The 144179-nt window shown below is 40.5% G+C and overlaps 4 protein-coding genes and 1 long non-coding RNA gene across 18 annotated transcripts; 3 read left to right on the top strand and 2 right to left on the bottom strand.

Annotated features, from left to right (window-relative positions):
- Positions 1 to 31672: 31672 nt before the first annotated feature.
- Positions 31673 to 41783, top strand: clptm1l (CLPTM1 like). Its single transcript, XM_034210478.1, has 18 exons — positions 31673 to 31940; positions 33111 to 33326; positions 33418 to 33512; positions 33882 to 34071; positions 34223 to 34401; positions 34797 to 34875; positions 35154 to 35271; positions 35706 to 35800; positions 35996 to 36080; positions 37588 to 37691; positions 37849 to 37914; positions 38694 to 38744; positions 38867 to 38949; positions 39064 to 39098; positions 39207 to 39262; positions 39535 to 39579; positions 39883 to 39998; positions 40097 to 41783. The coding sequence occupies exons 2-18, from the start codon at positions 33162 to 33164 to the stop codon at positions 40182 to 40184; spliced, it is 1650 nt and encodes a 549-aa protein (XP_034066369.1). The 5' UTR covers positions 31673 to 31940; positions 33111 to 33161; the 3' UTR covers positions 40185 to 41783.
- Positions 41784 to 42369: 586 nt separating this feature from the next.
- rplp1 (ribosomal protein, large, P1) lies at positions 42370 to 44774 on the top strand. The gene is made up of 4 exons (XM_034210240.1): positions 42370 to 42597; positions 43393 to 43467; positions 43986 to 44103; positions 44660 to 44774. Exons 1-4 carry the CDS (start codon positions 42526 to 42528, stop codon positions 44734 to 44736), a joined length of 342 nt encoding a protein of 113 aa, XP_034066131.1. The 5' UTR covers positions 42370 to 42525; the 3' UTR covers positions 44737 to 44774.
- Positions 44775 to 52705: 7931 nt separating this feature from the next.
- ptk2aa (protein tyrosine kinase 2aa) lies at positions 52706 to 114718 on the bottom strand. 14 transcript variants are annotated; one of them, XM_034210389.1, is made up of 36 exons: positions 114499 to 114718; positions 92726 to 92752; positions 87357 to 87604; positions 86504 to 86679; positions 83702 to 83789; positions 83405 to 83484; positions 82807 to 82869; positions 80618 to 80672; positions 76532 to 76672; positions 76261 to 76338; positions 75476 to 75583; positions 74161 to 74278; positions 73653 to 73683; positions 72948 to 73012; positions 70486 to 70503; positions 68874 to 68930; positions 67941 to 67961; positions 66375 to 66472; positions 65880 to 65964; positions 65695 to 65795; positions 65473 to 65588; positions 65005 to 65105; positions 64520 to 64609; positions 64205 to 64409; positions 63569 to 63680; positions 63381 to 63455; positions 61631 to 61729; positions 61179 to 61289; positions 58682 to 58744; positions 57944 to 57983; positions 57269 to 57372; positions 56783 to 56791; positions 55159 to 55314; positions 54875 to 54955; positions 54302 to 54387; positions 52706 to 54212 (listed from the first exon to the last, which is right to left on the bottom strand). In XM_034210389.1, the coding sequence occupies exons 3-36, from the start codon at positions 87555 to 87557 to the stop codon at positions 54095 to 54097; spliced, it is 3150 nt and encodes a 1049-aa protein (XP_034066280.1). In that variant the 5' UTR covers positions 87558 to 87604; positions 92726 to 92752; positions 114499 to 114718; the 3' UTR covers positions 52706 to 54094. The 14 variants fall into 14 exon arrangements, with proteins under 14 accessions (XP_034066280.1, XP_034066279.1, XP_034066271.1 ...); XM_034210388.1 differs by lacking the exon at positions 114499 to 114718 and adding an exon at positions 99584 to 99840; XM_034210380.1 differs by lacking the exons at positions 92726 to 92752; positions 114499 to 114718 and adding an exon at positions 89077 to 90027.
- Positions 114719 to 117211: 2493 nt separating this feature from the next.
- On the top strand, positions 117212 to 141092 carry dennd3a (DENN/MADD domain containing 3a). Its single transcript, XM_034210379.1, has 30 exons — positions 117212 to 117393; positions 120220 to 120308; positions 120746 to 120901; positions 121046 to 121181; positions 121517 to 121632; positions 121725 to 121855; positions 121951 to 122062; positions 122161 to 122280; positions 122722 to 122820; positions 122954 to 123073; positions 123917 to 124032; positions 124695 to 124850; positions 125014 to 125110; positions 125198 to 125301; positions 126818 to 127023; positions 127111 to 127270; positions 127807 to 127963; positions 128360 to 128582; positions 130801 to 130880; positions 131149 to 131328; positions 131481 to 131651; positions 133659 to 133788; positions 134120 to 134227; positions 136003 to 136100; positions 137157 to 137311; positions 137492 to 137558; positions 137841 to 137913; positions 138397 to 138515; positions 138796 to 138933; positions 139468 to 141092. Exons 2-30 carry the CDS (start codon positions 120228 to 120230, stop codon positions 139660 to 139662), a joined length of 3804 nt encoding a protein of 1267 aa, XP_034066270.1. The 5' UTR covers positions 117212 to 117393; positions 120220 to 120227; the 3' UTR covers positions 139663 to 141092.
- LOC117542613 lies at positions 130094 to 132037 on the bottom strand. Its single transcript, XR_004568461.1, has 2 exons — positions 131941 to 132037; positions 130094 to 131278 (listed from the first exon to the last, which is right to left on the bottom strand). It is a non-coding gene; the product is annotated as an uncharacterized LOC117542613 (long non-coding RNA).
- Positions 141093 to 144179: the final 3087 nt, after the last annotated feature.

The raw sequence follows: 144179 nt of genomic DNA, 5'->3' as shown, positions 1-144179 counted from the left end.
TACCGAGTGCTTCATGATCACTTCACAAATGCTGCAAACGACACGAGCAGGGATTCCAGAGACAGAGCAAAGTACAAGGGCCTGGATGATGTGCTCACATCTGCAATGTTTGTCAGCAATCTGGGACTGATGTACGATGCGCTCACAGAGCTCAGCGACCTCTCTCGGCAACTCCAAAAAAGAGAGATGACACTGCCTACAGCAGATAGGCTCTTAACTCGAGAAATACGAGTTTTTGAATCCATGGTCACCATGCCTGGCCCACACATGACTACAGTTCATACAGCTCTAGCTGAGAAGTCCTTCAAGGGTGTTGCCCTGCGTGAGAATGGCAGGCTTGTACAGATTCATGCAGGTCAGTTTTTCCGCAGTATGGTAGAGAATCTGAGACACAGAATGACTTCCACAACCTCCTCTCATGTCAGCACAAGAGAAATCCCATTACATGGCCGGGAGGCCCGGGACAATCAGCTAATCCAGGACATGAAAGTTATCCATCCTGGAAGTTGGCCTGAAGAGGAGTTAGACGTACAGTATGGGGGCGTAGAGGTGCTACGTTTGTGCGAAGTGCTGAAAGTGGACAGAAGAGAGACTGTTCAGGGCTTTCGCGAATACAAGGAAACCAGGGCATCCCGTACACCTGCTGCCATGGAGCCTCTACTGAAAGCAGTCCGAACCATCGCTGTCTCCACTAGTGAGTGTGAGCGGGCATTCAGCTGCATGAACGATATCCTTACTGCAAAAAGGAATGCTCTCTCTGTCAGCCGACTGTCCAGCCTGGTTTTCATTAAATGTAATGGACCATCACTAGGACAGTTCAATCCGGAACAGTATGTGAGGTCCTGGCTGGCAAAGGGAAGGAGAAGTGCTGATGAAAGAGCCTGTCCAGCTCCAGCCCCTGATACTGATGTCCCCAAGGCCTTCTGGAGCCTTTTCTAACAATGTGAAGTATATTGCAAAGCAGCTCACCCAGTGAGAAGACTTTTGGCATAATGTGCCGATTTGTACAGATCCTGGAGATAGAAGGACTTCAGACCAACCAGGGAGTTATCTGATCAGCTTGATGTTCAATGTAACTCTTTACCATGGCTCAGACTTTGTTACTTGCAGTTACAGTTTCTCATTTTAGATTGTGCACATTTTGCATTTGTTTTTACATGTTCTTTGTTCATGCTCTTTATCATTTTTCTAAGTTGGAAAGTTAGATTGCATCATACTTTATACATATTTGTATTCTTCAGTGGTGAAGTATATTGCAAAGCAGCTCAGCCATGTGAGAAGACTTTTGGCACTTTTTCGTTTTTCGTTTTCTGAGTTGGAAAGTTAGATTGCATTCAAAATGTACAGAAATACTTAATTTTGTTAAAGCTTTTTATAAAAAATGCTTCTGACCAGAGCTTTGTTTCCTTGTCATTAATGTTGAACACCACCAGAGGGGCTCTCACCTGAAAGGTCTCTGCTTCATGTGTCTTCAGCAGAAGATCTAGACTTTGATTGCTATATTTTCAGTTAATATTGACCTTACTGAGCTTTAGCCATATCCGCTGCCTATCATAAAAAATGTTAAGTACAGTGAACCTTTCTAAAATATACAGTAGTAAAGAGACAAACCCACCAGCATTGTAGTAGCCAAATTCTTGTTTGTGGGCTGTATATATAAAATTGACTTGAAAAAGTTGCTGATTTTAGAGTACTGGCACCTTTTTCATTCCAATTCAAGCACTGCCTATACATGAAACACACACACACAAACAAATCTACAGACTTACTCCAAACTGCCAAATATATTAATTAACGCACTCTCACTCACTCTTTGACTCTATTTTGGCCTGGTAGAACAATAAGCAACAGACTTTTACTTTTTATCATTTCTACTGGACCTTAGATCTGCGCATGCGCAATACGGGTCGGGGATTGACCAACCGGCTCCCACTGCTCTGCTGTCTGTTAACGTTGTTAAGAGTGGTGGGGGCGGGGAGGGAGCAGCTTGAGCAGCTTGAGCAGCTGTCAACTCAACTGTCAACTCAACATTGTAAATAACCAACCAAAAACGATCGCCGGTTCATCTTGTTTTTGGCGTGAGAATAGTTTGGGCAGCGTGAGAGCGTGAGATTGAGAGTGAAAGGGTGTGTCACACGCCAGATGCGTGAGAGTTGGCAACCCTGCTGTTGAAAAAGCTCCTTATATCTGTTAGCTTGACTAGCTAGCACCAGATGCTAACCACAACGATCTCCGGTAGATACCCACCTGTGCGCGCTCTCTCGCTCGCGCACGCACACAAAATGGCTCGTCCAACACACACACACACACACACACACAGAGCAGAGCATGAATGAAACACAGAGACCCAGAAGTAAGCTACTTGTACTGTAGCATATTACTTTCGAATCAATAATTTTTCAAATTATGAATTTCACACATAAAAAAAAGACACATTTATTGGGGGTGCTACGCTATGAGCAATCAATATACTTTTTTCCACATGTCTTGTTCAAACTTTAACGCATACTGTCCGACATATAAAAATGTTTTTTCTAAAATTTGAAAAAACTAGATAAAAAGAAACTAAAGTTAAAATCTTGTTTTTCATGTCCCAAGAGCAATAAAAACACTTGGTAAAAAAATCCTGACTGAGGTTTTCATAATTCATGCATGCAAGTGTTTTAAAATATGTAAATTAAAAAACAAACTGTTTTGAGCAAGATTCTTGTGGAGAGGGAGAGACCCAGGATTATTACAGTGCAACAAATAAAGCCAACCCAGTTTCTCACTAAGAAACGAAGCAAAAAAACAATCCATAAGATTCAGATGCTACCAGACTGGTACACAGGCTATCAATCACACATTGCATAGCCCTGCAGGTCCTATCACTTTTGCTGTTAAGTGTCTGGATCTCACCCAGTGACAAAGGCAAACGAGCTGCATTACACTTTACCCATTACAGGCAATACAATCACATCAATATTGCATTCTTAGCATCATTCATACAGACAGCCACGGGCTGGGAGCCATCTGAGAAATGTTAGGGTTTGTTTGTTTCACCTACCGGAATTTTAGGAAGACCTTTGGAACATTTCCTGGTGATAAAGTAGGATAATCACACATCATGTTATGGTCTTTCACCACTGAAGACTCCAGTGATACTTCGGTCAAGTGTGCAACTCCTCTTTAACTCCATGTTGTTTATTACAGCTTTTCTTTCTGGGTTTCGGTCCAGTTTCAGTTGAGCTAGGCCTCCAAAGTGTTTACCCTCAGACACCAAAGTCCCGGAGCATATCCGTCCTCCATGTTCTGCTAACATCCGGTGCATAGTCTTGCAGAAGCAGGGTAATGTTACCTATGTTAACAACACCACACTTTCAGGTTGTTTCTGTTGCTAACTTTCTTTTTTTCATTAGCTTCCATTCGTTTTTTCAAGAGCCCATTTGCATTTTAACAGCTATTTCTACTAGCTAGTTAAGTCGAGCTAATGACTTATCAAGAGATACCATGTTCACCTGGCGTTGTGTGGCAGGAGGAGGCCTGGACCCCTGCAGGGAGCATTAATTAGCTCTTAATGAGTTCGGCTGTGGGCAGCAGGTGTGCAGCCTGCCGGTGCCTGCTCCCTCACTGTATCCTGATGCACTTTAGCTGCACTTGTGGCTCTGGCTCTGCTAAGCTAAAACCAGTGGTTGTTTTAAATCATTTATTGTTTTATATATATAGCATTGTTATCGTTTTGGTAATGTAGGGGTGCAAGCACACTCAGGTATTGTATTTTTTGCTATAACTTTTATTGGAGGATGATATAGGTTGAAAACCTAAATAAATATAATTTATGTCAGCTGGAGCAGCAGTAAAGTATTCATTTAAGAGCACATTATCAATGGTAACCTCAAACAGTGCTCTATTTATTTTCCAGGCAGAGCACTGTATTTTAAAGTATCTTAAATATCTTAGCTTACTGTGTTAGGGTTGATTTTACATAGTTGGTTTTATTAAACCTGTGTTTTGGTTTGTGTTTTTCACAGGTGGAGTTCTAGCAGTGCTCCAACAGTGAGTTGTTGGCTTTCCAACCATGGTAGCCATGGTAGTCGTCAGTCCTATCCTTCTTTTTTTAGACTTTCAGTACATGTTTTTAATAAATAACCAGTAATGAAGCCCCTTCGTGGTTCATTGTTTAATTCCAGGTTCTTACTTGCCTTTAAAGTTATGCACATATAGCCAACTACTCCACACATTGCAGTCACTTTAAAACAGAGTGGAGGACAGCTTAAACTTGCCATAATTCCCAAACCCTACACTCCTGAGACATAATTTTTCATGAAAAACGTAGGAAAACCTCTCCTAGGTTGGAAAATAAAAAAGAATTAAGAAGAAAATATTAAACAAAATGCCTCTTGAGGGCATGAAGAGACACAAAATTCCACCTAGCTCCCAATAGACTCCATGTAAACAATTTCTGGATCTTTCTTCAGAACAGAGAGAAGTCAACTTTAAACAAACTGCTCCCATCTCCACATTTTACACACAAAACCCAAAAAAACAACATATATCAGTTCATTGGGGTTTCCTGATGCTCACGGTCTGTTCATTTTTTGATAGGAGCCATAGTTTTTGAACGGTGGCAAAATTGTCAGATATAATCCTCAATGCATTCTTAATGGGACTCTGTGCTGCAGCTGGTAACCATGGTGTTGCTGGGCAGATTGAAACCTTTGATCTCTGGGCTCACACAGGTGTTATGATTATTTGTTATGATTAGGTGCTCAGCACAGAAACAAACACACTGGACTTTAACAGAGCAGGGGTAGCCAACACGGTGCCCGCGGGCACGCAGTCGCCCGCAGGGGCAACGGGAGGCGCCCGCCGGGCACGTTCTAAAAATAGCTCGCCAAGCAAATCCAAAATGTAAAAAATACACAAAACTAAAAAGGAAATGTAATTAAAAGAATCGACCCTATGCATAAATGAAACCTAAATCATAGCGAACTCTATCTACTTACTACAACTCTATATCTATCTAACACCCCTCCTCCTCCCACCCCCACAATGAATATCGACCAATCACGTTCTTGCTTGATTTGCGGGACCAGCGTTGCAGTCGGGAAGAAAAGCAATGTGGCACCTCCCCGCTGATTTTCCTTCTGGCAGATTCTACACAACATATCAGCCCCATTGAACAGCCTATCATGCCAGCCTATAGTAATAATAATAATAATCCTTATATTTATTATAGCGCTTTATCAATGACTCTCAAAGCCCGCTTTACAAATACACATTACACATACAGATCGTGTGTGTGTGTGTGTGTGTGTGTGTGTGTGTGTGTGTGTGTGTGTGTGTGTGTGTGTGTGTGTGTGTGTGTGTGTGTGTGTGTGTGTACCCCTTTATTAATATAGATAAAGTAAGAAATCATTCCAGTGTGTGCTATAGGACAGTACAAAAAACAGTTTAAAAGGGGAGTGATTAGTAAAATATGCATAAAGAAAAAGAAAGAATGCTAACTAGGTAAGATAATATATGAATAAACCAGTTTAAATGATTTGTTATTGGTTGTGATCATATTCTAAAGATGTTTGGATTATTGAAAAGTATACAGCTCCCTTTCATCTGAGTGTTGAGAGCTGTATCCATAAATTCATTTTGTGCTCAAAGTGCAGCAGATTGATGCTTTTAACTTCAACATTTAAAAAAAAAAATCTTCCCGGGGGAACATGCCCCCGGACCCCCCTAGAGGAGGTGAGGTCCCCCCTAGAGGAGGTGAGGTCCCCCCTAGAGGAGGTGAGGACCCCCCTAGAGGAGGTGAGGACCCCCCTAGAGGAGGTGAGGACCCTCCCAAATAAAGAAGTTTAAATAATTAAATTGAATACATGTTCTTTTAGTAAACACTGAAAACGGGTCCCAAAGACCCAAACAGCACAAAGGTTAAAGGTCAGCATAATAATAATGTTAAAATGTGCTAAATATATACACTGCAAAAAACAAAAAAGAGGAGTAAAAGTAGCCCCCGACTTGTTTTAATTTTTGAAAGTAGCCCTCACCCTAAAAAAGGTTGGTGACCCCTGGACTAGAGGCTTCTTAATACTCAAATTTCCCCTCCTCGACTCCTCGGTCCTCCGGTAGTGACCCGGAAATGGATTTCAGCGCGCCGTGTTGAAGGACATCTCATTTCTCTAAATGCACACCGAGGACCGAGGATCGAGCGTTGAGGAGGCTCTCTGGAGGAGCTCTAACCGAGGATACACTGATGGTTCCTCCACGGCTCCTCCACAGATGTATTTCCGGGAACGGTGGAGGCGTGACGCACGGCCGGACTTATCTCAGCCAATGACAGCTCTGCATGCATCCCATCCATCCATCCATCTTCTCCCGCTTATCCGTGGTCGGGTCGCGGGGGTAGCAGTTCCAGCAGAGCGCCCCAAACTTTCTTTTCCCTGGCGACATCAACCAGCTCTGACTGGGGGATCCCAAGGCGCTCCCAGGCCAGCGAAGAGATATAATCCCTCCACCTGGTCCTAGGTCTACCCCTTGGTCTCTTCCCAGCTGGACGTGCCTGGAATACCTCCCTAGGGAGGCGCCGAGGTGGCATCCTAACTAGGTGCCCGAACCACCTCAACTGGCTCCTTTCGACGCGAAGGAGGAGCGGCTCAACTCCGAGTCCCTCCCGGATGACCGAACTTCTCACCTTATCCCTAAGGGAGACACCAGCCACCCTGCGGAGAAAACCCATCTCGGCCGCTTGTATCCGCGATCTCGTTCTTTCGGTCATGACCCATCCTTCATGACCATAGGTGAGGGTAGGAACGAAAATGGCCCGGTAGACAGAGAGCTTTGCCTTCTGGCTCAGCTCCCTTTTCGTCACAACGGTGCGGTAAAGCGACTGCAGTACCGCTCCCGCTGCTCCGATTCTCCGGCCCATCTCACGCTCCATTGTTCCCTCACTCGAGAACAAGACCCCGAGATACTTGAACTCCTTCACTTGGGGTAAGGACTCATTCCCTACTTGGAGTGGACAGTCCATCGGTTTTCTGCTGAGAACCATGGCCTCAGATTTGGAGGTGCTGATCCTCAGCCCAGCCGCTTCACACTCGGTTGCGAACCGATCCAGTGAGTGCTGAAGGTCGCAGACCGATGAAGCCATTAGAACCACATCATCTGCAAAAAGCAGTGGTGCAATCCTTAGTCCACCAAACTGCAGACCCCCTCCCCCATGACTACGCCTCGAAATCCGAACCATGTATATTACAAACAGGATTGGTGACAAAGCGCAGCCCTGGCGGAGGCCAACCCTCACCGGAAATGGGTCCGACTTACTGCCGAGGACCCGGACACAGCTCTCGCTTTGGGAGTACAGAGATTGGATGGCCTTGAGTAGAGACCCCCTCACCCCATACTCCCGCATCACCTCCCACAGTAACTCCCTGGGAACTCGGTCATACGCCTTCTCCAAGTCTACAAAACACATGTAGACCGGATAAGCGTACTCCCAGGCCCCCTCCAGGATCCTTGCGAGAGTAAAAAGCTGATCCGTCGTTCCACGACCAGGACGGAATCCGCATTGTTCCTCCTCAATCTGAGGTTCGACAATCGGGCTGACCCTCCTTTCGAGTACCTTAGAGTAAACTTTCGCGAGGAGGCTGAGTAGTGTGATGCCTCTGTAATTGGCACACACCCTCTGATCCCCCTTTTTAAAAAGGGGAACCACCACCCCCGGTCTGCCACTCCTTCGGTACTGTTTCCGACTTCCACGCAATGTTGATGAGACGTGTCAACCATGACAGTCCCTCAACACCCAGAGCCTTCAGCATTTCTGGGCGGATCTCATCCACCCCCGGGGCTTTGCCACTGCATGCATCCCCTGGATATTATTTTATTAACTGCTTTCATCTCGTCCCGCTGTTTCCAGAGAGAACAGCTGTGAGGTCCGTGCAGAAAGCACAGCAGTGTGTAAAATATATATCACTCAGTATAACAGGCCTACTCTCTTTATTTGCTTTAGTTTAGTAGGCTAGATAACTACAAACAAAAAGTCGATATTTTTCTAAAACCATTTAGTGCTTCACATAATAAAATACACAACGGCTGTAGCCTGATTATGCTTTAGGAGCTGTAGGTGTGTGTGGTACAGTGTGTAGATGCGGCGGACAGACGGGTCCCAGTTGGTTTGGTGTCCTCTGCTTACTTTTAATACTTGTAAATACAACTTTTGGCCCGTAATTTCAATTCCCCATTTCAGCGACCAGAGAGAGGGGGGGATATATCCAGTCTCTGATTGTGTTACGTTATTATGAGAGTGCTCTCATACTTTAAATTGTATATATTTATATAAATATATGTGTGTGTGTGTGTCCGCATCTGTAGCCTGTTATTGTCTCATTATACCACACTCTCAATGAATTCAAAGTAAATATGTGGGGGAACAATGTTCAGCTGATCTAACAGAGATTATAAAATACAGCACTATGACAAAACACTCGACAGCTGATGCAGCTGTTGCCACGTAATAATGAACTGACGTCGCTTTAATATGACCGCTCAGAGGAGAGGAGTTCTCATTTCTCGAGGAGGGGAAATTTAAGAATTGAGAAGCCTCTACAGTCTCAGCCTATTATTTTCTGTCTGATGGAGACTTCATACTGACTTCAACAGGTTCCACATATTTTATACATTATTGGTGACGTATGGTTTTAGTAGAAAAGTTTGCAGTCAAAATATTCTCCTGCTTTCCCTAGCCTTTTTACTTTCTTTTCTCTTCTTAACCTGTTAAACCCCAAGGTCCCCGTCGGCGGGGACCCTGGGTTTTTTTTCACGACACTGTGTCTCAGGGGATCTTAATATTTCAGAACCTATTAATGTGTTATACCAGATTAACGGAAATAATCTCAGCTAACTGACGATACAAACCATTTTTACCAAAACAAAACACAAGTCTCATAAGAAGCACCTAAATGACCCTTATTACTTATCGTAGCTGCACATACAAGATATCCGATTAAAGCTGAGGTTCCACAGATTATTTAGGTATATAGTATCATCACTGAGTGATCCGGACTCGCGACAGGGGAAGCAAACACAGACATCACAACACGTACCTTTACGGAGCTTCTAGGGAGATCGTCTCACCGTAGCTGAGAAATCGGAGAGCAAAAGCTAGCTGATAATGGTAGCCACCAGAGTGGCTGCTGCTGCTTCCGGTCTAGGCTATGCGGCAGTCTAACTCACACACATTACCAAATAAGGACTATGTGGGAATTTCCCTCGATTCCATTAGCTCTGACGCTCAGAAAGAGATGTCACATGTCAAAATCCAGCAAGGGGGGCCAGAGATATGAAAATCCACCCAAATGGCCCCAGAAGAGGTTTTTTTTTGCTAAATCTGTCTAAAAATGTCAAATATCACTTGTTTTGCATCAATCTTGATACAGGGTACTTATTATATGTTGTACTTTGGATTCCTAAAGCTTTTAGTCTACTAACCCATCATCCAAGGTTAGTTTTCACTATAAGTACAAAATATATTTTGGACGGACACTATAATTTACAGTTTTTTACCATGTTCAATCTGAATTTTCTTTAAAATAAAAAACATCTATATTAAATCTGACTTTTCTACATCCAACTCACATGTTTATCATTACTTTGAGAAAAAAGATTATTAATTTAACCCTTTTAGAAGGGAAGATAGGTCATTTGTTCTGGGAATGTCATTTTCGAGCCTGAAACCTGAAAAACAGGCTCGGGGTTTTTAATACACATTCATTCACTACTACTTACATCTGATATTTAACTCCTTCAGCCTACTTTCAGCTGCTGAAACCATTCAACTATTACATTATTCAGCTATTTCAGTATACATCTTGTTGTTTATACCTTTTTTAAACCTTTTCTTTGAAATATTAAGCTTCTTCACTATGTTTCCTACTCTTCCAGTTTAACATTTCACTTTCAAGTTTTCAACAAAGTCTTTGCAATGCATTTGAGCAGTAACAATTTGATTCAAATAATTTCACTTTTCTGCATTTCTCCGCTAAATTCAGCAACACACATATATTGGTTTTTGTAGCTAAAAGCAGCTACCCTTCAACTAATAACATATTCAGCTTTTTTCTGCATTTTCAGCTAAATTCAGCCACACATGTTCACAGTTTACAGCATTCACACGCATTTTCTGCAGGAAATGCATTTTCTAGTTATATTACACGTTCGAAATAATCAAATCAAATGTGTCTTTGAAGAGGTGCTTGATTACTCAAAAACAAAAACAACTGTAGTGTGTTTATGCACCTGGCTGCCAAAGATAAACATGCCTCTGCATGTTTATCTTTGGCAGCCAGGTGCATAAACACACTACAGTTGCATTTCAGTGCAGAATCAATTTGTATTTATTTAGAAGACGGGCACAATTTCCTTAACATGGACACGGAATGACCTCTGGAGTCCAGCATGTATTTGAGTTCCTCTGACCCTTCCTCTGAAAGTGGAGAGGACACTGAGGATTCTTCACTGGGGTGAGATGGGGTCTGTTGTTCCCTCATCCACCAGAAAACAGCTCCAGCTGCAGTACCCCGGAAGCCCTCTTCGGAGTAAAAACCCTCCAAGATTCCTCGCCGTCCACTTCCCCGGTAGCCTTTGCCAACGTCCTTATAAAGATGGTAGCATTGAAAGCACCCGGTTTCAAAAAGGTAACAGTTGGTTTTGCAGCGAGTCATAGGCTAACAGATGACTGTTTCCCTGTAAGACTCACATTTAACACGTGTTGCTTGTATTGCTGTCCAATTCAATACACCAGAATAGTTTTCAAAAAAAACTTTAAACAAACAACACGATTCACATTACTCACACTCTTACTGTAATTAGTGATTTAATCAACAATTAATGTAGGACACCTAGTTGGGCTTGAAACTGCAGTCTCCGACGCTGCAGATTCATACTCGCTTTCACAAGTACGGCAAGTACTTTGCCGTACTTAGTTCCCAGCACTTAGTTCCCCATGAAGCTAAAGAGCAGATCGCGTTCACACCGGAATAAGTCCCTGAGGCAGGGGTCGGCAACCCGCGGCTCTCGAGCCGCATGCTCGCAGGCTCCCTTGAGCTTAGACAAAAATAAGAAGGAAATAAAATAATAACTGTTTGTCAGAGCACTTCATCCTTCTGGGATTTCATGAAGAACAGCTCCAACGCCTGTGTGTATGGGAACGCCTCTGGTGCTGGTCCATTAACTGCCAGTGTTTCCCACAGATCTGAAATATACTTCGGGGGGTGGTGGTAGCGGGGGGTTGAGGTGACGTGACGTGCAACAACATTAACATTAACCTTTCTGTTGGTCGCTTGTTAGCAGACCCTTCACGCGATGGCAGAGCGAACAGGTACAGGCAGGGCCTATAATGATAGCCCTATAGTTTAAATCTACTACCCACACATGAACATATGGAAATGGGTTACTATTTAAAAAGATACATGTATTTATAAATGTATTCAGGAATCTATCCATGTGATTTTTAGTGGGGGTCGACCTCAAATCCTCTAGGGGGGTCCAGGGGCATGCCCCCCCCCCCCCCGGTAAGATTTAATTTTTTATTTTCGAGTTAAATGCATCAATCTGGTGCATTTTGAGGGGAAAATAAAGAGACTAAATCTATGGAAGCACCTATATTAAACAGAACTGTATACATTTCAATAATCATAAAATCATGGCCATAACCAATAACATACCATTTCCAATATGAAAAAAACACTGAAACTTGTTTATTAATTTATTTTTGGTTCATTTATAGTTGTGAGTGTGTCTGTGCTCCTGAATCAGCCTCTCCTGTCTCCCTCATCTCCCCCCTGCTCCTCTTTGAGGCAGCAGCAAAGACTAGTTTTCTCTCAACAAGTTTTAAAAGTGTATCTTGCCTTTTTTCACCTAGTTAATTTTTTATTTATTTATTCATGCATATTTTACTAATCACATTACATTTAATTTAGCTGACGCTTTTATCCAAAGCGACTTATAATGACCGATTACAGGGACATTCTCCCTGGAGTAACTAAGGGCTAAGTGCCTTACTCAAGGGCACACTAGTGGTGGTGTTCCTGGCGGGATTTGAACTCACAGCCTTCCGATCTTCAGCCCACCTCACTATCCATTAGACCAATCACTATACCCTCTCAAATGGAAAGATGTGTTTACATAAATGGTGACCACACCGTTTGAGACCCACTGAGAACTTAGACTAAGTTAACTATCTAAACACTCAGAGAGTCCTTTACCTCACCTGAGCTGAGGTTATCCCGAGCTTGAATGACACACAGAGACCAATCAAGGGCTTTGATTTGATCATGTCGGCAGGCCACATCATGTGGACAGCCAGTCACCCTGTGTGAGGCAGGCCACTTAACAGGCCAGAAGGAGGCGAGATCAGAGCAAGGGAGCGAGGGATCATTGTCCACAAGTTAATCGATCGCAGATGGCGTCGTGGTCACGGACGGAAAAAAAAAACGTATAAAAAAAAAAAAAACGTATAAAAAAATAAATAAAAAAAACTAAATGGGTCGCGAAATATACTTGGGTGGCCGTTAATATACCTGGGCGGCCCGCCCACGTATAGTCTATGTGTGGGAAACCCTGACAGTAAAAGAAGAGCTCTGTGGCTTCAGGCCTGATCGCCATTCAAATGACAGCGTTGTTTCCCCCAAAAGTGGGCGGGGCCGTAAAGTGACGTACTCTCATCTATGGACATTGATCGCCTACTGCTATATGTAACCATATATCGAGCCTGATCGTCGATTTCCAATGGCTTAATGTAATTGTTTGCCTGACTGGCCATTGTAATCGGGCTCTTTGAAGATCCAAAAATCCACGGTTTTCTGATCGGATTGGCAAAAACTTCAGAATTTGTATTGACCGCCATTCAAATGACAGCGTTGTTTTCCCCCAAAAGTGGGCGAAGTCCCTGGCCGGAAGTCCCCGGAGTTGGGGACTGGCTTCACTCCACCGCTCCCATGTGTTTTTTTGTGTTGCTATAAGTTAGTCTCTCTCCGTTGGTGCGCTGGGCTAATGCTAATGCTAATAATGCTAATGCCAGCAAATACAATGGCGGCTTCAGAAAACCTTTCCAAGTTTTACGGGGCGTGGTTTGCAATTCGCCCAGCCAATCAGAAATTGGAACTCTTTTCTCCCTAGGAAAGTACCTGCTCTCAAGCAGGGACTGAAAAGGGGGGAAAAGTTCTCATGAACTAAGTTCTCTTTTTGGTGTGAACGCAAAATCCCAGGAACTATCGGAACTTAAAGGGAAAAGTACAGGGAAAAGTACTCCAATGTGAAAGCGCCTCTTATGATGTGTTTTGTCGGCACCCTAAGAGCTGCTCCTAGAGCCTTCTATTACACAAACAGCTGCACTGGTTGTATTGTCTTTCCCTGCAGGCACTTCACAACAGGGGCTGAAAAAGGACATTTGTTTACCATTCTGTAAAGTGAGTTTTCATCTCTGTTTTGTCCATAAAATCTAAAAGTTTGAGGTAACACAAGGTCAAACTCAGATCTACTTTTACAAGAATAATCATAAGATGAGTATTTGAAACTTGACTTATCCAACTTGTTCAAGCAGAAGCATACAAAATCTTCCATCTAGACACATATAGGCTTACTAACCGCATGTACACCCTTGTGTGTGTGTGTGTGTGTGTGTGTGTGTGTGTGTGTGTGTGTGTGTGTGTGTGGTGTGTGTGTGTGTGTGTGTGTGTGTGTGTGTGTGTGTGTGTGTGTGGTGTGTGTGTGTGTGTGTGTGTGTGTGTGTGTGTGTGTGTGTGTGTGTGTGTGTGTGTGTGTGGGTGTGTGTGTGTCCTGTAAAATTGAACTGTCATGGCCAGGATGGGCACTTTGATCATTTTATGTTCACAGGAGAGGAAAAGAGGAAAATGTAGAAGAGGGAGGTGGAAGAAAAGAACAGAAGAAAGGAGGGAGAAAATGAAAAGAAAAAAGAAGAGAATACATGTTATAATACTGTATATTGATAAGAGGGATTAAATAAGAGGCAGATGATGGGATGAATCTAGAAACGAAACGAAAGGTGAGACGAGGAGAGAGGAAACTAAAGGATTTGGAAAGAGTTAAGGGGGGATGCAAAGGGGGAAAAGATGAAGGCGATGAAAAGTAGACAAGATGTAAGGAAAATAAAAAGACAGATGATGAAAGAAGAAAGGAGAATAGGAAAAAAGTGTTAAAAAAATGGGAACATTCAAATTGAGTATAATTTAAAAAAGGAACTGAGATTAATGAGGTACAAGGGAAAGCAAGGGGAAAAGAAAGAAGATATTGAAAGACAAGTAAAAGAAAGTTAAGTAAATTAAATAAAGGAGGAGTTTAAAGAATTTGAGTGAAAAGAAGAGGGGAGAGCTAAAGAAAAAGGAAGAGGAATTGGGTCTGAAATGAGGGTAAGAAGAAAGAAGGCAAAATAAAATACAACAATGGGAGAAAGAAGAAACTGAAGATGAGGTACAGAAGAAAGAAATGGGGGCAAGGACGAAGACAGTAGACAGAACGAGAGGATATTGATAGAAGGAACGGATAAGGGATGAAAGCCTTCTTTCACTGAGTGATGAGAATGTACTCACATCACACGCTACTTACCCAGGATTCATAGCGTGAGATGAGTTCCCAGCTTCCCTTTCATCTCCACAACATCCAGTAGTGGTCCATCAGAGAAGAGCCCGGGGAGACACTCAGTCTGAGACAGACTCACATGTGAACCCACCAAAAAAACCCGCACATAGACTATTACACAATCCAACAAAGACACACACAGACAGGTATCACATGCAAGAAAACACAATAATATGCACACACACTTTAACATTTTCCTCAGGGCCATGTTATACCAAATTAACTAAGTATGCTCAGACAAACGCACACACACGGACACACAACAGTACATGGAAACGGACACTACAAAGTGGTCAGCTGTCTCACCGTATCTGCGGTGATCACAGAAGCCACTTGTTGCCATGGTGTTTGATCTCTCGGTTGGCATGGTTGCCTGAACAGTCTGTCAAATAATTAGGAACACGGAAAAAGAAGAAGAAGCTGTATGTCTGTGTAAGTTTGAGATTTAGCTCATTTGTTTAGACTTTAAAGAAATATTTCTACATGTTGGGAAATATGCTGATTCTGTCTCTAATGGGGAGTGAGAAGAGAAGATCAATACTACTCTTGTGTCTGTATGCTAAAAGTAAAGCTTCAGTCAGAGGCCTTGCTTGGCAACAACAACATCCACATACCACCTTCTCTAAAACTCACTAATAACCCATTATATCTGCATTTGTTGGCAGAGTTTTTAGGAAGTTATTTTTCCCAGCCAAAATAAATAGTTCAGACAACATTAGCTACTGCCAAACAGCGAATTGCCATTATAACACTACAGTTTTTGTTTGATTTTAACATACAACCAGGCCTTGTTCAGACTGCGCAAATGATTTTTTTGGCATATTTTATATCAATCGATTTTTTTGTCTGGAAAGCAAAAACCTCATGAAATGCAAACCACATATGGTGATGTTTTGAAATGCGATTCCAATCACAGCCCAACTTTGGTTTCTCAAATCTGATTTAAAAGCGTATTTTGTGTACCTCTCAATGTAACACACACACACAGTTTGTGTAAGGATGGCCCTACACATTATACGATTGTTTGGAGGGCAAAAATGATGGACCTCCCATTGTCACGCTTCTGCGTCAAAAAGGCCCATCAGGCTAGCTGTGTCCAGTCTTTTTTCGTAGCTAAGCTAACCATCTTCTAGCTGTAGCTTCACATTTAAAAGACAAAAAGTAATTGATCTTTTAATCGCCACTGGAAAGCGTATTTCTCAAACTTACAAACTATTCTTTTAAGAATTAAAGTTTGTTTACTTGTTTACACTCATTCTCTGTCCAACCAACATCCCTCCATCTTCCGTTATGGCTAAATAAATTACACATATCATTTATATATCATTCATCAAGGGATATACTGTCGTATTTGCACAGAAAGCAAAAACCAATTTCCTGTTGTGTTAATTCTCTCTGTTTGAAAGGGCACAGATTTCCCCAGTGTTTATTTCCCAACTGTGTGTGTGAATGTGTGAGTGTGTTTACAGACTGTAACTACACTCATGGCTGCTCCAGCGAGGGAACATCAGATGTCTCTCCGTCTCTCCTCCACTATCTCTCGCTCGCTGCATCTGTCCCTTCGGCCCTCCACCACGCCTTCCCTCCATGATCCAACACTTGGCATCGCCACGGAGACGAGAGCCACTTCATCCAAATTGACACACATGATGAGATGAAAAGATTGAAAGAGGAGAGGATAAGAGGGGGAAAGAAGCAAAGGAAAAAAGACGAGTTAGGAGAAAGAGCAGGGTGAGATGTGGAAAAACAAGGTGAGGAAAAAGACACAAAAGGGAAGCCAGGCTAAGGATGAGAGGGGAGAAAGGGGGTAAGGGAGTGAAGAAGAGAAAAGAAGGAGAGATGAACAGAGAAACAATCAAAGCTTTAAACTCATAGACACAGTATGGAGGCCAGCGATCTGTGAAAGTGTTGGAGTCACATCTGAGTGAAAGCTCAGCAGGGCGAAAGAGCAGCACTGAACAATAAAGAGAAAGAAATATAGAAGGTTAGGGCAAAGGTAAAGAGGGAGAGCGTAAATGTTTGTTTACGATCCACATTTTGAATGTGTGAAAAGTTTGCAAAAAGTAAACTTTTCTGATTAGAAAAGATTATTTACTTCTTTCTCTCATGATCAATCTCTATCCTAACCGACTTCCTCCAACTTCTAAATAAATAGAATAACCAAATAATTTATATTTGATTCATCAAGGGACATACTTTAATATTTTACCAGAAAGCAAACACTAATTTCCTGTTGTGTTCATTCTCTCAGGTTGAGAAGGCACATTTATGGTGCGACCTGGTTTTATTTCTTCATTATTCTCTGATAGTGTGGAACATTGATGTTTTGCTCCCACCTACTGTTAAGTACTCTTCTATCTACTTTAAAGCTAAAAAAACAAAGCCATACATGTTTGAATTTGTATCAACTGTAGAGAGTCAATTGACCTACTTATATATCGACATTTTCTGATGGAGGAGAGGAGAACAAGCAATGTTGCAACGGAGACTCGGATGAAACCATCTTCAGATCTGCATTTCCTCTCATCTCTTACATTTGACTTATCTGAATGTCAAACAAAGTGCAAGCAAAGATACAATGTAAGGTGTGAAGGTATGATCGATTGTCCTAACAACCACAGCATCAATGCAGGCATCATCCTTGATGTTACAAGCATGGCTAAGAAGAAGCACAAAAAGTCCAAAATTATGGTTTTTGTCAGGATGTTTCACTACAGATTCCTGCTATTATCGCTATTTACTTAACTGTCCACAAGGATGTAATCTGGTTTCCTTTTATCAAGTGCAAAGCTACATTTGTGGCGAATTACAAAACCAATTGTTATTTAGAAATAAATGATGGATAAACAAATACTGAAAAAAAGACAACTGGAAATGTTGAGGATGTTTCTAAAAATAGTTTAGTTATTTTGGTTAAATATAAGTTAAGCTATATCACATGAACCATGAAATTAAAACCCAGATCAGACATCAGAATATTAAACATGAGCCTTAACCTGGGATTGCATGTGGACAAAATTGAGAGTGGATGGAGGGCATAAAAAGAGAAGTGACTGGTGCTTTGAAGAGTTCCTGCTGTCGTGCCTGGAGGTGACATTCCAAATGTGTGTGTGTATGAGTGTGTGTGGTCTGAGGTCTCAGATCACTGCTGGGATAGATAACTGACAAGTCAAATGGGGCTATCTATGTCCATCCTCTGCTCTCCTATCCTTTTCTACTCTCCTTCTTTCTATCCGTCCCTCTCTCTCAGCTCGCTCAGCTGTGTGACAGATAATTGACATATTATCGGCCAATGACCTTGCGTTGCATGTGAATCCCAGCCAATTAAAAATCGGGCCATTTCCTTGTCAACTCTGCATAATGGAAATTCATACGGTCCGCAATTTAAATGAGCAAGACACACACATACGCACACTTTAACACACACACATATTCATGCAAAGATACAAGCACACACACACAAGGTAATTTTGTCATAATAAATGTTCGCCATACATTAAGCCATGCATGTCAAATAAAAAAAGAATGTTAAAGGCCTGTAAGAGCCAGTGATGTGGAGCGGTCAGTGTGTGTGTGTGTGTGTGTGTGTGTGTGTGTGTGTGTGTGTGTGTGTGTGTGTGTGTGTGTAACCTTGGAGGACAGTAGAAGGGTATCCAACTAACTTCTCAACTCGCTCAATCACAAAGAGACATAGCGAGGGTGGCTGCAGACCGACGGAGAGAAAGAGACAGATGGAGCGAGACAGACTGACGGCGAGTGACAGAGAGAGAGGAATAGTGACAGAGACGGAGGCTGACATGGAGAGACAGATTGAAAAAGGTTAAAGATTCAGATAGACGGTGAGAAAGTGGGGCAAAGACAGAGGGATGGGAGAATTCAAAAGAAAGAATGTGGGAGACTGAGTGGCAGCATTCAGGAGAAATCCTTATGTGTTTTGGGGGAGATTTTGTAATCAAAAACGGCCTTCCACACCTGTGATAGCAAAGGAAGGGACAAGTTATAAACGTGGGAAGGAAGAAGAAGAAGAAGAAGAAGAAGGATTCAAACAGAAAGGTAGGAAAGAAAAATGTAGGGGGCAAGTAGGAATAAATGAAGGCAGTGACAAAATCACCTGTAATACATTTTGTTGGAGGAAGATGACGTAAAGATTGCAGGTAGGTGGGAAAAACGAAGGGAGGGAACAAACTCATGGAAGAATATAGGACACAGACAAATAAGGGAGGAGGGAATGAGGCAAGGAACAACTAAAGGATGAAAAGAAAGACAGAAAAATACCAAAAAAAAGGTAAGGAAGAGAGGAAAACCATGCAAGGTGCATAACAGTTACACTTATTGATACTTAAATAAACATCCTTAAATCATCACAAGGCAAACTTGATAAAAGGAATGGTAACTCCATAGTAACAGTATAGACAACAATCTTTAAAATATATCATGTAAAACACACTCTTAACATCAATGAAACTAGTTAGTAAAATATTGTTAATAACAATGAAATACTAAAAATGTAATTTACCTGAAAATCTCCATACAGAAGCATCACATTTTTATGTTCACACACTATTATGCTACATTATTATAATGTTTGCTTTTTTATTTTCAATTGTTTGAAATAAATGTGTTGTTTTGAACAGTGCATGTGTCAGTCTTTTCATCAATAGTATTTCCAATATGTGTACACCTGCAAGTGATGTCTGTATAATATGCACCTTCTTATAACTGCAAATAAACCTTTCCTATGGCATGATGCTTTAACATTTATGACCATAATGCAGCCTAGAAGCTGTGGGTTGGGAGGTGTTCAGTAATGGTGTTCAGTCATGGCAGCAGTGCGGACCACTGGTTCCTGTGTATTTATGCAGCACTGCTGGACCACAAGAGATGCATAGAGAAATAAAAGACTTTTATGCAATGTGGTTGGGAAACAGTCTTTGTGTCTGATCTATGGGCTCTCACACAATATATTCCATATTCTGCCAACCTGTTGCCATTGTACTGAATCTTCAGCTGAAGACAAATTAGCATTTAAATGAGGCAAGTTATTTTCCCCTTAACGCCCGCTCTAAATTACGCAATAGCTTTGATTGAGATGAGAGGAGGGAGACTGCTGGCTTTTTTAGTGTTATTGACCCAGAAAAGGTTGAGTGAACACGCTCGCTCTTCTTCAGCAACACCCTGCCCTGCATCTAACTCACAAAGTTAAACTGGCTCACAGCTGAGAGCTGCTGCTGCTCAGTAGCCTACAACCAGAATCTGGGATGTTTGGCACCGGACAGCTTGACTGATGCTGGCTGTCTCGCCTAAAGAGCCACTCCAATGATTTTCAGCCTTATCTCGACAGTGTACGACGTGTGGCAGAGAGATTCTTTAATGCACCTGTACACTTGGCAGGACTCTCTGCACCTTATAGGAAGGCTCTGTAACCCCCACCCAAAGGATGAGGAAGTCCTGGGTAATAACTAGCAAGAAGCATAATTTCCCATACTTCTTTTAAGTCATATTGTGGGCAAAGTAATATGATAAAAATGTTGCCCATCTTTGAGAACATTCAAAGGTGTTGGGTTTTAGTTGGGGGTTTTAATGACTAATTACTTAACTTGAAAAGACACATGAAGCCAGAGACACTTTAGTGCCACCATTGATCTTTTCTTCTATAAAACATCTCACAGGTTTTGTTTGACACTTTTTTTACATTGTTCATTGACGCACAGTGTTACTGCACCTATGATAGAGTTCAGCGGAGATAATGTAAGAAGTCACTCCTACATCCAGAGGGTCCGTGCTTGTCAAGTCCTTCAGGTGTTTGGCCTGTACCAGTGATTTAGCCTGACTTGATAGGCTAGAGGGCAACAGAAGACGCTTTGGACAACTCAAATTCGTTATTTTTGTCTTTATTTATTCAAGACAGCTCCAAGAATTGATCAGGTTGAAAACCTTCAAAACACAAAGGACAAACAAAAGTTAGCACACATGCTACACAAATTACAAACATTTTGCAGGTCTCACTGCATTCTCAATAATAATAATAATAATAACACCACAAACTATGTGTTAATTAAAAAGGATAAATTGTTACTTTAAAACCACATCATTAACTTCAATTAATAAATAAGAGTGTTTATCTCCACATGGAAACAAGCACCAGAGAAAACCTCATCTGAACACCTGTGCTGTCTAAATTGCACAGAAAACAAACGGGGCACAGGCAGACCGCGCTGCGTAAAAAAAAGTTGATTGCGCAACAGCACTCTCGCAAAGTGCGGCAACAGATCAAGTACATAAACCATAGACTGTATATATAAAGACATAAAGACAATAAACATACCAACGGCGTCTCCGGAGCCTCACACACACTGTCGCCTGGTTCTCTCTCCGTGCCTTTGAGAACAAGAGACCGGCCATCACAAACTACACCCCTTTTGTAGCCGTGTTGCCGGAAGCGGCATTCTTTTTCTACAGCTCGCTTATGAAAAGTAGCCTACGGTATCCAAAATAAAACAAATACCCTCTCCTGGTATTGAACCATGCCCGGCGCCGTGGGAGGGCCAGGCCCTCCCATTTGACATTCCTGCCCTCCCCCAATAAACACGTTTTTTATTATTTATAAAAAAATTTAAAAAAATATATATTTTTTTTAAAATTATAAATAAACTGTGAACTTTTATGCTACGATGTATGTGATGTCAGAACAAAACTAAAATCGCAGGCTACGTCAAATAAATGCATGTGTCTGTTGTGATTTGTGATTCGTCCACATTTAGACCAAGCTCGTCACACTCTGCCGCCTATTCTGGATTTGTTTATTGTGCATTCTGTAGACTCCAATTTCTGTTTGAATTACAAAATGGACATCAAAAATTGGCTTAAAAGGTCTAAGAATTTATTAAAACGAAATAGCGATGAAAGAACTGCAGCCGATGCTGGCGACCATGCACCTGCCGTTGCAGCAGCACGCCTTAATGTCACAAGCTTGACCTCGGCAAACCCCGGGGCTGAGTTAGCGATGATCTTGGGGTTAATAAACCCAAGCAGGTGAAGCTGGATCGTTATCCAGGGAGATTGTTTTCAGGAAAGAAGCGCACTTTTGCCGCTGCATGGTACACAACAGACCATGGCTTGAATATTCGTTAAAAGCAGACGCAGCCTTTTGTTTCCCCTGTAGACAGTTTAAAGTCAATACGTCTTCATCTGATGCGGCTTTTACTGTCAAAGGTTTTTGCCACTGGAAACACGCATTAAAGACTGATAAAGGACTGCTAATGCATGTAGCATCAAAATAACACATTTCATGTGAGAGCTCGTGGAGAGAGAGAGAGAGATACGCGAGGAAACAAATAAGGAAATTAGTACTTTGGTGCAGATCAGCTGGCACGGAGCCGTTATTACGTGTCAGCTGTCGTTTATATTATAGCTTTTTTAGCTGTCAACCAACTCCCTCTCAGAGGTGACTCGATTCACTCCACAGCATGTCCGAGTGCAGTGCATAGGAACATAAACCATGCCCAAGGCGGGCTAAACAGTTCATCGTCTCCGTCTCTACTATTTCTCTCCGAGTGCAGCGATGAGGAAGCTGCCATCCGTAACCAGTGTGCCTTGCTCGTGATTTACCAGTGTTTGTGCTGCCACGCACACAATGTTTCAAAGTGGTTTCTGTGTTACCCTTTATTTGTGTATGTACTTGCGATAAGTGTGCGTCTTTGCGCAATGCTGTTGGCCTTGCTGTTTGATATATATTGTGCCGCAGGCCCGCAGCACGTGACTGTTTTGTGTGCCCTCCCATGAAAATCATATGCCCTCCCTTTAGATTTGTTCTGGCGCCGGGTCTGTATTGAACAATACTATAATAATAATATTAATAATAATGCTCTAAATTAAAACACATAATTATTTATTAGTCCGTTTTTCACAGATATTATTACATATTGACTTTCGTCTCGACACCTGCCACTTGAGCTCCTGGTTTCTAACCCAAGGAGCTCACACCAGTTCTTCACCTTCAAATCACACCTGTTCTTCCACAGGAAGTAAGATGACAAGGCGCCTGACATCTCTATGAAGAATAGTGGCAGGGATCTTGCTTGGATGTCCCTTGTACCCTCCACAGACTTCATTCTTCATAACTGGGACTGGGTAGCTGGGAAAGGTTCTCACCTTTACATCCCTTACGATGCCTTTTCCATCAGTATTTACACTGACCACTCTCACCAGTTTGTAATGTCCTCTCAGGGCATTTTGGTCAGCCAGCCACACCACATCTCCCACTGCTAAATCTCGATTCCTTGTGTGCCATATTACTTCCAACTTTGATTCTGCCCTAGGCTGGTCCTTAATCTCCAGCCACTTTTTTGCAGCTCTCCGTACAGGCTATGACACCGACACGTTTTTGAAGGCTGCTGAATCTTTTCCCCTCCACAGAATCCTTCACTGTCTTTCCTGTGAGATTTCTGGTAGGAGTCTGATCGGCTCTTCTCCCATTGGCTCTTCCTTTTTCTGTTTCCCTGTGGGTCTTCTAGGCCATCTCTCTGATTTATTTCGGCTTGAGCTCTTGTTATGGCTGCTGAGAATGCCTTCCTCTGGAGCTTGTCCACACTCTCTCTGGCTTGCGCTGCCACCTCTCCAGCTGATCTTATTGGCCACTCCTCCACTCTGTACCCAATTCCCAGGGCTTTGTTGTCCTCCTCTCTCATCTGATTTGGGAGGATGAGAGTTTTACTTGCAGCTGTTGCTTTTTCTCCTCCCAGGAGCGCTGCTGCAGTTTCTTGCCTCCCACTTTGACCAGACCCATACCCATACATGGTTTGAGGCATAAGCCACCAGCTCTTTCGACCATTTTGTGCACTTGGGCTTTATCTACAGCTTGCCCCTCAGGCTCCCGCTTCAGCTGTTTTCCTGTCTTCAGGACTGTGGCCTCCACAGCACGTTTGTTGTTGGGGAGAGAAGTGGGGTCTTCAGTCCAGAGATATTTCGCTTCCCAGTGTGGTGATGCAATATGAGAATCCTGCCTGACGTAGGTTAGGCCTGCCTTTATTGTATCCAGCTCTCTCTCCTCCGCCAGGGTCATCTCTTTACCTCCTGGTTGGCAATTTCCACACCGACATCCTTCACAATTAGGCTCACAGGCTGCTCCAATGCTGTCCCACCTCCACCATTCCAGGAACTCACGATTAGTTGCAGCTGTGACCTTTACTTCAGCCATATCTTCCTTCTGAAACTGTGCTGGTTTGTCTTTTGGAAGCTTTCTCTCCTCATACCTGACTGTAGCTGTTCTCATGGAGCGAGCAAAGTGTGTGTTGGACCTGTGTGCCGCCACTTCAACCTCCTCAAACAGTTCTGGGTGTGCTCCGCCTACTGTTTTTCCCAGTGGACTTTCCCACAAAACAAGGTCTCCAACCACCTTCACTCTTTGTGGAGCAAGTCTTCCTTCCCTGTGGCTTATGAGGAGCTCAACTTCTTCTGGCCTCTTTAATTCTTCGGGCTTGACCTCTGGGAAGAACTTCTGCAATTTTTCAGGACTGATGACTCTATGCACTTTGGCGATCTCCCTTAGGCCATAGCAGACAAGTCCATGTGCCTTCTCTGTCCCTTTAGGAGTCTTGACTTCTTCTGGCCTCTTTAATTTGTCGGGCTTGACCTCTGGGAAGAACTTCTCCTCTGGGAAGAACTTCTGCAGTTTCTCCGCTGCAATCCTGCGTGCGGTAACAAATTCAACATGCCTCATCTCAAGTCTCTTCTTGGTTGCTTTGAGGTCCTTGACTCTGCCAGCTAGATCTGATTTCGCCATTATGGGTATCCAGCACTCCCAAGCTGCCATCACTCTGGTGGCCTCCTTCATCCGCCTCTCTAGAATGGTCAGGAGCACCCTGTAGCCTTCCAGGTTGGTTCCTTCCACAGGCACATTCCCAGCTTGTTCACTGGCTTCTTCTGCTTCCTCAATTGCAGTGATGAGCTCATATCGGCCATATCTGGACCACAGGTTATCTTGAATAAGGCCTCTCACCTCTTCCATTCTGGCTTCAGCCTCCTCTGCAGTCCTTTCACCATCGGCCTCTTCCCGCTTTGCAAGAGCTTCTTCTTCCTTTCCTTCGGCCTTTTGAGCTTCTGCTTGCAACCCAGCCATGCAGTCCTCATTTGCTTCAAGAACCTTTTTTAATCCCTCTTTCAGCTTGGTGAATTCCTCCCTTAGCTCTGCTTCGACCATTCTACCTGCTTCTCTGTTGAGGTAGTTGGCCTGCCTGGTGAAGTTGCTTTTTGCACTTGTTCTTGCTTTCTTGAGCTCTTTAACCGTCTTCCCCAGGATTTCTTACGCCATTTTGAGCTAATGGAAATCCACAGTTTCCCTTCTCTGCGTCAACAGCTTTCTCTGGACGTCTGAAGCCTTTTATCTTCTGGCCCAGGCTGCTCCGCTTGGTTTTCAACTGTCCAAGTCCTTCAGGTTTTTGGCCTGTACCAGTGATTTAGCCTGACTTGATAGGCTAGAGGGCAACAGAGGACGCTTTGGACAACTCAAATTCGTTCTTTTTGTCTTTATTTATTCAAAAATATTATTATTATTATTATTATTAAATATTATTAATATTATTATTAAAAAGGATAAATTGTTACTTTAAAACCACATCATTAACTTCAATGAATTAATAAGAGTGTTTATCTCCACATGGAAACAAGCACCAGAGAAAACCTCATCTGAACACCTGCGCTGTCTAAATTACACAGAAAACAAACGGAGCACAGGCAGATCGCGCTGCGTAAAAAAAACAGTTGATTGCGCAACAGCACTCTCGCAAAGTGCGGCAACAGATCAAGTACATTCTTTCACACACACATACGGGTATTGGGCCGAGGGCGACACCGTACTTCCGGTATCCGCCGTTTTACGCGAGGTGCAAGCAGGCCAAGGGTTTAGCCGTACACCGTCTAGGTGTTGCTAAGCTTCCTGTACTGAATATCATAGTCTATTGCCTTAATCAATATCTAGTCAACTCTAAAATACCACATATATGCAATGGCATGATAATATTATTGTGACAAGTGGGGTATTCACCTGGTGTTTCCAGAAATTAGACGTAGATGCAGCCAAAATCGACGCAGTCTGTAAGGGCAATCCGACAACCCACACAGCTCTAGTTTACGCTGGTAACGACCTAGAGCACACCCCTCAAGTCCAGAGATGTAATCCGAAGATATGCAGCGATTTCTTCGGTCGTTAATTCAGAAAAAAAACCTAGTGCGCTCTGCCTTGCTACGTTAGCTAGCTGTTTATATTTGCACTTCCAGGATATTTGCACCTCCATGAAAATGGCGTATTTAGATATATATATATATATGGCGCGTGTTGCATTGTGGGTAGCTTGTGACGTCACTGTGTGTGAAAGAATAAACACAATAAACATACCAACGACGTCTCCGGAGCCTCACACACACTGTTGCCTGGTTCTCTCTCCGTGCCTTTGAGAACAAGAGACCGGCCATCACAAACTACACGGCTTTTGTAGCCGTGTTGCCGGAAGCGGCATTCTTTTTCTACAGCTCGCTTATGAAAAGTAGCCTACGCTATCCAACATAAAACAAATACCCTCTCCTGGTATTGAACAATACTATAATAATAATAATAATAATAATAATAATAATAATAATAATAATAATAATAATGCTCTAAATTAAAACACATAATTATTTATTAGTCCGTTTTTCACAGATATTATTACATATTGACTTTCGTCTCGACAGTGCTCCCCTGCTGCTGTGACTAACCTTTGCTCCACCACCTTCGCTTTAATCAAAGTGCTGCAGCAGTAAGGCACATAGGGTCTTTCCAGTTGAGTGCCACATACCAAAATACAACCTCCCTAAACTGTGATTTTCCCTTTTACTTAACTTATGCACAAGCATCTTTTACTTAACTTATGCAAGAGCATCTTTAACTTTGGATGTGTGTTTATTAACTGTAAACTCTGGCATGAACCGCTCCCAGTGTTTACAATACCTCAAAATAACAGCTGCAAAGATATCTGGATCTGTATCTTTTTTCTGACAATGTCTGGCCTATACTCTTATCACCAACCATCTATTATGTATTGGCTGTTTTTAAAGTGTGATATAACACAAGCTAAATTAGCAAGTTCTTACAAATACAATTACATTATGTAAAAATAATTGTTTGACTGCGATTGGTTCCTCAGTTGAGCTCAACCCTGGCCACTCGACCAGAACAAATTTCATATACATAAATATACACAGTCATATAAAACATTTTTTTTAAATGTTACATGTAACATTTTCTTCAATTCTAAGTATAATAAAGCGTGTCTCGTTTCATTTTGGTGAACTTCTAGATTAAATAGCTAAGTATTATTCAGTATCTGACTGCAATGGTGTGACAAAGAAGAGAAAGGTTATCCAACATAATAACCTTTTTTTACCATGTAAAAAGGCAATTTATTCAAATAAAGGGAGCAGGTCTGTGGGGATCTTTCGACAGGAGAGCAAAAGGTGCCGGGTTAATACTCCGAGACTGGCAATTGAAAATGTGTGGACAGGGACACATTCTTTCTATCTGGGAGGTCATTTGGAAATAGAGTGCTGAGTAGCCTTCTCTCTGCCCCTGACTGGAAGGCTGTCTTTCTTGCTCGCTCTCGATTTCTCTCTTCTGTGCCCCTGACTGCGAAACTCCATAAAGAGTGATGGATGTTGATGGAGACACAGGGTGGTGATTATGGATCATCGCAGAGATTCGAGGAAGGACGCAGACAGACGGAAACTGAGAAAAGAGGGAGACTCCTGCAGCCTTACAATGGTTAAAGACTGGATTTAATCTGTTTCTTCTAGATGGAGCTGTTGCGCCACTGAGTGGTGAAATGTATAACTGCTACCACTAAGGTTATTACAAAAATATATACAATATTTCGAATTGAAACTTTCATATAACATTCAAATTGTCACAGGAAAAACATTGATACTCTGTATTAATTGAATGGATGTTTTAATTTTCCTCTTTAACAGGTGTCAGTTTGAGATCAAAACTGCTAAATTTGTCTTGGAAGAAAGTAAAGTGTCCTTTATACTTTGCCATATTCAAGTCACATTTTTGATTATTAACCACTGTCTATTTGGCTTGTCATGATATGAGTGATTTCAAACACAATACTCATTATGCAGCAGAATGGTCCCTGTCATAGTTATATAATTATATTTACATTAAAGGTCCCATGTCATGCTTTTCCGGTTATTACCATAGGTTATTACCTGTCCCCTTTGGCGCGTTCACACCGGAGTACTTTTCCCCATACTTTTCCCGTTTAGTTCCGTTAGTGCCTTGAATTTTGCGTTCACACAAAAAAGAGTAGGCTCCTAGTTGCGAGAACTTGTACCCCCATTTGTAGTGCCTGCTAGAGAGGTGGTACCATCCTGGCGAGAAAAAAGTACCAATTTCGATTGGCTGGGCGAATTGCAAACCACGCCCCGTAAAACTCTGAAAAGTTTTGTGAAGCCGCCATTGTATTTGCTGGCATTAGCATTATTAGCATTAGCATTAGTAGATGACCATTACATGTATGATCTGTATGTATAATGTGTATTTGTAAAGCGCTTTGAGAGTCATTGATAAAGCGCTATAATAAATATAAGGATTATTATTATTATTATTATTAGCCCCGCGCACCAACGGAGAGAGAATAACTTATGGCAACACAACAAAAAAACATGGGAGCGGTGGAGTGATGAGGAGGCGTCGGCGTTCTGGCGATTTACTCGGAAGGCTTCAGTAGTCTAGTTGCTGCTGGGAGTCGTTACGTTACGTCCGCGGAGCTGTTAGGTTAAGTCCGTGGATTGGTACAAATGGACCAATCCGCGGACTTCCTCACACACACACACACACACACACACACACACACACACACACACACACACACACACACACACTCAATCTTTTCTCAGCTGTAGCTCCGCCGATTTCTCCTCCGTGACGGCGGGACGCGGCGAGGCTGTGAGTCGGTGTGTAGCACACACACAAACTCCCAGTCAGGCTGCGGGTGTGTGTGTGTTCGGGCTGGGTTTAGCTGTGTCTCGCTGTCTCGCAGACGGCCACTCGGCTCATAGGGAGGGGGGGGTCAGGAGCTTTAACAAGCCGTTTAGGACAGAGAGTGAATACATACAGAGATGCTGTATGAGAAACCAATGTGATTTTGGAAAATTGCACAATATAAATCATTTGGAATTATGATCAGTAGAAATGGCCATGCCATGGGACCTTTAACAAACTAATATTTGTGTGGGTAATCACACACATCCAATCCTTTAGGGTGCCAAGCCAAACATGCCAAATCTACAGCTGTCAAGCAAATATAATAAAGTTCAATATTTCCCTCTGAAATGTAGTGGAGTACAACATGAATACAAAACTACTGGAACTACTTAATTTAAGAAAAAGCAAAAAAGCCAAAAGTGACATTAACAGAAGAATGTTAATGGATAAAAGTAAGAAGAAAAGTGATTTAAACAACACTGAATCTGCGGTGTGACATTCCCAGACTGAGTGTTCCAGAGGGAGGCCCTGAGAGCAGAACGTCTGTTCAACTTAAGTCTCAAACTGGGGCTGAGGGAGGTTAGAAGACCCTGCCCGAGGAGCTCCCCATGCTTGCTCGCTCACAAAATGTCGGCAATTTAGCTAATGCATGTGACTAAGGTTTCCTGAAGGGAACAAGTACATCACTGGTATGGGATAGGCTGAAGCCTTTTAATCACATCTGACAAGTGAATGGGTGTAGAATACATCAGGGGAAAGTCTCGCCCTTCTCTTGGTCATATATCTAAAGTGATGCAATTTTTTCTTTGCATTTCTCTTTTTCTGCACTGTTCTTGACGAATGGTTCCGCCCAAAGGCTCAGAAACACTGACTGAGTGTTTCATTACTCTGTGAGGCTTGATTGTAATGCAGATCCCACTTACTCTTTTTGGTTCGCGTTTCAATCATTAGAGTGATGGATTCAGTTCTTAAAATAAAACTATACTATAGCAACACACTAAATATGAAACTGCTTCACCTGTAATGAGGACTAAGGCAACAAAAAACATGTGAATACATACAAAACATCATTTGAAAGTGGATTGAAGGGTATTGAGATGGATGTCACAATTTTTTTTGTGTTTTTTATGCTATTTTTCTTTTAAATGGAATCGTCACCTTGAGGTGTATTTTCAGCTGCTGTCATGAGCGCTTTTCATCAGAGTTGACATCACCCAAGAGGGGTTTAAGAGCGTCTGACAGACAGGAAGTAAGAGATGAGGAGTCATCTGTGTACAGGGAGAGGAGTCGTGGATAGAGCCCACATCTCTCTCAGTGAAACGGCACAGACAGGTGGTCACGGTAGAAACAGGAAGCCTAATAATATCCAGCAGCAGATTTATGAAGAGATGTTACACTGGGAAATTTGCCCACAGACCACTTTCAGGATGATGTTGCTGAATTTACAGCTAATGCGTTTATTCTATATTTATAGTGTGATTGCAGAGTCACTGAGGTTACAGGAGTTCTTTGGACAAATGATGGGACCATGTAGACACAGCAGACACTTCACCCTGAAGGGCTGGCCGGCAGGTCGAGGAGTGAGGCTGTAAAACATGAGATATAAGAAAAGATACAAGGACTTCATTAAGATGGAGGTCAGTAACACTGGCCTGAACTCGTGGAGGCAGGGGAGTATAACCTTCCTCAGCACAGTGATTCAAGTAGGTTAGGATGTCTTCAGGGACAAACAGTGGTTAAATATCACTGATGAAATGTCACTGTGACTGTTGTGGATTTGGGCTGCTTCACATATGTGAAAATGTTATAGTGATAGAAATGGCAATAAGGAAATCCCCATGGGCATTTTCTTAACTGTTATGTTATGAGAGATAATTTGATTTAGGTAATGTTACCCTCAGGTAATAACGACCTTCCATTAGCAGCGACAAGATTATTATTTTGCTGTTTAAACTGTGTTGAAAGAATTACTCATCTGTTTACTTGACTACTACTGTGTAGAAGTAGGCTACTCTTGTACAAGAGTGCTGAATTCAAAATGTTCCCTTGGTAAAAGTGCAGAAGAATTAGCATCAAATTATACCTCATGTGCCAAAAAGTACTCAAAGTCTTCTAAATTGTATATTGCATTATCGGATGTTAATCATTGATGCAATGCATTCACGAGTTAATCACTTAATTGTTTCAGCTGGTAAAGGAGGAGCTTATTGCGCTGCAATATTATATTATATATTTTGAATATGAGATCCATTAAGTTAACATAATAGTATTAAAATATAAGATTTATTTATTTGATATCTGTATTATTGCCCTGAAACTTCAAAGTATAAGTTATAAAATGTATTTAGTGGAGTAAATAGTGCAATATTTGTCTCTGAATTGTAATGGAGCTAGTTAAGGTGATATGGGCTAACAGGAGGTATGGTGCACCCTCTGGAAAACAATATTGAAGGAATGAGAACAAACAATATGTATGAACTTCATACTGTGTCATCACAAACAGCTAACACAGGAGAATGATTGATCACCCTAAAAGCCATCTCTATGTCTTTGTTCTATTAATTCAATAAATTAACCAACCTTTCTTCCAATAACAAATTCTGTTTAGGCATTACTTATTTTTATTACTTGAATGATTAGGCACTAATAGTTCCATATTCTCATATACGGTTTATATTGGTAACACTACTGTTCTTTTGTTTTTTTCATATATTTGTCTACACATTTTGATAAATGTATTACTTGTATTGTTATTCTATTAGACATTATGAACGTTTAATACTCCTTTTTTATTATTGTAATATTTAATTCACGAGCAATCTCTCGGTAGGCTATTAATAATTGTAATAATTTAATTTAATTTTATGTTATCTTAAATAACGATTTACATGTCAGGCCCATTTTCATAATTTAAACCATGCAACTTATTTGCACTGACAAGTATAATTTAACTGTAGGTAAAACTAAATGATATGAACATTTATAAAAGCCGTAGTGTTGTCTTGGTGAAGTGAAGTCTCGCGTTACCATTCCCCAAATCCCGTCCAAGAAACCGACCAGGAAGCGAATGGCGGAAATTTAGATCCACCTCACGCTTTCAGCTAACAGTTTTTGGGGCAGAGCTGTTTCTCTCCTGAATGGAGACGCCAGCAGAGTAGAAGACACATGTGTTGTTGCTAAAAACGGTGGACGGGGTTAAAGAAACGATGTCTTCGCGTCTAACTACACGGCAGCATCGGTAACGTGAATGGACGGAGTGAGTCCTGTCACTGAGATCCTGACAGATTAAACACCGGTAGGTTTTTACTTGCATATCATTTTTACTTTTGCGTAAACACTACTACACATGAGAGAAACACAAGTATACAACATTGTAATTTGGTCGCTGAGATGAGTTGAGACATCAGAAAACACACCCTTTGATTGTGACGAGCAAAACAGTAGCAAAGCAACCATATGGACTGAACAGCTGTCTGAGTTTAGGTAAATAAAAGACTTTAATATTGCATCTAGCATGCCTTAAATCACTCAAATGGTGGTAAGTTACTACCACCAGCAAAGATGTGTGGTTGTTAACTGTAAACTCTGGCATGAACCGCTCCCAGTGTTTACAATACCTCAAAATAACAGCTGCAAAGATTCTCTGCTGGATCTGTATCTTTGTTCTGTCAATGTCAGGCCTATACTCTTATCACCAACCATCTATAATGTACATGTGTGGCTGTTTTTAAAGTGTGATATAACACAAGCTAAATGAGCAAGTTCTTATAAATAAAATTACATTAGAAGGTAAAAAGAGTTGTTTGAAGCATTATCAAACATTTGTACCAGGAACACTATACATATTTTCAGTTGGGGACGGCCATTTTCCTTGTTTAACATGTTTAACACAATGCCCCCATGAACAAAGCCAGATCCATAAAGAGAAAAGTGGAAGAACTTGTATGGCCCATCGGTGCTCAACATCTCAGGCTTTTGTGGCTGAATGGGAGCATCCCTTAAGCCAGGCTTTAAAATCATAAGAAAAGTGTGAAATAGTAACATGTTGATGCCCATGTTTTTGGAATGAGAACTTCATCTGTTACAAATGAGAGTGAAGAGAAAGGTAGAAGATACCCCCTTGGGGAAATTCAAGCCTCTAGTAGCACAATTTGTATAATCATATCTGTATAAATATAGATAATAATAAATGATATGAATATAGCCCTTTTTGCTTAGATTAGAGACACTACCCAATATAAGGAGGTAATAATAACAAAGCAGCATGCACAGGGTTAAAAAGGACACTTAAAAGTCCGATCATAACAACTTCAGGCCAATTAGTTTGATATATTTTCCCACATGACAAGCTGTTCATTAGCCAGAGTTAAGAGAGAGGTCTCTGCCAGCAAACCTCTATATAATAAAGTCAGAAAGGGTTTTTGGATAAACATCATTCTACACACTAACTATTTTTCATTTGCAGATTTATGGCCTTGCTCTTCAGCTAGACGAGGGAGACGACGAGAGTATCATCATGTTCCTGAAAGCATCTTTCACCTCCCTGATTGTGGGGGTGTTTGTGGTGTACGTGCTCCACACATGCTGGGTGATGTACGGCATAGTGTACACTAAACCCTGCGACAACCCCAAAGAGGACAACTGTATCACACCCTTCCTGGCAGGGAACCCCAAACTACAGGTCAGCTATGTGGGATGAACGATGGTTCGTTTCGATTCCGCTGTCCAGTAGAACACTGTGAAATTGTAAAAATGTATTTTTGTGTTTCCAGTTGAGTATCTACACAGCACTGCGACCCAATGCAGAGGGAGGACATACTTTGATCCACAAAGAGGAAATATTTGATGTCAACAGCAAGTTTGAGAGGTGGGATGCACTCGTTTTATATAACTTTTAAATGGAAAAGCAAAGAGTTGCTATAAGTCTCTAAAATGATTATTCTCCACCCTCAGATCTGATTGGTAAAGTCAGATTCATAGCTGTACACTAACTGATACACACTGAACCCAAATGCATTCATTCATAATTCAGATGAATGCATATAAACCTGATATAAACCTTGCTAAGAACTGAAACCCATGTTGAGATTATTACACTTGACAGACTGATATTTAGATTTTTTAAGAGAGGACACTTTTCCAAGGACTTGTGATTGATGCATAAGCAAACATACATCATATTCTTATATACAGTATCTAAATATCTTCCTTCCTTTCATCCTCTTCTTTCCTCCAGGATAGTAAATGTCACCCTCCCTAAGAAGACCCGCAACAATGGAACTTTATATGCATTAATATTTGTCCATCAAGCTGGCGTCACTCCGTGGCAGGATCCACGACAGGTCCACCTGGTGGCTCAGCTCACCACTTACATGGTGCCTAAACTGCCTGAAATCTCCCTGATATCTGGAGATGATCAAACACAGGTGCTGAATTATTCATTGTTTTCTGAATAAAGAGTGTTAAAGGGCATAGGGAAAAGCTTTAGGTGGCTATTTGAATGTTTTAGATTACCTCTAGGTGCTAATCTGGCATTTCATTTGAGAGTACGTGTTCTTTGTCTATGTGATCACACAGGGTCAGAAAGAAGAAGTCCAGCAGAAGAAAGGTGAAGGTGACCCTGCAGCAGCTCCCACTTCCACAGCTGATCACCCGGTTTCCCACTGGCGCACCCGCCTCACATTCAACATTGTTGGCGACCCCTTTGTTTTCGACAGAGAATCCCTGCCTAGTGATGTCCACAGATACCTCAGAGTGTAAGAAATACAGTAACGCATACACACACATGAAACCCGCTCAAAGACTCATCTTGCACTATTTCTATTTTATTTCTATTTACTTGCACATCTCAAAACATTCTCTTGCACTATTTTATCTGTTTTATTTGTTCTATGTCCGATATGTTGCACTGTTGGAGGAGCCTGTGACCAACGTTTTTCATTGTCATATCTACACTGTAGCTAATGTGCAAATGACAATAAAGCCTTGAAACTTGAAACTCACAGAAAAACTCTGGGTATGTTGCTAAACTATTGTGGACATTTAACATATTACATGCAGGAACATTAAGGTTTATGGCATATCATGAATTAAAAGGACTTGAATTAGGATCCAGATGCGTCTGATCATTTTTAGTTTTTCTGTATTTCAGATTCCAAAATGGTAAGAAGATGGTTTATTTACCTCTGCTGTTTGTTGATGAGCTCAGCAACCGAGTGAAGGACCTTGCGGTAAGCTACATTTAAATCAATATTATAGTTACGTTTTGTTAAATAACTTATTAAGAGGAAAACACTGTTTACTATTATCCAATGACTAAAGGTTGGAATGATCAACCAGATACTTGTTGATCTGTATACACTGAAACTAGCGAGGATTTATTTCCTGCCAAAATGTGTACTGTTTCAATGATCACAAGAGAATAAGATCCATACTTTTAGAAGGAGATATTGTAAGTAATGTTTTGCTTCTAAATAATCTGACATGCTGGTTTGTTGTGTATTTGCAGGAGATTAACAGCACCTCCACGGAGCTCCCTCTGACCATCTCCTACGACTCCATCTCTCTGGGGAGGCTGAGATTCTGGATCCACATGCAAGACGCTGTTTTCTCTCTGCAGCAGTTTGGTATGTTTATCATCACTCTGTTACACACACACACACACACACACACACACACACACACACACACACATACAGTACCATGTATACATCACTTCAGGGGACATTATATTGACTTACATGCATTTCCTGGAGACTTATCCTAACCTTAACCATAACCAACACATGCCTAACCCTAATCCTTAACCTTACCCTTACTCTAATCCTAAACCTAACCAAGTCTTCACCCTAAAATTAATGATTCCCCTCATGGGGACCTCCAATTTGTCCCCATAAGGGAAGCCAGTCCCCACACGTGACTATGTAAACAGATGTAGGTCCCCACAAGTATAGTAATGCTAGACCACACACACACACACACACACACACACACACACACACAGTATAAGCTTTGAACTCTAATACAATGTGTTGTTGTCTGTCTGTATCTCTATTTGCAGGTTTCACAGAAAAGGATGCGGATGAGATTAAAGGAATCTTTGTGGACACCAACCTGTACTTCCTGGGTCTGACTTTCTTTGTAGCCGCCTTCCATGTAAGTCTTCACCTCCGAGCACCACATTACAATAGAATAAAACTGTATTCTCCAAAACAAAAGTTGTATAACCACCAAATAGAGGATCATAAGAAGCAAATCTGTATCCGATCGTTGTTTTCATCCTTCAGAAAAGATAATGAATGACAAACAATAAAATGTCGCTTGATACATTTATGTCTTTTGCTTTTTTAGCTCCTCTTTGACTTCCTCGCGTTCAAGAATGACATCAGCTTCTGGAAGGAGAAGAAGAGCATGGTGGGAATGTCCAGCAAAGCAGGTAGATGACTTTGTTCTCGTTAACAACACAATATTGGACAGTTAATGATGTTTGGAGGTTCACTTGCTATACAGATGACTGATTGGAAACTAATTCAACACAGTATGACACGTCAGGCCTTTAAGGCCCTGTCACACTGTCCCGAAATTGACACCCGATGGACACACGATAAAGGAAATGTTCAAATTCGGCTGTGATCGTAGCAACATCGGGCCATTCGTGAGGGCATCTTAAGCCATCGTATGACCGCCGGTGGAGTTTCTCAGGCTCCGGCAGCAACTTCGTGAGCGGCAACTTCGTAAGGCATCGTGAGGGCATCTTGTCAAATCGTGTCATCTTCGTGTTATCATCGGTGCATTCGCCCTCACTCTGATCGGGGCGAATGCCCGATGGCACCGATGATAACAAGATGCCCTCACGATGGCCTTACGAAGGGCACAATTGACACACGAATTCAACACGAAAATGAACCTTCGCAAGGTCCTTCGGCAATTTTTTGGCATGCCAAAGATTTTGCCACCGCTCACGAAGTTGCTGCCGGAGCCTGAGAAACTCCACCGGCGGTCATACGAAGGCTTAAGATGCCCTCACGAATGGCCCGATGTTGCTACGATCACAGCCGAATTTGAACATTTCCTTTATCGTGTGTCCATCGGGTTGTTTATTGCACAACAAAATCATGTAAATATATTATGTAAATAACCCAATTTGTGTTCTGTGAAACTAAAAAGGATATAATATATTATTTTGAAGGACAGTTGACAGGAAGTTGTTGTTGTTATGGAAACAACATTACGGAGAAAACGTAATATTTTCTACATATAACGACGGATAAAGTAAAGAACAAAGTCTGAAGATATCAGTACAGTATCATAGTACTGGAACATAATTGTTTTTGATACTTTCGTTGCAGTTGTATGTCTTAAATGTAATGTAAATGTTGCCTTCGTGTGTGGTTCGGGGCCATCTTCGTGCGAAATTCACAATTCCATATTCGTGTGTCCATCGGGTGTCAATTTCGGGACAGTGTGACAGGGCCTTTAAAGAAAATGTGCAACACAAGGGAATCAATAAGAAACTAGGCATCAGCGGTGTGTTGAGTGTAATCTGATTTAGTGTGTCTGGAGTGCTTGGTGGTCTGATGTTGAATTATTTTCAAAACAGCCACAAAATAAGGGATCTCGTCTGGTAATATCAAGAATTAGCCATATGCAAAAGACTGCGAGACGTATTTCACCCACATCATTATAAGCAACTTAGCAAGAAGTACTGTATGTACTTCTAAATGTTTGCCAGTCTCTTGTCCTGTACTGGAACTATGCATGTCCACAGGTGTGGCTCTATGAGGCAATTTATTCTGTGGATTTTAAAGTAGAAAATGCTAAAACATTGGTGTTGGCAGACGATGATCAGTACTCTCTCCAAATGAATCACTGAAATGCATCTATTGCTGTGTAATCCAAATAATGTGTGGACCTAATGATTACATGTTGTGTTTTCTTTCCAGTGCTGTGGAGATGTTTCAGCACCATCGTGATTTTCCTCTATTTGTTTGACCAGCAGACCAGCCTGCTGGTCCTCATACCTGCGGGCATCGGCTCTATCATTGAAGTTGGTACACACAGAAACACACTGCAAACACACACTGCATGCACTGAGGACTACATAGAAACATATACTTTTTTGATGTCGTTTTTAAAAATAAATATTGTATTTATTCGATCTGTTCAAGATATTTTTGTGGAAATGTTTTATTTATTTGTTGCAGGTATGGAAAGTGAAGAAGGCCTTGAAGATTCAGGTGTTCTGGAAAGGAGGCAAACCTTCATTCCTGGTGTGTGTGTGTGTGTGTGTGTGTGTGTGTGTGTGTGTGTGTGTGTGTGTGTGTGTGTGTGTGTGTGTGTGTGTGTGTGTGTTGTGTGTGTGTGTGTGTGTGTGTGTGTGTGTGTGTGTGTGTGTAGTGTGTGGTGTGTGTGTGTGTGTGTGTGTGTGTGTGTGTGTGTGTGTGGTGTGTGTGGTGTGTGTGTGTGTGTGTGTGTGTGTGTGGTGTGTGTGTGTTGTGTGTGTGTGTGTGTGTGGTGTGTGTGTGTGTGTGTGTGTGTGTGGTGTGTGTGTGTGTGTGTGTGTGTGTGGTGTGTGTGTGTGTGTGTGTGTGTGTGTGTGTGTGTGTGTGTGTGTGTGTGTGTGTGTGTGTGTGTGTGTGTGTGTGTGTGTGTGTGGTTAGTCAGTGGTGAATGAATTGTGGACCCTACATACCATTTCCTCTGTTTGCTGAGCACAGCTTTCTTTGACTAGATTTTAGTTATTTACTCTGCAATACGGCTCTCTATTAAATTGATGTGGGCTGAAAATGAAAGCACAGTAGCTCCACATTTGCAGACATGATAAACGAATAAACAAAACCATTTGTTATAGGCCGTAGTTTAAGATTGCTACTATCACCAAAGCAAAGCAATGGGGTTCCTTGTTTTGAAGTTCAATCTCAGAGTTCAGAAATCACAGCATTTTCCCATGTTTCAGATCCATTCACCTCACAGCTGTGCAATTTCATCAAATGTGTGTGATTTTGAGTGCTAATCCTGAATCTCTGTGTTTTTCTTTTCTGTGGAATAGTTTGGGAAAATGGATGAATCGGAGAGGAGAACAGAACATTACGATACTCTGGTAAGACCATACAGGCTCACACTCAATATATAACGATATACCTTGCCACACACTGCACGTTGTTACTGAGCAGTATGAGTGGTGCTGTAACTGGATGTATGCTACCTTGTCTTTCTCTGTAGGCCATGAAGTATCTCTCTTACCTCCTTTACCCGTTGTGCATTGGAGGGGCTGTGTATGCTCTAGTATTCCAGCGATATAAGAGGTAGATTTGTGTTTGTGAACATAGCATGCACAGTTTTGTTATTTAATGTAATTCCAGTTGTTATTACCTCACCAGTCTTGACATGATTATCTCATATTTTTTTCTCTGTTCTAGTTGGTACTCATGGTTGATCAACAGTTTAGTTAATGGTAAGATTTAAACTCAACGCTATGAATTGTTAACAATATTATAATTTAAAAAGTTGATAACCTTGATTGAAAAGAAAAGGCTTTTCAAATTGTTGTTGATGATTGCAGGTGTATACGCCTTTGGTTTCCTCTTCATGCTTCCTCAACTATTTGTCAACTATAAGGTCAGTATTTTAACAGTATTTTAAAATGTTGTTATTAACTAAATGTATTACAAAGGCTCAAACTATATGTGACATCTTGCCTCTAAGGGAAGAAAAGAACTGCTACAATTTAAATTGGTTTCTAGAGGTCAAAACAGCTTAACATCTTAAAGAAAGGTGTAGATTGTTTAGATATTGCTTCAAAGTTTACACCATAGCATTGCATTTAATTTGAATTACTGTTTTTGTCTTTCAAACATCCCACCGCTGATGTATTGTGCTCTATTTAACAGCTGAAATCTGTGGCCCACCTGCCCTGGAAAGCCTTCATGTACAAGGTGAGAATCAACTCCATTTAGTTACTCTATTAGTGCTGATTAACAAGTATGAATGTATTGACAGTGTGGAATTATAGATTTGCTGTTATATTATAAATATTGAATGATAAATCACCACATTCCCATCTCCCACCTTGTTCTGTCACAGATGATATGAAACAGATACTGAATTATGTTTGATGTAAAACAATCAATTGTTTATTTTAAGCTACACTCTATATATATATATATATATATATATATATATATATATATATATATTAGCATCTATTCTGTATTAATTGATTGATTTATCTTTTCCAGGCATTCAACACTTTCATCGACGATGTGTTTGCCTTCATCATCACCATGCCAACGTCCCACAGACTGGCCTGTTTCAGAGATGATGTGGTGTTTCTCATCTACCTCTACCAGAGATGGTACAAACACAAAACACAGAGACAGAATTATTTTGCGGAATAACCAACAAAACATAACCAAACCTTTTCTGACCTATAACTCTGTTTCCTCTCCGCAGGCTCTACCCAGTGGACAAAACGAGAGTAAATGAATATGGAGTTTCTTACGACGAAGAACCCAAAAAAGAAAAGACTCACAAGGACTAGTGAGGAGAGACACTTGGATTCCATGATCTCAGTCCAATGGTATCCACGGTCCACGGTCCACGGTCATTGGGTATAAACTGAGCTCCAGGTGAAGAGGCACCTGGAAATGTGTTTGTGATCCAGATCAGTTAGTCGTAAATGGACCAGCTTCGGCACCATTCCTGTGGTTTTTGACTTTTTCATTCCGTCCCATAGTGCAACGTTTTGAAGGGTCAACATCTGCTTATCTGCCCTTAGCAGTCTGGAAAGGATTATTTTTTGCAGCGAGTGATGGGACAGGGAAATCAATAAACCTCTAACCATTTAAAACTGACGCAACAAATCTAGGAACAACGTGATTGGTCTGTTTGCACCCTGCACCAATATGACCATCTGTTCCTCAGGTCAGACACTGCTCAGCTTTGTTATGAACGAGTACACTGATGACTATAGCAGCTCTCCTATAGTAGATATATCTTACTTTCTCTGCCATAAGGTCTGCTTTTTAGTTTTCCACCAAGCCAGTCACATTCCTTGTCAATTGGAGCAGCTCTATACTGTTGACATCACTGGAGGTCTTTTTTTTACTTAATTTACAGCTTTGCATGTCAGCAAATAGTCATTTGGTTGTATGATATTACATTGGGCTCCCACTTTAAGCAAAAACCACTTCTTAAGGACCACTTTAGATATTGAGTTTCGGAATTTTAATTGCAATGTCAAAAAGGGATGATTAGAATTTGAAAATGTTAAGTTCTATATGGCTCTATTGTTAGCTCAGTTAATTGTTTCTAAAGCAGCATTTAAATGAGAAATGATATAAAGTGGAGATAATTATTTTTGTTAAAAGGATTTGACAATTAGAAATGATGAATGTGTAGACATTTAAATTATTTATCATCAATTATTATGAAGACATGTTTAAACCCTGGGACGATTTGTCATCTTAAAAGTGAGAATATGCATCAATTAAATGTTTAAGGTAACATAAAGTTAGTTACAAATTGAAAATGCATCATTCTAACTTTTAAGATGTTTACTTATGTACTTTCTCACAAGAGTTAATTCATTCAATGGTCATCGTCTTAAAACAAACTGGTCTGGCCACAGACTAAATTATGCTGACATTTTTAAATGATGACACAGTGGGGTAACGTTGATAGCCATACTGTCATTTCCACCCACTACCGTTTTTGGTTTGGTTTTACCTTCTCAAGTATTTTTTACATATCAGGGCCAAGAAAATATGTTGGTGCCAAACTTTTTGAACTTTGAATGTTCACCATAAAGGGTCCATCTGCCGTTTTTAAATAGAAACTAACATTGTGAGATTAACGGTTTATGGTAAGACTTGAGGAAAGTATTACTACAAGTTGATATACAGTTGCATTTAGATTTTTCTGCTATAATTCTAATGTTCTTCTTTTGTGTGTGTATGTGTCTCTGTTTTATTTTGATATAAAGATTCATGGATACATTTGGTCTGTGCGTAAATAACTAGCCCAGGGTTTCTTTTCCTTTTTGGGCTGAGAGAGATTTGCTATAAAACTACCTTGAAATGGTTTTACTTATTGTAATGTTTATGTTTTTAATTGTGATTAAATAAAAATGTTGACTGACCATGCTGTGATCATTGGAGTTAAAACCCACACACAGATTTATGTAACATCATAAAGATGAAATACACAATAAATACGTATACAATTCATTATTAATTGTATGACCTGTGTATGTAAGCTGTCCTTTGAATCTATTATAACACATAGCATATACATATAAAAAACAAAGAAATAATAAATGAATGGTGCTTAATGTGGAAAGGCTTCAAATCCTATCATTTTCTTCAATTAAATAGAAACATATATCAATTAGGAATTATTTTTATATAAAATGTAATAAAAACAATATTTCAATTTAACATATTGATTTATTTTATATTTCTGTGCATATTTCTTAATTTTTAAATGTGTATATTATAATTGAGGCTTTTCTTTCGTTGTTTCATTTACTAATTAATTGAGCTATTCATTTATTTGCTGTCGCCTTTACCTTTAGATCTGCATTTAACAAACTCCATTATTGTTCAAACTCCACAATACAAAACAAAAAGTGAGAGCTTTTGAAATTGCATCGACGCAAGACGTCTGTCGTCACTGTGTGTGCGTGCTGACGTCAGAGTCACGCAGCCTCGACGCAGAGTATATCAAGCTAGCTCCCGCCCTCTCCCGTCCCTTTTCCGCTACAGGAAGTTAACGTGCCTAAGGTGCTCGGTTCTTCACCAGAAGCTAAGGCCCGCAATCCGGCAACTAGCACCCTCACATTTAGGCATCCACTTCGAAAAATACCAAATCTATCATCTACAATGGCATCCGTATCTGAGCTCGCTTGCATTTACTCTGCTCTGATCCTCCACGACGATGAAGTCACCGTCACCGTAAGTGTCCCGGCTTAACCCCGGTCCGTCAAAACCTAAACCGCACATTCTAGGGTATTATGTGAACTGTGAAAGCCCTACATCATAAAGCTGACACATTTAAAAACTATTCTGATAAACTGTGATGTTGGTGTGTTTGTTAAAAATGTGAGTTTAGGTATTTAGATGTCAAAACGGTACCCTCTTGCGATAAAAATGGCGGCATGGTTGTTGCTAGGCCACGTTTCTGTGTTGGAACAGCTCTTAGTGTCTTGCGCTATTCATTAACCAACTTTGTAGCTTATGTTCCATGTTTTATTTGTTCTTGACATGTCTTCCACTTCTTAAAACAGGTGTAGGTCTAGTTATGTCCTTCGCTCAAATGAAAGGTGCTGTCTCAAGTCAGTGCTAAGCTAGTTTAACTCTACAGCACAACATGCTTTAAAGTATCACCTGAAGGGAGTCAGTTAACGTTTGTCTAGAAACATTAACTATTGTGATTAGTGTTTGTTTACAACTCTACAGTTGGTTATCTTTTATCCTGGCGGTTGTGCTACACGTGGATGCTGCACAACATCCTTCTGACTTTCAAACTTCTGAACAAATGATGACGGCACATCACTATCCCTCTTCATTTCACCAAACAATATTGCCAGTACATACAAGATGGCTTTGGCAAATAAATGAGATTCACTAACTAGAACTTGACTTGCTGCTTATGTGATAAGAGTCTTTTGTTTATGAAGTCCACACAACTTTTTTTTTAAAGGGTGAAAGAAGTTTATTTTTTAACAACCATTGTTTCTGTGTCTATAGGAGGACAAGCTGAATGCCCTGATCAAGGCTGCTGGAGTCACAGTGGAGCCTTTCTGGCCAAGTCTGTTCGCCAAGGTGAGAGAAACACACTTAATAAGGATGATGCGAATGCAGGGTTTAAAGCAGTGGGATGGGTTAAGTTCTGTTTTTTACTAATGGTGTCCTTGCTGCTTATCAACAATGAAATAATAGACTCTTAGCTGTACTGCTTCCTTATGCAGTCACATGTATGTTACCTCAAGTAAAAGCTGATTTAATTTGGAAAATAAGTTGTTTTTTCATTTAAAAAAATGTTTGACTGAGATGGTTACCACTGAAAGACAATGTTTACAAGATAAGTGGTTACTAGAAATGCATGAAATCCTGATCGTCTTTATAGAATATATATTGGTACACATGTAATTGAATGAGATCTAGTTATGAAAGACGTTGTTAGGTAAATGATCACTAGAGTTGGATTATAATGTAATGCACTGGTAGAAGATACTAATAATCATTTAGTTTAAGGACTATGTAGTAAATAAATGTCATGTGTACCAAGAGTCCTAGTTATCTTTAGTTGTAGTCTGACCTGTGATTGTGTCTGTTCGTAGGCTCTGTCCAGCATCGACATCGGCAGCCTGATCTGCAACGTTGGAGCCGGAGGTGGAGCACCCGCTGCCGGAGGAGCACCTGCTGCCGGAGCACCTGCTGCTGGTGGAGAAGCCCCAGGTAACCAGACAAACTGTGGATTCAATTAGAAAGCTGGTTTTCGTTGTGCTCCACCAAACAATTATTTTTAGAACTGCTTTCTGTCGTTTATTGCATATCTTCCTTTTTTTAATTTATTCATCTGATCTTATATTTTCAGTATCCTGAAAATCAAGCTATAGTTGCCTTAAATTCTCCAGATATGAAGCCTTTTGTGATATAGCAAGACTTAAATGGGATGTACCTCGTGGTGTTGTGTATTATTATATTCCAATGCTGTACTTGTAAGCTGAAGGCAAGTGCATCGCTGGCTTTTGAGGTGTAGACTTGTGGTATTGTTAGTTTGACTGAGTTTGTGTACTATGGCTTTTCTGAACTCAAACTGGTCTGGTTAAGGTATTGCTTAAACTTAAATTCAGAAGAAAAACATTTGAGTCTTTCAGATAAATAATCCAAGCTAAATTGCCAGTTTACGTTGTACTTTTAGGGTAATTGTGCAAAGCCAATCTCTACAGATGGTAATTGTGCACCTTGCATTTTTGTACTTTGTTAACGTATTTATTTTCTACCCTTACAGCCAAGGAGGAGGAGAAGAAGGAAGAGTCTGAGGCTGAGGCATCCGATGATGACATGGGCTTCGGTCTCTTTGATTAAAATGTTTTTGTAATAAAAAAAAAACAGTAATACAAAAATAGCTGCTGCCTGACTCTATTTGTCCTTCCCCATAATAGCTTGAGACATATGCAAATAATTCATGTCAATGCCAAAAACATTAATTCTGACATGGGAGAGCTGCACTAAATAAAGGAAATGTTTCTTTTATTTATATTTATATTATTTATATTGCAGTATTTTATTAAAGCATTTGTGAAGTGAAATGCCTGTAAAGAAACTGGACTAGGTCCAGGATGTAATCTGCTGTGACTAGAGTGTAATGATGTAAAGCAGACAGCTGCCACTTCAGTTAAACCAGCAGACTTAATGCTGTGATAACATATCTGTTTTCTTAATTTTGAGTCTTGAATGGTGTGTATACATTTACAGACCTTTTTTTTTTTACATCTGAATGCAAACGAGTACAATTAAAAGTGGAGAACGTTTGCAAGGAGAAATGTATACATGAGAATGCTGTAGGAACCTTCCTAACGGAGTGAAATGACCCAGAAGTACCTCAGTGGCAGCCATGATAAGTGCCGTTCGAATTCTCTACAGGCTGCATAAAACGATGTTAATGAATCGTTGGACTGCAGTTCAATGGGTCATTGGTAGTATATTAAAAAATTAGTTCGTTCAGATAAAGGTTCAGGCTCCAATTGTATTGACCATTTTGACAGGATAAAGTTAAACTTCTAGTCAGCTGCTAACCCCCACAGATATGCCTTATCTACAATGAACCATGCTCCATTGCTTTGATGTTATCTACTGTTTTGTTAGTTCGTTTATTAATTGAACTCAGTCCCTTATGTCCAGATGAAAACATCTTTATTGATGTTCTCCAGAGTAACACATTACATGTGTCACAAAGCGACACCTTGTGAGAGTTTGAATCTTAACATTGTATTACTTAAAAGTATACACACGCATATCTGTGACTTAATTTATAGCCTTTTGTAAAGTAAATACATTTTTAAACTGTTGACCTGCTCACCGACTAAGTGATAAACGAACCCAACTGAGCTTTTGGAAGATGTTTGAGAATTAAGGACAGTTCGACATCACGTTTCTTACGTTGATTTACGTCCATTTGTTCAATTAGTGCGATTCCATAAATCGGAACCCATAGCGTTAAGCACCAGTTTCCGTACGGTAGCGGTTATTTTCACCGGGGAAAGGTCCCCGGTTCGAAACCGGTTACTGATAAACACTAAATAAAACAAAGACAAGAAGCAAAAAGTGACCTAATATGACTAGGGAGCCCTTTCCACTTCCCTTTAACTCGCCTGTTAGCACCTGGTTAGCACATGTATTAACGGCTAAGTGATGGGGCCAGGTGACAACATTTCGAATGTGAGACAGAACACTCAAAAATATTTCATGACAATAGCGAAGTCAAGTTAGGCCCAACGGTGTACATTTTAACAATGAACCTTATTAGTTGGGTGGGTAATAATAATAATGCATTACATTTTTTATTAGAGCGCTTTTACAGGTGCTCAAAGCGCTTTACAAGTACAAGGGTAGAAGGGGATATCATGCACCCCCCTGAAATATACTTTTAATCAGCTTTTTTAGATTGAAAAAATTGTGTAGAAAACGATTAGCTATGTTAAAAAGTTGAAAAATTGTCCCACGTATATTTGTTTCCCAAATTAGTGTTTATTTACCCTAAAAATCGAGTTTCACTCTTTTTACACCTTTCACTATATCTCAGCCATTATTGCAGATAACTGAACAAATAAGGTATCCAGATCCATGTTTTGAGGGTCAAGGAACACAATAAAACTATTCTTAAAGTGATCACATGTGTCTGTGACATGCTATTATGCCAATTAGTGCCGCCATTACAATAAAATAGCATTTTAGTCTTATACCAAGAAAGATGTATTTTGCACCGACAGAGAAATATTCTTATAATCAGTGTTTCCTAAGTGGAAAAAGTATGTAGAAAATGATGAGCTATGTTAAAATGTTGTCTGGACCCATGTTTTGATGGTCAAAGATCACAATAAAACTATTCCCAAAGTGATTACATGTATCTGTGGCATGCTATGCAAATTTAGAGACGCCAATATTGCAGTATAGTAAGTGAACACATAAGATGTCTAGACAGATGTTGTGTATTTAACCAATATTTATTTGTTTTGTACTAGCCTACAGCAAGGGTCAAACATCATTATATAAGTATTGATGTGACTACTCTTTCCCATTCCAGATAAGCAGTCAAGGTTTGGCTCTCCACTATCTGATTAATACTCAATCATCGTTTTCAATGCTATCATCAGAGTCAAATTCCTCTTCCTCTTCGTCTTCCTGTTCACGCTCTGTCGTGTCCAGGAGATCAACCAGGGAGGTTGGCAGGACAGGACCACACCGGTCTCAACACTCCATCAGTCCTCATCCATCCCTGCTCCTCATCATAGGGGTTTGATTTTTCTGAAATTGATTCATCAGCTCGCTTGTACAGGGCGACGCGATGGTTCACACGTTGGACGTGCGGCTTCAGAGCATCATAGCATGGAGGAAGGCGAGCCAGGTCAACCTTAGACTTGGCAGTGAGTTTATCGTCTTGCCCCACCATTTTGCGCAGCAACTTGGCACGGACTACGTCCACTGAAGACTCACGACTCTCTCCATATATCAGACAGGTGAATTGCTCCAACTGCTTCAGCACCTCAGGCTTGACATTCCAGTTGTCACCGAGTTGACTGAACGCCCTGTGAAACTTCGGGTTCTTCTTCTGCTTTTTCAAGGGCCCCACCTTCCCCTTCCCTTTGAAGGCACTGGTGCAGTCTTCTCCGCTGAACACATGGAATCCAAGAAGTGTGGCACAGTAGTCTTCTCCCAGGGATTCTGCGAGCTCAGAGAGGTTGAGAAGTTGTCTATGTTTCCCTGACCCTGTATCCAGGTATATAGTCAGCCTGATGGCATGAGCGTGGTAAAGAAGAATCACAAAGATATCTGTGTCAGGTGTTCAGACTACAGCATTATTGTACCCAAGGGCAGCAGCATGATGAAGGTAGAGTACCACCCTTGTATCAGTCTCTTCCTGGTTGCTGTAGATTGTGGGGAGCTCACTTACCTCAACCTGATACACAATGGGACATTGCACTTTGATCAACAATGACAGAGACTAGACACAAATCACAGATAATCACTTAGAGTATAATTAAACCATCAATCACTTTTAATATGGGCTTTCAATGTACCTTGCCATTTGAGGAGAGAAGTTGATGGGCTCTCCCTTCCACGACCAGCACTGCCATTTATGTTCTTTCCAGCCTTGAAGCTGCCTGTTGATCACTCCATACACGCAGCAGAGTTGCTTTTTGTTGTCATCATTTGTGAGAAACATCTTGAAGTCATATGGCTTCCTGGTTGCTGGTCCAGCCAAAATGATCTTCTCTGAACTGCCATGTCTCAAGCTCTCCTGTGCTTTGATAGATCCTGGATGGTAACTGTCAGTCGAGAACAAAAAGTGCTTTTTGGCCACCATCTGATCAAGCACTTGTAGGCATATCTCCCCACAGGTTGGAGGAAGGTTGGTGAGGACATGGAGCAGAGCCATGCTATCCTGAATGAACAGGGCATCCTTAGGGTATGGCAGATCCTTTGGGATGGTGTCCGCCAGAATGTAAAAAAAGGGTCCAATCATAACCACATGACGGACAAATGTATCTGGCCAACACCAGATGATGGGTAGGGCTTTCATACAGACACCAAGATCAAATGTATTCAGGACCCACCTCTGATCCACCTGATCAGTGGCTAGCTCAGAACGCTTCAGTAGCTCACGAACAACTGTATTGTCAGTGATTGGTTGATGGATGGGCGTGAAGCAGAGGTGGGACCAAGTCATTGTTTTGCAAGTCCGAGTCAAGTCTCAAGTCTTTGCGCTCAAGTCTGAGTCAAGTCTCAAGTCTTTGCGCTCAAGTTCAAGTCAAGTCTCAAGTCAGGATGGGCAAGTTCAAGTCAAGTCCAAGTCTTAAACTTTGACAAAACGAGTCTTAAACAAGTCATTATGTGTTTTTCACCAAATGTAATGACATCGATCAACAGAATAATACTTAATAATCAAATTGCTCTTTATTAGTCACATTAATAATTTAATAATCCATTTTCTCTCTGCTGGTAAAGTAACGTGTTTTTTTAAGAGGGATCAGTAAGATAAGGCTACCGTGACGGTTTGATTCAGAAGGAGTTTAATGTATAAGATCCCTGATGTTGAGGTAACCAGAATGTTTATTTCCACTGTGTACAACATGTTATAAGGGACCCACAATCTATCTTTATGCAAAGGATAATGTGCAGCCAGGCGGTCTCTATGGGGAAAAGAACACCTGCATCTAGATCCCTCTGCAGGTGGTACTTTAACTATATTTTGATGCTAATACTTTTGTACTTTTACTTGTAACATTTTGAATGCAGGACTTTTTATTGTAACCGAGTATTCCTACACTCTAGTACTTTTACTCAAGTACAAGATCTGAACTTCTCCCACCTCTGACAGTAAATCCTGAGTGGTTAACAAAATAAAGGTAACCAAAAAAGGTTATTTTAATTTTTATAAATCCTGCACTCAGCTTTGCATTCTCCAATATCATTGAAATGCAGCCAGATGCTGCTTCTTTTTTCGGTTTTCGCTAATTTCTTGACTTTTTCCGACGCACTTGCATTTAAATCCGTCTCCCCGTCGCTCTGTGCAGCTGGCCTGTACCACTACACCTGCTGCCCCCCACCCTTCTTTCACATAATGGTATGATCCTAGTGTGTCCTCGCATATGATTGGCCGCATGGTGGCCCAGCTAAATAAAGTCCCGCCCCTGCCTGCAAGGATTGAAGATGAAGGCTGAAGATTCTGCTCTCCCCAACGGGAGTCTGCTCTTCTAGCGGCAGCTCGCGATCGGCGTGTTGGAGACCCCTGAATTAAAGTATCAAGTCACCTCAAGTCAGAAGGTCCAAGTCAAGTCCCGAGTCATTGGTGTTCAAGTCCAAGTCGAGTCGCAAGTGTTTTGTGATTTTGTCAAGTCGAGTCTCAAGTCATCAAATTGGTGACTCGAGTCTGACTCGAGTCCAAGTCATGTGACTCGAGTCCACACCTCTGGCGTGAAGTAGTCCACTGTTGATTTTCTGAGTGGAGGAGTACCAGTTGCAGAGGTGAAGCCCCCTAGTCCAGGCACAGGCTGCTGTCCATTGCTTCCGATGTACCTGATAAAGAGCCAGATGTAGTACACTTGCATCTCAGTTGCATAGACTGTGACTGCAGAGCGGAATTAGGCACATTTCCATTATTAATACAAATCCAGAAACGATCAATTAAATATTGGCTACATCTAAAAGAAAGTGACCCCCACTCCTACCACCACAAAGCCCTGCAGCATCAAGAGATGAACAAGAGTCCCCTCTCTCAGCTGGTCCTGACACTCTGTTCACAAACCGGTTCAAACGGTGATCAGGACCAGGCTGAGCCCACATCTATTAGAGTCAACCAAATTATAACAAAACACACACAAAACTACCTCACTTATTGGAACACTAAATCCCAAACACAAAGTAAAATGCAATGCTATCTGGCCCTAAAAAGACAGTACACTGTGGCAGCCTACCTGAGCACAGTGACTGATGTTAAACACAGGAAGTTGTTGACAAAGTACAGACTGAGTGCTCACAGCCTGGCCATAGAAACAGGCAGGTACAAGAAAACATGGCTGCCAAAAGAGGAGCGATCATGCCAACAGTGTTGTTGTGTGCAGCACTTCCTCACACAATGACCAACTTTTGAACATGTACGGAAACAATTCTTCCCAAAACTCAAACATAAGCATCCTCAAATATTTAAAAAAACACTTCTGGGGGAATATAAAGAGAGCTGCATTGTGGCAGCACAGTTTGTCTCTGCCTGCCACAGTCTGAGGGAACCGGACTGAGTAGATACACCAGGTCTCACATCTTATGTATATATATATCATATTCTATTTTGTATTATATGAATGAAATGAATCTGTATTCCTTGTAAAAATAAGTGTTTATAAGTGTTTATTTTTATGTTTATATTTTTGTATAGATGTTACAACTATACATAGCTTTGGCAATACTGTATGTAAATATGGTCATGCTAATAAAGCTTTTGAATTGAATTGAATTTTGAGAGAGAGAGAGAGAGAGAGAGAGAGAGAGAGAGAGAGAGAGAGAGAGAGAGAGAGAGAGAGAGAGAGAGAGAGAGAGAGAGAGAGAGAGAGAGAGAGAGAGACCGTTTCTCAATCTCGAGGATGCTGGCTTGGTAGTCGCGTACTTCCAAGTCACTTCCTTCAGAAACGAAGCAAGTATGCTTCCAAGCCACGGCTTCGGAAAACGAAGTAGAATGGAACAGGCTAACAAGTGTGCCACTCTCTCTAACGGTTTCAACAGAAACTATTTACCGAAAATAAATACCTCACGATGTCTATCTAATTATGAACTTGCTTTACTTTCACGGAACACATTTTTGGTGATAACAAACAAATGTAACAAAGTAACATATTTACCAACTAAATGTGTGCTGCGTCGGTTCAGCCATTCTCCGCAAGGGTTTTTGAAATTGGTCCGTGCGCAAAGCATGGTGGGGATTTTAAGGACGCGAAGTCTACCCATGTGCAGCCTCGAAATGTCCCCCAAACTAAGGACGCTGCCTCGGTGGAATTCCAAGTATGCTGGAGATTGGAACAGTCCTTCGGCGGCACTCGATGACTTAGCATCCTTGAAATACTGGCTTGGTACTTAGCCAGTATCCTCGAGAATGAGAATTGAATTGAATTGAGAAACGGCTAGAGAGAGAGAGAGAGAGAGAGAGAGAGAGAGAGAGAGAGAGAGAGAGAGAGAGAGAGAGAGAGAGAGGAGAGTAGAGCAGGAGAGAGAGGAGACGAGAAGAGAGCGAGAGAGAGAGAGAGAGGAGAGAGGAGAGAGAGAGAGAGAGAGAGAGAGAGAGAGAGAGAGAGAGAGAGAGAGAGCACTGGTACCAGAGATTGTTGTTGTTAGCTTCTGGTGCTAGCGAGCTACGCTAACAGATATAAGGAGTTTTTTCAACAACAAAGTGGAGGAGAGTCCTCTCCTGTCAGACTGAGAGACTCAGTGAGCTAAAGGACTCTCTCAGTGGGTCTCACACGTTTTGGTCACCATTAATGTAAACAATTATTTCCGAGGCACACGTTTATATGATCATTATAGTTGTAAAAAAATAAGAGAATAAATGAAAAACAGGTATGAAATAATATATGACAGTAAAAAAAGAATAAAGTTTAAAAGGATGATTTGTAAAATATCCATAAAGAAAAAGTAAATCTGTTTTACAGTTCTGTTTCATACGGGTGTTGAGAGAGGTATCCATAGATCTCTTAATGTTGCTCTCAAAGTGCACCAGATTGATGCTTTTAACTTCAATATTTAAAAATAAATCTTTCCGGGGGAGCTTTCCCCCTATGTTAGGTCCACACACCACCTATAAAATTGCACTTTACCCCTGCTTACACCTATATGCCGTGAGCTGATTATCGAGCCTTCATTGTAACAGTCACACTGTGTATTTGCGTGGGGATTGTTGCAGTAGAACATTCCACTGTAGCGACCGATATATTAATGGGAAACCCTAAATGTTTGAGCACCCTCTATGAAACGTCAAGCTACCCCACAGCACCCCCAAAATAAATCTCTGGCGCCGCCACTGAGCCTGACTATTTGTGTTGGGAGGGCCTGACTTTTTTTTTTCTCCAAAGGGGGGGCCTGACAGAAAAAGTTTGAGAACCACTGAGCTAATGTAACAATTGTTCAATCTGAATACACTTTTTCCTATGAAATAGCAAAAAAGCTCCGTGTAACTCATAAACTCATGTCCACAGCTGCAAGCAATCAAGTAACCAACATACATGCATCGGTGTTGATTAGTAAAGTATAGGCAACACTACGCAGTTAAGAAACAGACAGCAGCCAGCAGTATTTCTTAAAGATAACAGTGTTTTTATTTGCTTGGTTTAGCAACTGTACATGTGACTCCTTCCTGAGAATGCTGCTCACCTCAGTAGAGAGGGAACAGTGGGATGGAGAGAGAATCAGAGGCCGGGGGGGCTAGAAATGTGGGGGTGACAGAGCAGAAGAAGAAAGGGGATAAAAGGTATAAATAACTCCAGTGGATGGAGGTAGAAAGACAGGGAGGGAGGGATTATAAGAAGGACTGATTGAGAGGAGATGAAGAGCAAATGATTGTGGACATGAACCATTTAAAAGATGAACCTGATCACCAACCCATGCTGTAGTTTAAAAAACACAGTTTAAAGGTGTGTATCTGTCCGAGTATGATGAAGGGACCCGCAACATGCTTAATGCAACAAACCAATTTGGTTTCAATATACCAAAACATCAATAGAGAAATCATTCATTTACATTTTTGTAGAAACTTCTGTAAAAATAGGCGAGTTGCTCCAGAAAATGTTGAATTGTTGAGGAAACCAATATAGTTCGTGTGAAACGTTCCTTTTAAGTGCATTTGACACAGGGTGACCTACTGTACAGTATCATTAGAAACTCCAATGTACTCACAATCCAGCCTCCCTCCTTCTCACCCCTCTGCCCCCTTCACCCTTATTCACCAACAATTCATGCCTCAGAAGTGTTAAAAATATAGCTTTTTGTATATGTTCTTCTTTCATATTTCTGTGTTATGCCAACTCTTAATGCCTGAGATAAAGAGATCTAGATAAAAGAAGATTGAAGAAAAATATGAAATTATGATGTTTATGAGCAGCTGTAAATCAATTATTTTTGCCTATTGAATATTCAAGAAGAGGACTGAACATAGAGACATGCTGTAAAAGTCAAGGCTGAACATAGTAATAATTATAATTAATAATGATATAAAAGCATAAACATTATCATATCATCTTCATGATCCTCCTCATTCTGGTTCTTCAGTTCCAGTTGTTACATCCTGCACATGTGGAGAGTGTTAGTCGTGTCCTTCAAGCGAGCCTCGGAAATCTTCGTTTGATCGACTTTCTTCAAAGATTAAAAAGTAATGGATGATTTGAAAAACAAAAAACGTATCTCTGGCGATACGTGATGGGGGAGAGGAGCGTTTCGCTGGATACAAAAGCAAATAATGCAACAAAAAAGTACAAAAAAACAGAATATTGACCAAAACATGACCGTGGCCAGAGAGAAGAAAAGATTATGAATGTTTGGAGGAAGAGGAGAGCGAGCGGATTGTTTTAGTCATGTCTGCTTTCAGTTCATTTTTTCATCCGTCCATCAGTGATATCCATCTAGAAATGTCCTCTCCTCTTTGTGATTGGCTGAGAGCTACTACACTCTCCCTCTCCAACAGGAACTAGTGTGGGCGGATCATCTTGAGTCGTGATTGGTCGATGACGTCCAGCAGGTTCTTGGCGTCCACTGCGAGGGCGTGAGCTGCCATTAGCATCTGTTTCTTGTAGTCCTTTTGTAAACTGTACAGGAAACAGAAAACAATCTGTCACTATAGCTGTGAAATGATTAGTAAATCATTATCAGTAAAACATTTGATATCCGCACCCACCTTGTCATGACATACTGTTGGGCCAGTTTCATCTTTGCTATTAACTCGGCCAGATCTGAATTCAACAACTTCTGAGCCATCTCAATCTGTGATAACACAAACAAATGTTGATTTAAAATATACCAATGATCGTCAATAGTGTAATGCTCCCAATGACACTTAACCTGAGCAGAGGACTAATTAGCTACAAGCAGAAAAACCTGTGTGGGCGTTTAGAGCCGTCAACATTACACATTCTTAAGTGAGGAGATTTACAGCAGACACATTTATAAAAACCGTAAAACATTTCCTGATGTAGAGGATTTGATAAAGGTTATACAGAGTAGTTGTTTAAAATGTAATTCAAACTAATTATATAAATACTGAGCATACAAAAAGATAGAGAAACTTATTAATCACTTCTGGTATTTAGTACAAGTATAAGGACAGAGAAATAACACTATTCTATATAATAATAATAATAATAATACATGTTATTTATATAGCGCTTTTCCTGGTGCTCAAAGCGCTTATATGTTTGCATGTACATACAAAATATAAATATACAGATATAAACTGTGTGTGTGTGTTTACCTCTCTGTGTGTGCTGGCTGGCAGCACAGGAAGCGTCTCGTCCACTGTTGCTAGCAGAGTCCTGAGGGCCAGACCCACCTCCTACACAGAGACATATTTTCTCATCAGTCTTCAGTTAATGTTAATCTGTTGATTATGGACCTTTAACGTTTGTCTAAACTCTCTAAAATGAGGAGGTGGGATAATTGGTATTTGACACATTTCTTCTAAGTTAATAGAGTTCAGATGCCAGTGTTTCACAGATTGTTGCACACTGTCAAAGTGGACAGTTGTATTGATCCTACCTTGACCATTGGGACGTACTCCTCGGGGGCGGCAGGCTGGATCCTGTTGGACATTTCAATCACAGCTTTAACCAACCCCGTCACGTTCTCATACACTTTGTCGTTAGAACGGTCCAAGTTGGCGGTGGGGGGCGGGCTGATCTCCTGAGGCTGCAACTGGAGCCATGGGAAGAGATGACAATGAGCAACGAAAAATGGAAATGTGACACCTTTGAAAATGTTATTAAAGTTAAAGAAAAATGTTTTTTTGTGGTTGTCCTATCAGTGTTGATGTTAATTTGAAGACATAGATCCATCAGAGTGCTATGTTGAGCAGGAAAGCTGATTTCAAGATGAAAACGAACATCCTTTTCATCTCTGCATGAATGTCAAACTACGACAGGACACTTTGGCCTTCTCTGTCAATAAAGCATTCGCTGAGAAATGTACTGCTTTACTTGACTACATTTACCATCGACACTGATTGGAAATCCACACAAAATTAGCAGTTTTCCTTCTTTTATTTCTACCAGGTTTAACATAGGTGACTGTAGTTATACAGACACAACACTAGGGGGCAGTATGTGACTAGATTTGATCACACAAATAATACCAGGTTTGTGTGTGTTATTTCTTACTACATGCGTTTCTACATTACTAAACACTTTCTACTACTATGTTAGAGGACATGTTAGCACAGTGGGATGGCAGGAGTTGTTTAGTGACTCAATGTTCAACCTGCATTAAGTGATATTTAAAATCAAATTATCTAGTGTAATGTGATTTGTTCTGTATACCTGCTGAATCTGTAACGATTTGATATAGTTGACACAAATCAAAGTGTGTCTCTTTTTGTCGTTCGGTCCCCTGGTGGTACAAATCCCTTAATGCAGGTTTATTTAATGTTCACAAAACTACTCAGTTGATTTGATTTAGTTTAAGCTGAGGCCATTAGAGAGGGGACGTAATTAAAGCAAGGCTAAAGTGATTTGTAGGCCACCACATTAATGAGGAAAGCTCAGAGGAAATGAATCTCTAGAGAGCTTTATTTTAGTAAGAATCGCCTTAAGCTACAATTTAGTTTTTGTGCATTTAATGTTGGCTTCTGTAATGGAACACTTTAGTATATAAGGAAAAAGACAAATGAATCCCTCAGCTTCTCCTGACAAATCACAGGGGCAAACAAATAATAATGCAGAACTATATAACAAGTTAATTCAACTTTATTTAACTATACTATCTAAAGACTATGTTAAGATGCAACGGGAGACACGGCCATCAGTTTACAATGCTTCTATCGATCACTACGAGGACTCATTTGTTTCATTTGTCTTTACCAGGGCTTTTTTTCATAAAACATTAGCTATGGCCACAACGAGCCTAAAACCAGCTGTTTAAGTTTGGAATAATATGGATCAGAGTAAAGCTGGAAATATCCACGTTTTAGAACCTAAAAACTGGATTTCTGCATGAAATATTGCTGAAGGAGATTCACAATGTATACTTTGTTTAACGTACGAAGTGTAATTTGTTGTGCCTCTGGTAAAGAAAAAAAAAATCAGAAAGCTTAATAAAGCTTCTCCACACATGATACTAACTAATAGCTAACTACTTCGATGACAGACAAACACAAAGATCAGCTTACCCTCCACGGCTAGGGGGAGGAGATAAGGGGAGGTGAGGGTGGGGGGTGACAGGGAGGAGATTGGAGAGGTGTGCAGCAGGTTGTGATGGATGATTGATGGATGCAGAGTAACAGGTCAGAAATGCAGGATGAAGAACAAGAAGAAGGCAGGGCGTTAACGGGAAACAAACAGAAGGAAGGCATGGATGTTAATGAGAGAAAGGGGGGAGAAAAAAATAAAGGGGGGGAAAAGAGGGACAGCACATTAGGCCAAAGCAAACCACAGGCAAGGCGTAGCATGGCACCGCATGCAACCCATCAGCAAAATGACACATTGTGATGAAGTCAACTCAAAACCAATTTGCTGGAATGGGAAATAAGAGCAAAGTGAAGGAATTGTGTTCTTATAAATGATCTTAATCAGCCTCATCTTATCGTTTTCAAACTGGGGAATACATTTTCTCTTTGTCCATAGCTGACGTGTAGCTGTGTTTTATATATCCATACCTTGACCCCCTCGTTGTAGCTGTCCACGGGGCACAGACTGGACAGGTTGGTCAGGTGAGCAGGAGCTCCAGGGCGGGGGGGCTTCTTAGGAGGAGCCACATGTTCTGAAACAGAGATGTGTGTTAGTGTTACACACATGTAGGATGAATGATGCATGTAAACAAGTACTCTCTGCTGGTGTGAGTAGTGGAAATGATGTCATATAAATGAACAGTTTTGAGCATGGATAATTAGAACGTTAAATGTGGGTCTATTTGTAACTCTATTGTAATGTGTTTTGTAACAAATAAATAATGACATTTTTAAATGACAATGGTATTCAAGAAGCTTTCATAATGCTGACAGGTAAAACAACAACTACAATTTAATTTAAAAGCACTTGTGTTTTCCATTCAATGCTACATTAAACTTTTAATATATATGAAATACGAGATAAATGAAGGTTGAGCTAATTTCATAAATCACTTAAATACAGTAAAGTATATTAGACGCAGTAAATTATAACTCTAAAAAACGCACTTCAGTTCCATATCTGGTTTTACTGTTGATACTGCAAGTATTTTTGCTAGTAACATTTCTGAACCATTACTTGATTGATGGCCATTTAGTTTTGAATTGACTACAGAGTGTTATCACTTCTTTTAAATCAGCATGTCAGCATGCTCATCCTCTCACCTGGTTTTCCTATAGGCTGGTAGATATGTTGGCTTCCACCCTGTGCAGAGACAAAAACACACAGGTAAGCTTCACATTGTCTTTAATCATTAAAAGAGAGACCGGTCTTTTAATAAGAGAATTAACCTGCAGAAAAAGTTAATATTTTACGATTTCACAAGTTATGGCATATTAACACTTTACAGTTGCAACAGATATAGTGTGAAGATGATAAGGTCAATGCCTTTAAGAAAGTATATTCCCAATTTACAGTGAAATGCGACTGAGCAGAGCCTCAGGCTACAAAGTTCCCATGAGTCCTCTGTGGTCCTGTGGTTGGGGTGTAGGCAGTACCCTCTGTGGCAGAAATACTTTCTGTCCCGGCCTCTGTTCCCTCTGTCTGTCTGAATGAATACATTCCCTCTGCCTCCCTATTACACAATTACATTCTTTAACTTTCACAACTTTCATACATTACATTACATGTTACTTAATAATACTGTGGACAATCACCCCAGGAGCAATTTGGGGTGAAGTGTCTTGCCCAGGGACACAACAACATGCTGACTGCAGTGGGGTTTGAACCTGTGAGCCCCTGATCCCAACACCAACGCATGAACCCACTGCGCCACACACGTCCCACACCATACAAACTGACTCTTTTCCTCCTCCCACTCTATGCTCCTTTCCCATTTTGGTTCCCTTATTTTAAAGTAGTGAGCCACCGATTCCCAATGTATAAATAAAACAGAGACTGACCGGTGCTTGCAGAATGCCGTCCTCTCTTTCGATGCTTCCTCTGCTGTTTCTGGATTCTGCCTTCTGGAAGGAAGTCACAAAAATACAAAAACCCATAACTAAGCATGTGTTTTGGAGCAAATTATCATTACTGTGAAAGTTGATCCCTGAGAGAAAATTAAGCAAAAATAAATGAATTAACATATTTCAAATTGTACTCCTGTCTATAGGCAAGGCACGTGTATTTGTTTAGCACCTTTCCACACAAGGCAATTCAAAGTGCTTTACAAAAATGAAAGACATTAAGAAACATATTATAAAATAATCACTGTAACCAAAAGCATGGAGCAATTACAAACACTATCCGTAAACAATGCGACAGCCACCTGCAGAAAACAGAAATATAAAGTCCATGCAAAGCAGCCATTTTCATCCTTTCCTAAACAAATACCACTTTTCAAAAGAAAATACATTAATAATAAACCACGAAAATGATTTTCACGATTTTAAATTCGCGCAATGACTAAGTTACAGACACATAACTAGTTTGTTTTCCATCTATACATCATCATCATCATCATCATCAGCAGCAGACCCTGACAACCTATACAAAAAGTTACATTTGCACCACTAAAACTCCAGCATGACTCCAACTCTCTTTCTGTTTCAGTACCGTTTTGGTGAAGCACGCCTTGAAGAGATGCATCCTGGGAGAATAGAGGCTGAAGTAGACAGAAGGAGGAGAGCAGAGAGTGGAGGCCATTGAAAGAATGGCAGAGATAGGGGCAGAAAGTATGACAGAGAGATAGATGCAAGTTAAGAGAAACTTAAGAGGTGGAAAGAGAAAGACGCAGGAGAGGAGTCATGAAGGGAGAGACACGGAGAGAGAGAGGAAAGTAAGGACGTGGAAGATGAGACTGAGACAAACATTTAGTCAGAGGAGAATGGAGGGAGAGGGAAAGACAGAGAAGACGTTTTTCCAGAGGAGGAAAAGCTCCACTGAGCCACAGAGAAAAGATCCAACCTCTCCTCTCCGTTTCTCTCCCTCCTCAGTCGGTTTCTCCCTCCCACTTTTTCCATCTCTCTGCATCTCGCTCTGTTTCTCTCCCTCTCTCTCCGATGGGCTCCTTGTTCGATCCACCCTCTCCACGGCTCTTGCCAATCCCACTTCCTTTCTCCCTCCCCCTGTCCTACACTCCTTCCTCCTCACAAACTTCCATCCCTTTCTTCTCAGGCTTTACTTTCCTTCTCTCTTAGTCATTTCTGTTTCCAATCTCTTTTATTCTCCTGTTGATCCACTCTTAAGTTTAGCACAAAGTAAGCGAGCAGTAGTGATGGAAGAACTTGGTTGTTACTTAATAAATACACAACTAACAGTTTATTTTATGTTATATTAAAAGTGAAGAAACTAGCTTTTATGCCATTATACCAGTTTTACAGATGCCTTATACAGATATTTACATTTCTCTTTTTGTCTGTAAACTCTTCCTAGTGTTTTCAGTTGACAATGATTCCTACAAATACAAATCAGAGATTTCCATTCTGAGAGTTCATTAACCACTCTGCCTTTAATAAATAATATTAAACGTTAAAAAGTCGGATTACATTTAAGCAGACTTTCACCACACTCACTTTGTTGTTTTTATGAATTGACCTTACAACGGCCTTACATTGTTGCTGCATCAGAGAGAGTGGAATTATTTCCAGGCAGCGGTTGCACCTTAGTCCCTCTGCCATGTATCAAGTGACAGGAGAGTGTTTGAAACCTTGTCCTTCTCCTGATGATTGATACTTTATTCATCCCTATAACGGAAGCTTGCTCTCACTTGTTCATTTCCAGGAGGGTGCCAGGTCAGAGCTGTAAAACTGTGTGGGATGTGGGGAGCATTGAGGTCTGCTTTGTGTCTCCCTGCATTAAATCAGTCTTACCAAAAGTCGTAAAGGTAGGTGCAAAGAAGAACTGGTGCATTTATGGAATATAAAAAAAGAAATGACATCCAGAGATTTCCAAATAAAAAACAAGATATCAGTAATTCAGTGTGCCAGGTCTGTAAAGAGGAGACATCTCTCTCCATCCGTCATCTCTGATTTTCTCTCTTTCAGCTCTCCTACACCTGGCTCAAAAATAAAAACTGCAATTCAAGGCAAGAGTAACATCTGACCTGACTAAGGGGAAAAATATTTGTTTTGCAAAAGTAATGATTTGGCTCTTTTTGGGGATGCTTCAGTGTCTGGTGAGATAAATCAAGCACAGCAGCCAGCTTACACATCTGTAAAGGACATTCTGGAGCTCATCTGGCAAAACAAAACATAAATGAGTTTACTAAAGTGGAAAAAGCCTCCCAAATATTTATTTATGTAAAACTGATTACTTGGTGAGAGCAAAATATTATGACGACCCTGAAAGAGAACGACCTGGTTGAGAAGAAATTGGAACTTTCCTTTAAGAGCCCATCTGTTTCTCAGGAATATACCAAAGGGAAAAACTGAAAACTGTGACTTGTATAAATACAATTACCATAACCATGAAGCTCTCCTCCTGCTCCAGCCACCGCTGGTCGTCCTCCATCTGCTGCTGCTGCATCATCAGCCTCTCCTCCATCATAGCATGGCCCACACATCCACCCTCCTGCAGGAAACATGGGTTCTTAAATGTTAACAGTTCCATTTTTTTGAATCATTTATTGAAATATTTATAGGAAAATTCAAGACAAAAACTAGGATATACTACTGCTACATTTCATCAAAAGATGCATTCAATGAAAGTTGAGAATGAGGTTGTTTAGGTTTATTTATTTAATCAATTAAGTTCTTTAATGTGTTTTCTAACAAAGCTACATGCAGCTGGCAATAATGTGCTTAACAGACAGCACTTTCAGTGACTGATATGTGACAGGTAATACAATTGAATCAAAATCTGATCTCACCACTCAATGGTCAAATGTAACATATGTGACTGAGGGGGCATACCTCCATGTTGGGGCTCCACAGGGCAGTGTGCTCAGGTCTGTGTTGACTCCAGGAGTCAGAGGGAGGGTAGCTGCCTCCGACACCCCCATGGGCGGATGGCTGCAGAGGAACAGAAAGAGTTTAAAACATGGTTAATAATGGTGGGAAGAATCTGCAGAGGGGAGAAAAAAAGAAGCAAAAACTCCTTTTACATATTTGATGACATAGGAACAGATTCTGAACAATTCTTAGTACGAGTTCATCATAATATTTAGAAAAATGGCAGTTCTGTTTTGTCAATGTTCAAATGTAAGACTAATTACATACAGCAGATTTGAGGGTGAACCCACATTTCCAAAAAACAAGAATACTGATCCCAATAGCATTGTTAATTCAAACCAGCCATGAGTTGGTAGAATGTTTAAAGAATCATAGGAGATCTACAGCATGTTCAGGTGCTCTCAGTCTGGTGTTTAACACATGCTCCCAAAATGTACAGATGTTAGACGTGTGATATGATGAAGTCTGACATGCAGTTAAAATTATACACCCCTTATATGGACGACAGAGAGAGAGAGAGAGAAGGAGCTGCTTATTGCCCGAAGAGTGGCTTAGATTGTGTGTGTGTGTGTGTGTGTGTGTGTGTGTGTGTGTGTGTGTGTGTGTGTGTGTGTGTGTGTGTGTGTGTGTGTGTGTGTGTGTGTGTGTGCCTTGTAGCACAGGAAATGCCTGCTGTCTGCTCGGTTTATGAGGAGAGGAATAACTGCCCTGAAAGTCTCACATTTCTCTTTCTGACTTTGACACATGCAGCTGGCTTTCCAACACAGTCTGTCCTCTGAGTTAACTCGGACTAAATACTGCGTTGGCCTTCATTGTGAAGATATTGCTCAACCAAAACATTGCTTAAGCCCAAATAAAAAGTTGATTTATAGAACCTGTTGAAAGATGTTCCAATGTTGAGTGTGCAAATGCGTGGTATGTTTTGAAGATGTGTGACTGAGGCAAACAACATTCCTACAGAGTTTTGACTTAATACTTCTTATTACGTTTTTTTTGTGTTGACTGCCACAATGCCCACCGTCTATCAGTGACATTTGAATGGTCTGAACACAAGATGTAGGAATACAATATTCAACAACAATCAGGAGGAATTGACAGTATATAATGAATGTTTGGAGTTCTCTTGCAACAGAATTACAACTGGGAAAATATGTACAGTTTAACTAAATTCAAATAGTTTTGATTCTACATTCTACTACAAAATATAAGAAAGTCTTAAATCAAAGTTGAGGCCCATTGCACTCTCAGAAAATCATCGGTAAACTCTGAGATATTATTTCAGAAAGAAGGATGCTCAGCACAGCTTGCACTGCAAAGCAAGAAGCTATTCACAGAACACAAAACCAACACAAATATTTAAGGATCTTAAGTTAATGCTGATAGGATCAGCACATTCCACTTATATTTGTATGGGCTGAGTCACTACTACTAACATATTTATTTGTCCTGAACAAATATTTTGTTATCTATTCCTGCTACTGTATATCTTTCTTAAATGTCAGTTTTTTTCTGAATGGTATACAGTTTGTTTGTTCTTATAGCTTCCCGTAAGCCTGAATTCTTCCTCTCTGCAGCCCTCCTGCCGCCTAAAACCTCCACAAATGTGAGAGGACAACACCGCTGCGGCCACAGCGGTTTAGAGGGAACAGAAGAGCAGTTTTCCCTCTATAGGAACTGTGTTTTTGTGTGCGTGTGTGTTTGTATTCTGTACCGAGAAGTGGTTAAGTTGGGGGCCGGAGAAGAAACCCTCACTGGAGCGAGGACTGGGGTATCCAGGTCTGCTGGGCTGCAGACAGAGAGATAACAGTTTGTGTTCATCAGACAAACCAAACACATCTACTGAAATACAAATAAGAAGAAACAACCACAGAGAAACAGAAAGAGATCATTCAGCCTTACCTTAGGCGGTGCTTCATCCGACCCGCCAGAGTCCCAGGACACGGTGATCTGTCTCCTCATCTCCATCCGAAGTCTCTCCTCTTGCTGCATCTTCTCCTCCTCCAGTATGGTGCTATAAAACAACACTTATCTTATTAAGTGGTCTACTTCTTTATATAAATAGGCAACACAGGCATTAGAAAATCTCTCACTACATGAAATCAATTCTTCAGGTTTTGGGGAAAATCATAAACCCTTTAAATTATTCTCTTCAACATCACCAAGGACACAAAACGATAGAGGCTAATGTGATTTTTTTTAATGGTAAATAGACAAAGTATCACAATTGTTTCTTTATGAACACCAATTACTGTAAAATGTTTTCATCAAACTAAAAAAACATTTAAAAAACTGTGGTTCTATCTGTAATATAATACAATAATATTTTGGGATGCTGAAATGTACTGCATGATGGATTTGAATACAAAAATAATAATTGGGAGAATTTAAAAGACAAAAACAGGCTACGTATGCTGGACCATGCAGGTGGCTTACAGACTAATATATTAATACAGGTATAATGGCCTTTCAAGCATTTTACACAAATGATAACATACAAACACTCTAAAGCACACACTGACAAAGACGTCTAATTACTTGAGTTGTGTTTTGAGTTCGGTGAATCGCGGTCGCTTGCTGGGGTCATACGACCAACATTTGGTCATCAAACTGTAGAAGGTGGGCGGGCACTGAGGAGGCATGGCCAACCGCTCGCCATTCTCTATCCTGCCAATCACGTCATTGTTCTTCACGCCCTGGAAAGGCTTGATGCCGTACATCAAAATTTCCCACATACACACACCTACAGAGAGACAGAGAAACAAACATTATAAACTCACATATGCTGTACTGTTCCTTTACTGTTAAGTAACAGTAACTCACAAAATACACATATAAATGATCATAACTCACCAAACATCCAGACATCGCTTGCAGAGGTGAATCTTCTGAAGTTGATCGATTCAGGAGCCATCCATTTGATTGGAAGTTTACCTTTAGAAGCTGAGACAAAGACATCAACTGATTTAAAACAAATGGACAGCAGAATTATTGTTGTGTTACCTATATAATACAAACCAATCATTACATTTATCATTTATCATTTGGTTGCTGGTTAATTTTGCAATCAATCAGAGGGTTAGAGACTAGATGACAGACGGCAATGTTGTCATAACAGTCGAGATAAACTGCAGTATCCTGATTTAACCTGTTGGTGGTGGTAAAGTACTGGAAACTAGAAAAGTGTGTCACATTCACAAAAGTTGAACTCTCACAGAGACAACAACATGTTCTTTAGGTCTGCACAGCTCAAACGAGTAGCATGATAAATAACATGTTGTTTTAAAACATTCTTCTGTAATACAACATATGATAAAGCTGTGTTTAAGTGTCATTACCTTTGTAGTAAGAGCTGTCCTCCATGTATCGCGACAGACCGAAGTCTCCGAGCATCACACAGTCCACTGAAGAGACCAACACGTTGCGAGCGGCGATGTCCCTGTAAGTCAGTATAGGCAGCTATTAGACCTGAAACATATGTGTCATCTTCTAGATGCAACAATATCAATTTGCCACTCTATTTTCTACCGAGTGCACTTGGCTTCTTTCTCTCATGTAAAAATGTAGGCAGCAAACATGAAAAGCATACAACAAAGAAAACAAATGTGTGTTCGTAACAAGCCACAAGAACTTATCCCACATTTTTATTTTAAGAAATCATAAATAATAAAAACTATTGACACCGTCCTGGTTAATTTTTTTGTATTTTCTGTTTTGTTATTATAAGAATCCAGTAAATGCAATCATAAACTTAAAGCTATTCTTGACTTAATGTATGTTGTGCATGCGTGTGTTTGAGTGTGTACCTGTGGACAAAGCGTTTGCTCTCCAGATATGCGAGCGCTGTGCTGAGCTGGTAGGCGAACAGAATGAGAGTGGCCAAATCCAAATTGTACTTTCTAACCTGTAGAAACGAACGTAACTGCAGACACAGAGAAAGATGGTGTTAAGATCAAGGAACTGTTTTATTTATAGAGGATGGCAGATATTACTTGGTCCATATGTGAGGACGTTATCCTTAGCCGTACCTCTCCGAGAGTGCAGAGCTCCATGATGATCCACACAGGGTTTTCTGTGATCACTCCGATCAGCTTGACGATGTTAGGGTGGTCAAACTGACGCATTGTCACTGCAAAGAGAACACACACATTAACACACTCAGAATGTGATAAATGAATCATGGGTTGCTTATGATTAAACAGCGTGGTCTTACATGCTTCTTGTAGGAACTTTTCTCTGACGCTGTCTGATGTGCAGTTCTTACAGGTCTTTATGGCGACAGCTAGATCTGGATGATCCTGCAGAACACACATTTCAAGTCACAAGTTAGCATATTATATTACATGTATTATAAATTGAAGGTCACAATATCATAAACATTAAATATATTAGAAAATGAACTAATGTTTAATACAATACAAACATGCAAAACTCTTAACGCAGGTAAAAGAAAAGGTTGCTTACAATTAACTTGAAATTATTACGTTTGACAAAATGCGTAACTGAACAAGTAATGTGGTCTTTGTTACAGTGCAGACATAAGAAAACACTTTTTCTAAATGTAAAATGGCTTGTTATAGCTTTATAATTGAGTAACTACCAGCCGTTTATCCCCTTTACCTTACAACTTACTGCATCTATGCTTATTGCGCACCCTTTATTCGACTTACATACAGTAAATCATGAGTGTGTGTGTACTTCCACGTACCGGGCTGTTATAGACTCCTTGGTGTACATCTCCAAACTGACCCTCTCCTATGCAGCGACCCAACTCTATCCTGTCCCTCTGGATCTCATAATCCCGCGCTGAGAGCGAGAGGAGAAGAGAGGAAAAGAGTTAAATGTATATTTACTTCATTTTTCATACACTGAAAACACTGAAAAGTCGCGTAACATTTGACATGCTTTACTCTGCCAGCTTGGATGGGGTTTACTAGGACAGGACCATTTGGAACTTATCAGGTCATCGTTTGTAACCACAGAAAGGTACGTTAAGGCCGTCAAATCCTTGTCATTGTAAACCAAATCCAATAGCAAACAGACTTGTAGAATATGAACAATATATAAAAATACATTTGACCCAGGATTCTATTCCCTTCATACCTCTAAATAGACAAAGTTTGACATAATATGCACCCAACAATTACTAAGACACCAACATACAGTAAACACATTAACAGGCAAAATATAAAGTTCATAAAAACCTGTTTACATGCGCACCACAGTCCCATTGTCATTTCAGTTTCATTACTGGATATTAAAAACCTTGAGTGGTCTCTGCATGTAAACATCAAGAGCACATTTCTACCACAGTTTGCAAAGCTGAGAAGTACGTCTGGATCTTTTGAGCTACTGATACAAACTGAGGCACTTGATCTGAAGTGCATTAGATACGGTCTGCGTCTGAGTAACCTTTTCATATTCACAAAGCATGTCCAAAAGGGAAAAAAAGGGTTTTGTCCCACCTGATATGCACATGCTTTGACATGCTATCAGTGTTTCCGCCTTGTTGAAAAGGTCATGAAGCATTTCTACAGAGGTGTTCAAATGGACTGAATACTGAGCTCAAGAGGTTTACACAGGACACTGACCATCAGGAACTCATCCTCATCTGTGGGGATAAACAAAGTCCGGCTAGTTGACTCCACCAACAGAGAAACATAAACATCCAAACCAAAACACATTTCATTATAAGAAGGAAATGTGCTTAAACCATAGTGCAGTTAATTTACAGGAAAACTAATAATTGATCAAACACAAAAGATAATAAATCCTGATAAAGAAATAAAAACGTCATAACCAACATGATGGTGAAATTAGAAACAAGCCAATAAACAACACCTAGTGTGAGATGTTCAGCTCCAGAGGAGACTTCTTAATAAACTATTTGTGAAGAAACATCTTGTTTATGGATTGGCCCTCCCTTTCATTTTCATCACAAGACCCCTATGAACTCTCTTCAAAACACCAGTGAACAAGTGATTCTCAATCTGGATATTAGGTAACTAAAGTCTTTGTATGTTTCTTTGCCATCACTAATTAGTGAAAAAGAAACACTGGTTACAAAAGAGCCACATTATCAATATTGTTAATCATGTAAATGAATGGGTATTATTAGGTTTAAATGTACAAACTATCTTGCAAAATGATTCACTTAGGTTTGATGAGCAAGGCTGAGGAGACTGTAATAAAGTGCCTGGCAAATAAAAATATGAACTAAAATGTAAAAAGGCATTTTGTTAGGACAGGATCAGAGAGAGACAGGGAGTATTACCTTCAACTACTCCATAGCTGACTGTGTTGGCGATGGGAGAAAGAGGAAGAAAAAGAGATGAAGAGTGGGAGAGAGCCAGACAGCTGCTTTAAGATTGAAAAAAGCTCAAAAGACACACACACACACACACACACACACACACACACACATATATATAATTGTGGTATTGCGCTCTTTACATGAGTTAGTAAATAAGTGAATTAAAGCTCGCTGCATAGTCATTCCTGTAATGCAGTTTCATTTGACACATTAAGCAGACAGTATGACATGTACACACATACGAACTCAGGCAGGAGTCGGAAAATAAGTCCGCAGAAAGTCTCTTAAGAGGAAGTCGCAGAAAGACGTAGACCAAAATAAGTAAAGCAAGCGACAAAGAAATAAAGCCAGACAGAGAAAGATAGAAAAAGACTGTGGGAGGAAAGGAGAACACAGTCCATTTTCAAAGTTGGCCACGCAATTAAATACATGAGTACATTTAACCGGCCCAAGCATCCACATTAAATGTATTGGAACAGAAGGCTACAACCACTGCTACTTACAGAGCTACAGCCAAGGCTTTTACTAACATTTGAATGAATTGGGCAGATGCAGTTTTGAGTTATAGCCTCTCTGACCGGCAGCTGGTGTCTCTGCTGTTTGTTTAAGACACTGAAACGGGCTTGAATTCGATACACCGCTACCTAAGTAAACGTGGTTTCATGCAACTTCTCTGATGTTCCCTGTCCGAGTGTGTTTCTTGGAACAGATTCACACCACACTCGGCGTATCAGATATCAGAACAAAATGGATGTTTGTTTGAGAACGCATTTGACAGAAGAATAACGAAAAACTGTTAATACAGAGTTTGCTTGCTGCAGTGCAACAGAAGCTCATGGTCTTGAGTAGAAATGTCTTGTAGATGCAAAAAAGAAGATTGAAAATATGACTTACTGGAGGGCATGGTGTATGTGTCTTCTTCATCAACTATCTCAGCATAGTCATCAGTCTCTGTAACGTGATACACATGAACCGTTAAAAGAGAATAATACAAGTCTGAAATAACACAAGTTCATAAACAAAAACAATTGGAGAATCATGCACATGTCGCGGAGTTTACCGTGCGTCCGCTATGGTGTGAAGGGTGACCGATACACACACAAACACATTTCAACTAAAGCATGAAGCAAACTCAGGGTTTCGGCAACTCCTGCGCAAAGCAACACCCACCTAGCTCCTCTCTTTCTCTCTCTGCACACATACACTTGGCGGTGTGTGTCAGCTGAGCATGTGTTGTGCATATCTGTCTGTGTGAGAGCAGCTGGGGAGTCACAGTGGTGGTGGAGGAGTGAAGGGGAAATAAAAACAGAAGAGCTGAGACAGATAGGAGAGAGATACGTGGAAAATATAGATAAAACAGAAAAGAGAAACCAGGAGAAATAATACAAGAGAGAGTGAGAGAGAGAAATAGTGGCTGTCATGTAAGCAGATGGTAACGTTTAGGATCGAATCTGTGCAGAATCCGACAGATAGGCAGAGAGAGAGAAAGGGGGAGAGTTGAGAGCCAGCGGGAAAAAGAGAGAGAAAGATGGACTGAGTGTATGCTAACCAGATGGTGGTGTTTAAATTAAAATCAGTGTGCAGACTCAGCTGTTGGAAACAAGAGTCAAACATCTGCCGTCCTGAACGCTCACAGCTCGGCTCAGGATTAGGCTCTCTGGAAACATCTCCATACATTCAATACAAATCCCTTTGTAAAGCTTGTGGCTGATTTTATCAAAGTTATAAGCCATTTCGAGTATGTTAAAGAAGTTGTTAATGTAAGAATGTTCTTACGTTGAAATGGTCTCGTTCTGCTTTCAGAGAAGGGATAGTGTGGGTGTTAATGTGTGTGTGTGTGTGTATATATGTGCGTGTGTGTGTGTTTGACAGAGATCTAGTTAGCCCATCATAGCCAGGAATGCATTCGCCTTGAATCTAGCAAACCTCTCCCTATTCCCCTCAGCGTGTGTGTGTGTGTGTGTGTGTGTGTGTGTGTGTGTGTGTGTGTGTGTGTGTGTGTGTGTGTGTGTGTGTGTGTGTGTGTGTGTGTGTGTGTGTGTGTGTGTGTGTGTGTGTGTGTGTGTGTGTGTGTGTGTGTGTGTGTGTGTGTAAAGAGAGAATAAGGTTTGGAGAAGTTCCCTAAAAAGAGAAATAACACTTAATTTCCAAATTCTGCATTTTTGTTACAATCTGGTTGAAAGCAGACATATTTCAAATTCTGTGGTAATCCACTTAAACAGACTACTTAAAATCACATTACTTTAACAGTAAACCACTATAGCTACTAAACAGATCAAACTCAATAAAGCTTCTGTTTTGTTCCTGTTTCCAGTAACACAACCATTTCTAAGCACTCTATAACACAGCACATGCATAGCGCCGTTGTTAAAGATGTAGGAATGCATGCATAAACATCAACCCACACACCAACACACACGCTAACCGCTCCCAGGAGGCTGCAGTGTGTTGGTGGAGTGAGGACTAAAAGGAACATAGAGATGAATAAACAATGGGAAAACGTTACCATCCCCGCTAAGATCTTCTGCAGGGTCCAGGAGAGCATGCAGGAAACGGGACAGCAGAGGAGGAGGAGAACAGAGAGAAAGCAGCGAGAAGAGAGAGAAAAAAAAGCAGGAGGCAGAGTGGAGAAAAGAGGGAGAGAAAGAGAGCGGTTAGAGCATGAAAAGCCTTGAAACAACAAGATGTTGCAAGATCTGCAAAGCCAAACACTCAGCGAGCAGTTAGCTAAGTATCAAAATATCTCAGGTGAAAAAGCAGAGTTAACAAATGTCATTAATGCTGCACAAACACATGGAGGTGAAATGAGGTCATTCAAGATATGGAAGCAATAAGAAAAAGAAAGCGTGAGTCAGCATTTGTTTATATGTGATATCCAGTGGTGTAATGTAAACATGGAAAAGAGTTAGATCCTCAACACTCATTGTTTGATCAAGATTTCTCACACATCTGTTTTAAGCTTTCATGTCCTTGCGTTGGAACTACACAACCGAATCCTGTGGCATTTTAGGTCAACAGTCATTTGTGTTCTAGGAGGAGGTTTCATGTCTGTACAGATGCAGTAAACACACAACCTCAGCTGGTCAGCTTAGCTTAGCAAAATGTCCTTGCTCTAGTTTCAAATTGACTAAGACGGCGTGGTGTTTTCCTTCTCATCTATCTCTTAGCAAGTACTCAAAAAAAAGAGAAAAGGGATTTTGTAAAATATTTGCAGTGGCTACGATAGGCTATTAATGCACATTGTAATAATGCTTTCCATCCCAATTTCATTGTTGTTCTTATTGTTGAACGTGTGGAGTACTTTAGTCTCTTGTTTTAATCCTGTGAAGCAGTTTATTAACTTGATGTTTTAAATATTGTTCTAAATCTATTATCAGAGCTCAATGGACTTACAGAAACTTCCCACTAACATTTTGAACCCTAAAGAAGGATATGAACCATGCCTGCGTGTCACTTTTGGAGCCTCTGGCAGAAAGGAAGCTTGGATCACTTGTAAAAGTCTCAATAAGAAAGCAGCTGCTGTCCAGATTCATGACTCTCTCTGAACAGTGCTGCTAGCTGCCGAGCCAAAGCCATAGATGGAGACACAAGGACATGAACTCACACATTTAACTTGGTGCACGAGGCATTACAGATGATGGAGATAATGATGGTAGAGTCACAAATGTCAACAACATTTAAGTGCTTGCTTAAACATAATTCATTTATAGACTTTTTCCAAACTACACAACTTCATCACTTAGCCGGTGCTGAAAGGGTGATCGAAGACATTTTAACAGGGCAGATACTTGGCGGTTGAACCCAAATGTTCTAAATGGAAGAATGATTACTTTAACCATATGGTCCGCTCTTTGAATTAACTGACATGAAACACTTGAAATAATGGATAAGAATAACCAAACTGGAACAACAGAGCATGTGGTGAACTGAGATTAAGACACCATTTCACTCTGTGTGTCAGTACTGTCAGTCACATCCCTTCATTGTATGAAAGTTAGATTTTACAAAGACGGAAATACAAAATGTCTATCTTTAGTATACCTGTTCTCAAATGTGAGAGGTAAAACATACAAACTGGCGACTGATGGTAAGGAAAACACACAAGCCATTGGATTTAAAGAGTTCCCTCTCAGTTAGAAAGTCCTCCACAAGTAAGAGGTTATTTTTTTTATACCCACTCTTATTTTAAGAGCATTGGCTTGGTTAGCAGCACACAGGCGGTTATTTTGGTTGAAGCGTGCGTGCGTGCGTATACTTGGGACTGAATTAGTCAAAGCAACCAGGCACTGAGGACAGTAGTTAAGAAGAAGAGGGCATCCATTATAAAGTAAATAGATTGTGATGCAGCCACTAAAAGTTCTGGACCAAATGAGTGCTGTTAACTTATCCAGGAATACAACTTTAAACAACACATATTAAATTGCATCCACTGGGATATTTTTGTTCAGATGATATTAATAGGTTTCTTCTAGCATTGCCCAATAAGTATGATATCAAATGAGGTATTCTATTTCAGCACATCACAATTTTGTGGACACCCTCCTCCACTAACTGTCCAATGAGAGCCGAGGATACCATTGGGCGGCGAATCAGAACAGAAGACAAAGGGAAGGAGGAAACGCCGCGCCTTGGTTGGCTTAGGAGACGTTGATGTCACTAGGTCTGCAGCCAATCAGACAGGACAGAAGACCAGAGTGTGATGGGAAAAAAAGAAAAAAGTGAATGGATGTGTGGCTGGCAGACCGAGGAAGTAAACAAAAGGAAAGCAGGAACAGAGAGGGAGAGAAACAGGGGGAGAGGCAGTCCCGACAGAGAAGAAAACAATAAGAGAAGAGTGAGAGAGAAAACAGATGTTGGAGGAAATGACAAGACAGAAAAGACGACAGTAGTTGGAGCCAAGGAAGCTGTCAGACTTGTCTCCTAAACCTGTCGATTTGGCAGTGTGTGTGCACATCGTTTTTATCTTACCTGACACAGAGATAGCTCTTACTCCACTCCTGACTGCTTCTAACTTTTTCTCATTATTTGATACTCTATAAAAAGAAGAAGAAACAAATTAGACAATAATTAAACATCAGTCAAAGCAGTAAACACTTGAAAAAACATACCGAGGGTAAATTGAAGCCTGTTATTTGTATAGTTGTATCCTTGAAAGTAGTAGCATGTTGAAATTGGGTCTTTAAACCAACGCTGACTGTTTCAATAATCTCCCTGCCTTTGCCGTGGTCTCTCTGTCTGCGTCTGTATTTGAGCTCTACTACGATCTTTACATCACAGACCACAAGAGGCAGAGAGCAAAGAGAAACTTCCAGTGAGAGAAGGAGAGAAAGAGGAGGAGACTACCCAAGTGTTTAAAAACCCTAAGTGGAAAATATTTGGCTCCTAAACTTATCTCCTTATTTGACCACAGACAGAGTGAGAGAGGAGAAGAAGGAGAGGGAGATTTGAGTTGAAATGACCAAAAGTAAGCAAAAACGTTGTGTTTAGTTTAGTGACAGTTAAAATGTTAATGTCCGGCTATGGTCCTGATTAAACAAACACCATGAACCACTAAATCTTTGTTTAGCTAATGAAGAAAATAGGCATCACAGCTCTAAATCATCAGATCTGAGACAAATGTGTGATGTTTCTTTAATGTAAACAAACAGTGCTACGAGTGAGCAAGGTACCTACTTTGGGATGGAAGGCAGTGCTCTCTCTCCCTCTAGAGGACAAAAACACACATCATCAGGATCAAAATGAGACATTAAATCACACAAAATGAATATTACAAAAACGTTTTAACTACCCTGCATACAAAATAAATGCATTAAACCGCATTAAAAAGGAGACAATCTTCCTGAAACTAAAAAGTGGGAATTCAGTGGCAATATCTACTTGGATGGATTTTTTCTTCTCCACTAGGACGTTATGTTTTTGGTTGGTGTAACCGTTGCCAAAGGGCCAAGGAAGAACCCATTCAATTTGGTCTTTACTTTAATCTCGTGGCTGATACACACAATATGTTTCCCTTATGGAGACGAATTACGCAGTCTATATGCTTTCCGATTTCCCTTCCAATTGTGTTATATTTAAGAGCAAAAAAACATGATAACACTCTGTGGGGTGCACAGGGTTGTGTTTTGATATTTTTGCATCCTAAAACAGGCGGGACAAAAAGGAGTGATGTTCATTTTCATACCTTTCTGATATCGAACGATGAAAGAGTGAGTTTCCATGGTGATGAGTCGACAGTAACCGTCAATCAAGTCAGCCAAGTTCTCTGCCATGGTCAGTGATGCTGTCGTAATCGTGAGAGGCTACACACACACACACGACACACACACCCACACACACACACACACACACACACACACACACACACACACACACCACACTACACAACACACACACCCACACACACACACACCACACACCACAACACAGCACACACACACACACACACACACACACACACACACACACACCCACACCACACACACACACACATACACACACGACACACACCCACACACACACAACATACACACACACACACACACATACACACACACACACACACACACACACACGACCAGTCACACTACACACACACACACACACACACACACACCACACACACACACACACACATCCATTGCACGTTACAATATCCATAGTCTCCAAAGACACACACATATTCTTACACATGAGCAGCACAGGGGGGGGGGTGTTTCCAGCTGCTCCTTACGTCAGGGGAAGACTCCTCTCTCACAGTATTTGTGGTGTGCTTGTGTGTGAGTAATCCAATACTAAAAGCCATTAAAAAAAGAAAGACTGCACTCATATATCTGCGCGTGTTACCAGACCGTTCCCTTGAGGCAGAACCATTATGTGTGGATCTATACATGGAGGAGCATTAGTTCCATGTCTGTATGCAATCTCAGCCACTCACTTGGCAAACAAAGGGCAAATAAGCAAGCTAAGCAGCACGATGGGCACAGCTTAGGGTAAACCTTTAGTATCCAACAGAGGCCAAACTGGTCATCATGAAAAACAAATACTTATAGTACTTCCTTTACAGAGTGAGAAACTAATTTATTTTCCTTGAATTAGCTTCACATATATCTCTAAAAGTGTCTAAGATTGAACACTCTTTTTTTATATTTTTGCACAATAGCCCAAAGCATTGTTTTCCCTGCACCAACAACAAAACTTCCAATTTGTTTGTACTTAAACTTCTCACAAGACACTCTTCTATGTCTTTTAAAGTCCTTTTGAAATGGTTTCTCTACCTGAATTTGAGGTAGATTGAGAAAAAGTGTGTAAATCATAAAGGTAGATTACAGAAAAGGAGGAGCGATGAGTATCGTCTTGTTTTTAATCATAGCGATAGACCAGTAAAAGTCACCATTTTGAGTTGCTTCATATGATGATATTAAATGGTATTTTTTCAAACCAATTGTACATGTATATCAAATGTGTATGCCTAGACAAAGAGACAACGATTGTAGTACCTCAGCAGCTCCGGCTACGTTGAGCTGTAGCATCCCTTTCCTGTCCTTCTCCTCCATAGCCGAGTACTGGATGGACTGAACTTGATTGAAGTTAGCTAGATGGGTGGGCTAGGGACAGACGGAGGAACACAAAAAGATTGGAAATATAGATATGTATTAATACTCAATATAACAAGATACATTTATTATATATTGTTTTTTAGATGCAGTACAAGTGTTGAAGCTATTAAAGCCGCCCTTTTTTTTAGAACTTTATTTGTTTTGGTTTCATACATACAGTAAAATATATCTTTCAGTCACATCTTCAGTTTTTACAGCTGTATCAATACAATTCTGAATAGGTTTCAAGTATTAGACAACCAGTAACAGAGTACCACTCCAGGGCTAAACATTTTTTAAAAATGTAATAAAGATGGCCTGCCGTAGAAAATAAGAAAAATAAATAACAAATAATAGTAAATAAACAAAAATAATAATGATGGAAAGAGAATACAAGTGACATACAAGAGTGTTAAAAAGTATTAATGTATTAGTAGATGCATTACAGGGGCCCATCGCTTGATACATGTATTTTTCTAAGGATAGAGGGTGTCGTTTTTCTCATACTGATATTCTGACAATCTGTGCTGTTGTATTTGCTGTAAAGTGTCTCTACTGTAGGCTATTTTTATTTTATGTACAGCACTTTGGCTCGACCAAAAATCGTTTATAAATGTGCTATATAAATAAAACTTGATTTGATTTCTGTAAGCTCCTTTTTAAAGCTTGGCTGTGTAGGAACTCACCGTGGATCCCTTGTCAGTGAGGTAGCTGATCCCTTCCTCTGGCCCGATAGCCAGCTCCACCTGGATCACCCAGCTGGACTGTGGGAGAGAGGAGGAGGGGTACACGTTATGAGAGGAAGAGAGCAGAAGGCAAGGCAGGAGTGAGAGGAAGGACGTTGGCACAGCACCCACATCTCAGATGCATGCAGAACCTGATCCCGCCAAAAGAGGTCAGCCTTACACCACTAACCTTTAGGCTACATCAACACACCTTGGAATGGATGCAACTTACCCCAAGCGCACATTTGAAGCACTCCTTGTCGTAGCGGTAGATTGGAGCAAGTATCTCCAAAAACTTGAGGATGCACTGCTCATCGTTGAGATTGGCTACCTGCTTGAACGTCTGCTGAATCAATTTACGCAGGGTTTTAGCCTGGGGAGAGGAGATAATTGGAAAGGGAGAACATTTCAGTTAGATACTGACTTTAATTAAAACAGTATTTAAATGATAGAAAATCTGCAACTAGGAGAAGAAAGAGGAGTATGCATGAGAACAAATGTGGTGAATTTGTGTGCGTGTGTGTGCAGAGGGACAGAGACACTAACAGAGGAAAACATTGATTGACTAATAGTCCACTCTGGTCCCGATCAAAATGACCTCCCCACTTCACAGTTCAGATCAATATCTTCACAACGAACTGTTGGTTACCACTCAATTAAACATCACAATCTGCCCATGTGTACTGTCGCTTAGATATCACTTCATGTAAGTGCATATAAAGACTCTTAGTGTGACAGTTGGTTTATTCAGACATGATTTTTTTTGTGTTGGATGTGTGACTAGAGTGGACAGATGGGGAATCGAGGGTAATAAAATCCATCTAGGGACATTATTCATCATTCCCTAGACATAGAGATGCACAGCACACACACACGTCAATCCTCTTCATCTGATATATAAAAACACTGACTTATATGAAGATGAATTTACCCCAAACAAAATGCTATCTTTAACCCAACAGGATATTGAGCTTCACTACATCAAATCATTTGTGTTAAAAAAATTGAAATACATTATAAATGATCCAATGTTTATCCAAACACCCATGAAAATACACATCGACAGCGGCACACATACAGTACAGACAAACTATGAATAGCTCTCCATGTATAGATAAAGATAAAGATTAAAGGGGATTTACTGCACTACAAACCAGGCTTAAAAAAGCACGAGTGGATTTACAGTAGACTGCTTCATCAAATTAAGGTCAAGCTACACAAAATAAATGAACAGTTTGGTAATTAAAATCCCAACCAGAAAGGTATCAACTGTATTGACTTTTAGATGTGACCTAAACACAAGCAATAGACTGATGACAGGTGAGTTTAATGAGACCCAAAGACAACATAATCAATAGACCTAGGGCGTGAATAGTCTCTCCATATGTATTGAACCTAACCTATCTGAGGGTGGTATCATTCATTAAAAAAAAATGAAGTGTTAATTAATATGAATTAACCATTTTATTGAGCCACTATGAATTACAATTGCTATTATATTTTTGTATTATTCCGTTGTAAAAAAAGCCTTTCTACACTTCATTTCAGAATGACTGTTGCCAGCTGTCTACTTATTAAGCCTGAAGGAATCAAGAAGCCTTGACACACACACAGACACACACATTACTTTGTGTGCAGCCACATGTGTGTGTGTGTCATTTCAGCAGACGCCACTACACAGAAATGATTACAGAATATATTGTGTATTCGCTTATATGTGTTCTTGATAAGATCAGAGTTTTTTCATTCCTCAAATTCCACCACACACTCTTACACATACACACAGAGATATTGTCTCTCCAAAGTATCCTCCCTTCCTGAGAGGAAATACTGCGAGGTGCTTTCATCCTCATTACATTACATTTAGCTGACGCTTTTATCCAAAGCGACTTACAATAAGTACATTCGACCAACAAAATACAACCTTGAAGAAAACAGAATCATATAAGTACATCAGGCTTCATAGAGCTAAAACATTTCAAGTGCTACTCAACTGGCTTTAGATAAGCCAGTCCTTTATTAGTATATAAGTGCTTTGTTAATAGTTCTAACGCTTGAAGTGGAGTCGAAAGAGATGAGTTTTCAGTCTGCGCCGGAAGGTGTGTAAGCTATCTGCTGTCCTGATGTCAATGGGGAGCTCATTCCACCATCTTGGAGCCAGGATAGCAAACCCACGTGTTTTTGCTGATGGGAACTTGGGTCCCCTTCGCAGCGAGGGTGCAGCGAGCCGTTTGGTTGATGCAGTGCACGTGCTGACTGTCGCCGTAGCAATAGGGATGTCTCTCTGCTAAACGGTCACAGACAGTTTATATATAACATTATTTTATTAATCAGTTTAGTGACAGAAGGAAGGACAACATGTCTTGGCGTATTATGTCTCCGTGTTTCCTCAGATGTGATTGGTCCAGTAGTGGCTGGAGGTCATATAGTGTTTTGATTCAATGTGAGGTTATGTCACAGTGGCTTAAGCTGTTGAAAGCTATTTATTTCATCAAGAGAAGAGAACATCCTTCAGACACTCTGATAACAGAGTAATGGGAGGAGTTAAGCATTATTCAGTCAGGAATACTGAATAAAACAGCAACCAGTTTCAGCCAGACCAGGCCTTCATCATGGCAGAAAAAGCTTTTTTAAATCAACTTAAATGTAGTGATGTTTCATTCTGTATTGTGTCCTGACAGTAATAGTTGTATGTTCTAGTTGCAAATATTTATTCAAATAAAGCATAAGAATATATATCATTGCAGTTTAATCAAATCATGTTTTGCTCATTCATAAGGTTGAGAGCAATTCAGTCATCAGTCTGATGATGGGGAAAACTCAAATCAAGCTGGTTGATCAAACTCTGATCTCCAAACACACTAAAGGTCAGTTTTACTAAACCTGCTGCCCAGCCTGTCGATATGAATGAACAGACTCTGCTCTTTATAAAGCTTTCAACACAGCAAAAAATCACTCTTTACCACAGCCATCTGCTTCGGGGTTTGTGTGTGTATGTGTGTGTGTGTGGAAGTAGAGTCCATTGAGGGTGAATAATCCCACTAAATGACTACCATTCTCTTTCACCAGAGCGAAAGGCAGAAACGTAACTGACAGCTGTGCTCTCCAGCAGACGCACATCCATGTTAAATGCAAGAACCTAATACCTCTACTAGTTTAGTTTGCTTTAGAATACTGAAGATGGACTCCGGGGAATGTTTGTTGTTATTACTGCCAAAATAGTAGAAAATGAGAAAATAGGAGAGGAGGTAGAGTAGGTGATGAGGGAGGAGTGAGGGGGCGTTGACAGACGGGGGGACCCCAGAAGGAGACGCACATTGACGCCTCCTCCTCCCTCCTCATTGTTGCAAAGAGAAAGTGGGTTTAAACATGACCTTAGGGTCACACACACAACACACACACACAAACAAAGTTTCCCTCCCTCAGCAGAGCATCTGTCCGCCCGCCTGCTGACATCAAGACCTTTTCAGGTCACTGGGGCCTTTCTTTCACACAGACACACACCAAAACCCTCCACATAAACGCGTGCCGTAAATATATCACTGACAGAGAGACTGCATTGTGCAAGCACACCCAGCCATCACTGCAAACATACACAACGGCAGAGTTTTCTACATGTGTGTTTATCACACAACAAAATGTATATCCAGGGTCCCGCGGGGTGTGGATGTATTGCTAAAACAAATTTGAGTACAAATCTTAGCTGTTTCCCTTTGTGCTAAGCTAAGTAAACCATCTTCTGGCGGCAGCGTTATAGTTACTGGACGGAAATTAGAGTGTTTTTTCGATTTTACTCTCAGCAATAAAACCAATAAGGGTATCTCTTAAAAAGTACTTTAATGGTGAGATTTGAAGAACAGAGATCATCAGTCCCTGGTGAAAAGTGAATCCATCACAAAAGTCTTTGTATAGAATATAAGTACACCGTCTGGTTCGTATTCATTCTTTTCTGTCTCCATTCACCAAAACTGTGATGGCAAGTTTCATTCAAATATTGTTGAGTCTTGGCCTACTTCACATTTTGTCAGCCAGCCCAGGTCTAGCAACACATTCAGAAAATTGGCAATTAAAAGTGTTGCTGGATATAAACCACACACCTTGGTTACCGTTAGTAACTCCAGTGGATCAGATGTGGCAGCTGCTCAATTTTGGGAGAGCACAACTTCCTTAAAACTACATCTCCATCAAGAACAGTCTTATTGAGCCATTTATTCCACAAACAATTCACAGGGAGAAAGTGAATACAATGTGTTAGCAACCTGAGACATTACATTGTGTGTACTATTGTGTGATCTCTATTCCAAGTCTTTGTTCTCACCTTGACTGAATCCAGCAGGTCTTTTGGGAAAAATCGCCTCAAGCCAACGTCTTTCCTGGAAGGAGAGACAGAGAGAGATACGAGAGGAAGAGAGCAGAATGATTACGCTGTAATTACACTGAGGAATGTTAATTGGCAACCACTTCTTTCTTTATCTGATCTCAAAAGCTTATGTTTTGCTTTGTAGAGAGATTACAAACAACATCAACAGACAGATAGAGTCAGGCAAGACAGTCGACTGAAGACAAGAAACAGAAAGCTGTGACTAAGTGCTGACTAAAAAAGCACTACACATTTTTTCCTGAGAGACTGGGGGAAAACAGAGAGAACAGAAAGAGAGAGAGGCAGTACAAAGAGAGGGAGACCACAGAGACAAAGAAAGATGTGCGGAGCTAAAACAGGAAGCTGGCTAATGATTCAAACTCCTCTAGAGGAGAAGACAAGGGGGGAGGAGGAGAGATCGAGTGGAGAGAGTAGGGAAAAGGGTGAGAGCTTACATCATCTTATTTCTCCCACATAGGTCAAATGTCAGTCAATTATCATCATAGTACTATAACAATGTGTGGTGTACAACAGGCTTTGGGACTTCAGCTAGGAGAGAAGGTCAGCTGGTGTACAGTAGGTAGTACATCCACAGGTATGACGCTGCCCTGTGGTTATGTATAAACTACCAGGCTTGCCTCAGCTTGAAATATTCCTCCTTTATGGCAAAGACATATTCCAATAGTAGTATTCTGCTTAGGGCTACTAAACCGCATCATGTCTATAAGAGAATACTTAGAAAACCGTTTTGGGGGTGACATAAACATGTTTACCCTCTCAGAATGTAAGCTATGTCAGTCATAGAAGCAACACGAAGCACAAACAGAAAATAAAAGACTTTTGAGAGATGACAACAAGCTAACCTCAAAGAACGAGCACTAATGAAAGCCCCCTTAAAAAATGCTTTGCATCAGCTCAGAGACCACAAGGACTACAGCCAACTACACCCAGCTGATGCAAATCTTTTGAGACTCATTATAAACTTGGAAAATAAATGAAAAATACGGACATTCAATTCATCATCATGTCTGAGACGTTTCCTGTAATTGCTCAAGAGTAGAGGGAACATAGACACAGTGTTAAAAAAAAAAGTGTTTCAATCCAGTTACTTAATTCCAATTAACTGCAAGCAGAAACTTTCACAGTAAACCTCTTGTAACTGACATCGGAATTTCTCGGAAATTGTACACCCATAAAATACAATTTTAATGATGGTACGTTGCTATTTAAAGAACAAAAAGAAACGGCAAAGATGGAAAAAGTGGAGGATTTAAAAGGGTGAAACGAAGACACTGTTTTAGGATGGCGTTAGACCGCAGACACTCAACAAAAGCCTCAATGGCAAACTCTTAGCTTGTAGTATTCAAAGCCTCAACAGCATTTTCCCCTCGCACTCTTGTTTGCTTCAAATATGCATGATGGCAACCTCTTTTTCTAATCAAAAGGGAGAGACAGAGTTACAGAAGACAGAAAGAACACAGGATAAAGCAGACTACAAAGAAGAAGAGAACATAGAGAAGAAGGACAGACAGAAAGAGGACTGAGAGGACGGAGAAGAGAGACAAAGAGATATCACAGGAAAGACAGAGAGCATTCTTCTCAGTTAATTGAAGAGCTCGTTAGGCTGACGGACAGAAATAAAGACCTCGTTGGAGCAGGGCAGCTTCATTAGAATCGGACCAGTTAGAGTCAAGCCTTGTTAGTGCCAAAGTTTGTTAATTGTCTTCATCGACATCCATCTACCCGGGAGCTGATGGTGGATTAAGAGACAGAGCAAACCAGGGGGGCTAACCTAGAAAAAACATCCTAATCCAAGTAAATCTACAGATATGAATGAATATTTACCACGTGATGAGGTGACTGGATAAACAGTGTTTGAATAATAATGGTAGCTAGACTGTACACTTTCAGTCTTTACAGAAGTTTGCACAATTCCCAAAGGCCTACTGAAGTTCTTTGTATTGTCTTCTGCAGTCCACAGGTTATCAGTAGCTGCATAGGAACCCTGAACCAAATACTGAGAAACTCTGTTGTTTTTCTGTTATTTCTGATGGATTACAAAACATGTTTCCATGTAGAGGAAGGATGTGATGTACGAGAAAGGTTGTACACTGCTGCAACACTTTGCTAATGAGGAAATTACTTACTCCAATAGTTCATAGTTGGACTTCTTGTCCAGGGCGTTTCCTCTCATCTCTTTGAAGAACCTCCTGGAAAGGAAACCATCAAAGCACATGGAGAGAACAAGGTCAGATACATTCACTACAGACTGCAAGTTATTAAATATGCACCAACAACCAGTCATGTTTAACATTTTAGCAAGACAGAGAATCCTGGTACAACTTCACCTACTTCCAAACACACATTTTGGCTTGTTGCCTTCAGAGGTTTTTTTTCTTTTATGTTTAATATTATTCTAAGAAGGAGGTGTTCATTTAAATGATTGACATGAACGAATGTTGGCAAGAATGATGAGTGAAGCCGGGAGGAAATCTTTAAGGGTTTCACACAATAACAACTCATCTGGTGAAGAAAACAACTGTCATGGATATTGCCTTAATTGCTAGTTTAAGCAAAAAATAGATGGAATGAGTTTGTGAAATGTTCAAAGTGACACATTTTATCTTTGGGAACCAAACTTGACTTTTGATGTCAAATGAAAATAACCATCCAACATGTAGCTCTGTGTTATTCCTGCACAAAGTCATGAAGAGAGCCATCGCTACACATTGTGAGCACATTTACCTGATTTCTAGACAGCCCAGTTTGAAAGCTACATCTTGTTCCACCTGTTCCCCAATCTGTGTCATGTAGTCATGCTTCACCTGGGGTACACAAATGCACATGAAAGTGAATTACTACAAACGACAAATATCAATCTCACGGACAAATACAGACACAGTTCTGCTGACCTACATTACCCAAAGGCAAACACACACACAGTCCTTCAAGCGGTGCCATATGTCTCAGTGCTGGCTAGCTGCTGGCAGAAAATGAAACATGTTTGTGTGTCTGGTTTTCTGTGTGTGTGTATGTGTGTACCTGGTGGTAGAAGTAGTTGAGTGTTGGTTTGTCTTCTGTAAACTGCTGCACAAAGCCTTTCGGAAGATACCGGATCCTTAACTCATATCTACAGGGTAGAAGAAAGGGAGAGTGATTAGGTTAGGAAGAGATCAGACCATATTGTTTTTCACCGTAAATAGCAAAACAACTTACTCAGTGTTTTTATAGTTTTAAGAGTAGAATCAAACTTTCAGGGCAAATTAAACACAATTTCCACGACTCTAGAAGCCTTTTCACATCACATCTACATTGTTACCAAAAATGCAATTGTGAAAAATAGAAGGTTTACCGAATTTCTATCTATTAATGTATATTTTACAGCGTATATATTTTAACAACTTGATTCCATGATTTCAAACCGTCTTCTATCAGGTAAAAAACGGAATGAATACGTTTAAGTGAGGGCAAAGAAGAGCAGAGGAGAGGAAGGATGCCGGGGTCAACTAAAGACAACATATTTATTTAAAAAAGAAGAAATCTTCAAGACAGTATAGTGACAAGGAGAAGAGAGAGGACAAGAAAGAAGATGAAGGCTATGAGAAAATTAATAATATGCACATTATGAAAATAAGATATAGGACAGATTGTAAGATCAGTGGAGGAGAGACAAAAAAGGGACAGAGAGAGTTGTTGATCTAGTCAGACAAAGCAGGCATCTGGTTCTCTCTCTTTTTATGTCCACAGTGCCAAAGGTCTCCACCTCACAAAGCATCATCACCCAGACCGCCACAATAAGCGCAATATATACCAGAGCATTAGCATCCAAACTGCCTGACCACCTCCACCACACAGACCTCTCATCAAAATACAACAGACGGGTTGCACTTTTTTTTATGACGTTGTTTGTTTGCCACAAATCACTTCTGCTACTTTGGTGTACAATAAGACGGACTGCTGAAGCCAACTGTTTGAGAAGACAATGAGTTTAACTAAATGTACACAAACAAATACATTCATAAATTAAGCTCATCCACTGAACTGCATGTAAACTTTGTGAGATAATCATGTTATTATATAATGTGTTTTTGTATAATTGGTTTTGCCTGTTGGTGGGGTACCAACAGATTCCTGGTCAAACGCTAAAGTTGCAGTTCAACTTGTCTCAAGTAGGAATGGGTACCGAAGCGCCGAAAAGACCGTGGTACCGTTAGCTCCGACGTTATCGGTTACTGGAGACATTAAAAAAATATATGTCATATGTATTATTGCTACATAAACATTATATTGCAGTTTAGTTTTCGCCAACTCCGTTTCTAATATGCAAAAAGACTGCAAATGACTCAATGATTATTTTCAATCTTTCTCCAATCCAGACAAGAGATCTCTCTCCCCTGTCTGTGTGTGAGGGGGCGGGGGCAGTTTGCACACACGCGGCTCTACATGCATGCAATACACACACACGGCGGAAATGGCAGAGAGAACTAAGTGCCCCAAGATGTGGTTAAATGTACCCGTCTCGATGTGGACAATGCTTGTTGCCAAAAGTGCTATAAGAGTTTAGCATGTAAGGGCGGGTAACACGAGCAATTTGTCTAAACATTTAGCAAAAGTGCTCCACATTCAGACGGAGGAATGCACCGTTTTCGAACTGTCTTTCTAGTAGCTCTGTAGCCCCCATCCACGTGTAACGATTCCACGTCAGGTATGTTATGTATACCTTAATCTTCCTCCAGAAGACCCGTTAGGCCTTTTGCAGCATACCACCTGTGTTGCTCTGTACCACTGTATTTATGCAGTAAGAGTAAATACTTTTTTTTAATTTATTTTTTTACAGTTCTATAAGTTCACATTATTTACAATTTGTTTAATTAATTTACTTGAAGAACCGATAAGAGTACCGTTAAAGGACCGGATCGATAAGCGGTATCGATAAAAGTAGTAGTACCACCGTTGAAACCTTAACGATACCCATCCCTAGTCTCAAGTTTCTTACACAAAAAAGTATTATTTCTATACATCTTCCACAATGAAGAAATACTACACGTAGCAAAAAATTAGGGACACTGCTTTGCTGTACGAAGCTTTATACATGTTGTACTGTTAGCCCAAAAGCCAGCTAACACCCAACATGTATGCTCCACATGATCTTCCACCTGCTTTCCCCACAGTGCAGCACATTTTAACCTTTATAACCGCTCTGTCTATTCAATCAATCAATGTTTATTTATATAGCCCAATATCACAAATGTTACATTTGTCTCAGTGGTCTTCACAGTGTGTACAGAATATCAGTATGACAATACGACACCCTCTGTCCTTAGACCCTCACATCGTACAAGGAAAAACTTCCGAAGAAAACCCACAGTTTAAAAGGGAAAAATGGGAGAAACCTCAGGGAGAGCAACAGAGGAGGGATCCCTCTCCCAGGACGGACAGACGTGCAATAGATGCCGTGTGTAAATTGAAAAAAGAGAATACATTTGCAACATAGGTAGTCCAAATGTTTAGAAATGCATGTGTGTATAATAGGAAAATTAATCCACGAGGATATCCATCCAGGACCTATGATCCTATTCAATCAAATCCCAGCATAACAACAGCTCTGGGTCCTTTGTAGCCTGAAGCGTTGACGTGTTGTGTCTAGATAGTATTCCTAGATTTACCAGAGAAGACTCAACCTATTGTGACCTTAACCAATCTAGGTCAATGCCAACACCAAACCATCTAGCAACATTTAGCTAAATCCAGGGTTATCATGTAGACAGAACCCTGAACGAGCTTCAGCATAATGTGTTTGATATAAACTTTGTTATGCAACAGAGGCACAATGACACTTCTCACCTCCACTCCTCGTTTGGTCGTGCTTGTTGTAATTCGTAATTTTCCCTGACGTGGGACACGCCCATATCAGGGTGGAGCCAGTGCACCTGATCCCTGGATTGGCTGTTGCTGAGGCGGAGGCCGAAACAGGACGTCCAGCGCACTTTGTGGATGTCCAGAATCTTCTGAATGATTCCCTGAAAATAAAGAGTAAACAATTTATTTTTATAAAAAAAATGTCAATGGCACATTTCCAAAAACGTTAAGAGTAACAAAAATATCATTTTTTTAACATTTCTGCAGAGATTTCTCGTAGTACTGGTGTATTTGGGTAAATTGAGCTACACCGCAAACCATTTACCCCTTAATCTGTAGTCATGGTGACTCAAGAATTCTATCAGTGTTGTCAGTGCTGATAAAAACAAAGATTCCCGGTTTGACAAAAACAGCAAGTCTGGCATTTTGTATCAGGTCAATGAGGGCAAGTGATTTAACATGACGTTCCCACCCAAACAAGTTGACAGACGTCATACACACATGCATGATAATGCTCACACAACCATGTGTGTTGCCACTCTAGGGGGTCTGACCTAGATTCTGAATGAAAAAAAGTGAAAAGATGGAGAGGATTGATATATCCTGTATGACTGCTGATGTTTGAGCAGTGTTGGGGAGTCCACCATTGGAGAGGATCTAAAAATACACTGCTATGTAAACACACACTCACTCACACCCTGAGGATATGCTCAGGGGATTAATAGGACTAATGTAAAAATAACAGCAGCCTTATCCAGTTTCAGCCGTTTTTAAATTGTATGTAATTGTAAGGCGTCTCCTATTTTTGTGTTCCATAAAAGCGTGTCTCTCTCCTTACCCTGACATCAGTTGCATCTCCATATCGGATATTGGAGGACCAGCAGCTGTTTTCAGTGTTGGTCTCAAAGTGATGGAAGACTTTCAGAACCCTCTCCACGGAGCCTGCCATGGTTCGGTCCGACACTCCCCCGCTCAGCCGCGACTTGGCGCCTCCCAGAAGGGCATGGTTCAGGTTGGGGTCCAGGTAGGCCGTCGCCATGGTTTTCCCTGCCGACACTGCCGCTCCTGCTAGGTGTCTGTCATATTCTGGCGTAGAGAGAAGATCAGATATTGGGGGAATGAGGAAGAATATAAAGTAGAATCAGAAGAGTTAATATAAACTTAATATTTTAGCCTTATAAGCAAACATTGACTACTGCCTCACACACACATACGATTGTATTAGGGCAAAACATTTTTAACTAATTTTTTTGATTAATCATTCGGTTACACTCTGTTTATCCTGATGCCCTAAAGGTGACATATTCACTTTGCTTGTTTTGTGCAGCTAGCAGGCCTAAACCCAGAGACCTTCCTTGTACTATGATAAATGACAAGAAGCATTAAAATATTTAAACATTAAAAAAAGCTGGAACTAGATAATGTTTTGAGATTTTGGCAAAATAAATAAACAGGAGTGTCAATCGGCTACTCGAATAATCATTTGTTTCAGCACAACTTTAAATGTCTTGTTTGGTCTAACTAACAGTTCATGAACCTAAAGATATTGAATTCATACGAAGACATACAAAAGCAGCAAATCATAACAAATAATAAGCTGGTTTCAGTTGGAATTGAAGAGGTAGCGCATTTAAAAAAAAAAAAATGCTTTCAGCATTGACACTAGTCATGTGGATTTGAAGTCCTGTTCATCTTACTTGAACAGCAAATGCCTCACAGAGATAAGACATTCTTTGGTAAAAGGTATAAAAGAAACTGAACAATGAAATACCGGAGAGAGAAATAAAGAGAGAGAAGTACAGTCAGTCAGGGTCAAAGCTTAATGTCACCACCTGGGTCTATGACACAAAGAAGACAAAGAACCTCAGGCTGACGCTTTTCCTGAATAAGAAGTTGTGGCATTGACACACTTCCTGGAATTCCATTGTAACTTCAACTGGGAATGCCCGACAAGAACTACCTCCTCTCTGTATGAGTGTGCAACATGTGTGCTGTTGTTGTCATGACACTGTGTTCTGATTTTCTTTTGTCCTGTGCTTCTCCTCCTCTCTCCTCCATTAAAAAAGGAAATTGATATGTTCTTGCAGGTAATTACACCTGGCAGGAAAAGACAAAGAAAGCACTTCCTCACTGTCATACACAAACGCCTACAGTTAACTTGTTGAGGGATAACACACACACACACACACACACACACACACACACACACACACACACACACACACACACACACACACACACACACACACACACACAACACACACCACACACACACACACACACAACACACACACACACACACACACACACACACACAACACACACACACACACACACACACAACACACACACACACACACACACACACACACACACACACACACACACACACACACACACACACACACACACACACACACACACACACACACACACACACACACACACACACACACACACACACTTTGGCTGTACACCAAGTCAGTTCCCATGGAGTCATATGTCACACTGTGTACTTGTGTGTTACTGTGTGTGTGAAAAAGAGATTTCATTCATACCTCTTTCCCAACACATGGGGAAGGGGCTACAGCCGCTCATCGCCATGGAAACACATGTCTGTCCCTCTCTGTCTCTGTCTGCACTAAGGACAGATAGACAGCTTGCAGTCTCACAGCCACGCATCACACACACGCTGAACTTCTCGTGTATAGAAGGGCTACATAAATAAACACACACACACAAGATCCTGACACAACTGCAAGGACACGCTCGCATAACCCAAACACACAGACACACTGTCGGTCTCCAAGGCAGAAATCTTTGTCTTCAACTTTTTGTCAACAGCCTCGTTAGCCAACAGTTAGTTCCAGAGCAGTAATCCTCAAACGGGCTGATTTTCTGCTCAGTTAGCACTTTGTCCAGTGTGAAGATGCTACATCGAACAGGGAAAGTGTCACAAAAACAGATTTCTTCGTCCGTCTAAATCCATTCCTGTCATCCACAGTAGCATGAGCGATGTAAAGTTAGCTTCTTCCACAAACTTCCCACCTCTTCCTATTCAGTCCACTTCTAAATGACTCCTGAGCGGCCCCTCTCTGATGACACAACACTGTTTGTTTTTTGCCCAATTTCTGGCCCAAGCCGGCAATCCATGGTTACGCAGTTGCCAGGAAAGAGTCAAGCGATCATCACTCAGGAGAGGACTCTGGTTATTTCACTCAGTGGAGTCCCTGTGCTGGTGAGAAAACTGCTAGTCCAGAAAAAGTTGACAGCCAAATCCAACTTGAAGTGTTGATCCAATGGACATTCAGTTAGTGAGTGGTCACAGAGAGGGAGAGACAAATACTTAGTGATGAAAAAACAGAAAGTGTTCTTCACGGAAAAAGAAAGTGAGAGAGAAAGAGTGAAGCAGAAAAACAAAGGAAAGAGACGCAGAGTGAAAAAGAGAGAGAGGGAAATGCAGAGATTGTTACAGGATAAAGAGAGGAAAAAGAGGACAGAGCAGCACGACTAAACAAAGTTGAGTGGAGAATGAGAGAGCTTGAGAGAGAGAGAGAGAGGGCAGCTGGAAAAGCAGGAGGAGCTAAAAACTATTAATATGCTAATCTCGCCAATCTCTTGTATTCAATGAAAATAAAAGCTGACCTCAGAACAGCCCATTATGTTCTACCAATATTGCAACCATCTCAAATGCAACACAAAAGAAGAGGACATATATATTAACTTGACATTTTATAAGAAATTACAAGACACATATACAGTATTTAATTCACTGACGAGGAGAGGAAAAACTAATCAAAGTCGCAAAAAGAAAACCAAAAAGTACAGAAACAGTCATCCATTTAATAACTTCATTATCCACCATTGTGTTTACACTCCTACAGGACAGAGATCTCCAAACTGTCCACAATTATATAACAAGCAATAGGTTCGGGTAAAAACACAATGATACAGCACAGCTACTGATACAGCACAGCTACTGCTTTTTTTTGTCAAACAAAGATGGATAAATCAGAAATATGCAAAATATGTGTCTTATTAGATCACAATTATTGATAACAATCTGCATCATTTGCTAAATAATAATTAACTAATACATCGCAATGATTGCAATACGTTGCCAAAAGGTTACTATTGTCATTACTTTTAATTTGTGACTTCAGTATCCTGATAATATCATACTTCAGGGTTAATGGTTATGTCCACCCCAATTGGCCAGCTTACTCAAATATAGATCAACCATCTTTCTTACTAACGAAATATTGTGTATAAAGAAACAATATGTAAAAATGAAAAGAAAACAATCCCTGAAGTCGTTAAGACAACAGAAAGAGAAGAAAAGAGCATCTCTGCCAACACAGCCGTTGCCCTGGCTGTGCCCAGCATGTAAACTAGCAGCTGTTAGCAACATGCCAACCACTTCACTTCCAAACCACAAGGTCTCAATCAATCACACTTCATACAGCACATCCAGTGTCATTCAGCGTGTACTTTGGGGTCACACACTCTCGAGCTCTCCGAGTGCCCGAGGTGCTGCCCTGAAGGCTCATCTCCGAGGCAACGTGCCTTCAATATCCTGCGAGCAAGTGGCACCTATCACAGTCTGTGGGCGTCGCCGCTGACCAGATGCCAGCCTCCATAAATCAAATTGACATTTATACAGCCGAACACATCCACTGAAGAACTAAAGGGACTACAAGCAGCTACTGTAAAGTACTAATGCACAAAGCAAAGTAGGAAAACATGACATCTTAATAGTACCTGATCTGGACCTCACCTTGGAGCATTTACAGGAATGTGTGTGTCAATGTGTGTGTGTTTCCTTAATGTTACATCTCAGGCATTGGCCATTGTTATGAAAATGAAGTGGTTGCAGGGTGTGTGTGTGTGTGTGTGTGTGTGTGTGTGTGTGTGTGTGTGTGTGTGTGTGTGTGTGTGTGTGTGTGTGTGTGCAAGCCTTTTGTCAGAGGGCCGGATGTTGCCATGAATAGGAAGCGCTCTTTTGGGACTGTGCCAAAGTCTGTCTCGATCTCGCTGTGTTTATGAACACGTAATTATTTTTGCAGACGAAGGAGGGAGACACAACCTGCATCATCTACTGAAATGCAAATACAAATTCAAAGATGCTGCTAAACCTCAGACGTATAATAGCTACTTTGATGTCTGCGTGTGTGTGATTTCAGTATAAATAAGTATGTTCTCACCCATGCCTTGAAGTTAAAATTAAAATGCTATTCAAACGTATTGAATAAATTGACTGAGTGCCTTCCTGCTTTTAATCCACCTCGCTAATCAAGTCCAAAAGCGGTTCCTTTAGGCTCAGCTTGATGTTTAATTTGTATATATATATTTTAAACTGATAGGATTAATCTGTTAAATTTCAGTTTGACAGGTTATTTTAATCACTGGGACTCTGGAATTACCCTTGAAACATCCTGTCCAACTTTGCTTCTGTATTTACATCTCCATTGTTATTCTCTTGCTTCCTCAAAGCTGGCATTTAATGTGATTCACATGACACGACACTGGCAACTTAAGTCATGATATAACGGGCCAGCAAGGCATCCTTTCGGGGCATAATAACATGACACATACATATGCTTCCCTGCTTATTTAATTTTAGTAAGGCCAAAGGAAAAATATATATACCCTTAGGTATTTTGGAGTTCAACTGTCTTCAAAGAGTATATTTTGTATGTGGCAGTGTGAAGATTACAATTAGTCGCACTCAAACTAGAGCGATGTTCATTCTCTCCCTCATCCCTGTCTACACTAATGACACCAAAACACCCAGACACTAGGGCTGCTCAATTAATCGTATTTTAAATCGCGATTACGATTATGGCTTGCAACGATTACGAAAACAACGTAATCGAAATAAAACGATTATTTTTTAATTATTACTTTTCAATTGTTGTTGTTTTTGTTTTTTCAGTTGAATTATACTTTAAGTTCAGGGAAATCAACTGTTAAAAACATACTGTTCCCATTTTTTCCTCTCCAATAAATGGATTTTTTCAAAGTCAATGAATAATCGCAATTGCAATTATTGACCCAAATAATCGAGATTATGATTTTTGCCATAATCGAGCAGCCCTACCACACACACATCGATAGCCCCACAGTTCTCTCTCTTCTTACACAACCACACATATGACTAGTGAGTGATCATCAGTGATGCAGCAGCGGTGTATGAAAGCTACTCACCTGTGTAGTAGACAATCCGGGAAATATCTGAAACAAGCACAGAAATAACAGAGTCAGCTGATATGTTTAATGAAGAGTCACTGACTAAAGACATCATCAGGGAACACAGATCCAGCTGAAGTTTATGTCCCACAGCAGGTGTTCCCAGATCAGTTACTGAATGTGGTTTGTTTAGGGTATAACAGAGCCTGCTGAATAGCTTCATCAATCAAATTAATCAATGTCCTGTTGACTTTTCCGCAGGATATTGATTGATTAAAAAAAATCAATACCCAATTGTAACATGTTATACACCCATAGGAGGTTTGATAAAGCTTCATTGGTTACGCTAACTAGCTTAACTGGGAAATGGACAGTGATAAGGTTTCAGATCAGTCTACCATGTAACCTTTGTTTGAGGGGCCAGGGGGGCCTGTTCCTTTGACCCTAACATGGCTTTTTAATGGCTAAAAAATAGCTTTATTCTTTGTCAGCTTACAATCACAGAGGGGATGGGCAAGTAATTCTGCTTTAATACTTCAACCTTTATTTTGCAGGAGGAATTAAAGCACTGGCAACATTCAGTCTGTGGTAATTTGGAGATCTACAGACACAGGTGATGCTGCATTTACATTTTTCTTTAAACTAAGTGAATTATGTTTGACTGTAAACGTTTGCCAAAAGTCACCTTTATTTAGTCTTTGCTATGCATCCTACATGGGGCATGTGAAGAGAAAACAAGCAACACAAAGTTGGATATCAGGCGCCATATTGTGCAAAGAAGGCTCCTCAGTCCTACTGTAATTATCGAGGGGCTTTGTATTCTGCACTACATTGATATACTACAACTCCCACAGGAAGAGCCTTTTGAAAACTTGACACCCGAACCTATCACACTGAGTTAGAGCAGTGATAGGGCTGTGTGCAGGAAGAGGTCAGCAGGATAAGTGCCTAAGAGCTTTGAACACACACACACACACACACACACACACACACACACACACACACACACACACACACACACACACACACACACACACACACACACACACACACACACACACACACACACACACACACACACACACACACACACACACACACACACACACACACACACACACACACACACACACACACACACACACACACACACACACACACACACACACACACACACACACACACACACACACACACACACACACACACACGAGTTGTCAACAAAAATGATGTAATGGTAAGAAAACCCACACATCAAAAGGAAATACCAGTGAGGTGACTCATTGTATTATCGACACGACTCTTTGTAACATGAAACCATGACCCTACAGATAGTGTGTGTGTGTTTTTACCTGATGTAAAGTTGAATCATTTCCTCTCAATCTCAACAACATGGCAACATGTTGGGATGTTGTTAGATTAATCCCAAAACAACCATTATAACAAGTGACTTAACCGTATCCTAAATGGATCAAATGGAGCAGGATTAACAGATCTGGAGATGCTTAAGTCTCCGAGATAATGACATCTGCAGTGGATAGATGTGAACCCTGCACACACCATCTGTCATATGGGAGGCTCAGGCTGAATATTTATCTAACTGTCTCTCTTGTAAGCGTTCGATGCAAGTTAAGTGCTATGTAGCCTGACATCTGCAGCCAAAGTGGCGTTGCTACAGTCTAGACTAAAAACCAGAGGAGACTGTGGCCTTTTCCTGTCTGCGAAACAAGATCAAACTACACCTGAAGAGCTGGGATAAAATATTTCCGTCTTCATACAAATAATTAGTTTAAACACCTCTAAAACACATGGATTATCAGCCCAGAGGTGTGATTAACGCTGAAAAGTGCTTACTTTAGTTGCCATGTCATTTTTCTATCCATCTCTCCCATAGGAGTGCTAGCATGGTGCTAATTACATATCAGTCTGTGTGAACAGCCTCCACATGCAAATATATCAAAGAGGGCACGCAAACACAAGCACACACACACACACACTATCTCACACAGACACACACACTTGGCCGGTAGACTGGCAGGCAGCCCAAAACACCTGCTCCTCAAGCTGTCCTCTATAAGCAGTCACACAGGAGAAGAGTAAAGATTAATTTTCAGATCTATGCAGATATGCTGCTACCATCAATTATTTAGCACACGTTGTCATAATGAAAGTCCACATTTGTTTTTGTTGAAGGTATATATCCGTGAAGAATGCCTTCTCCATCTTTCGATGTTCCTAATGTGGGTTTGTGACCTATACTATTGTGGAGTAAAATAAAAATATATAGAAGAGGTCTCGCTGCACAACAATAGTCAGACCTACGCCAACACACAAACAGTTGCCCACAGAATTATAGCTCTGTTAGATGAAAAAGAAAGAGAAAACAATTGGTTAGTCAAATTGAATTTAATAATTAGATTGTTTTAATACTGGTTATCCATTAAATGGAGGTAATTATGTGCATACTTATACTAAGCTGTTTACACTAAATATAACAAAACACAAAGGGAGAACAAACCGTCAGCTGCCTACTCACACACCTTAACATAAGTATAAGCAATATGTTAACACACTGTTGAAAGTCACCATGTCGGCAGGCTGTGTATAATTGCACATTCTTCACAGGTCCTTGGTAACGGTAATTAGACAGAACAATCAAAAGAGAGTCTGCTATGCAATGATATCTTAACAACTGCTCTCACATCAGTAATTAAATAAAATACAGTTTGAAGGAGGTCAGAGAGTCAAGACAATTCTTATGCTGCAGATGGAAACCCTCTAAAGGAGAAATTAAAAAGGCAAAGTGGTTGTTTTGCAATAATTGGAAAAACTACAAGAAAATAAAAAGGTGTGGTCAGTTGAAAAACACATTAACATAATCAAAAACACATGACTGTGCAACAAAGTACTGTGTTTCAACATTACAATGTTTTTCATGCGTTTTTAGTGAGAGCTTACGTTTATGTATTTGTGTCAAGATATCCTTGACATTTTCCCAATTTTGTTTGTGTTGCTATGGACTTACATGTATTTGTAAATTAAAAAGGCCGAAGCAGCTGACAAAGCGGTCCTGTTTGGAAATGGAAGTAATGATTGGAGATATGTAACAAAACAGTGTGCAACTCAACAGTCTAAGACCAGACTGGCTGAGGAATTGAGCCAGATGTTCTGTTTCACACAAAATAATGAAACACTACTCCTGCAATAATCAACTGAATTAACCTGATGAGAGAGCGGTCAGCTGCCTGGTTGCTCTGTGTTTAATGGATAAAGCTGAGCTGGCACACACGTATGTGTACGTGTGTGTGTGTGTGTGTGTGCATCTCTCTGGACAATGGGGTGTTACTGGAGCATGCAGTCTTACATGCAACAACATCACCCCTCAGGCACCACACACACACACACACACACACACACACACACACACACACACACACACACACACACACACACACACACACACACACACACACACACACACACACACACACACACACACACACACACACACACACACACACACACACAACACACACCACACACACAGCACACACACACACACACACACACACACACACACACACACACACACACACACACACACACACACACACACACACACACACACACACACACACAACCCACACACACACACACACACACACACACACACACACACACACACACACACACACAACACACACACACACACACACCACACACACACACACACACACACACACCAGCACACCACACACACACACACACACACACACACACACACACACACACACACACACACACACACACACACACACACACACACACACACACACACACACACACACACACACACACACACACACACACACACACACACACACACACACACACACACAGTTTTGAGTTTGAAAGTGAAACAAAATGTGCTTAATAATTGTATAACATAAACAATAAGTCTGTGCTATGCAGATGACACACACATTTACGTAACAATTTCACCAGGAGACGATGCTCCAATTCAAACACTGAGTAAGTGCATTGAACAAATCAATGACTGGATGTGTCAGAACTTTCTCCAATTAAACAAAGATAAAACTGAGGTAATGGTTTTTGGAGCCAAGGCAGAACGTATAAAAGTTAGCGCTGAGCTTCAGTCTGCAATGTTCAAAACAACAGATAAAGCCAGAAATCTAAGTGTAGTCATGGACTCTGACCTGAGTTTCAACAGTCACATTAAAACTGTTACTAAATCAGCCTACTATCACCTAAAGAATATATCTAGGATTAAAAGACTAATGTCACAGCAGGATTTGGAAAAACTTGTCCATGCTTTTATCTTCAGTAGACTCGACTACTGCAATGGTGTCTTCACAGGTCTCACTAAAAAATCTATTAGGAAGCTGCAGCTAATTCAGAACGCTGCTGCTCGAGTCCTCACTAACACTAAGAAAGTGGATCACATCACTCCTGTTCTGAAGTCTTTACACTGGCTTCCTGTGTGTCAAAGAATAGATTTCAAAATACTGCTGCTGGTTTATAAAGCACTGAATGGTTTAGGCCCAAAATACATTTCTGACCTCCTGCTAAATTATGAACCATCCAGATCTCTCAGGTCTTCAGGGACTGGTCAGCTTTCTGTCCCCAGAGTCAGAACTAAACATGGTAAAGCAGCGTTCAGTTATTATGCTCCAAATATCTGGAACAAACTCCCAGAAACCTGCAGGTCCACTGTAACTCTGACTACTTTTAAATCCAGGCTGAAGACTTTTCTTTTTGTCGCTGCTTTTAATTGAACTATTCATATCTTAGACTGCACTGTAACTTTTATCCATGTACTTTTTTCTTTTAATGTTTAATTGACTGCCATGTACTTTTTTCTTTTAATGTTTAATTGACTGCACTGTAACTTTTATCCATGTATTTTTTTCTTTTAATGTTTATTTTATTAGCTTTTCTTTTTAATGACTGATTTTAAATGCCATTTTCTTAATCTCTTTCATTTTTTGTAAAGCACTTTGAATTGCCTTGTGTTGAAAAGTGCTATATAAATAAACTTGCCTTGCCTTGTGTTATTCATGAGTTAATATTGAGTGAATAATGTAATAAAATAATGCCATTGTGATCTGTTAGTAAGTCCTAATAGAAGCACATGTTATCATTATTCACATTCAGACAAACATCAAGCAATTATTCAAAACTTGTTACAAGAAAAATAAAATATGTTGCACACAGACACCAACACACAGATGATGCATACTCCAGATAATCCTACATGCAAGCAACATAATAAGGTCACGTGAATGCATGACTGCTCATACACATTTATCTTCAAAGCGCACACACTGACACACATTCACTCAAGTGTGTAGAGTTCAGGTGCCGTGATAAAGCTAACTGGATTACTGGAGCGGCATGCATGGTACTGTGTCACACTCAGACCAGATACACAGCGTATAATTTATCTGACATATTAAGGATGAATGAACCAGTGAGATAGTGTGGGCTCTAAATATTACACCAGTCAGTTCAATAAATCAAAACATATCTGACACTTATGACCAATTAAATTGTGTTCCCTGGTGTTGATAACAGCATATGTATGTGTACATTTAAAACATGTTTTTCGAGAAGAAGAAAATCAAACGTAACATTGTCTTTCATTTTGTATGAGAGCAAACACTAGGGAGCTAGTTCATAAGGCTAAAAAATGAATACTCAATTCTGATTGGCCAATGAAGGCCTTACAGGCTTGACTCTATGCTCTGTTAGAGTAGGACCATCTCATGTATGTCAAACAAACTATGCTAATTCTGCCTCTGGTCAAGTTCAAGTCCTTCTTTTAAAATATATTTTTGTGGAGCGTTCCGTATTCGAATCAAGGGTCTTAGGATAAAGGGTGTTGTATAAAGATTATTCATTCTCCTGAGAGATGTTTGTGATTTATATAACTTTTATCAATTGTACCTTTTCAATGCTTCCCCCTGGCAAATCCAAGATCAATCATCACATCTTAAGAACGGTGGGATTAAATGCTTGAGTGGAACAGCAGGTATGAGTGAAGCGTGTGTGTGTTTGAGCGTGTGCTTCTTATTTATCAAATTTACATCAATTATAAACCAAGAACGAAATATTAAAACATACTCAAATATAGATGACTCAACCTAGAAACAAAAAGCCGGTGGGGGATTGTTACGTGCCAGCCTTTACAACATACACACACAAAACACACATGTGTAAACAGAACATACTGAAATAGACATCAACACCTACACACAGAGTCATGTGGGAAACACTCTACATAAGGGCGCACATACTTGTATTCAAACACAACCTGCTAATTTGACACATGTTCTCACACAAACTGCTTTCCTCCCACACACACATACATTTACTGTATACACACACAGTGATAAACTCCTGTTCTGCACATGCACACGTCAAGTTAAAGCCTCCTACATACAGTTACCAAACACAAGCATCTCGCATTGCCATACACACACAATTGTTCAGTTATGACTGACTTTCATTATTGATTAATCTGGTATATTAAATGTCAGAAATTAACAATAGGAAATCCATGTCATAACAACTAAGAGACCAACTAAACAACTTAAATATTGTGTTTTGTTTTACCAACAGTTATCCAAAGCTGATTTCTATACAATAGAAAACTGCCGATATCATCAATACTTACAACAGTACTACTCCAACGCCTTATGATAGATACATACATATAGATACATACCTGATATATAAATGTATTTTGCCAAACCAACAAACTTTTAATAATATGTTTAGACTTAAGATCCTACCATTCATAAAAACTAACAAAGTGAACATACACTACTTTATACTGTATGTTTCAAATCTTACCATAGTATAGTCCTTCCATTTTAAGTCCAGAAGAGAAGAGAAGAAGAGAGTAATCCCCCCGAGAGGCAGCTAAATTAGAAAAGCCAAAATCCGGGGCTTCTGTGGTCTTTGGGCTGAATTTGAGATGTGCTAGCCAGCTAACTCACTAATGATGGCTAATGTCGGCTTAAGCTTACAACCCTGCCTCCTCCTCCTCCCTCTACTACTACTACTACTACTACTACTCCACTGACACTCGGATACACAGCAGCACAAGTGGGAGTAGAGGGAAGGAGGGAAGGAGGGAAAGAGCGAGGGGTGGTAGGCAGCCTATGACTGTGAAAGGGGGAGGGATACGAAAGACAGAAAAGGAGGAAAGAGGGGGGGGTGTCTTTGTGTCCCAGGAGAGGGGTGGAGGGGGAGAGAGGGAGCCAGATGTACAGGCAATGCAAAAGAGGAGGGAAAGACAAGAGAAAAGAAATGATGCAACTTTATGAAAATAAGTGAGAAACATGAAGGGGAAAGAGACAACTGAAGAATATGGGGAAGAAAAGAAGAGAAAGTGAGGAGGAAATAATTTAATGGAAAAAGACAGAGCTGAGAATGACATAATAGAGAGGAAGAAGAGTGTGAGCTGTGTTGCCTTTGGCTATTCTGCCCCTCTGACACAAATGCACAGAGGAGCTACTCAATTAGTCATAATGCAATATTCTCAACCCAACGTTTTCCAAAGAAATCATCAATCTTCAGAACAAAAACACAGGGAATAACAGACAATTGTTCCACTGACTTTGTTTGGTGAGGGGTGCACATTTAATCCAATTACACTGAAATCAAATCAGACACAGGGGTAGAGGGCATGGTAAACCCACCCTACACTAATATTTTTGGGACAGAATTGACTGACCCTAAAGGCTTGAACCTTGACAACTGATTTAAAACTAATTGAGAACACATGATGATTAACAAAAGATAGTAATAAAGTTTTAGGAATATGATGTTTTGTCCACATGGATAGATTCATAAACAATAATTTTGGCTTTTACAATTCATAATTACAAAAATATATATGTCATTTAAAGAAATCTATAATTTCCCTCTAATTATCAGGGCTGATAATGATGATTGCAGTAGCAAGTTAAATGATCAGGGGCCTCATTTATAAACGGTGCGTATGCTCAAAAAATGGCGTACGCCAGTTTCTAAGCAATGTTTGCGATTTATAAAAAACAAACTTGACGGGCAAATGTGCGGTCCTCCACGCAAACTCTGACCCATGCGTACGCGGTACGCACAAAAACGGGAGGGACGAGAAACTGCGACACCGTTGGCAGAAGGAAGAATGGAGAGAAATATGTGAAAATAATACAATAAATAAATGTTACCTCTCATTTATCATATATGAAGAATTAATTCGCAAAAATGTATTAAAGCCAATCTTAAAATGATTAAACAAACGCCTGTTTGAGACTCCTCAGTGCACACAAAAATATGTTATTGAAAACCACCTTGAATATATTGTCTTAATGTTATGACATGTATTCTCATGAATGATGCGGTTAGCAGAAGGGCAGAATTACGTCTAAACTGCGGCCGTTTTGCATTTCTATAGGTTGTATAGATACGAGCATGGTTTTATATACTATCATGTTTAATCATGTTTTATGCCGTTTGCTAAAACTTGATAAGTCGCTCATAAAACACAGGAGGTATGGAAACTAAGAACACCATATATTTGGTAGATTTGGCAGTTGATATTACACAACACATTTGACACAAACACACTGACACACTGCCTGAGGAACGTTATATGTATTTTGTCATTAACTTTTTTCGGACCACTTATTTATTTATGTTGGTGACGATCCGACCTCCATGCTGCTACTCTGGTTCAAACTGCATCCACCAAACAATATGATTTATCTCCACCTCCCCAAAAGAACCAGAATCTGACACGGTGTGAGATGTATTTTTTAGCTGTTCTGTCGTCATTTCCTGGGATCTTCTTCATGCAGTCAGTCAAAATGAATATTAATACGGGGCGTTTCTTTGACTATTTATAGGCAAATATGGGCCTTACGTCAAGCCCGCAAAAGCTGCGCCGCATTTCGAGTTGATTCTGCTTTATAAAGGGAAAATACGCAGTGTTTTATAAATCGGAAAATGTCTGCATATTTATTTGCTTTGTCCTACGTAAGCAACCTTCCCACGTAAATCCTACGCAAGGCTTTATAAATGAGGCCCCAGAACATTAATATTAGCCACCAATAATATATCAATTATTAATTTAATGTTTTTATGAATTCCTAATGAAAATGAATCGTTCATGTCTTCATGGGGTGCAGGCAGCCAGGTACTCTTCGTGGAGTCGTTTTCAACTCCCTTCAGGCCTTTCAAAAGGTTGGGGCCACGGTGGCAAAAAGAGGCCTCGTCGTGGGTCTTAGACCAGACCCTAAGAACACCTGAGAGACAACTACAGTACTGGAGGGATCTATTGGGTTCATTTCTTAAAACTATGTCAGACATGGAGTTACACTGAACAAAAATATAAACGCAACACTTTTGTTTTTGCTCCCATTTTTCATGAGATGAACTCAAAGATCTAAAACATTTTCTATATACACAAAATAACCATTTCTCTCAAATATTGTTCAAAAATCTGAACAAATCTGTGATAGTGAGCACTTCTCCTTTGCCGAGATAATCCATCCCACCTCACAAGTGTGCATATCAAGATGCTGATTAGACAGCATGATTATTGCACAGGTGTGCCTTAGGCTGCCACAATAAAAGGCCACTCTGAAACGTGTATTTTTGCTTTATTGGGGGGGTCTGGGGGGGTCCGAAAACCAGGCAGTATCTGGTGTGAGGGGTAGGGGTAGGGTTAGGGGTAGGATTAGGGTTAGGGTAATGTTGTGAATCGAGTGGCCTGTGTTCGTCGTCCATTACATACGCCTGCTCATACCATAACACCACCACCACCATGGGCCACTCGATTCACAACATTACCCTAACCCTAATCCTACCCCTAACCCTACCCCTACCCCTCACACCAGATACTGCCTGGTTTTCGGACCCCCCCAATAAAGCAAAACTGCACGTTTCAGAGTGGCCTTTTATTGTGGCCAGCCTAAGGCACACCTGTGCAATAATCATGCTGTCTAATCAGCATCTTGATATGCCACACCTGTGAGGTGGGATGGATTATCTCGGCAAAGGAGAAGTGCTCACTATCACAGATTTGTGAACAATATTTGAGAGAAATGGTTATTTTGTGTATATAAAAAATGTTTTAGATCTTTGAGTTCATCTCATGAAAAATGGGAGCAAAAACAAAAGTGTTGCGTTTATATTTTTGTTCAGTGTAGAAGAGAGAGCATTTAGTGATTTGTAAACATATAAACTCTAGCCAGTGCAGCGTTTTTAATGTGCGTGTGCTATCTTTCTGGTCCTTCTGTTCCTTGTTAACACACAGGAAAAATAAACACAAATGCTATGGTAATGACAGGTCTCATCTGACATTAAAAGTTTTATGTAGAATTATAGAAAGACTCATAAGACACAGAAGGAGTCAGCATTTGAGAGCACGAACATCCTTGGCCCACAGGCAGAAATCTGTTGTTGCTGGAACTTCCCGATGGCAGTTTTCCACTGTCAGCGCCTGCAGATATGGACCACAAAATGTGCTCAAACTGCCATAAAATCACTTGGCTGTCACTGATTGTTGATTTTATAGTCGGTAAGTATGTCACATTATTGACTATGAATGAGCCATGACAGAAAACATCTCTCTCCCTCTCTTTATCTCTCTCTCTCATACAAGCAACAAACAGGCAGACCGACAGGATGAGAGTTGCCCAGGAGTAAAGCAGATTAATGGGCCACTGGATTAGTAGGCCAAGATGTCAAACACATACTCACACACACCCCTAGTATTTTGACTCTCATTTAGAAGGTGGATCTAAGCTCAGGCCTTTATCCCTGCTTGATGAGCTGGTGTGTTAACATCGCCCTCTAGTGATAAAGTGTCAAATAGTCAAAGAGCAACCCTGCTGCTGTCAAATGCTTTTTCCTTAAATGTGTTTGCCAATGGGTCTGCCAGGTTTAATGTGATATTTCACTACATTACATTACATTGCATTTAGCTGACGCTTTTATCCAAAGCGACTTACAATAAGTGCGTTCGTCCAACAAAATACAACTTGCCTGAACATCAATACAAAAACAGCTCTTATTTCATTTAGTTAGTTCAAAGCAAACAGGCATGGCAAAAGCGGAAAAGTAAACAAAACCGCCTCTGCAAAAGACGAAAGAAATGAACCAAATGTACCAAGTAAAGTTCAGAATGTATTAGACGCATCAATTATAAGCTTGGCTTCAAGCACAAAGGAAAAATAACACCAGCGTTTTGAGGTTGCTGTTTTTGACAATGCTGACATTTATATTTAAATAGTTTAGTAACACCTAAAGCATGTTAGCAGACTAAGAGACCAAGTCAGCATTGGGACTATTCTTCAATGAACCTTTGTTACAAGAGAGTCCCTGCTATGGTGACTAATCACACAGAAGTACACACACATTGACACACAGGCAGACACACACTGTGGCATTATACCCGCATCTGACCTCAGCAGCAGTAGTTTAAGGTAGCAAAACAGTCTGTGAATAAGTGTATGTATGTGTGTGTGTTTGTTCGTGTGTGTGCATGTGTGTAGGTGTGTGTCATGGACTCGTATCCAGGTGTTTCACTGCTGATCAGTCTGTGTGTGTTGCCTGTGATCTATTGTGACTGTGTGTTTGTGTGGGTGTGTGCCTGGCTGTGCATGAATCTAGAGAAAAGATGAGGTCATATGATTGGCTCAGCAGACACAGTAATGTCTGCTTGGGACTCTTTGTTTAAGTAAAGAACCTGGCAAGTGCTACTGAAATATTATATGTCCAGTTTAAGCTGAAAAGCAGTCACTCAATACTAGTTACAAATGATACATAAACACATCTTCATTGTCTACATTGCAAGTAGTTATCTGGCCTTATCACTAAGCTGTACTAAGTTGAGAGAAAAAAAAGTTTGATTTACTTATTTACCACATGGTTTGTGTGACACTAGATTTTAATATGACAAAATGTTGCCAGTGCACCACTAAAGATTCAGAACTGTACTGTGCCAAGAAAAAGTATAGCTAGCAAAACCACAACGTTTTACTAGGGATTAGTGTCCTTTTTATACTGTGGATCTTCTACGAATTAAACAAATGAGATAGACCCATTTAAGAGCTTTAAGTGCTGGTAGGCAGCTTTTGTTAACTCTGGTTTGTCCATTTCCAAATGTAACGCTAAGCTCAGCAAACAAGCTGCTGGCAGAAGCTTTATATGTAGGGTACAAAGATGACATTTCTAAAAGAACTATAGAAATAAGGTGCATTTGGTGAATCATAAGATATCATAACTGGTGGACAGCTGAACAAATGGACCGGCCCAATGGGGAGTTAAAGAAACATCCCACCAGGGTTACAGAAGACTGATTGATGTTGAGTAGGAAATTACAGATGTTCTATATGAACGGACACAGAGATTATGTTTTCATGTCCTTAAAAATCTAGGGATAGTACATCTTGGGACCCTTTCTTTATGCCTCATTTCTCTATTTCTCTCGCTTTTTCTCCACCCAGCTTTCTCCTCCTCCCACCTCTTTTCTCTCTGTGTCTATATGACAAAGCCCAACAATTACTTCTTTCTGTGTCTCCCTCTGTGACTCACTGCAATGCAATTACACTGCCTGTCCCCTCAAACACACACAAACACAGAGGGGGAAAACGTATTTACAATATCTGTGGTTGTGATTTCCTAGTCTGCACTACACACACACACACACACACACACACACACACACCACACACACACACACACACAAACACACACACACACACACACACACCACACACACACACACACACACACACACACACCACACACACACACACACACACACCACACACACCACACACACACACACGACACACACACACACACACACACACCACACCACACACACACACACACACACACACACACACACACACACACACACAGCACACACACACACACACACACACACACACACACACACACACACACACACACACACACACACACACACACACACACACACACACACACCATCACACACACACACACACACACACACACACACACACACACACACACACACACACACACACACATCACACACACACACACACACACACACACACACACACACACACACCACACACACACACACACCTCTGTGCTCCAGTTCCATTCATCACTAGTGGACATGCTGCACCAATGACCTGCATGACTGAAGGGAACGCGCTTCGTGTGTGTCCTTGTGTGTGCATGCACCAAGGAGGGACAAGTCATTAACTACGATGTCATTTCCTGCCATTGTAGCACATTTTAGGGCCCACAGTAAGAATCCTGCACTGCAGATTGGTCCATTTACACACACTAAAACAACTGTACGGTATTTGGAGAAGATTAGAAAATCTGCCAATATATATTGTGTTCCGTTTGGACTCATGAATGGGTTAACCATGACTGAAGAATAAAGAAAGTCATTTTATATTACACACTAGCCAACTGCTTTAAAAGACTTCCAACAACACACACTCCTTCTCATTAAAAGGTGGGGTAGGTAAGTTTGAGAAACCGGTTCGAGATACACTTGTTGTTATATTCCATGGAATGCTCTTAACATCCCGATAGCAATGAATATCTTAAGTGCGTTGACACAAAATCCATTAAAAAAAAGCATCTGTGGAAGCTGTAGCACTGTAAAAGCACGACCAATCATTTTAGCAGGCCCGGCTAAAATAACTGGATGGCCTACATGCCTGTCAGCCTTCCATCTGTGCACAAACTTATCTCGTGCCATCCTTTTTTTTCCCTTTAAACTGTGGGTTTTCTCCGGAAGTGTTTCCTTGTACGATGTGAGGGTCTAAGGACAGAGGGTGTCGTTTTTCTCATACTGATATTCTGAACAATCTGTGCTGTTGTATTTGTTGTAAAGTGTCTCTACTGTAGGCTATTTTTATTATATGTACAGCACTTTGGCTCGACCAAAAATTGTTTATAAATGTGCTATATAAATAAAACTTTATTTTATTTGATCATTGGTCATGTGCGCGTTCGTGTGTGTTGGAGGAGGGGCTCTGTGAGGAAGTGGCAGATTTTTTCCGGCTGTATATTTTCAAATTCTAGCGCACTCGAGCTGGTTTCTCCAAAATTACCTACCCCACCTTTAACTTACAGGGTACAGTTTCAGGCTTTCATGATGCACTGATCTAGTTTTTTTTAGAGTTTTTTTTTAGGACTTGCGATATTAAGTAGGCAAATTAACTCAAACACGTCATGTTACAATTATTTTGCTGCTTGCTACAAAAGGAAAACTTGCGCAGCTCTCATGTCAGGGGTACTTGAGTGAGTGACATGCACAGCAAACCACCAATCACAATCAAATCTCCAAAGCAAACGGACCCGGTGATTAAAGGTAAAAACACTGAATAAAGTAGTTTCATGTGTTTCTCCAGATCAGTTCGGCGCTGCTAACCGAGCTAGCTCAGCTTGTTGCTCTGATAACTTAAGATCCAGACGTCCGTGACTAAAATCCTTCATCCGGTTAAATATAGTAAAAAAATTACCAATTGTATAGCATTAAAGTTCAAGAAAGGATGGTTTGCGGGGGAAAAAACGGTCTTTTCTTCAATTCCTGTATGTTTTCATATCGCAATATATAGCCTATCGCAGGGGGGGGGGAAATCGCAATGTCAGTTTTTTCCAATATCGTGCAGCCCTAGTACCAATATAAATCCCAATAGAATGGAATATTTTATAGGAATTTCATCGCTGAAATGGCTTTTTACTCAAGCAATAAAGTGTGTTCCTCCAAATGTTTGGAGAAATCCCACCGTAGTGTGACTGACAGCTGACATGTAGACTAACCAAGGGTGTATCCGATTTGTCATTTTTACTAAATACTACCAGAACATTTTATTTTTGGTCTTTCCTTTAAAAAAAAAAAAGCATGTATCTGCCCTTATTTTTGTCCATTTAATAGTTTATTTAAATAGGGACAATGCACATTAATGAACACTTAAGACAAATAATGCTTCAAGTGTAAATATGCCGGATTTTAGCTTTGGGCTTATTCCAATCATTGGTATACATTTGTACACAGAAGTCCGCTCACAATTCACACAGCAGCCACAACCCGAAACTGCAGGTGGGAGGTGTCCATCAAGGGGTTTTAAATCTGTCTCATTGCTAAATTCCACGTCAATTAGCAAACACAAGAATGCACACAAATATCGCAACACTAAGTTATAATAACCACAGAGATATTTTCAACTGAGAAAACCAAGACACTGTTTCTTCATGTTATCTTGGATAAACAGTCATTATCACAGTGACACACAAACAAGCATGCACAAACATGCACACACACAGGTACACACAAACACACACATAAACACCCAGAGAGGTCTGAGCAGTGTTGCTGCTGCAGAGAGGAAGAAGGCGTTTTCCATTCAGCTCCTGAGGGACACAGCATGCTTTAGGATGTACAGTAAGTGCTCTGTGAGTGTGTATGTGTGTGTATGGAGGGGTGTGGGGGCTGCTTCCTGAATGCAACCAATCCAGAAGCTGAGGGAATGGACTTCTGTCTCCAAAAACACACACTCCTTTTCCTTCACAGCTGAAACCACATACGGAGGATGCAGGGGAATAAGTTCCAAGGATGATCGAAGCTAAATTAAATGTATAAGACTCAGACAATCACATACATGCCAACACGTGCACAAACACAAAATTAGTCATACTTCCAATTTAAGTTACTGATGCAAAACAAAGAACACCATTTGCTGAATTCATCTGTTCGTTCAGGGTATTTCCTTCCCGAGGTCAGTTTGCAAATATCATCAGGGTTTCCCACACATAGACTATACTTGGTCGGGCCGCCCAGGTATATTAACGGCCGCCCAAGTATATTTCGCGACCCATTTAGGTTGTTTTTTTCTTTTTTTCGTCCGTGATCGATTAACTTGTGGACAATGATCCCTCGCTCTACGCCTCCTGTACCCAGGCCATCGGGAGGACCGGGGGACCCCGCTACCAACATCCCCCAAGTATATTTCAGATCTGTGGGAAACACTGATCATTCATTCATTTGTGTAAAATGTGAGAAAACAGCTTAGACCTCCACACAGCTGAAAGTATTACTCAGTAGGTATGAAGTAGTAAATCACTAGGGGAAAAAATGCCAAAAATGTTTGCTAGGAAAACTACTTATTTGAAACATAAAAATGCAGACTGAAACTAAAAACTCAAGTAGAGATAGGTTTGTTCCTTCCAGACAAATTATTTCATTTGGTATCATGAATTCCACATGATACACATATTAAGGACATACATATCTTATTCAGGACATTTACATACCTCTACACACACAGCTTGTGTCTGCAGTGATTGCTATCACTAGAGTCGAGTCATTATGACACACCAGCACCACTGCAACCTACTGACCCAGGGGTGGGGAACCTCCGGCCCCCGGGCCGTATACGGCCCGCGAGACCATTTGGTGTGGCCCTCGAGGTAATTTATAAACACACGCAAAAAAGAAAAACATTAAATAAATCTAGACCGCAAAATAATTAAACAACCGAGTGCCTGTTTTTCCTGACCAAGGTCAGGGTCCTTGAACACAACACAAGCCTAACGTGTCATCACGTGGTATATGTCTCTTCTGACAGGGGTGTAGTTCTGACGGAGAGCACCAGAACGCCGCTCCGCTCCGGCACTTCCAACAATTGCAGTACCCATAAGGAGCCGTACACATGCTGCAGTTTTTGCGTGGCTGTGTCTTTAGTTTTAAGCCCAGTGGCGATCTGTGCATCTGTCATACTGATCATACAGTCAATAACTTTGTTGTTATTAGCATCTGGTTAGCTAGCTATGCTAACGAATAACGAATGCCCCGGCCACACGAGGACGAAAACGGCCGTTTGCGTTACTGTTTAGTGTCATATAGACCATTCGGCCATACGAGGACGACCGAATACGGCACTAAACGACTGAGGAAACGATAACGGGTCCCAAGGTGGATAGAACGGCATACGCAACGCTCTGGGGGGTCAAACGGCTCCGTGTGTGCGCCCTATACGAACATTTTCTGATAGTGATTGCGCAATAGCAATAGCCCCGCCTCTCCCCACCTCTGCTGCTCACCCCCGCGTTAAAGTAAACTGCACACTGAATTCAGATTATTTATCTTTCTCTCGATATGGACATAAACGCGAGTGAAGTCTAATCTGACAGGACGGAGACACCTCTCAAACTACCTAAACTAGTTATAATAAATATGTTTATTTTTACTGTCGGCTGGGTCACTCATTACTGGATCAGCTGCTGCATGAGACAGACACTGACGCTGTCCAAAGAGAGGGTGGAAAAAGAGAGGCTCCGTGTATTTTTATTATTATATTATATAGAGTCGTTATTCATTTGTTTTAAAGCTCAATAAATAACAAAGAAGACCTTTGACCGGCACTTTTATAGATTTTGTCGGAAGATTTAAACTTGAATTCACGTTGACTGGCGAAAAACTCTGCCCGGTTCCCTCGGCCCCCACCGCGGAGAATAAACAGAAGGGCAACCATGACAACCATGCTTCTTCGCTGCTTTTGTGGAGGAAGTTACAGCGCCACGTACAGGCTCCTGCATATGTACTGCAGCTTCTCCAGCGGTTGGAGCTAAACGGAGCGGTCTCGTGTGGGCAGACACTATCCGGATAACTATTGCGTATGGACGGAAGCTTGTTTGCGATTGCGTTTGCGTTAATCCTATGCGTTTAGCCGTTTTCGTCCTCGTGTGGCCGGGGTCTAAGAAGCTTTTTCTACAACCAGTGAGTTAAAGGAGCAGTAGGTAAGTTTGAGAAACCGGCTTGAGATACACTTTTTGTTATATTCCATGGAATGCTCTTAACATCCCGATAGCAATGAATATCTGAAGTGCTTTGACAAAAAATCCATGAAAAAATTTCATCTGTAGAAGCCGTAATACTGTAAAAAGTACAACCAATCCGTTTAGCCGGCCCGGCTAAACGGATTGGATGGCCTACCTGCCTGTCAGCCTCCCATCGGGGCACAAACTTATCTCGTGCCCTCATTGGTCATGTGCGCGTTCGTGTGTGTTGGAGGAGGGGCTCTGTAAGGAAGTGGCAGATTTTCTCCGGTTGTGTATTTTCAAATTCTAGCGATCTCGAGCCCGTTTCTCAAACTTACCTACCCCTCCTTTAAAGGCACATCTTTATATGATCATTATAGTTATAAAACAAATAAGAGAATAAAGTAAACAGGTATAAAATACTATATGACAGTAAAAAAAGTTGTTATTAATAAACAAGAATACAGTTTGAAAGGAGAGTGATTTGTAAAATACCCATAAAGAAAAAGAAAATCTGCTTCCAGTTCTGTTTCATATGGGTGTTGAGAGATGTATCCATAGATCTACTAATGTTGCTCTCAAAGTGCACCAGATTGATGCTTTTAACTTCAACATTTAAAAAAACAAATCTTCCCGGGGGAGCATGACCCCCGGACCACCCTAGAGGTGGTTAGGTCCCCCCCCCCCCCACTTAAATCATGTTCACAGGAGTCTAAATACATTAGCACACATCTTGTGTCCATATCTTTCTGTTTTGGTGGTCATGCCACAACCGTGCACGTGCATGCGTGAGTCATGGTAAGATATCTGGATTAAGAGGTTGCTTTTCTTTGCACAGCATGAAAGAAAGGTGAAATGAGTGGGCTGTGATTTTAGTATTTTTAAGCAGAGGTCAATAATTTGTACGGCCCTCGGAGGATGTTGAAAACATTGAAATGGCCCTTGAGAGGAAAAGGTTCCCCACCCCTGGACTAGACTGTCGGATTTGTTACCCCCATGTCTTTCTGCATAGTGTTTCTGTTTCGGTCTGACTAACAAACTTGAGTAGGATATAGAGTAGATGCCTTGAAAGAATAGAACAGACCAAAACATGAACCATGCGGGCAAAAAGGAGGAACCAGACTACAAACAGTTGAGTTCTCTGCAATGTCATGAACTGCTCCTGTAAGATCTCTGAGTGTAGTCAAGTGTTTCTATAAATACAGGCCTCCTGCACTGCTCTGCAATTTTTTTATATACACACACACACACACACACACACACACACACACACACACACACACACACACACACACACACACACACACACACACACACACACACACACACACACACACACACACACACACAACACACACACACACACACACCACACACACACACACACACACACACACCACACACACACACCACACACACACACACACACACACACACACACACACACACACACACACACACACCACACACACACACACACACACACACCACACACACACACACACACACACACACACACACACACACACACACACACACACACACACACACACACACACACACACACACACACACACACACACCACACACCACACACACCAACACACACACACACACACACCTGTATTGGCCCGCTCTAGACCAACCACAGAAAGAGTCCAGTCAAAAAAAGTGTAGCTAGTTTCACTCACTATTATTACTTTTCAGCAAATAATATTATAAAAGCCTAAATTATTATTTAACGGCAATGGAAAAATATCAAAAATACACAAAAAACGTAAGTAAAGGGTCCATGTGGAGGAATTTCCCAGAGCCACAAATAGAAGCTAACAACATTGTTTTCTGCTTGTTTCTCACACTGAAGGTAATGACACTGCATTCATTTTGGTCTTATGATGTCAAATTAGTACTGAGGCAAAGTTCATTACATGGTTCAAAACGCATGTGAATGGGATGAATTTCGATGTAATCAAATCAGAAAAACTTCAAATCTAACTAACTTAAAAGCTGTGTGCCAACATTTGGTAAAAAGCCACAGCAAGGTGTAACTGTGCAAACAAATTCACTCTCACAGATCACTGAAATAAGTAGTTCTGCGTGTGGTGAACGCACTTTGTCACAGAAACGGAGCTGAAACAGTGCAGCCGCAGTGGAACTGAATACTCATTAAGTGGATAAGCTGATTAGCAGTGTGAGTCGTGTTTGCTAATTCAGAATGAACATCTCAATCCTGTAGAAAGCTCGTTGAATGGGATTCCAATCCATTATATTTAAATCCATAGCTGAACGAAAATATTTAGTTTCAAACCTGACAGCGTTACGTGCCATGTGCTTTAAACAAGCTTCATTTGAGACAAACCATTTCATCTGACCTTTTAGGAAGTAGCGTGTGCAGGATGTCACTAGTCGGGACAGACATTTTCCTCATCACAATAGCTGTTATTCAGATGAAAAGAATGTCCCATAGTTTATTGTCACACCATTACAAACAGCAATTTATTTATTTTTTAAGACATTTAAAGATTATAGGCCTTATCAAACAGTTAATAACTGCAACATGACAATGAACAGTGTTTGTAGTGTACCTACAACTGTGACTGTAATACACAGGTAAACCAAACCATGACCTTAAATAAACTTTGCATTCCCTTCACCAACAGTCTTAGACTTATCACATCAGTGAACAAAACACTGCTTTAGGTGTAGCTTGTCTACAGAATTGCAAATATAAGAGAGCAGAGTGGCACCCCATTAGTATACTGTAGATCTGAAGCCTCAGTGCCCTCAGGATACTGCAATTCATTAGCATGTTCTTGCATCTTGAATATGAAGTAGAGGCTCCAGCAGTCTGTCATAGCTGGGGAAATGCAGCAGAAGGTTTTTGAGCTGTTTTACTTGGACATAGTGACATTGAACTTTAAGTGTCTCATAACCATATATCTACTCTATATCAATTTCACTATTTTGTCATGTGGGAGAAAATATGTTTTTGAATCAGTGCTTTTGATTAGGGAACCTCAAGGTTTAACAGCATGCAAAATAGCAAGCATGAACTGCACCAACAATATAATATAGGTTATGTTAGAATAGGACAATAGACATGATCTCCATAGATTGTATTAGTCGAATACTTGTTTGATCTTTGTGCAAATGTGCAGATGCACAAGTTCTGAGAACCCCTAGATAAATTAAAGATCTGTTTTTTGCTAACTTAAAGCACAAAATAACAAAATATATTCAATTAAAACAATGTAAAACTGAGAAAAGCATAAAATCGTACTATATGTTTTAGTATATTATGTCTAAATAACTGATATGCACCCAATTGGACGATTAATAACAGCCAAATGAAAGGGAGGTTCGGCGGGCAAGCCATATAATACACCTAACTCATGAGCACAGGCCTGACTGTAACCATAAACCTAAAAAAGTCTAAAGAAACAACAAAGTCAAAAAAATGAAACTTTACTGGTCCATTCAAGGTTGGTAGAGTACAGTAACGATAGCCTATGTTCAGTTGTTTGGCAAGCAAGACAAGGTAGTCTTAATAAAAGCCTTATATGTATGCCACTGGGAACGAAAAAAGTAGTTCAAAAATAGATTAAGAAGCTAAATGTAGCTTAATCCTGTGCCTTTATTTACCGTGCGTTAGATTGGAGTTACTCCACATTCGCTCCATGTGACTGTGGCAAAGAGTTTGGTGGCACTAGGTCACTCTACCTTCAATTGCTCCAAGTTAGGAAAAGGAAAACTACGACCCAGTTCTGCTGCTGAAAAGATTCACTAACTTTTCAGTTCTTTCCCCAAATCAGAGTGTTTCAAAAACTAGAAGAGGAAACAGCTTTTTAACGTCAGCCAGGACGAACGGTAAACCAACCGCATCCCATACTTTCTTTTAGCTCCTGAAATAATCCCCAAAACACAATATCACTCACGTTGACTTGTTCCAGGGGACGTCCTGGGGGTAAGGGTTGACTTTACCGGCGGAAGAAGCTGTGTACAGTCGGGGAATACTCCGTTATTTTAGTTTTGGGTAGTTACAGTTAGTGGGGTTTTTTTCGCTCCTGCCTATCTCCCCCTTCTCCCTCTCCCGTAGCCTGTTCCTGCTTCCTCTCCACATCCAGCATTCCAATATGGCCGCCGCAGAGAGAGAGAGAGAGGGAGAGAGCAAACTACTCCCTCTGAGGAAAGCCTTGCCTCAGGCACACAAAACTGCAACCCAAGAATGAATGAATGTGTTCATACTACACATGTAATAATTAATACTATGAATACATATTTAAACGAAATGTTAATAAGATCCTTTATACTTAAAAGAAAAAAAATTCATTGGAAAATTAGATACTTTTAGCTTCTTTGATATTAAGTCAATGTTGTTATGAAACCATAAAGTAGGCCTACATTTTGGATGGATAACAACATTGAATATACATTATTTTTGACACTATACTACAGTATATGTATACTGTTGACTGGACTGAAGACTGAATAAATAAATAAAGGAACCTGTCAGAATTCAAATACTGAAATATACCCTGACAGGTATATTTTGTTGAGTGTGTTATTTTGTCACACTCTTCACTAAAGCAGTTGTATCCCCTATGTGATGTTTTGTTGTGCCTCGTTCTTTTGAAGCAATGTTTTTTTTCCAAAAAGAAATTGGCTTTGCAATATATTTTTGGTTTGAAGGAAACTGACATTCAGATTATTTCACAATGAAAATATATATATATATTAAATTATTATTATCTTGGGACAATATTCATCAAGAAACCCAACAGCTTTGAAGATGTGAACTTAGTTAGGTAGCCCTATTTTGTATGTATTTTTAGACAATTTTAGTGTAGAATTAGTAGCATTATACTATCCAGTATTAAAGTTAAACATCAGTAATTAATAAAGGTTGCTTGAAAGTAAACATTACAAAACGTCATATTCAAATTTAAAAGTATATATATAAATTAGAATCAATATAAACTCACAGTACCAAAATAACTGGCCCATTACATAATAATGTTTTTTTTAACGTTGGATTATAAATATTGATGTACTTGTGTGTATATCAATTTGTGACTGTAGCTGGTAAGGCTTGAATGCATTTTAATGACTTGTGAATTCCCCCCAGGGATTAATGAATTATGTATCAGATCTTGGCCCTAGGCCCTAGGTTGATTCAGATCTGCTGCTTCTCCCCTTCATGCACAGGTTCAAAGATGCCATCTGGTGGTCACTACTTGTTATTGCAGTATATTTTGGGTTTACCTCGGGGCCGAGGTTATGGGTTCTACTCTCTATGGTTCTTCTACTAGACTTTACATTAGCCATTTCCATTTTTTCCCATGGTGCATAGACTCTGGGTTATATCAGTGCATATGTTCATTCTGTGAACATTTCCAAACGATGCATATGATATAACATTGCATTACATGTTACTCGTTAGACACTTTTATCCAAAGCGATTTACATACTCAATACTGTGGGCAATCCCCACAGGAGCAATTTGGGGTGAAGTGTCTTGCCCAGGGACACAACGACATGCTGACTGCAGTGGGGTTTGAACCATAGACTGCAGGTTTGATCCTGTGCGCCCCTGATACGAACACCAACGCACTAGTCCACTGCGCCACACGGCCTCCTATAAATTATTACTCCTGTCCTGAGGTCACTCAGTGATGGGGAATATCTGACAACACACATGCCCACCCACACATGCTCGTGTGGACACCGCACAGAGTATCCTAACTTGGAAAGCAGAACTAATGGAGAATTATCATAACGATCAAACGGGTCCCCTTGTTTGAATGTCATCTTCATGTTGTTCCTCAGATATTTTCCCATCCTTTTTAGAGCACCATACTCTCAAAACTGAGTGCCGTGACCCGGTTTCGAACCGGGTTTGCTGTGGCCAAAACGCAGAGTACTAACCACTATGCAATCACGGCTGTCCGACTCGACTGGTGAAAACACACGCGACGCAACATAGGAGTTTGGGGTTCAGTGAATGTAGAGCATCAAGAACAACATGTTCTGAGTTACTTGGTAAAGATAATTAAGTATAATCCCACATGCTTGCAATAAATATCGTCATTATGGTTGATCCCAGCGCTGGTTGATCCTATCCACGTTCTGTTTTTGAACAGGTGCATTAGAAAGAGAGGTGTTGCTGTAATTTAATGTTAATTCAACATCACAGTCTGCATAACCAAGAATCAATGCCTCTCTAAAACAGTTTGAACAAATACTAAACAATGTCATGCAGGTGCTTTAAAAGAGGACTGTTGAATTAGACATACACATACATATAATTACACATAGTGTACCCAATAAACTGGCACATTTACAGTAGCATTGGCCTCTCAATCCTAATGGTGATAGAAAAAACAGTAGGCTATTTACACTTTTTTGAATGTTTAATCTTCCTTTGCTTAATAAAAACATTTGAAACCATACATTTGTGTACAACACATTCAATGTATACGTTTTTTTTTAATTAAAGCATACTGAAGCAAGAATGTGTGTATTTGTATAGGATTACACTTATACTAAAACAGTAGATGGCGCCGTGGTACTCTTTACCCAGCTCCTGGAAGTACAAGGGAAAAAAAGCTTTTATTTTGAAAGGTGCGTGGCGCTGCCTTTAGTTTGACAGAACAGAGCACACTGTGTGAGCGAGGGTTGAATCACTGCATACTGTATGAGTTAGACACAGTTTTGAACTCAGTACTGTAGCGTTTAGAAGATTTAAACAGATGAATGACAACGAGCTGAGCTAACTAACATCTCGTCAGTGTGATTTATCGGTGTGCCGGTGGAAATGGTCGTTATTTAAGGTCAGTTTTTGCTGTAAACGTTGCTGTGTTAACATATCTTGCTCGACTGGTCTAAACAAGTCAGTTTCATGTCACTTTAGAGACTTACAAATAATTGCACCTTAATGTCAGCTGATGGGATAACATGGTCTAATGTCCTGAGTTTTAACATTACCGCTGAATGCCGAAGTTGTATTTATCTACAATTAATGTAAACACAACTAAATGCGGTACGAAAACAGCTACAAGTTATCGTGTGTTGCGTTAAAATACCTGAACCGATATCCAATTTATTTAGCCTTTAATCCCTACATGATTAATCCAGGTATAGTGTCACGTCTCATCATAACCACATTTTAGTTTCCTACTTTTCCACCCGCCCGCCAAAACAAAAGAATTAGTCACCAATGAATACGAGGGAGATTACATGTTGAGTCAACAGCATTAATATAAAAGGCAGTTTTTTGAACAGGGACGGATACAAATGTCTGTGTAAGACTTTGCAGTACCTTGCCTGCATTTGTATTTGTCTCTGTGTAGTGTGTGCATCAAATACCACATCATCTGTTCTGGGTCATGGATAATAGCTCTAGTTTTCTCAAAAACCTTGTAAATGTTGGCTGGTGCCTATCCATTTTAAGAGCTCACCCTCTTCCTGGGTCCCAGAAGTGCTCAGTAAACTCTTGCAAACTGCTCTGTTTGTGATGTCCCTGGGATGTAAAGTAAGGGGCTGCTTTATTGCACTTTACTTTCAGAGGACTTTGCAGCCCTGCGGTGCAACATAGCAAAGTAAGTGTTGCTCCAGGAATCTAAAGTTACTTCCATATTTGTAGGTGTGTTACCTCAACCACTTCCATTTGAAAGCAGCCTTCTTCCATTTGTCTGTTCAGATCTAAAACACCTGCTTACCAGCAACTGCTTGGTGAAATTGTTGGAAGCTACCTAAAAGCATCTTACCCTCGGTATATGAATACAGACTTGTTGGTTAAAGCACCTTGATAGCCTCTGAATGTCTGCAGGAGACTACATCCTCAAAGATACACTCCCCACCAGTGTCAAAAATACTTAGTTTGGTGTGTTGTTTATTTAGTTATTCAACTCAGTGATGTTCTTCTAATGGAGTTTTTGTAAACGATGTGGAATGAAGAAATGAATCAAGTTTTTATTTTGATTCAGAAACACAATATGAACTTCTAAATAATTGTTGTTTTCTTCCTTCAGTCTCAAATGACATCTGCATTTTATTAAGTGTTGCAAGAGACAGTTCATTGCGGGAGAGGTTATATAATTGCTATAATGGTGGACGTCGGTAGAGTTTACGAGAAGTGTTGACGTACACACATTTGCACACAGGGTTTCCAAAATTAGGGGTTTTCGGGGAATAAATGATGACTTTAGTTTGTGTGTGTGTTTCTGTGACACAGCAGGGTAGTTAGTCAGAGGCCGTAATGGCCTGAAGACTAAGAGAAGAAAACAAACCAGTGTGTCAAAGGGCACATAATTGTAAAACAGACAAGAAGACAAAAAAAGAGAATGAAAGTGTGTGTTTTAAGTAAATTATAGAGGAAACTGGTGCGATCGGAGGGGGGAAGATAAAAGAGAGAATGAGAGTTTACAGACAGAGAGGAAGGATGAGAAAAAGTTTGATTTAAAAGAGATTACTTGGGCTTTGCCTTTAGCTGCAACTAATGCAAGTCAGATGTTTATTCTGGGATCTGCCTGACCCAGATTCATAGATAGGTAGTAGGTATAGGGACTCCAAGCCTTGCTCTGTGTTGATAATGACCAAGGGTTTACCTGGACGTAAGAATCACTAATCATATATATATTCTTCAAATCTGATTTGGTAAAGAAAATGATGTGGTGTAATGTAGGTTTTCGGAGGAGAATAAATAAACACAAAGAGCTAATGTGCTTTTCAAATCTCTGAGATCTAAAAGTAATGGATACATGGCTAATCGAACAACTTCTGTCAAGTTGTATGAATGCTAACTCCAACACATCTCTCAGTTATACAATAAGATAGTAATCAAGACGTGAATGTGTTTGCCAAGTAGAGCAACCTTAGTTTTTTTGCTTTTTGCTTCTTTGCGGTTCATTTAGTTTTAGGAACTTAGTTTTCACATCTGATTCTGATGACATAACTGTTTTACTACACCACTGACCACACTCAAACATCTGTGTGTTTGTGTCAGTGTGAGCTAGATGTTTATTGTCTATGTGTCTGAGTGTGTGTGTGTCAGCAATGTCTGGAGGAAGTTGCTGGGAAAGAGACTTGTGAGTGTGTATGTGAGAGGAGTAATGTCAGATTCTGCTGGTTTTATTAGGCTGATGCTATATTTACTAATAAGATTGCTCAACCTCTTATTCTATGATTTAGTAAACCTTAATTCCCAAGAGAGCAGCGTCTGGTTTGGGAATATTTTGTGAGTCATGGCTAAAAGTTGAAGTCTTCATCACTACAGCTCCTCTTGCCATTGTCGTCATTGAGGATTACACATTTTTACAAGTGGTTCTTTGTAATTATAGCGAGGACGGATGAGGAATGTAAAATGTCCATTCACAGTGTGTGTACTTTGAAATACAGTATTCCATGATATCGTAAATAAGTGGAAATACATTTAACAACCACTTTACAAGTCAAACATTTCTTTTTTATTCTCAATCAAATACCTGAATAAACAAGTAACTCAACTTTATTTCTTAGACTTGCAACATTACCTGCAACCATATAACATCTCCAGAGATTTTCACACAATATCTACCTCAGTATAAATTATATAACTCTTATGTGGTGATGCCATCTCTCTTCTAAATGCACTTTGTGTGTGTGTCTGTTTCCGGTAGTGTGTGTGATGGCAGAGCTCCCGTCTGGACTGCTGGAGGCATGTGTAGTGGTTGGTGCACCCAGTGATAAGCTCCGAGACATATACCAGGTACAGTATACACGCCTATGATACACGCCCATACACAAATATAGAAAAGTATGCAAACAAACAGAAGTCAGTGTCGGCAGCATTTACAGTTTCTATGCTTTCTATATCAACATAAACAGTGGAGCCTTCTACTATCAGATTACTAATAAATTGACCCTTTGCATCTGGACAGTTAATATCCACAGCAGGAACACTTGTGTTAATGATAGGTGTCATGTTATCCAACACATAACAAACATACCTTGATATTTAATGTGTACAAGATATGAAGGTTTCATTTGTACAACAAACACTTGGCTAATTCTATGTTAATTAAAGTATCGCCACTGTTAATTCTTCACAGCTTCATATTCAAAGAAACTTCAACATTGTATCCAACACTGAATCAAGGGTTAAAGTAGGATAATATTAATAAATATGTCCGCTCCGTGTCCCAGCTTCATCAGCAGAGTAATTTGAGCGAGCTTCCCCTGCTGGAAGCTGAGGTCCTGCAGGTCCATGCCCCTCCATTTGTTTCCAAGGATACCAACCCCAGCCAGTTGATTGGACCCGCTTTCAGTCGTGTCCAGAGGAGGAGGAGCTTTATAAAGAAGGTAACATTTGTATTATATTTGAAACTTGAAAATAAAAATGTACTATAATTGTTTGTCAGGCATTTCAGATCCCTCTTAGCATGATTCTTTGTTTATCACTTCAGAAATAAAATCCACATTTGTGGTTTTTCTGTTGGTTTGCAGAAGAAGCGAGATCGTGCTCCAGAGGTGTTGCCAAATGGAGAAACGACCAATCGTTCCGAAGCGTCCTCTGGAACAGAAGACATCAGTGTACCTAAAGATCTGGACCTCATCGCCTTGCCGCAGCTCTGTTTCCCTGGTATACTTTTCTCTCTGACAAACTTAACATAACCATGCTTTAAACTGAGTATAACAATGGTTAAATTAAATGAATGCTGTAAATACAAAACAGTTTTTTCCCTGGTCAAGACCAACACATTTTTACTTTTAGTATGCTTTGCTTATCATTTTGGGTTGTAATCTTGCTATGCTGCCTCAATAGCTACGGTCATGGATCCATATCTTGCTAAAAATCCACAATGTAGATTATGTATCAAAACACACTGATGTAAACCTTGCTTACTAGGCCCTATCGACCATGACAAACATCATTGTTGCCTCTTGGGTGTTGACGTCTTGCTTTCCATTGAACAGGTGGTCTTCAGTTAACCAATGAGCCGAGAGAAGACAGTTATCACTTCCTGGTTTTTACTGACCTGTTTGGGAACCGAACCCATGGAGTTGTCGTTCAGTATTATAGAGCTGTACAGGTAAAAACAAACACACATGCATGCAAACAATCATAAACATGTTAAATGCAGTGAATTTCTCATTGTCTCTCATTGGCTGTCCACTCTCTCAGTCCTGTCAGGAAGGGTCTGTCCATAATGGCCACCGGTGGAATTCATCAAAGTCCCGCCTCTACACACCCTTTGCCGTGTGTGTAATCTCCAAGTCCCCCTACTACAATGCCCTGAAAGACTGCTTGTCATGGTAATAATCTCTTTTGAATACATAGAATTGATGGATACATATAACCTTCTCTTGTTGTGATTTAGTAAAATCCTTCTTTGTCTCCACCCTCTCAGTCTCCTGGTCCAGTTGCGGCCTGCAAGACAAGCTGACTTTGAGGAGACCATTAAGGAATTTTCTGCCAAGCTGTCACTAGTCCCTTTACCTCCTCCTGGACAGCTCCATGTGGTCAGAAATACTTTCTTCTCCGTCTCTTATAAAATGTATCTCTGTATGTCTCGTACCCTCACCTTATCTGTATTTGCCTTACTGTGTGTCTGTATTAGTCCTTCAGCCTCCGTCCGCTCCATGTGTTTCTTCCATCAAAAGAGGATCAGGACAGCCCTCTCATCGACATCGACCTGCATCTTCCTTTGCTCTGTTTCACGCACACAACACTACTCCAGGTAATGCACAGAGACTGCTCTTTCATAACATATTAACCCAAGATGAAATCATATAATGAAGTACAGTGTATTGATTTATATATTGTTCGACTGTTTATGCTGTTTATGATATTTTAAGCTCAAGTGCAATGCCTGATTAACATGGTGCTGTAACATAACAATGTATACATTTGGAATCAATCAGAGTATATTTAATCTATTCTAATTGTTTCATACAAAGGTGCATTACTTTGTTTATGTGACGTTTTTTGGGGCGGAGTTTTGGTCAATTTGCTTCAATTTGCTTCTTGTTAAAACTAGTGTCAATTTGATTAACCAAAAAACTAAGCAAAATTGTGATGAGAAAATGAACACTATTTGGAGGTAATGGGAAGCATGTAATCCTATACATGCATCCTAAATAAGATATTATTCAGTTAACCCTATAAGGTCTCTCTCTAGGTGCTGTCCTGCCTCCTCCAGGAGCAGAGGCTGGTCTTCTTCTCTGCTGACTGGGCCAGACTCACTCTGTTCGCAGAGAGCTTGCTGCTTTACCTGCAGGTCAGTGGAGGAGGAACATTGTGTCATGCAATCGGAGTCATTTGTGTTTGCTTAGAGAGACATTCTAAAACTTCCTGCAGCATCCTCTTATCCTTCTTCTCCATCTGTCTTCTGTTCCTCTGACCTCTCTCAGCCTCTGTCCTGGCAGCAGCCCTATGTTCCCGTTTTGGCAGGAGGAATGCTGGACTTCCTCATGGCTCCTACAGCCTTCCTGATGGGCTGTCACATCAGTCATTTTGAAGAGGTCGCTGCAGTGAGTACAACCATTCTCTGAATACAGACCTTTCTTTTGAATCAAGGATAACAGTCTTGGCTTTTGCGGTTGATGAAAAGTCATCTCGGGAAATCTGGCAAATCAGACTTTTCTTTCCCAAGATGATACGAGCCGTGTTGGCTGTTCAGTGATTTTGGCCAACGTTAATGTCAAAGTATTATTCAAACCGTTATTATTCCCTATATCAGGGAAGACATATTGTGATTTTAATTTAGGCTTGTGTTCTTTAATTAAATGTCAATGTTTACATGTTATAGAACTAGGGGAACCATCCATAACAAAATAAATAATCAAGCCTGATCCTATCTTCACCATATACCAGAGATTGCAAGGCTCTTGGTAATAAATAATGATTCATATTTTAAATCAAATTACCAATGATCTGCAATTGTTTAATTTGAGCTCAGATACACTATTTAACAACAACCTCTCCACTGCATTCATCTTCATTCAGTGTCTTACAGAGTGCTCAGTTCACATTTAACAGTAGCTTTCTGTTAGTCTGCCATAGCAGTAGTCGATTAGTCGATTGTAATGAATTGTACCCATTAAAAAAAAAAAAAGATGGACTTTTATTAATCCCTCGTGGGGAAATTGTTTCTCTGCATTTTACCCATCCTGTGTTAGGAGCAGTGTGCTGCCATTTTGAACGGCGCCCGGGGAGCAGTGTAGGGAACGGTGCCTTGCTCAGGGACACCTCGGTAGCACTCGGTCTTTCCGGGACTTGAACTGGTGACCTTCCAGTTGCCAAGCCAAGTCCCTATCGACTTCGCCACCACCGCCCCATTGTACCCATGTGTGTGTGTTTATGTTTGCGTATAGGAGACAGAAGAGCTAATTCTGGTGAATGTCGATGATGGCATCATTCAGTCGTCATGGGCTGAAAACATTGACCTACCAGCTATCCCTCTAGCTGCAGCCGAGAGCTTTATGGCAAGGTAACACACACACACACACACACACACACACACACACACACACACACACACACACACACACACACACACACACACACACACACACACACACACACACACACACACACACACACACACACACACTGAACTTCAATCAAGTCTTCACCGTTAAATGTAATGATTCAATGTTTCTTCTTCCATTGCCAATCCCCCAACCTGACCCACTGCCCCTCCGTAATTGAAGAAATAAAATATTGTATTATAGTGAGAGTGTTTACTGTTATGCAAGTATCTCTCCTCTCCTTTCACGCAGGATTGGGCTTTGGGCAGCCTATTTGTGGATCAGTTAAGTCACCGATTGCTCTCAATACCAATAGAAGCTGCTCTGTGTCATCAATGTTGGGCTGAAAAACTATACAAGTAAACTGCTGACTTAGCATCCCCCTCACAGTGTAACACCACTGTATTGTGCAGAAATAAGGTTCACTTTAAATAATTTTGGCAATGGAACCAGCAGAGCCTTGGCTAGTATCAAAGCTAGAACAGATTTAGAACAATAATCACATCTGCCTAAATACCTGCTAAATCAAATTACAAAAGGGAACAGAGTTTAAATGACTGAATAAAACAAATGTCCGTTAATGACCATCTAATCTTTAAATACTTGGTGTCTGTGTGTCCAGGGCAGAGTGTCTCCAGCTTCACTACGACTTGGAGCTGTGTCACCTTGGAGCAGGCACTGATGTCAACGCTCTGAGATCCCAACGCAGAGAATGGCAGACTCGCCTCAACACACAGATACAAAACATCGCTCTGGAACTAGTGGTCAACATCTTCAGGTAACGCTTGTGTGTGTGATTTCTTTAACAAATAGTTGTGATTCTAGGGAATAAAGTGGCCAATAGTAAATATAAGTTTACAACACTCTATGATATATAAGAGTAATTTGAGTTGTTATTAACAATTTCTCCCTTTTTGTATGTTTTTGTCCTACTTTGTTAGAGACGTCCAGGACTTTCTAAACCATGAGCACAGAGTTTTTAACAGTGAAGAGTTTCTGAGGACGAGGGAGCCAGCAGACCTGATTTTTTACAAGAAGGTACACCTGCACACTTATACACACATGTATACACACTAGCACACACAAACACATACTCTGACAATCTGTGCTTGTTGCTGTCCCCAGGTTTTAGAAACTCATATCTTCCACACATTCCTGCGAGACAGGCTGAACAGGAAACCAGACACCTTCAGCCGCATGGAGCAGATCACGCGTAACCGATCAGCCAGGTATGATGCTGGTGTGATGTCATTACTAAAGGCCCTGTCACACTGTCCCGAAATTGACACCCGATGGACACACGATAAAGGAAATGTTCAAATTCGGCTGTGATCGTAGCAACATCGGGCCATTCGTGAGGGCATCTTAAGCCATCGTATGACCGCCGGTGGAGTTTCTCAGGCTCCGGCAGCAACTTCGTGAGCGGCAACTTCGTAAGGCATCGTGAGGGCATCTTGTCAAATCGTGTCATCTTCGTGTTATCATCGGTGCATTCACCCTCACTCTGATCAGGGCGAATGCCCGATGGCACCGATGATAACAAGATGCCCTCACGATGGCCTTACGAAGGGCACAATTGACACACGAATTCAACACGAAAATGAACCTTCGCAAGGTCCTTCGGCAATTTTTTGGCATGCCAAAGATTTTGCCACCGCTCACGAAGTTGCTGCCGGAGCCTGAGAAACTCCACCGGCGGTCATACGAAGGCTTAAGATGCCCTCACGAATGGCCCGATGTTGCTACGATCACAGCCGAATTTGAACATTTCCTTTATCGTGTGTCCATCGGGTTGTTTTATTGCACAACAAAATCATGTAAATATATTATGTAAATAACCCAATTTGTGTTCTGTGAAACTAAAAAGGATATCATATATTATTTTGAAGGACAGTTGACAGGAAGTTGTTGTTGTTATGGAAACAACATTACGGAGAAAACGTAATATTTTCTACATATAACGACGGATAAAGTAAAGAACAAAGTCTGAAGATATCAGTACAGTATCATAGTACTGTAACATAATTGTTTTTGGTACTTTCATTGCAGTTGTATGTCTTAAATGTAATGTAAATGTTGCCTTCGTGTGTGGTTCGGGGCCATCATCGTGCGAAATTCACAATTCCATATTCGTGTGTCCATCGGGTGTCAATTTCGGGACAGTGTGACAGGGCCTTAAGGGACTGATAACCATGCAACACAGAGGAGCCCAATTGTTCCAAGCCTTTCCGTCAATGTTTTCCCAATTAAAATAGTTTTTTAAATCTGGGTTAAGCGAATAAAGAACATTCTAGTCGTGCATTGACAGTAGCCCGAAAGGGGATATTTTCTCGGACAAGTCAGTGGCCTGCTGTGTTTTTAACTCGTCTGGTATACTCTTAGCTAGCGTGCCGTGGAACTTTTATAGAGGTGGTAACAAACAAAGTGCCGGGTGCTATCCTTATTTTGTGCAATAGGAAGACCAAGATACGAAACGAGATGAGTAAAGCCACGTTGTACCATGAAATGAAAATGCAGCATAAGGTTGTATTTAAAGGGGAGAAGCCTTCAAATCATAAAGACAGTGATGTAGCGATTAATTTGAATAGATAATGTAAAAATAAAAAATAAACTTTATTTAGTTTATTGGACACAACCCATACATTACAATTATATACCCTCTATGTAATGATATTGAAACTGCCTTTAGCTATGTGATGTCTCGATCACAATCTCAACCCCAACATCTGTGTCCTCTTTCTTCAGGAATCGTGCGATGACAGAGTCTCCTCGGCGTCCTCTCATGTCCGATCTGTCGAGGACGGGGTACAGCAGCTACACCAGCCCTCGTGACCGACTGAGCAAGAGGCTGGGGGCCAGCCTGCCTAACCTGCAGCAACCTGCCAACGACACGGGGACCCCCATCAGCTCCACCAGATCAGCCTCCCTCAGGAAGATGTCTCCTGATGTTGGTCAGTACTGATGGAAGAGAGGGATTCATTGAGAGTGGAAATCAATTAAGAGTGAACTTATTTCACATTTTCTTTGTCTCCTTTCAGGTTTGAAGTCTCCTCAGAAAGTGGTGAAGGTTTTCCGCCTTCCCGAGTTCCCCCCTCCGCTGGCCTACCATTACGTCCAGAACTATTATTCTGACATGGTGTCCTCCCTGGGGAAGGCTATTAACGCTACACTGCCTGAGGAGGCTGCTCTGCTGGCAAGGTACTGAGAGGAGACAAAACTCATAGAGAGTGAAGAAAGGGTTTTTGCTCATTTTATTTTGAAGCTGTACAAATATTTAATATCTGTATGATCTTTAGCCTTTAAAGTGTTTCTTTCACTGGGAAATGCTGACTTGGTCTATTAGTATGTCTGGCACCACATCTGTGTGTGACACGCAATTTTAAGTATTACTTCCTGAATAATGAATAGAAGGCATTGACTATACACAATCTTTTACATTTTAAACAAGAAAATATAAATGCTGTATAATCATTTTACAGGCTGTCTTGGATAACAAATAGTATGTTAGTTATCTTCACCACAAGTTATGACACTTTTTGTGTCAGGAGTAGTGGTTCCATTTTGTGTGAAGGACTGAGAGTTGCACAGGGCAAAGATTGACAACATTAAAACGCTTTTTTGGAGTAATCAACCCAAATCAAAACCTTTCAACTGAATTTTAGCTACATTTCACACTCATCCTCTTAAGTAAATGACTGACTTCTAGACAAGTTAATAATTTCTCTGTCTTTTAGGTACCACTACCTGCGGGGTTTGGTAAACACGGTGTCCAACAGACGTCTGGATGCACTGGAGGACTTTCAGAGTCTGTATAAGACAGACTCAGATATCTTCCCTTCTCAGATGGTGAAGTCAGTGGTTGACTCGCTGCCAGAAGCTGAACGGCTACAGGTCAGTCTGTCATGAATGAAGACAGTGTTGTAGTCTCCTTGCTGTAAATACTGTTATCTGGATTCACATCAGTTAACTGCATCAAGAGCACCTGATTTATATTCTGTATGGTAGTCACGTTGAATTTAAGCAATCATTGTGAACATCACATCATCTTTTTTTACACTCAAAGCTTCTATGAGATTTTTGAATGAAGTTTTAAATGTAATTTATAGAGCTGTTAGATTGCTGTTAGAACACCCCTTTAATACAGGTGCATGCTTTCATTTGTGTGCAGCAAAAATAATTTGTAGACTGCAGTGAAAATGTTAGTAAGGCTAAATGCTACCACATATTGATTGAAGCGGAATATTCAACATTTTGTGGATAAAAAAAAATGGACAACTCTCTCCGCAGGCGGACAGACGACCAGAGCTGAACCGGCTCATCAGTCGGCTCAAGAGGGACCAGGAGAGGGAACACGCGCTCAACGGCAACGGTCAAGAGCACGATTCCATAAAGCGTTTCCAGCTGCCGAAAAAATACATGCACCTGGAGGAGTTTGTTAAATGTGTCCAGGAGTCTGGTATCGTAAAAGACCAAGGAACCATACATAGACTCTTTGACGCTCTAACTGTAGGTGAGTCGTGTGCATATGCATACATGCATGTGTCAGTTTATATAGTTAATACAGTAAAATCTATATAATATACTGTATTGCGGAGGGGTGTGGTGCAGTGGGTTGCACGTTGGTGTTCAGATCAGGGAGTCACAGGTTCAAACCCCACTGCAGTCAGCATGTCGTTGTGTCCCTGGGCAAGACACTTCACCCCAAATTGCTCCTGTGGGGATTGCCCACAGTATTGAGTATGTAAGTCGCTTTGGACAAAAGCGTCTAACAAGTGACATATAATGTAATGTAAATGTACATTTGTTAGAGCAGCTCAGGCCGTTTTCTGTTCATTTGGTCAAACAGGCCTCCGGGATGCTGCCTGAGCTCAAACGCACGCACGCACGCACGCACGCACGCACGCACGCACGCACGCACGCACACACACACACACACACATACACACACACACACACACACACACACACACAACCCTAATAGCAGTGAGTGAGCGACACAGTTTTGGCTGGCCTCGGGACAAACTGAAGCACAAAAATATCCCACTCCTTCTCCCTTTTCCAAGCAAACATTTATTCCTCAGGTTAATCATTACCTCACCCCTTCTTGAGGTTAGAGAGTTTGTCTTGCAGGGCTTGTTTGGTGGTCACTTACTTTTACTTTGCTTCACAAAGCTGTGGGCTATCAGCAATGTTTACTTAGTTAGCGAGCACACCTGAACACCACAGTTTGTATATTATAAACATTACGAGCAGCCAGTAACAACTAGTGCCAGCCAGCGTGAGAGCCGCTGTGACCTGAAAACATTCCTGTGATCTGAGATTGGTCACCATGTAAACGAAAAGGCAAGATATTTGAGTCATAAGAGCTGTGGTCTCAGTAATTAGTTTTACATTTAAGGTAAAAGCCAGAGTAAGAATAGTGTTTGGAAATGGACACATCAAAAAAGTCGAGGTTACAGCCAAATCAAATTATTGTTAAGGAAGAAAAGTTATTGTGGGGGCTTATCTTGCCATCTACATGACAGGACGTTGGGTTTAATTAGCAAACATCAAGTTTTCCTTTCCTCTTCTGACCTGCACTGCAGGAAGAGATACAGAGTGTGTGTGTTGGATGCCAAGTTAGCAGCAAAATCCAACTGCAGACTACTTGACTCAACACAGCACTTAATTTGAGTTACTCATTGTGATGGAATAGTTAGATAGAGATAAGAAGTAGACAGACATTTGGTCATTATCCTGCTGTGATTATGAAACTGAATTTTGAGCTTAGAATTTTACTTAGAGCTTAACATTTTGCAATTTGCTAAACTTTACTATTGCTCAGTGGGCTGCACTGTGTGGGACGTTGGTTGTGTGCTGTGGAGTGCAAAGACTGTAAGTCATTGTTTTCATACAGTAAGCACGGCAACCCCCAACTTCTTACTGTGCAGGAATGCTGGAAGATAAGATTGCAAGGAGAAAGAGTTGTTCAACTTCCAGATGTCTGTGTGTGTGTGAAGGAGAGACTATAAACCAGAGCACTTCTTTTGTTAAAACTTTAATATTAATTTAATTTATGCTGGCCTACAGCCAGAATGTGGTAGATGTATTATCACTTGTTTACAATCAGAAATGTATGTACAAGTGTCCATTTTCTAAGAATGGCATATACATATCCAGGATCTTACATTTTATATATACTGTATGTTATTCTATTTGTGCAGTATTTCCCACTGTTCAAAATGATCCATATATTCACTTACAGAAAAAAACGTTTTGTCACTCTAAGCTGAAAAGTAATTTTTTCGGTAATTAGAATTTATTTTATAATTTCTTCAATTAATCTTGAATAGGGAATGAAATGTTGTACCAATTTCTTATTATGGATTTCTCACCTGTGACCAATATTATCATGGTTCAATATCTATTTGTATAAGTGATAATCATTTATATTTCCAACGTACATATTATGCATTTATTGGGTATTGCATATCTAGGAATACCTTTAATTGTAACTTGCATACTTTCCCAAAATGAATATATGTTATTCACCAAAAATAGTTTTGGTTTGCCTCTTTATTCCTTTTATTCGTGTGCAAAGGTATACTCTTATTTTAAGGTGTTACATTTTTTCTACCCACACTTCCTCCCTGAAGCTGAGCTGTCTATAAATGCTCAGTCAACTATTTCAGGGTACATTTCTTGTTATATTTTTTAATTATTGTCATCTGTGTGTTAATTTGTTGCAGGTCATCAGAAGCAGGTTGGGCCAGAGTTGTTCAGAGTCTTCTACACCATCTGGAAGGAGACGGAGGCAGAAGCACAGGAGGTCTGTATGTAGGATTTATCTGGAACATATAACAAAAAAACCCACATTTTAAATATGCTGCATGTGTGTGTCAGCTGAAACTTTGAGTTTATTTTACCATAAAACAGTAAGCTGCACATTTTTGCGAAGTAGGAAACATGTCACAAACATGACATTGTCAGGAATAACACAACAAAGTCCACTAATTATATCCAAAGTGGTCTCTGGTGTTCCACATTGCAATATGTTAGCTGAACTGTAAATCAGCTCTTTTTATGTGATATTTCAGGTGTGTTTGCCAGCGTCAGTCTCTGAGCACATCGAGCCCAGCGAGTGTGTTTTCAAGCTTTCCTCCTCTGTGAAGACGAGCCGCGGGGTGGGAAAGATTGCCATGACTCAGAGACGGCTTTTCCTGCTGACTGACGGACGACCAGGATACGTGGAGGTGGCACAGTACCGGGATTTAGAGGTGAGACAAAATGAAGGACAAAGGTCAATCTGAGTGAATTATTTACATATGAGATTAAAATGAGCAGGACATAGACAGTAAAAACAAGGGCTTTCCTTAATGAATGTGGGACACTTTATATGTTTACTCTGTCTTCCTCTCTTCTCCTACAGGAGGTGAAAGTGTCCTCGGCTCCCTTCCTGCTCCTGCGTATCCCCAGCCTGAAGCTGCGAGTTCAGGGCAGGAAGGAGACATTTGAGGCTAATTTGAAAACAGAGACAGAGCTGTGGAACCTGATGGTCAAAGAGATGTGGGCCGGACGCAACATGGCTGACCAACACAAGGTTAGGCTTGAAATGAAGGATGTGTGAGAGTTTAAGTGTGCCAGTATGAGGGTATACCAGTGACGTGCGGTGAGGTTCATGGCTGGTGAGGCACTGACTCTTTCAGAGTCAGATTTACAAATATTATATTTTGACCTTAATCGAAATGTTCGGTTATTTTCAAAAGCTTTTTTAGTCTGATGCTTCGATTCATTTTAAACAGACTGTTCAACAAAAGGATACCCAAAATCTAAATATTGGATTGTTCTTTCTTAGTAAGATCCCATGTTCATTACAATTGTGGTCTTACCTTGACTTGAAGATGAAGTCCATGCTATCCTTCTGGACAACAATCTCCATTACATTTTTGTAAAAGTCCTCCTTATCTTCCTCTAGTTTCAAAAGTCTAGTTTGTTGTTTGTCTACCGTCCCTGCGTAGAATAACAGTAGCAACAAGAACATGTGGGCTCACGTGCGCCCCCTTCAGTGCGGCAGAGGTTATGGCTGCCTCTCCTGGTGCTTTTTTCATTGCCGTTGTATGATGAGACCAGCGAGCCTAAATATCATATATACGTGAAATAAGTTATTTAGAGACTATGGATGGCGAGGATAAATGTAATAAAGGGATCTACAAACATTACATTGGTGACATACAGTGAGATGGTGCAGGCATGCGCTTAGGGCCCGCTTTCCAGCCAGTTTCTGTGAGGTGACGCATTCTGAGGTGAGGCAGAGCTCATCTGTGCCTCACCTCACCACACAGTAACTGGCTTGAGCGTGCTCACAAAATAAGTATCCGCGCTACATTAGTGCCCGCGCTCCAGCCAGTTACTGTGGGCTTACGTGAGGCAGAGCTCGTCCCTGCCTCACTCCTCATCGCTCCCATATAGGAGTTGTAGCGGAGCTCGGCCAATTTGCTGATTTTGACTATAAAAAGCGATTGGAATCATACAGAAATCACACTTACAACACAGATCAGTGGAGACATGTTATTATTATTACTATTTAGTTTTTCTTTAGTTGTTTTTCCGTTACATTGGAGTATGACAGGTGAGGCTCTGCCTCCCCTGACTGCACGTCGCTGGGGTATACTGTTCATGGGGGAAAAGGGATCAGATGAAGGAGTCACAAATGAATGAATGATAATTTGGTGAGTCATCATGTGCCATTATTACTCATACCTTATCTCGGTGTGAATGTGTGTGTACTGTATGTGATTGTACATGCTAGTAATTGTGAACTTCAGTGACCTGGTAGGTGTGGTTAGAATTCCCTGAGGCGTTCATGAACATAAATACACACACTTGAACAAATAGGGTTTCCTTCATGAAACCAGATGATGTAACTGTAACATCTTCGTCTCTCACCCCTCTCCTTTCGCTCTCAAGTTTACTCTCGTAAATCACTTTTAGATTTCCTGTTCTGCAATATATTATGAATGTGAACTGACATCCGGCTTGTCTGACTGGGCGGATTGGCAGTAGTATTGTCAAGAAATCTGGCACTATTGCACCAAGCTTTATTATTCATCTTATCAAGGTCTGTTTTATTAGACCCATACCACTATTCAGGCCTTTGAGTCCATTCGTCTGGACTTCCTTGAGGTTGCAATGTTTTTTTTTAAATACATTTGATTATTTCATAGAGGCCACATATCTTTTTTAACTATCACTTATTCCTTCTTTTTTTTAATCCAAGATGCTACATGTCAAGTGCAAATCTAATTTCAAGACTAAGTACATTGCACCTTTATAGTCAGACTTAAACTGACATCATATGATAAATGAGAGAGAATGTATTGTGGTTATTATTATTTTATCACATCAAACCGGTTGCTCTTCATCTCGTTTTTCCTTTTTTTCTGTACATATCTAAGGGAAAAGCTTATCATGTTCAATTATAAGTGATGAGCTCAATACTATGTAAATCTACTTGCAGTAATACTGATAGTAAGATAACGTAATTTATGTGAAATTAATGCTTTTCTGAAATAAAGATATGTATTTCTTAATGTATGTTTGTCTCAAGGACCCCCATTACATGCAGCAGGCTCTGACCAACGCCCTGCTGATGGACGCCGTGGTGGGCAGCCTTCAGAGCAGTAAGGCCATCTACGCTGCTTCCAAGCTGGCTCACTTCGACCGCATCAAGACGGAAGGTGGGGGTGATTATTGATTTAATTCCTGTCCTGTTTGCCTTTCTTTAACAACCCTTTTTGTCAACATGAAAGGCACTATACATTCAGTTTGCTTTGATTTACTCTGGTTGCTTATCGGAAACCACATTTGGTCAATGTTTGCTGAGGTTAAGGATTTGGTAAAGGTTGCAATTGGCATACCAAAACTGTTCAAACTGGTTTGTGATTAATTAATGTGTTCCTTGGTACGTAATGACTCATCAGTTTCATTGCTGTTTGTTTCCTTGAAAGAATGTTTACCACCTGTGAAAGGTTTGTTACCTCTCTTTAACGATGGTTTGTGTTTTTCTAGTGCCGATGATGGTTCCCAAAACAACGGCAGAGACGCTGAAACATAAGATTAACCCCTCGCTGGAGCTCGCTGCACCTCAGGCTGTAGATGTACTTCTATACACACCAGGTACAAACTGTAACAATGAGACCAATCCCGCCATTATTCTTATACGTCCGATCACAGCGATAACTGATGTCAGGTTTCTCTCTGGGGAGCTCCATCATCCAGAGTTTCAATTTAGACGACAACACACGTTCTCACATACACACACATGACCTTTGCTTTGTCATCGCCTCTCTTTCTCTCTCGCTCTGTTTTACTCCAACAAAGAAACACCGACAGTCATAAAGCTGCTCACAAAGTTTCTCAACCACACTTCCTCCTCAAGATGTCTTTAAAATAAAAGAGGATGTCAGCCAGAAATGTGTCTTTATAAGGAGGGAAGCCGCTTCCTAAATATGCAATTAAGGCTAAGAATCCAATAGTGAACATGTCAACATCAGGTTGTATGCTGTTCCTGTATGTGCTAAACAGTATTTAATGCATGACTTTTGGCCATTAGCTCGAGACGTTCTTGACTTTGCTCAACAAGAGTAAAAGCAAGAAGAAGCTCACCTAGAATGTATTAATGAGAGCAACGGTGGGTTTAAGAGATGAAGAAAGAAAAACAAATCTTAGAGCATTTTAGAGCAACATTTACCCTACATTTTGTAAGGATCTAATTAACAGTCAAATAATCCCTAAGAGCAAAATAATTGTTCAAAAAGTGAATTTAATTCAGAGATCTAAATGTCTTATGGTTCTTATTGTTATTGATATAAAATATACAGACCAGTGATAAATAAAGGCAAAACCTGAATAAATCAATGTAGAAACACCCAACTAAGACGCAAATGGTCAGATTTAAACATATTTGAAGACCATGGAAGATTTTGAAATGATAGTTTGTCAGATATCGCTCTCCATGACTTCATCAAAACAACAAATGAGGAAGAATAGTTAGAGAATAATTGTATTTATCTCTCCCGTAAAGTTCCAAAAACTAGACTTACAGTACACAGAAGAGCATTGAAGCTTTGTGTACTGTAGCTCACAATTTCAATTTGTTTTTTTCTTTTTAAATCTGTCACCCATTAGGACATCCAAGCCATCAAACTTGACCTTAAAACCCAGGAATGGTTCCCTGTTGTTTACCCTTTGCATAAAGTCCTTTGACTTTATTATGCTGAAGCAGACAGGATGGCGCATTACGTGGCAGGAAAACAGCTAAATAAGAACTACAAAGCCCATGCCTTCAGTGGAGCGACCATCTGGGGCCACTTATCTACTGGCTGGTGGCAGACTGACCCCCAGCGCTACCACACTCTTGCACACTCATACTCAGTGATGTTCACATCTACAGACTCTGTTCAGTTCTCCTAATGCAGTCAGCTCTCTGATTTCTGTTGGTGAAGGAGAACAAATCTGGCTATTCAGATCCTGCCTCTCTGCCTCTCTCAGCCTCTCTGGTTTGAATATAGGTCACTGAATTGAATTCCTGGAATATTGCCATTTCACTCCCACCCTCCCTCTTTTTCACTCTCCTTCCCCTCTATGTCCCACTGTCCCTATGTGTCACTCTTTCTATGAAATGCAGGGTGTAACTTTCCTTTTCCTTCCACCAATGGTGCTTTTTTAAATAGCTCTGAATCCGTTGGGAGAAATTGGACCGTTAGGTGAAGCCTGGGTGGAGTCAGGCAGCAGAATAATAATTTCGTACATTAAGTATTTCCATTCAAACTGTTGGCTGATGTTCACAGCTCCTTCTTGGCCTTCTGATTGAGTCAATACTCTGCAGCTGTAAGTCACAAGTGTGAGATAAGGTATTGAGAAATAACTGATAAATACTGCATGTGTTTCAGGTCAGTTATGGGTGTCTGTGAGCGTGGGAAAGGTGATGGTGTTTGATGCCTCCAGCTGGTCCCTCACACATACCTGCCACGTTGGGAATGCAAGACTGGTAAACACACAAAACACACACACACACACACACTGACATGACATTTTGCCCAGGAGTTATGGCAATATTTTTTAGACTGTCTTAGATTAAGACACGGTTTTTGTACCTGAAACAATTATCTTTGGCATTGTTCAAGTGGAAAACATTAATACAGATTTATAAGTTAAGCTAATTCTTGATGGTGTGAACTTGTCTTTTCGCTAGCTCTCCTATAAGTGTCAGCACTTGGTGAAACTTTTGACTTTGAATCTCAGGACGGAATCAGCAGAACATGCGTGCCACTGACTGTTTTGTCTCCTGCATGCTTTACTTCGAACAGCTTCGGTATTATCTTCAGGCAAGCACAGTTTCAGGGAGTGTGTTTTGAATAGTTTTCATCCCCCCTAAGCCCACAACATCTTCAGTGCAAACTGCGACTTTCAAAACAAAACGCAAACAAGTAAATGTTGGCTGGAGCTCCTTAAAGCTCTTAGGTGAATGTTTGTGGTAAATTAAGTTACGGATGAGTGTAAAGTTTTAAGGCTCTGTCCTAATCACTGACCTCAAGCATGCAGGTCACAGTCACATGAAATACGTTAGCCTATGTTAACCAGTGCGTGTGTGTTTGTTTGTGTTTGTCTTTATGTTCGCTGGCAACACAAATATCTGCTCACAGTTACTTCAATTCAAAATTTGATCCATAGCTACATTTGTAAAAACAGACAATTATGCAAGATGTACAGTAATAGTATTGACAGTGTGCTCAGTGTTGTTTGTTAGACAATGCTACCATCTAGTGGAGGAATTAGGTATTGCATAATGCACTTTTTTTTGCCTAACCCAAGTCCAAAATGATGCCTATTGCAATGTATATCTTAATTTACTTACTGTTCTAGATACCTGCTACACTTACCTGTTAGGAAAAGCCAACTTTCCTTACATAAGGCAACTTTTAGTCACCTATTGTTTCCATATTTAGTCTTAAAACCTCTAATTCTGTTGACACTAAGTTATTTATATCTCTGTAGCTGTGTTACTCCAGATAACTGACATGTCTATCTATCTCATTTTTTTCAGAACTGCATGCTGGGAGTGGATAAGGACCAGGTCTGGGTGGGTTCTGAGGACTCTGTTATCTACATCATCAGCATGGTGGCCATGGTCTGTAACAGACAGCTGACTGATCACAGGTCGGAGGTCACTGGACTGGCGCTCGAATGGGACAAACAAAGGTAACACACACAGACACCCATACTGATAGTGTTTGGAATATTGTGTCGGACTTGAAAAAAAATGGTGGTGAATGAAATTCTATTTAACTGAGATTAAGAGAGACACTGCTTCAGTCCCTGCAACACATGCTTTAATCAATTTAGCTTCGAAATAACATAAAGTGTTGTAATGTTCTTCAGCCAGAAGGTGGCGTACTCCTGCAGCGCAGAGGGAAGCGTCATGGTGTGGGACGTCTCAACACTACAGGTCGGTTTTAAACCAGCACTTGGTTATGTTGTTCAATTTACAAATCCTTAATAAAACGACATGCTTTTTACTTTCAAGCATGGTTAGAATGATATAAAATAATCCTAAATTGACACTTTAGAAGGTATTTTAAGGATTACATTTTTCCTTTAACCCTGTCAGATGAACACAATGGTCAGAGCAACTTCTGTGGTCTTCTCCTTCCTTCTACAACTTATTTTCCTGTTTCAATCACATATTTTTCAATTCATACTAGTGATATTTGTCTCACCAACCCCTCAGGTTAAGAGGCATTTTCGCCTCTCCTGCGACCGTCTGCTGTCCGTCTACAGCTGTAATGGGACGCTGTGGTGCTGTAAGTTTCACACTCTTTAGCTTGAGCATTGTTACCGGATAACTTTTTTGTGATCATTTTGTGGATTTATTACACATTGGTTTCATAACATGTACGTTATTCTCAAACCAGCATTTACGACCCACACAGAGAGTACAAAAATTACACATTAAAACCCACACTCAAAAAGAAAGACAGAAGAATGGCATTTTTCTGCAGCCGTAACTCCAGCTAATATCACTCACTCTCTGATCAGTGCCAAGGCCAGTTTTGACAGGTCATTTAAAACAAGTAACTGCAACTGAGGCACCCCAATCTCAAACATATCAAAGAAGTTTGAGGCAACCTATTCCCAGAATCTGACAACTACAGAAAATTCACAAAACATATGAAAATAAGAGCAAGCAATCATTCAACATGTACACTTCGATATATGAAACTTGAGAGTTTATGATGGGAAATTGAATCATCTCGCTCTTCATTACTGTCCGTCTTTCTCTTCAGGCTCCAGGGACAATATAATGGAGGTGTGGAGGAACGGCTCATTAAAACATCGTCTGAATCTACCAGAGCAGCAAAAAGGATCCACAGCTACATTTAGCTCTATACTGCTGTTACCTGAGGTACCACACACACACACACACACACACACATACACACACACACACACACACACACCACACACACACACACACACACACACACACACACACACACACACACACACACACACACACACACACACACACACACACACACACACACACACACACACACACACACACACACACACACACATATATATAGTTCTCTAGTTTTTCTCTCTCATTTTCTCTGAATTTCTTTTTTAAAATGTTTTTTGAGTGCGACCTTTTTTCCTCATTTTGTGTGTGTGTATATTAGAAGGAGGAGCTGTGGAGTGTGTGTATGGACTCAGGAGAAGTGTGTATTTGGCACATTAAGGACACCTCCAAACCGTATCACCGTGTGGCTCTACAGGACTGCACCGGATGTTACTGCATTATCAAAGTTAAAAACCAGGTCAATATTCAATACTGCACACACAAAAAATGTTTTAAATCACCATGAATGCATTAGGGGTGTCAAACTCAAGGCCCGGGGGCCAAATCCGGCCCGCCACTTCATTTTATGTGGCCCACAAGAGCTTGCAAAGAATATAATACGTTTATTATAAGGTTACGTGCCGCTTTACAGGAGCACGTTGCCCATAAACGACATCCCACAATGCATCTCATTTTGTGAGATGCGCACTGAAGAGACTTGCAATGATTTGCCCTAGACTTCTGCTTTCAGACGTAGTTAATTGTGAAGTTATTACCCTATCTGATAATAATCCAATGCAGAGGAAATATTGTAAAATAATACATTTTTATATATATATATTATATATATTTATCTATGTATATTTATATAGTCTTAAAGTTTCCACTGGCCCTTTGAGTGCAACCATAATTATGATGTGGCCCGCGATGAAATTGAGTTTGACACCCCTGCATTAAAGTCTTGGCAGTGGCATGAAATACAACCACAATATCTGCTCAATTTTCTCTCCAGGTGTGGATCGGTGGTGTTGGCCGCAGCTCAACCAAAGGGAAGATTTACATCCTGGAAACGGAACGTCACCAGGTCATGAAAGAGCTTCACGGCCACAACGACAAGGTGACAGCGCTCTGCTCTGCGGAGGAGCGATACGTCCTCAGTGGAGCCGGAAAAATCGACGGAAAGATCGCCATCTGGAAGGTGGAGTAAAGCAGTCTGGAAATGGACTCATATTTTACTTGGAGCTTGAGATCGTTAAGGAAAACTTCATATATATTCTATTCTATATCAATCACTCACCCTGTTTTACCTCGAATCTTTGAAGAAAAGTTAAACATTCTTCACATGTTTTCACTGCTTTCCAAAACTGTTCAGTAAAACTTCCACATTAACAGTACTCCCATGGACGGATAGCATGCTTGCAAAGGTGTGACATCGTTTATTCGGTTTTTTTTCCTCCACAAATTCAAGGTAAAATGGGGTGAATATTTGATGAACAAATGATCACTTTGGGTATGAAGTATTCCTTTAATGCCATCGCTCTGATAAAACTACTCTCGAACTTCCTGCGAACAAAGATTTTGAATTTGCAAGGAAAGGAATAAAGATTTGGAAAGACGATCCAATTCCCAGCCTCGCCTTGCCTTTTGCATCTCGGAGATATGAAGGAATCACATGGCATGTCATGTGAACCAAACGTTTACATAAAGACTCACCAGCTGAGCAGCTTCTCCCGCCTGCTATGAAGTGGTGTTATGCAGTTTGAAATACTAACCGTACTAACACTTAATTTTTTCGGGAACATGAAGGACAAATGAAGAATGAAAAATGAAGAATTTTATGCTTCACTTTACTCAAGGCATTTATTATATTTTCATACCATGCATTATTTAATGTTGTGTTTAATGTTTAAGGGAGTTTAATCACACCAGTATTATGTGGGAACATTGTGTGACTGAGCCTCACCTCCCACTGTGTTTCTGAGGTGCGCTTCTACAGTTCAAAGGAGTCAAACTACCCTGAAAACAACACTTGGAGATCTCCCTATCACGTGGGAAAGAAAATGTTTATTTTTATGGATGTTATGCTTTAACGGACAATGTACAGCAGAGAGTGATGGGAAACACGATGAAAGATGAACCAAACTTGGGAGCTAGACTCAAACTCTGACATGTGATACAGCACCGTACGTTTAAGAGACGCACCAGAGAAACTTGTTTAGTCCTGCAACAACTGGAATCTGATAAAAACACACAGAATGAGGAACAACTCCACAGTATTTTGCCCTCGTTGTAACACCTCATTGTTAGACTAGGTTTCACATTCTTCTCTATTTATTTTCCTACAAGATTAGTTTTACCTGCATCACGTTGGTCCTAATGAGTAAAGGAAATGTGTTTTTATATACAGATTGACAGAAGATACAAAGGTCAATTCAAAATTCCCGGCTTTAAAAAATATGCTATTATTAATAATAATAATAGTTTTAATCATTTTAAGTGAAAAGTCCGGGGTACAAATGTCTACTCAAATGTTAAAATGTATATTTGTAGAAATGTATTCTCTGTGCATTTTTCATGGTTTCCTAAGTAGTAATAATTACACTCGTTTTATGTGTAGTAAAACTAAGTGAAACAGAACAGACTGAAGTTTTCTTATTTTTACTATTTCTATCCATCTAGCCTTTTTTTCTCTCCTTTATATTTTGGGACTCTTAAACATCAGTGTAAGGAAGTTGGCACACATCTGGGTTTGTTCCTGGTCATCAACTTTTTTTACATGTATGATATAAGTAAGTATCACCTGAAGTTAATTTAAAGGGTTTAACTTTTACATTACATTGCATTTAGCTGACACTTTATCCAAAGCGACTTACAATAAGTGCGTTCGACCAAGAAGATACAAACTTGAAGAAGACAGAATCATAGAAGTACATCAGGTTTCATAGAGCCAAAACATTTCAAGTGCTACTCAACTGGCTTTAGATAAGCCAGTCCTTTATTAGTATATACAGTTGCAAGAAAAAGTATGTGAACCCTTTGGATTCTCCACACATAGCGTTGTGTGTTCCTTCCAAACAACTCAACTTTGGTTTCATCTGTCCACAGAATATGTTGCCAGTAGTGCTGTGGAACATCCAGGTGCTCTTTTGCAAGCTTCAAACGTGCAGCAATGTTTTTTCTGGACAGCAGTGGCTTCCTCCGTGGTGTCCTCCCATGAACTCCATTCTTGTTCAGTGTTTTACGTATCGTAGATTCGTCAACAGAGATGTTAGCATGTGCCAGAGATTTCTTTAAGTCTCTAGCTGACACTCTAGGATTCTTCTTCACCTCATTGAGCATTCTGCGCTGTGCTCTTGCAGTCATCTTTACAGGACGGCCACTCCTAGGGAGAGTAGCAACAGTGCTGAACTTTCTCCATTTATAGACAATTTGTCTTACCGTGGACTGATGAACATCAAGGCTTTTAGAGATACTGTTGTAACCCTTTCCAGCTTTATGCAAGTCAACAATTCTTAATCGTAGGTCTTCTGAGAGCTCTTTTGTGCGAGGCATGGTTCACATCTGGCAATGCTTCTTAAGAATAGCTCATTCAAAACTGGTGTGTATTTTTTATAGGGCAGGGCAGCTTTAACCAACACCTCCAATCTCGTCTCATTGATTGGACTCCAGGTTGGCTGACTCCTGACTCCAATTAGCTCTTGAAGAAGTCTTTAGCCTAGGGGTTCACATAGTTTAAGCAGACTGTGTTTGTCTATTGCTGTGACTTAGATGAAGATCAGAACACATTTTACGACCAATTTATGCAGAAATCCAGGTAATTCCAAAGGGTTCACATACTTTTTCTTGCAACTGTAAGTGCTTTGTTAATACTTTTATTGCTCGAATTGGAGTCGAAAGAGATGAGTTTTTAGTCTGCGCCGGAAGATGTGCAATCTTTCTGCTGTCAATGGGGAGCTCATTCCACCATTTTGGAGCCAAGATAGCAAACTGACGTGTGTGTACTTCTCTTAATGTATTTATACACTACTGTATATAACTGGCAATGTCAATATAAGACTAAACAATGTGACATTGCAAACTCAACCATTGATGTATAAATATTGTCTTACCTGACTTTTTACAAGACTTCATATGAAACTGTATACAACTGTTAACAAGATTTTCTTATATTTAATCCACAGTGAACAAAGTTAAATACACATTTTATAAAACAAGTGTTCAGTTTGTCTTTATTACAACCAGAGGAAGTCTCACTTTTGGGTTATTTACTAAGCTGGAAGATACTTTAAAGACTTTTGCTCTGGAAAAGTTGACCACGTTGAAATGTTTTTCTATAAAACTGGGGGAACAAACACTAGAAAAGGTATAATGTAACATGTGGTCACGGCTTATCATGAGAACTTGGGTCTGTATATACCGATATTTACAATCCAACAAAGTAATCTCAAAGTTTTCTGAAAAGCTGTTCATATTGTTCCCATCACAGTGCACAATTCTCCAGTTTAATTTTGTTGTGTTAAACTGAACCCCATCCCCATTTCCTGCACTTTCCAGAGTCAACCAGAAGATGGTGCTGTTAGATGACAAGTTAAGGTTGGAGCAAGATTTCCCTACAGGAGGTCATCGAAGTTCACTTTCAAAGACTTTAACCCAGATTATCAATATAACAGAAGTAGTTTTTTTTAATTTAATTTTAATTTCTGGGGCACATGCCATAATGACATGTCTTGGGAATTTGAGGGTTGATCGTTTAACATCACAACTTGTGGCTGGAATTGCAGATTTAAAAAACTCTACAGGAGAGATAAATACCTTTTTCAAATGATGCTTCCCCATTTTGCGTTTTTATGAAGTTATGCAGAGCACAATATGACATTATCATTTCAGAATCTCCCTTTGGTGGTTTAAATGCGTTTAAATCTGAGAATTTGTGTTTTAGTTGGGTGTTTGTTAGGGCTGCTCGATTATGGCAACAATCATAATCTCGATTATTTGGGTCAATAATTAATATCACGATTATTACAAACGATTATCCATTTACTTTGAAAACATCAATTTATTGGAGAAAAAACTATTTGAAGAGTATGTTTTTAACAGTTGATTACCCTGAACTTTAATAATTCAACTGAAAAACCCAACAAAAAAAAAGTATTAAAAGATAATAATAATAATAAAAAATCGTTTTATTTAGATTACGTTGTTTTCGTAATCGTTGCAAGCCATAATTGTAATCGCGATTAAAATACGATTAATTGAGCAGCCCTAGTGTTTGTACATTGATGGCAGTATAGCTACCCAGCTGTGTGTGACAGGTTTGGATCTGAGATGCCAACACGTCTCTCGGAACAACATTGTCCATGAGTAATAACCGCACCTGTTCTGACACACCAGTATCACCAGACTGATTGTTACTTTGTTGGGCTGTGATTCCAATGTAATAAACAACATGTTTATCCAGAGGCGCGGGAAGGTATTTTGAGTGGGGGTGCTGAGGGGCTGAGGTGCTGAGGTGCTGAGGTGCTGAGGTGCTGAGGTGCTGAGGTGCTGGACTCCAGTGAACACTATTACGGGCACTATAGAGCACGCACAAAAGCACTCCCCACACGCAAACACACAGTACACCCGCGACTGTTACAATGAAGGCTCGATAATCAGCTCACGGCATATAAGCAGGGGTAAAGTGCTATTTTTTACGAGTGGGGAGCGGACCTCACCTCCTCTAGG

Source organism: Gymnodraco acuticeps, unplaced genomic scaffold, assembly GCF_902827175.1.
Source record: "Gymnodraco acuticeps unplaced genomic scaffold, fGymAcu1.1, whole genome shotgun sequence".
Classification (NCBI taxonomy): Eukaryota; Metazoa; Chordata; class Actinopteri; order Perciformes; family Bathydraconidae; genus Gymnodraco; species Gymnodraco acuticeps.
The sequence above is the reverse complement of the archived record's forward strand: the minus strand, read 5'-3'. Positions and strand labels throughout refer to the sequence as shown.

What these genes read in the sequence shown, in the direction of transcription:
- clptm1l (XM_034210478.1), top strand. Translation starts at nt 33,162, where the DNA reads ATGTTCCTGAAAGCATCTTTCACCTCCCTGATTGTGGGGGTGTTTGTG. An exon ending in TTTCTCTCTGCAGCAGTTTG is followed by an intron (nt 35,272 to 35,705) that starts GTATGTTTATCA and finishes CTCTATTTGCAG; the next exon opens with GTTTCACAGAAAAGGATGCG. An exon ending in GGAAAGCCTTCATGTACAAG is followed by an intron (nt 39,580 to 39,882) that starts GTGAGAATCAAC and finishes TATCTTTTCCAG; the next exon opens with GCATTCAACACTTTCATCGA.
- rplp1 (XM_034210240.1), top strand. Translation starts at nt 42,526, where the DNA reads ATGGCATCCGTATCTGAGCTCGCTTGCATTTACTCTGCTCTGATCCTC. An exon ending in ACGATGAAGTCACCGTCACC is followed by an intron (nt 42,598 to 43,392) that starts GTAAGTGTCCCG and finishes CTGTGTCTATAG; the next exon opens with GAGGACAAGCTGAATGCCCT. An exon ending in GGCCAAGTCTGTTCGCCAAG is followed by an intron (nt 43,468 to 43,985) that starts GTGAGAGAAACA and finishes GTCTGTTCGTAG; the next exon opens with GCTCTGTCCAGCATCGACAT.
- ptk2aa (XM_034210380.1), bottom strand. Translation starts at nt 89,293, where the DNA reads ATGCGAGCGTGTCCTTGCAGTTGTGTCAGGATCTTGTGTGTGTGTGTT. An exon ending in GGACAGCTCTTACTACAAAG is followed by an intron (nt 64,610 to 65,004) that starts GTAATGACACTT and finishes TCTTTGTCTCAG; the next exon opens with CTTCTAAAGGTAAACTTCCA. An exon ending in CCCAACTTAACCACTTCTCG is followed by an intron (nt 61,730 to 63,380) that starts GTACAGAATACA and finishes GTTCCTCTGCAG; the next exon opens with CCATCCGCCCATGGGGGTGT.
- dennd3a (XM_034210379.1), top strand. Translation starts at nt 120,228, where the DNA reads ATGGCAGAGCTCCCGTCTGGACTGCTGGAGGCATGTGTAGTGGTTGGT. An exon ending in ACGCGTAACCGATCAGCCAG is followed by an intron (nt 125,302 to 126,817) that starts GTATGATGCTGG and finishes CTCTTTCTTCAG; the next exon opens with GAATCGTGCGATGACAGAGT. An exon ending in TAATGGGACGCTGTGGTGCT is followed by an intron (nt 137,914 to 138,396) that starts GTAAGTTTCACA and finishes CTTTCTCTTCAG; the next exon opens with GCTCCAGGGACAATATAATG.